Here is a 131,200-nt window from a genome sequence, read left to right as displayed (position 1 = left end):
TCCTACTTAGTGCATTTGCTATTTTCATAGTGGAAGATGGTTTCTTCTCGTGACATCACTCCTTTTTCTGACCCTCAGTGAGCTACTAGGTCGACTCCCACCTATGGTTGTAGCCCCAAGACTATCTTCCTGCCTCATCCTAAGTCTTCTCCATTGCCCTCTACTTTTTTTTATTGAGGTCACTAAGTTAAACTCCCACTTATGCCAGTTGATGTAGCTAAAATTTTATCATTATCTCCAGACCCTTGTTCCATATCTGGTGCTCCTTCACTTGGAATTGTTATAGAAGAAGGTCCACATGATTATGGCCCAATTGCAACTACAGTCCTAAATAGTGAGTAATTCATCTCGAAATTGAAGTCATCTTTCTCTAATAGTTTGAAACTTCCTGCACATTCAACACCAATAATATTATAAGTATAAAAAAAACATTAACATGGGAGAAAATGCACGTTGAAATAAGTTAATTCATTACCATTAATTTTTCTCCCACCCAATCATCAATTGTACTAATAGTATTCTCTCAGTATCCCATCCCAACCGGTCGTCTCACAAAGCAACTTATCCCATGTTTGGCACTCCTTTCATAAAGAATCATATTTGTTCTTAAATTGAGGGTTTCACATGGACTCTCTGAATCTTTGCAGTGAATGTCAGAAAAGAATTGCCCAATCTTTCTTTATTAACCTATTACCTTTTCTTTCTTCTTGTTGAACTTGTTCAATTGCACAAGTCAATAAACACATTTGTGGTTTTTTATGTCTCATGAAACTTTAACCTTATCCTTCCTCATTATGATATAGAACAATTATAGCTCTTCAGTCATCACAAGTGGTCAAGTCAAAAGCAACTAAAATAACAAAAACCATATTATATAATGCAGCAACTCATTAATAACCTCTGGTGTAGCCAAACCAAATCCTCTTCATTATAGTAGACAAGTGTCACAGTTATCCAAATAAAACTATGGATCTTCAATATTATTATCATTTTTCCTTCGTTCATATGTATATTTGTATTCTGCCACATGAATTTCAAAGCAAATCCTCTCCAGAACAAACATGCAACAAAATCACGCAAATAACAGGTCAGACAAATAACCTTCTTTTTTAGTGATATTTGGAATTGATCGTCTCAAACTTTAAATGGAAAAATAACAAGTCAAAAGATAGATCTTTTGTCTCCAGTAAGACGCAAATCATGAGTTTTTTTTTTTTGGCATCAAAATGATTTCTAATTTTCTATCATAACTAAAAAGATTGAACAAAACAAACTCTCTATCTCCAAAAGCTAGATTTAATTTTACAAAATTAGATTACCAAAAAACTAAAGCAAGAAACAAAAATCAAATGGTTTCAACAAAGCAAGCAACATATGAAGGTGGGATGAAAAAGAAATGAAAACCAGTACTGAAACAAACATATCAAGCCACCAATGAAAGTAAAATCTAGTTGACAAAAAAAAAAAAAAAAAAACAAAGCTAGGAGGAAATATGAAAATGAAACAGATCCTCTGTCTCAATGAACAGCCACAAGCAACTATGAAACAAGGAAGAGCATAATAAAAAATAACAGGACCAGACGACACAATGAACAAAAGATTATTGAAGAAGAGAGAGCAACCATAAGCAAGGAACATATGAAGGATGGACAGATCAATGCAATGCATGAATGAAGAAAATTCATGAGTAAAGAAAATGATTATTGAAGAGGAGAGACCTTACCTGAGCGCTAGATCTGAGCCATGAACTCAAACACGTCGACCTTACCAAACCCAAACCAAACGATGCGACGAACGAAGATTGCAAACCACGGATGGACGGATCGGCAACCCAATGCATGATCTTCTTTCGGCGAACCAAGAAGAACACCTCACCAATGCTTGTTCTTGCAAGCCACAACGACGTCATTAGCAGTAGGGTGTTTTGTGGAGTTTTAGAAGGAGCGAAGGCAAAGGATTTCTTGAAAAGAAGAGAGGAAGCTTTTTATTCAATCTTGATGGGTGTTTTTGTCAAATACCGTTGGTAACTTCTAACAAGGGATAATTATCCAACGACGACTTTTTTACCCCAGAAGTGAAAATTTTTTGCTTTTTTAAAAACCTAGGTTTTGGGGCCAAACCGAGGTTTTGAAAAAAATCTGGGTCTTTGGATGATATTTGGGCCAAACCAAGGTTTGGGGCCCAAAAGCTTCTTTTTTTTCCCAGATTGCCAAACACCCCATATGTCGTGCATCACAATCTGTTTAGGGGAAGTGATCATATGCTAATTGACAAAAACAGGTCCCGTGTTTGTTTCCCGTATACGAAGATCTAATCTAATGACCCCACCAACGTGTCTCAGTGCAAAACCAATGTGTTTCTCATTAAGCATAGTGCCCTCTTGGAACGGTCAATGGTCTCAACCAATCTGAATATTTTCCTTTTAATTAATACTTCATACTATATAAAAGCATGTTCAATATTTGGGCATCTTTGATTTGAGGTCCTGTGTTCTAATGACTCATGAATCCCATGTTCCTAAAAGTTGTTGAATGTTTACTTTGTAGTATCTTGTTCGTCTCCTGTTTGTGAAAGCCTAACTGAGGAAGCCTTTTGTACAATTTGATGGCATCCCCATTACTTTCTCTTTTGAAAAAGAGTACTCTAAACACAATTTGATTCCATGGGACATCCATTATTTGATAAAGTATTCAATTATAAAAATGAGGTTTAATTTAGGGGTGTTTGGATGAAAACCAAATCATGGTTGAAAAATAGCTTCTGGAAAATAGATTTTCTGAAAAATAGATTTCATAAAAAAGTGATTCTAAGAAGTGAGAGTGTTTGGATAGTTGTTACCAGAAGCACTTTTTACATGTGCAAATTACTAAAATGGTATAAGTTAATATGATAATTATATAAGGGATAGATTTTATAATATATTTTGATTTGAAGGAATAAAATTGTTAATAAAATAATTTTTACCAACATAATTAATAATATATAAGATAATATAATTAATAAATAAGTAATATAAGTAATATGTATAATATTTATAAATTATAAGATTAAATATGTTTATAGAAAAATGATTATTTTTTCTAATAGAAAAATATTAATTTGCTTTAAAAGACTTTAAACATGAAATTCTATAACATTTTTTCACAACTAATTTTTATAATAACATACTACCTTTCATCTTTAATATAATTAATTAATTATTACTACATGTGTAAAAATATTTATAAAATATAAGATTAAAAATATTTTTGAAAAAGATGAATAATTTTTTATAAACAGAAAAGAAATAAAAAAAAATGTACAATGTAATAATGTCCTACCTCTTTTTGGTTTTAAAAAAAAAGAAAAACATACCACCTCTCTAAACAGTGAAGGATTGGAAGATTGAAGCTTGAGGGGCATATGTGTCTAGTCCCAAAAAAAGATCCTCATATCCGTACAATATTCTCCAATTTTTTTCCAAAAGCAAATTCAAAATGCTTTTTCCAAAACTATGGTTTTGGGATGGTTTTGATTTTTTTTATGAGTGTTTGGGTTATTTTTTCCCCAAACCATGGTTTGAGGAGACACCCAAACACACCAGTTATCGGCATGGTCAGAAGACAATATTTAGAGGGTGTTTGGATGAAACCAAACTATAGTTTGAAGAATAGATTCTGTGAAGAATAGATTTTGTAAAAAGGTGATTATGAGAAGTGAAAGTGTTTGGATAGTTGTTATCAGAAGTACTTTTTATACATACAAATTACTAAAAAGACATAAGTTAATATGATAATTATATAAATATATATTTTATGATATATTTTAATTTGAAGGAATAAAATTGTTAATAATATATTTTTTACCAACATAATTAATAATACATAAGATAATATAATTAATGAATAATTAATATGTGTATATATATTTATAAGATATAAGATTAATATCTTTATAAAAAATTAATTGAGGGATGTTAAAGTCATATTATTATTGAGATCTACTACAGGCATAATCATACTCTCCAATTTAAGCCAGAAACAGAATGGATTCACTTCTCCTGAAACCATGGTTTTAGCCCAAATCATGGTTTCAAATTATGGCATCAAAATTGATGCTGTTTGGGTGACATTCTACCTAAACCATGGTTTTGCCTCTCATATCATGGTTTTGAGAGTCACCCAAACATGCCCTTAGTGTCAATCATAAAAATGAGGTTTAATTCAGACATCAGCATGGTCAGAGGACAATATTTAGTGTTTCAAACCACCATCGAAATTTTCCTCCTGGATTATCTTGAGTGGAGGGAAGAACTTGTGGACTCGCTTTTTGGGTCACTTGGTTTAATTTAATTGATTGGCCTAACCTCATTAATTAGTAATGATTAGCAAACTTTGCACATTGGAAAGATATAAAAACGACGGAACATATATGATTGAAAAAAGATGGTGTACATGATTTCCGCAAAAAACTAGTATCCTATCACGTGCGAAGCCCCTCTAAAGTTATTTAAGCTTTGAATATTCCTCTCAACATGTTAATATTTTTAGGATGCGCTATCATTATTTTTCAAATCGCATCAATTTTTCACTTTTTTCTTTTTTTGGTCATTTGAAAGTTAGAAAGAGAGTCAAATGAGCGCTTTAAAACAGTCATCTAGTGAAGAGAAGATCTGCCAGAATGAAAGATCACATCAATGCATTGTTTTGGACCCCAGTGCAAACTGTGGTGGCTTCCATGGATTTGTTGCGCTCTTTAAAGAATTTCCATCGTTAATAAGAATTGATTCAGCTGATAAAAAGTTGGCTTGTAATTTATAAGGTTGTGAATTTGAATTCTGTTACTGATAAAAAGACCTGGCCAATATGTAAGTATTTTTATAAGTGCTTTTTAAGCTTGAAGGTATCTCCGATAAGCTTTTGGGATCCAGCTTACATAACTTTTGCAATATTTTTTTTTTAAAAATTGTCATGGAGTCCTAACAAAAAATCCTGATAAATGAAGAGCTATTATTTTTCTTACACAAGACTTTGTGGTGATTCTCCCTGGAAAATACTCTCCGGATCCATATGCAAGTTTTTTTTTGCCATTTCAGTCATCCCATATGATTATTATTTGTTACTTTGATCATTATATATCATCAGTGTTAATTTTGCTGTGCGTGAGCCCAACAAAGTTTCATGGTGAGAGTATTAATTAATTTGAACTGTTATAATTTAAATAAATATTTTTTTTTAGTGTAGTAAGGAAAAAAATTTAAAAAATAGAATAAAAATTATAAAAATTTCAATAAAAAAATTATTATATTGTACTTTTTTTTTTTGCTTATTTTTTTATTATCAAGTGAAATATTCTCATTACATAAAAATTATAATATATAAATATGAAGATTATACGTGAGTGCATGAATTAAATGTTTTTTTTGTAAAAAATACAATATTTTATAATAATTAGTTTTTTAATAATTAAATATATGAATTTATAATATTTAATTTATTTTTAAAACAGCAGGATCCAAAGTAAATTAAATCATATGATACTCTTCTCTTATTTGTAAGGCATTTTTAACACTTCATACAGACTAAGAAAAACTTTAAACTACATTAGCTCTCTATTAAAATATAATAACTTTTTGATTTTACCCTTATTTAATATATACCCCTTTAAAAAATAACCATTTACACTATAATAAATAAAGAATAAAATAGTACATTCATACTGAAACTTTAATGAAGTGACTTATAAATAGCATAAAAAAATTCTTCTATTTTTGCCTTATAGATAGGATTAGAGGAGTAGTTAACTAGATAGCTGTTCTCTTTCAGCATATAGTGTCTAAAATTATCCCTGTTTATATTTATATCAAGATGAAGGGGGAAAAAACAAAACAAAACGTTGGCACTCAAACGACAGGATTGGTATTTTTTAAAAAGGTAGGGTAATAATGTATCATCTTGATATTATTTTTCAGGTATATTCAATATTCTAATTAATTTTTTATTGTGCATCCAACATCCTAATTTTATTATCATGGTATATTTAACACCCTAATATTATTTTCGAGGTGCTGGATATATTAAGAAAATGATATTACGGTCTAGATATATCATAGAAAAGGTTATGATACTGGATGCATTTTTACTTTTTCTTTTTACAAAAAAAAAAAAAAGAGGAATATAAAGTTTTCTTGGTGCAGTTACAAACGTGCTTTTTGCGGGCGGCTCTTAGCAGCACTTGTTGGGATTGCAAAAGTGGATGCTTTTAATTAATATGATTCAAAATACTTCAAGTTGACGATTAAATAACGTAATACGCACCACTATAGTGTAGTATTATTGCACTGATCCATGATTTAATGATCTCCTGCTTTGAATTCAATTTATTGATATGAAATGAATGGATAAGCACAAATTGTTAACGAGTTCGTCAAGTGTTTTAACAGTTGATTATATATATAATTATTAATGATGGCATCTCTGGTTGATTCAGTTGAAGAGCTGCTGGAATGTGACACTTTCCCACTACTACTGGTTTGAGTTTGACTCGCCCTTCCTCCCTCCTCTCCCCCAGATGCACATATATATATATATATATATATATATGTATGTATATGTATATGTATACACATCCCTTCACTACACATTGTTGTTCATAATATACCAGAGAGAGAGAACTTGAGAAGCAAGAACCATTTCAGTTCGGTTTTGCTTCATTTGCTTCATCATCAACCTCATGCCATATTAGCTTGACGTGACTCCAAAGAATCAATCAGCAGGATTCATTTCAGTAGCAAATCTGTATATATCAGCATATATATTTTTCGCAAACCCAAAGCCACATATATAGCCGCATCCATCCCAGACACTAACATCTATATATATACACTGTTTGTATTCATGTCTGGAATGGATTCATCATCAGTTGCATCAACACTATTAATGGGGATGACGAGGTGGGAGCAAACTAGGGTTGCAGTGATGGTTCCGGGGTTGAAGATGATGGTGTGGGTGTGCCTCGCCATGTCGGTGATGCTGTTTGTGGAGAGAGTGTATATGGGAATGGTGATAGTGCTGGTGAGGTTGTTTGGAGTGAGCAATCCTAAGAAGCGTTACAAGTGGGAGCCTCTTAAGCATGACGACGATGTTGAGCTTGGAAGCTCCACTTACCCAACGGTTCTCGTTCAAATTCCTATGTACAATGAGATTGAGGTATAGACATATATACGTAGTGCTTCTCATATATAAGATCACTCATCATATGTGCGCTTAACATAATTAATCATTAATGATGCAACCAACTAAGCAAGTTACCTTTTTTATAGAACATTTTGAACGTATTTTATCATAATTAAGAAAAGTCTTAAACCTCGTTAACTCGGTATTAAATTTTAATAATTTTTTAACTTTATTCTTATTTAATATAAATGCTTTAATGGAAAGTTCAAGAAAGAAAGAATAATAAATTTGGAGTTATCCATATTGTACATTTATATGATAAATTAAATGAGGTGATTCATATTAAGTACAAAAAAAAAATCTCTCTCTCTCTCTCTGTGCCCAGAAGAGTATTAAAAAGATTAAGTAGAAGAAATTTAATCCCCTTGGGGAAAGTCAGGAATTGATTATAGTATCAGATAACAAGTAATACGCGTATTTTTTTTTATGAGCTACACTTTAGAGCTGTCTAAATCTTACACATTTTTTTTAGTATATTACCCTCAATTTATTAGGTACCTCTCTCATCTTTTTTTTCCACTTATTCTCTCTCATATTTTTTGCTGCTCATTCTCTCCTCCAATCAGCTTTTTATATTTTTTCCCCTCTAATTAATTTTAACCAATTTTGATTCGATTAATTGTCTCTTGTGAAAAAAAAAATAAAGGGAGTGATAATTAGAAAAAGAGTAAGAATTGGCATTCATGATGATGAGTGGTTGGTCCATGGGGAGCGTGCAGGTGTACAAACTGTCAATAGGAGCAGCCTGTGGGCTCTCATGGCCGTCTGGTAGGATTATCATTCAAGTTCTGGATGACTCCACTGATCCTCTTATCAAGGTCCTCTCTATTCCTTGCATTTGCATTAGTATTCTGAAAAGTCCAATTTCTGAAAGTAAAATAAAATGACAGGAAATGGTGTTGACGGAATGCAAGAGATGGGAGAGCAAAGGGATAAACATAAAGTATGAGATCAGAGAGAACAGAAGAGGCTACAAAGCAGGAGCTCTCAAGGAAGGAATGAAGCATCCTTACGTCCATCTCTGTGACTACGTCGCCATCTTTGATGCCGACTTCCAACCTCACCCTAATTTCCTCCTCCAAACCGTTCCCTTTCTCATTCACAACCCTCAACTTGCTCTCATCCAAGCACGCTGGACTTTCGGTATCGAGTTTCTAGTAGCATCATTAGAGATATTGCAATGGGTTATCTAAGTGGGATGGAGAACTCTATCTCTTGTGAGGTCGAAAAACCAGCCCACTTAGCATCCCATGCTATTAAGTCTCTAAGATATTAATTGTCTTAAGCCTTTTACTTCATTGGACTACAAGAGAACATATATAAATATATTCGACACCACATCCAAAAGATTCAACATTAGATTTACCTTAACCCAATAATTTCCCCATTTCCCCATAAAGTATGAGTTCACTTGCACGAGTCTTGGGCTTTCTATGCAATATAAAGCCAGCCTCAATCCCAGGAATTTTATTTACTGATATAATAAAAAATATAATTACAACACTTGTCTTGTGGCTGACCACTTGAACACCAACAAACAGACAACATGAGAAAATTCTAGCTGGCCTAAAACTAAAGACAATTATTGGAAGCATATCATGGAATAGTAATGTTCTCTCCTATTGTATTGCAGTAAATGCTGATGAATGCTTAATGACAAGAATGCAAGAGATGTCACTAGATTACCATTTCAAAGTTGAGCAAGAAGTTGGATCCTCTACCTACGCTTTCTTTGGCTTCAATGGTAAATCATTCTTCTTATCTTCTCACAACTGCTTCACTCCATGATCCATTCTGCATTACCAAATGCTGCGTGCATATTCAGGCACAGCTGGTGTCTGGAGGGTTTCTGCATTGAACGAGGCTGGAGGATGGAAGGACAGAACCACTGTGGAAGACATGGACTTGGCTGTCCGAGCCAGTCTCAATGGCTGGAAGTTTTTGTACCTTGGTGATCTTCAGGTATCATAAACTATGAGCTAGTTTGTGAGTTTTGGTTTAGTCAATTGAAAAACCTTCTGATGAACCTATTCAAAGAAATAGATAAATCAAGCTAATCATAAACACCCCACATATGGCATGTTCATGTCTCTTAATTGACTTAAGAATGATTTTCTATCCAGTTCAGCATAGTCAATCGAAACTCAGTCTGAAGCCAAATCAAATCAAATACCTTTTGGATAGATCAACAAAAGGAAAACAGAGCAAATCGATTATGAATAAATATGAAACATGTTAGGTACTCTTAGAGGGCACACCTCTCTCTAACATGCATGTTTCTTCATAATTTGTTGGATATGCCAATTATATCTACCCAAGAATTTTTCATGCAATATATGATATTTTATCTCAGATGATTTAATAAATTAAGATGGTCACAGTGATTTGAATAAGAAACTTTCACTTGACATTTTGCTTGAACTCATAATTTCGTCAATAAATTCAGGTGAAAAATGAATTGCCAAGTACATTCAAAGCTTACCGTTATCAACAACACCGATGGTCCTGTGGGCCAGCTAATCTCTTTAGGAAAACGGCAATGGAAATCATAAGAAACGAGGTATTAATCTCAATTTCTTTTATAACTACCTCCAGAGGACCTTGATAAGGACATTCAACATTTACCCGTCACTACTAATTCTATGTTTATCATATTTTGCAGAAAGTGTCAATGTGGAAGAAGCTCTATGTGATATATAGCTTTTTCTTTGTCAGGAAGATCATAGCTCATGTGGTCACATTTGTGTTTTACTGTGTTGTTCTTCCTGCAACTGCTCTTGTTCCTGAAGTGGAAGTTCCCAAGTGGGGTGCTGTATATATACCTTCCATCATTACTCTGCTTAATGCTGCAGGAACTCCAAGGTCAAAATTATCTGACTTGTTTCCTCTACTCTTTAAAGTTGATTTAACAGTGACTGTTCAAACTGTTTTTTTTTTTTCCTTCCTCTTTTGGTCAACGAATGCTCAAACTTTATAATACAAATGTGAGGTGCAATTTCCTCAACAGTCACAGATAAGATTCTTCAATATAATTATCATACGTGGAAGAACTTCTTTCAAAGATCCATATATAAAGTTCTAAGCCGTAAATAATATCCACTTGATATGTTTTTACCAAGAACTTGATAGCAGATCCCTATAGCAGTGCGCCCTCGTTTTTTTCCCTTTTTCTTGCACAGAAATTTTGCCTTTACTAATTAGTTCATTCCTAACTTTCCACAATTACGGGGTGCAGATCACTCCACCTATTGGTATTCTGGGTTCTATTTGAAAATGTCATGTCAATGCATCGGACCAAGGCAACGCTCATAGGTTTGCTGGAGGCAGGGAGAGCAAATGAATGGGTGGTCACTGAGAAATTGGGAGATGCTCTTAAAACAAAATCAGGAGGAGAAGCACCAAAGAAGCAACGTGTCACAATTATTGAAAGGTATGTTTCTTTCCTCTTTTCCTGGGATAGCAGCATTTTGAAATCTAAATAAGTAAACTTCGGAAAAATTTCTGAAGAAATAAGAGACACCAACGTATATATAGCTCGACCCAATCAATAGTGTGTATAACAGAATACTCAAACTCTAATATACAAATAACATAACCATATACGACACTGGGATTCTTTACTATGGGAGAAACAGCATGGACCAGAATTTTCTCAACCAATTAGACTTTTCCAAGTCTCCCTTAGCATATGTAATTTAAAGGAGAAAACGGGAGAAAAGAAGAGGGCGCTACCATGAGATTCCATAATTTTACTTCAGCAAAATGGAATTCTCAGCACCATATTTATATACATTTTTACATTTCAGTGGAACTGTAATTGATCAAGTAGTGCTTGATATATAGCAAAATTTACAAAATAAATTCCGTAGTCTAGTGGACAAAACTGCTATTCATAGTAGAAATTAGACAGCGCCATTGGAGCCGACCCGCAAGTTTCCCTTCTGTTCAGCAGAAGGCGTAACCCTCAAAGTGATCTGTAATTAAGAGTTCCTTATACAAGGAGAAGAAATCTACTTTGTTAATCTATCATTCGTTATAACTGGATAGGTTCCTAGAAGGTTAAGAATGAATATGTCATTAGCTCCTATCAACATAGTAAAAGTCCACTGTTCAATAAATTTCATGTAATATCGCTCCATTTTTTTCCCAAAAAAAAAAAAATGAAGCCATCAAGATGATAATCATCGTGCAAACAACTCACACATAAGTTATACAACTAGCATTTTTTTTTTTTCACCTTTTCTTCTTTCATGATGATTACAATCAGAATCTATCTGCTCGAACTTGCCTTTGGGGCCTACCTGTTCATCTGTGGATGCTACGACCTAGCCTTTGGGAAGAACCAGTACTTCATATACCTCTTCCTGCAATCTCTTGCCTTCTTTATTGCAGGGTTTGGCTACGTTGGTGTCTTTGTTTCCAATTCATCATAGTGCATCTCTTCCATCAGTAAGATCTCAAGCATCTGCCATTTGACATCAAGCCCATGACAAGAAAGATCGGAAATCAACTTAGGCAGGAATCAGCTACTTAAACTATACATTCTTTTGCAAAAATCATTTTTTTTCCATGTTGAATTGTTTCCTCAAGGAAGTAGTTGAGGAGGTTAAGGAAATGAAACAACAAAAAAATTGTTTGTTATATATATGAAAAGCCAATACAAAAAAAGAAAACGACAGATTAGAATTGAGAATGAAGCAGGGACCAAAATAAGTGAAGTGAGAGCTTTTACTAAATTTGACTTATCTCCTTCTGCTGTCAAGAAAGATACAGAAACTGAATCGGATCAAGCAAAATGAGATTTCAAAACAAAGGACCATTTCAACCTCCCTTGAACCTGTTCCCTTATCAAATAAAGCTCTTTATTCTTTCTAATTTACCCTGGAAATAATTTAACAAGGAAGAACCGTGTGCCAATTAAAAAATACAACAACTCTTTTGCTCCCTGGCAAGCTAGTTGCCAAACGCACAACTCTTCTAGGGAGTGTATGTGCATGCACGAGGGTACAAGGTCAAAATTTAAGGAACTTCAACTTAGATCATGTAAAGATGAAAGGTCAGATTTTTCAAAATTCATGAATCAAGCATATTATCAGCAATTTTAAAACTACGGAAATCCAATCAAAAATCATCACTGAATGGCGTCCATGCGCAGGCACACCATCAGCGCAAAAACTAAAGAGGAGCACATGTCCAACATAAGGTGGTCATATTTCAAGTTTTGACTTAGTTCAGGATCTAGACCAAGCCTGAAGAATATGTAGCATAGCTAGTTTTTGACTAACTTCAGCGAGAAAACGTGGCATAGTCAACAAATCCAGGAGTTCAAGAAAAACAGTGAGGAGAAATACTCCACTCACATTAGTTCTAATTAAGTTTTGACCATAAAATTACAGCAAATGCAACGTGTTGCAACTAAAAGCATTTTGGTCCGATACATGTCAGTAAATGTTACCTTGAGAATTATCAATTATCTTCAATGTCAAAATTTAAACATGATCATCTGAGCAGCTTTTTCAATGTTAAATCTATAGGGTACAATTATCCAATCAGCTGAAGTTCACAGTCTAAGACGATGTGAATACCTCATCAAAGCAACTAGATCTCTACAAAGAGGCAAAGCTGCTTTTTCAAGGAAATGATCCTTCATTCCAGTATTCGCTCAACTCTTTTAAGGTGGATCTCACTGGAGGAGAAAATAGGCACGAAGAAGGAATCTTGGAATTGTATCATTTCATAAAAGTGTAAACACACCTTCAATCAATCATCAGTCTTCTAGAGAAGAAAGAGAGTCCAATTGAAATCCTGAAAATGCATTTGGCTAGCCGAGTTGGAATTAATCAGATATCTTTGTTATGGAATTTATGTAAGCTTCTGGGATAACTGATTTCAGTCTCATAAGAAAAGAGTTATTGCAGTCCCCAACAGAAAACACATGGGGTGATACTGATGCAATAATTACAAAATTTTCACCATTTCCCACATCTATCTTATACAGTTCTGCAAAATGTTCCTGAAAATGATGTACCAGTTGGCAATAGAAGGACCTACTAGGAGAAATAACATTTATAGAAAGAATTCCAAGTTCAGAGAGAACTGATTTGGCTGCCAGAAGAACATTCTTCCTAAGAAATTCCACTGGCGGGGCACTTATACCACTCCTTACATCACTTGAATCTAGATCAACCATGATGACATCGAATTTATTGTTGACATCTTCACCATCAGGAAAATGACAATGACCATGTTGCTCACAAGTGGCAGAAGAGCACATAGGATGCCAATTCGCCTGATGTGAAAGTTTCTTCACAAATTTAATGGCGTCTCCAACAACAACATGCATAAACTCGCTATCTTCTAATCCAAAATACCGTTTTGCAACCTTCAAAACTTCCTTATCAGCATCCACACCCGTGACCTCAAAGTCCAATTGGTTTCTCAAGAAAGAATGTAAAGCCCCACCTCCAACCCCAAGACATAAAGCTTTTGGTCTAAACCCAAGCTGAATTCGTCCTTCTATATATTCACTGATCAAAGATAGGCTTGCCACCGTTGGAGCCAAGTAAGGGTGTACCAAAACCCGAAGATCAGGCACAAACTTTACCCCTCCAATCCTTACACCTGTCGAATGAAAATCTTTTGCATCAGGAACAATAAGAATTTCAGTCTGAATCAAATTAGGCATCCTCTTGAACCTCAAACGCCTCCGAAATTCCCGTTTATAACAACCACCCAACCTATTCTCGCTTTCAATTTCAACATCTTCAACCAACATTTCACCAACAACACAACCCGCACATTTATGTATTACCACACTAGAAACCAAATTATCTTCATAACTCAAAATAGGTACCTCCGGAATGCCGTTTTTAAACAAGTATTTGGGAGACAAGGCAAGTAGAAGAGGTTTTGAGCATGCTTCAAGCTCCTTCCGATGCGACGAAGATTCTAGCGGACGGTGATAAATAGTTGGTGATGAATCACCCTCTTTGAATTGGTTTCCCAGCAAAATGAGGCGAGATACACCAGGAGAGCTAAAGAGCAGCTGGAGATGACCCCATTCAGTAGAGAAGATCCAATCACTTTCGCGGGCTTCAGGGACGAACATCGCAACAACAAGGGGTGACTCAGAAGCTGGAACCGGGGAGTCCAGAACAGCAACTCGGAGCAGTGAATCAGCACAAGTAGGATCGGGAATTGTGAAGGTGATGAATCGAGAAGGACAAATGCTTTCAAAGGCTGCAACGTCGAGCGCCATCACCGTAAACACATCCAGAGCAGTTGTTCTTCTCCACTCTGGTTCTCGATCGATGCGTGCCTGAGTGCCTTTACGCATAAAATAAATAATGTAAAGTTGAGGTGAAAATCCATACTTTATAAATTACTAGCTCCGCTAATTAATATAAGATTTTATTTGATTTTTATTTTGATCTTAAATATAAGATTTCAATCTATTTTATTTCTCATATTTATACATTTTTTTTTAAAATAGCCCTTCTAACAATAATAGTTATAATCAATACATTTAATTAGTAAAGATATTTTAAAAAAGATAACACTTTTTTAGGACAAATAACTAACTTAACTTATTTCCTTAATCTCTTCAAATTAGTCAACTGGCTCTTATAATTAGGACCAGAGATAGTATAATAGTAGGAGTCGAGTCCTAATTATAAGAGTTGGTTGATTAATTTAAGGAGATTAAAGACAAAAATTAAATTAGTTATTTATAATAAATAAGTGTTGTCTTTTTTAAAATATTATTAGTAATTAAGTGTATTAGTTAAAATTATAATTATTAAAAAGACTATCTTAAAAAAAATATATGAATATTAAAAACAAAATAAATTAAGTTTTTATATCTAGAATGAAAATAAAAATCAAATGAAATTTTATATTAAAAAAGAATAATATAAAAAGTATTTTCTTTGATTAATACTTTTCAATGTCTCGCGATGGATGGTGTATCGTTGCTTTTTATCATTTCCCGCCACGACATAACACAACGAGATGAGAAACCGGTAACAGAAAAGGCTGACTTGTTCTCCGGCCGGTCTCTCCGGTACACAGAGAGCCGCCGGTGAAAAAGTGAGGGACACGTTGCAGTTAGCGATATGATTTCGGTGACAATTCGAAAGTCGGGTTGGTCGTTTCGGTCACCGTAGCTCATATCTACTAATGAATAAATCAAATGGGAAAAAGAGATGCATTATTTTCCCTCTTTTCCGGACTGTAAAAGATCCAAATTCATCCTCTTGACAAACTTATCCGCTCTTTTTATACCCTGGTGAGGTAGATTTTCAGTCTTTAGTAGATCAGTTTGGTTTGATTGAGCTAGTTCCGCGAGGCAACAAAATTACCCGGAAAAGTGGTAAATTGGGATCATGAGATGCAATGCATTATGAGATAGACTTGTTGGATCCATCTGTAATCTGGAGATTACTTGCTTTTCTTCATTACATTGTGTGAGAAGGGTATTTCTTGATACTTTAGGCCCTCGAAAAAGACAATCCAATCACCCAAATTCAAAGTTCATCTTAGTGCATGGATTTCGAATTATTTGGATACTGAGTGCGTTGATTTTGGGATCTTCATGGTAATGCCTTGTACAGCTGAAGATGAAGATTGGATCTATGAAGCCTAAAGTTCAAGCCCAGAAGGTTTGCTTGATTTGTTCTTCCAGCGGTACTGCACTGGGATTCACCGTATTTTTTGATACAACTGGGATTCACTGTATTCTCCTTCCTTAATATCACAAATACTAGCTTATACTTAATATAAAATCTCGTTTGATTTTTGTTTTGATCTTAAATATAATATCTTAATCTATTTTGTCTCTCATATTTATTCATTTTTTTTCTAAGATAGTTTTTCTAATAATAGTTCTAATCAATAAATTTGATTAGCAACAATATTTTAAAAAAAACAACATACATTTATTATTAAAAACTAACTTAATTTGTTTTTTAAATTTATTCAAATTAATCAATTAGTTCTTATATTTAGTAACCTTGATCTTGGACAATAGATTTGAAGTCTAAATTGATTTGAGGCCTCACTCCAAAGTCTCAAAACTGCGGAAGTTTAAAGTTGTTCGCAGGAAGGTGGTCCCTTCAACATCACCTTCTTCGGTTTCACTCTTGGCTCGTGATGTGGCTAATCCTGGATGCTTCTTTGAGGATCTTTCCAACACCTGTTCGCCTGAGATCAACTGGGACCGAGAAGGAATAGGTTAATTTAGTTTGACCTACTCTTTTTTGTTTCTCTGCCTTTTTTACTGCTTTGTGTTTTCCTTCCTTTACACTTTTGTTGTGATTCCCTCTTCGTTGTTCTCGTTACGTAATTAAAAGCATTTTCAAAGCCCAAAAAAAAAAGTCCTTTAGTAAACTTCGTCCTTTATTATGGGTTTCGTTTCGTTCTTTGGATACATTTGTGAGCCAGGCTTGATATCAATAGGTATCTTTATGTCCTTGGATACTCAAGGCATGTTGTGTCTGTAGCCATGCAATGTGAAATTCGATGTAGAATATATTCTCCAGTTCATCAAAGATAAGAACAAAGTAGGTTGCATCGTTTTTCTTTTTTCACTTTGAACCAAAAAGAAAAACGAACCTTCCTACACCTACCAACATGTGCTTTTGTCTCTGCTCTCGTGTGTTTAGTATTTGATTCAAAGGGCCGGTACAGAACCTCCATACCAGAAAATTTTCATTTTATGCAGTCAGTTTAATTTTTGTGTAACACTAAATATGTCAAGGTACGTACGACTGCAAACATGTTAAGAGTAGAATCAATGAAGAAATTATGTGCACATTAGCCATTAGGTTAGTTTATACATTAAAACAACCACCACTTTACTGACTCATGAAATTTCATGCCAAGATACACGATACACATGTTACTGAAATAGAGATGATAAAAGCGACGCTAACGATGGAGATGTATGTAATAATAATGGCAATAGCATAGATGAAGATTGACAAATAGATTGCATGCTACAACCTCATAGTCATCCCAAGAACATGAAGCATTTCGCTAACCTGTCAAGTGTTTCATTTTCATTATCATTATTATTATTAATATTTGATAAAATGATCAATTCTCATTAATAAACAAAGCAGAGAGTAAAGAAGGACAAGAAGAAAGAAAATGAGTACGATTATGCTGGTAGAAATTAAAGTAACAAATCGAAAACCTGTTAAAAAGTGTTTCATTTTTAAAAAGCTGAGAATTAGAACAAAATCTTCCTTTAGTATAGGAGAGAATGAAGCCCTGGTAAGGGTAACTTGTGTCATTCCCCAAATCTATTAATCATTAAAAGAATATGATCCATCCATAGGAAGGAAAAATCACCAAATATACATTTGTACAATATTCCAACTCCTGCTGAGAATGTGGACCCACGCTACACAGCCTAGCGCCAAGCAAATTGCGTAACATGCCCTCTGTTCTTCACTACCCAAGAGGAGAAAGTGAAGCAACAAAAAGAATGAATAATCCAATTCCTCACTGACCAAAAGCATAATAACCGAATTTTTGAGAATAACATGGACGTGGTGCCCATGTAAGAGAGAAAAGCCGGGTCAGAGAATCAGTGATGCCCCGAAAATACCAAACACAAATCCTGGATCACCATTATTACCACAAAACTTATTATTATGATTATTCTCATTGTTGTGTCTATACTGAACTTCTAAGGGAAAAAAGAAAAAAACTAAGCAACTTCAAAATTTGCACAAGCCTATTGCTTGAATAAAATTGAAGTTCCTGCAGCAGAAACTGAAGTTTAAAAGGCTTCAAGATTTACCGAGCCACTTCTAGGCAGAAACAAGCTCTTCCCCAGACAATTCTTAACAGTATGATTAAGGTAAATGAGATCCTAATGTACCCAACTCCTACGCGTTTATGTTCAGGCAATTTTGGTTTGATAAGGTCTCGAGTATGTCGTAGTGACCATACCCATGAAATAGCACATTGATGGGACTCTCCTTCTCCTTCCTATACTCTTCACCATAATTTGCTATATTTGACAAATCACCAGAGTTTCTGTCCCTCATGAAGACCGAGATCGGTGTCCTGAAAAGTTAGATGGAGTTCGTCGGAAAAGAGTAATGGAGACTGAAAAACATAAAGGTGCTATAACTTGCAATCGACAAGAAAGTTCATATAGTCCTAGATTTGGTATTAATACAACAGCATTTACACAAGTTAAGCTCTAAAATTTGATTTCACAATTGTACAAAGGTTCAACTATATGTCTATATCTATCTGGAAAGCATTCCCGATGTGCATAGGTCTGTAAGCTTTGATTACCAAATTGAAAATCAAAATAAATAGTATTTGAAGCGTCGTAAAGGTGGGCGACAATGCAAGTACTTCACAAGCTCACAACTTTTTTTTTGTTTTAAAACCAGTATAGATACGAAATATCATGTCTCACAAATTGGAAGGAGCTACGCCAACCATTATATCATGTTAAACGGGTAATTAATATCTACATATAATACCTGTGACCAAATTTAAATGTACACCAACAACGAACCTCAAGTCAGTGTAAAGAAACATAATCTAAAACTCACTTCAAAACGTGAGAAGCCATCAGCAGTTCCGGTTCCCCACCCCATACGTATGGCTGCTGAATTCTCTTCACATACGCATCAAAATCCCCCTCAATAAACCTATGCATATCAGAGTCAATTAATCACAGATTCCCAACAAAGCAGGTGAACCAGTAAAATGTCACATACTACAAATATTACCATTCTGTTTCCTCGCGTCTTTTAAGAAGTTCATCCACCACCTAGCACAATAACATGAGGTTACAAAAAGATTGTTAAGCAAATAGGACTGCCGTTTTGTTCTGTCTCATGCATAACGATCTCACCTGAGCTCTTAGTTCATCAGCAAGTTCTCTCTGGCGATTCTCATCAGGCGCTTCTTCCCCATTTCTTAAGCAAGCTCCATGAACTATCGCTCTGAATAGGCATCGACCATCGGCAAGCACCCCTACACCAGACGCATTTCATCAATTTGAACAATTATTATCATAATCAAAAGCTGAATCCACCCACTGATTCGCAAAGTCAAGCTCTGGCGAAAAATAAGGCTATTGGCATATTTGTTATAACCAAGATCAGACAGCTGTGCTTATGGAGTTATGCTTATAGACCTATACGCGTGCAATTGTGACTGCAATACGTTCAAAAGCAGCAGAATCGGTTGTTAGCGCTCAACAGATCTTCGCGAGCAATTTTTAGCCCCCAAAAGGAAAATCAATTCAAGGAAAAACTAGTTTGAGGGGGGAAAAAAATAATCATAAAATTTTATCGTTGGAGCTATAAAAGGAACCTTTCCGAGCGTAAGACAACACTATCTTCTCAGCCTTGTCACAAAAACGCATCATCATCTGATCGAGCGATTTCAAACATTCTTTGTAGCCTTGATTATAGTTACAGAACAACAAGGCAAGATAATTCATCCTTTGATCAAATATTGAAAAAACTGTGAACTCTTTTAAGAAGAAATTATCGTCGTCACCCGAAAACAGCACATTAAAAACATTTATAGAGAGTAATGCATTCAAGCACTCAAAATCTTGATCAAAAAACAAAGAACAGACAAACACAGAACTCTTTTGCATGTGACAGAACTCCCAGTCAAACTAGTGTCATCGTCCACAGATGATTCGATAAGCCTTCAATGCGAATTCTAGGTACGTGAGTAGCATTATTTGAAAATCATTGCCAAGAAATGTTTACCTATGACATAAACACATCGAACTAAATATTTGAAGTTTTGAAGGAGAACAAAACAGGAAAGCCAGGGATAAGGAACCTGTGACTCTGTAATCGGAAGAGACTTCATCTACTTTGTCGCTGCCGGCGTCCTTCAATTCACCATCTTCGATTTTCTCGTCCGAGGAAGGAGCTTCCGGATTGGTTTCAAGCCAAAGAGGCGGCGCGAGACAGGCGCAAACGCCGAAGAGAAGCCAGGCCGAGTCTGGACGGTGAAGCCACCTGGCAGGGCGTGCGTCCCAGGCTGCATTCCAAGACCCCTCCCCTTTCAACTCCTGGTGAAGCATCAGTGCGCGACGAGGATCGCTCCGAAACCCCGCAGTGCCGCCAGACGGCAATATGACGTGCCATACGGAAGCGGCGCCGCCGCCATCGAGCTTACAGGCGCTGGAGTGATGGCGCCGACGAGAGGCATCGGCGTCGGCGCCGAAATGAAAGGAGGTGGGAGGTAGTCGAGCGTGGTGGTTATGATGGTGGTGAGCGGCGGAGCCGTGAAGGAATGAAGAGAGAGAGTTGAGGATCCAAGGCTTCGGGCGGGTACTACAGAGGACTCCAAGCATGAGAGAAGTCGTGGATGCTAACATGCGCTGGCAGGCTTATCCTACGCACCCATGAGGCTCAGAAACTGATGGCGCTGTGCTATTTTATAGGCCTGCACTTTTTGGTTGGTGAGGTCTTGTGACGGCGAACCATATTGTTGGAGAGAAAAGGAGATGGTGATGATGACGACGAAGCGAAGATTGATGGCAAAAATTACAAAATCAAATTCGCTTTTTACAGAGAGGAACAGAAACGTGGCTATGCAGAGCTACAGTACCATAAATATGTATATAAATATATATATTTATATATATTGCCAACGCCCAATAAAATATATATATTGCATAGGGTTTTGCTCTTTTACTTTGCATCTAAAACAAATGTGATTTGGTGCCAACAAAGTGGATTTAATTAATAAGGAGTTCGCTCTTATAATAATATTTTGAATACTTAATATAAGATCTTATTTAATTTTTATTTTGGTTATAAATATAAAACCTCAATTTACTTTGTCTCTCATATTTATCTATTTTTTTCAAGATAGTCCTTTTAATAATAGTGGTTTTAACTAATAAACTTGATTAGTAAGAATATTTTAAGAAAGACAACATTTATTTATTATAAATAACTAACCTAACTTATTTTCTTAATTTACTTAAATTAATCAACTAGCTCTTATAATCTTATATTTAGGACCGAAGGTAGTATCATTTTATTACTGGTATGAAAATCTTTTTAGTAGGCAATATATAAATATTTTTGTAAGTACTATTTGAGTCTAAAAACATGTTTTGACTTAATAAGCTTTCAGACCCAACTATCTGAAACCTGCTTTTATCAGCCAAAAAAAACCAAGATTGAAAATTTTATTGGTAAGAAAGCTATAAATCTTAACATTAATACTTTGTGTGTATACAAGTTGAAAAGTACTGGTTGGCAAAAAAATTTTCACAAAATACTGATGTTTTTTGTATATAAAATTTTTTGGGAACAAATTTTCATATTTGATGAATTACATAATAAAATATAAAATATAGTATATCACTTTTATGACAATTTTTGGAAAAAAATGTCATTTTTTGCCGACATGCCATTACTAGTAAGTCCTTAAAATAGTCTAAAATTATTTTTATATTATCACTTTTCTTAAATTTGCTGTCCTTATTATCAGAATCTAATAATAGTAATGAGTCTCATAAAGTTTGGTAATAAATTTTATTCTTAAAAAAATTAAATAACATTTGTTGACTTTTTTCCAAGCTTAGAATGTTTTAATAGGAAGTTCACAAAAATATGAAATGATTTTTTTTGCCAACAAAAATATAGAATGATTAAAATTTTCATAAAGTATTAAATCATTCGCATGTTCCAGCTCATTTCTGCCTTCTTGTGTTAGGTTTTTCTTTTCTGTCATTAGGTATATTGATTTTCGCACAAGCCCAAAAAATAATACTACTTCCAGTCCTTAATATAAGATCTTGTTTAATTTTTATTTTGGTCCTAAATATAAAATCTCAATCCATTTTGTCTCTTAAATTTACGCAATTTTTTCCAAGACAGTCCTTCTAATAATTATAGTTTTAGCCAATGTACTTGATTGATAAGGATATTTTAGGAAAGATAACACTTATTTATTACAAATAACTAACTTAACTTCTTTCCTTAATCTCTTCAAATTAGTCGACTAACTCTCATAATTAGGACCAGAAGTAGTATTGAATTTCAAACAAAAATCAAGCAAGCGAGATGCTTGCTGCTTGCTAGGCATGATCAAACCCGAAATGTATACTACAAAGAACATTGAATTTTAGGCTATTACATACTACTTCCAAGTCAAAACATCTAAAATATTAATATGGAAATAAAATTTATTTATCCTAAATAATGTTTTGATTTTTATTTATCCTAAATATTTTAGTTTACTTTGCCAACCGCTCTAGTGTTCCAAGGTCAAGGATCAAATCCAACAGATAAAAGCCTTGTCAAATTATTATTATTCTCTGAAAATAAAACCATATTAAAAGTATCTATACTTTCTCTTAATTTTTTGTTTGGTACTCGTGTGTTTTTTTCCCCTTAACTAAATCATTTAATTTTATCTTTTTAACAATATTAGCTCCTATAACTTTATTCTATTAGCATTTTTAGCCTCTATGTAAGGGTTAATAATATTAGTAGATCAAGATTAAAGATTTAATTAAAAAATATATATATGTACTAAGTTAATTTATTTTTTTAACCTATTCAAATTAATTAACTTATTCTTATATTAAGAATAGAAGATAGTACTCTTCCGGTTCTTAATATAAGACCTAATTGTTGGGTTGGTTTTGGTCTTAAATATAAGACCAATTTCTCATAATCAACCATAATCAAGTAGAAGAAGAAGAGAATGTATTAAGAAAAATGAGTATGGTGTTTTAGAAAAAACATGTCACATTTTTTATAATTAACTAACTTACCTAACTTTCTTAATCTAATCAAATTAGTTAAATGGGTCTTATATTAAAAACCGGATGAGTATTATTTATGAAGAGTCGTTCAAGCTACCGCCTTTAATCTGAGCAGGCCGGAAGCCCTGCCTCAAGTTCTCGCATCCAAAACTGGGGGGAAATAAGGAGAGAGTTTTTCACTTTCACGAAAAATGGTGAAGGGGTGGGAATATACTGAAAAAGATTCGAGAAGGATCCTTTGGACCTGCAGGTTTGAAAGAGTCAGGCGAAGCGAAGGTGGGGTAACCAACATAGTATTTCAGTTAAGACAGGGAGGCTCCTACCAATTGGCCAATCACCATGCATGCATTGCAGGGTAAGTTTCTTGGTATTGCGTGACACACGAGACGACCGTCCCTCCCTCCCACGTGTTACTTGCACCATCGCCACCCTACTCTTCCGCCATTATTATTTAGGTACGTTTAAAATAGTTTATAAATAATTTTTTAATTATAATTTATAAAATAGGAGGTAAATATATGAGACAAATTTTATCTTATCTAACATAAAATATGTTTATAAATATTTTTTAAATGTTTTCACACACAGGCCATTATCATTATCACTCTTAATTGTTTAAATTCATCATCTTTTTATTCGTCCCAAAAAAAAAATCATCCTCTTCCTCTAAATATATATGAGAGCACAAGATTCGCCCAAAATAATTATTAACCTCATTTTAATTTTTTTTCTGAAATTTAAAACAGATGATTTTAGTCCTTAAAATTTTATCTTGTTTTGGTTTAAATCTTTGTTTTTAAGAACAAAAAATCTTAAGTCCAATCAAAATGAAATCAAATTTCAAGGATTAAAATTAGTCATTTAAAATTTTAGGAGCCAGAACCAAAATAATATCAAATTTCAGAAATCAAAACCACTAATTTCAAATTTTAGGAATCAAAACCAAAATAAAATCCTCTAATTAAATGTTAAAATCCCTTGTGTTGTACACGAATTCCACTGATGATGTTGTATAAAAGGTGTTATCGAATGATTATGTCATCACAATGTATTGTGTAAGCTTCTTCATCAGTTCCTTATTAATTGTTTGCTCACTATGGCTACTTGGCTAACTTGAATATGTTAAAAAAAATTATTAAATTAATTATTTATAACAAATAGATTAGGAAAAAAGACATAAAAATGCTATCTTAACTTCATAATGACCAGAACATCCGCTAAATTTGCAAATTGGCATTATTATATCAAATGAAAAGACTAAATTGCCCTTCCTTTTAAATATTGTTTTTAAAGTATCACAGCCCCACTGGCCAACCGGTCGACAATTGGTCACCGGAGCTCTGTCAGTCAGAAAATTTTCTTTTGAAAATTTTTACAACTTCAGTATAACGGTTAACAACTTTTGTGACGCTATTAACAACTTCAGTATAACAGTTAACAACAGGTTTTCTGAAAAATTCAACAAGTTTCGGCGGCTGGAAATAAATTTTTTGAAAATTTTTACAACTTCAGTATAACAGTTAACAACTTTTGTAACGCTATTAACAACTTCAGTATAGCGGTTAACAACAGGTTTTTGGGGAAATTCAATAATTGGACGCCGGAGCTCCGGCGGTCGGAAACAATTTTCTTGAAAATTTTTACAACTTCAATATAACGGTTAACAACTTTTGTAACGCTATTAACAACTTTAGTATAGTAGTTAACAACAGGTTTTTTGGGAAATTCAACAAACTCCGGTGTCCGGAAATAATTTGTTTGAAAATTTTTACAACTTCAGTATAACAGTTAACAACTTTTGTAACGCTATTAACAATTTCAATATAGCGATTAACAACAGGGTTTTGGAAAAATTCAATAATTGGACACCGAAGCTCCGGTAGTCGGAAACAATTTTCTTGAAAATTTTTATAACTTCACTATAACGGTTAATAACTTTTGTAACGCTATTAACAACTTTAGTATAGTAGTTAACAACAGGTTTTTTTGGAAAATTCAACAAGCTCCGGTGTCCAGAAATAATTTTTTTGAAAATTTTTATAATTTTAGTATAACAATTAACAATTTTTGTAACGTTATTAACAATTTCAGTATAGCAGTTAACAACAGGTTTTTTGGAATATTCAAAAAATCACATTTTTACAACTTCAGTATTGCCGTTAACAAACTCAAAAACTTGTTGTTAACTGTTATATCAAAGTTGTTAATAGATATACAAAAGTTGTTAACCATTATACTAAAATTGTAAAAATTTTCAAAAAAAGTAGTTGTTAAAGTTATAAAAATGCCATTTTTTTCGAATTTTTAAGAAAACCTGTTGTTAAATGCTATACTAAAGTTGTTGATAGAGTTATAGAACTTGTTAACGACATTATTGAAGTTGTAAAAATGTTACTTTTTGAATTTTTTAAAAAACTTATTGTTAATTGCTATACTGAAATTGTTAATAACATTATAAAAATTGTTAACCAATATACTGAAATTATAAATATTTAAAAAAAAAATTTGTTTCCAGTCGCCGAAGCTCTAGTGACCAATTGTTGAATTTTCCCAAAAACCCGTTGTTAACCGCTATACTAAAGTTGTTAATTGAGTTACAAAAATTGTTAATCATTATATTGAAGTTGTAAAAATTTTCAAAAAAATTGTTTCCGGCCGTCGGAGCTCCAACGACCAATTGTTGAATTTCTCCAAAAATCTGCTATTAACCGTTATACTAAAGTTGTTAATAGTATTACAAAAGTTGTTAACTGTTATACTAAAATTGTAAAAAATTTTAAAAAAATATCGGAGCTTCGGCGACCAATTGCTGAATTTCTCAAAAAACCTGTTGTTAATTACTATACTGAAGTTGTTAATAACGTTACAAAAGTTGTTAACCGTTATACTGAAGTTGTAAAAATTTTCAAAAAAATTATTTCCGGACATCGGAGCTTGTTGAATTTCCCAGAAAACCTGTTGTTAACTGCTATACTAAAGTTGTTAATAGCGTTACAAAAGTTGTTAACCGTTATAGTGAAGTTGTAAAAATTTTCAAGAAAATTGTTTCTGACCGCCGGAGCTCCGACGTCCAATTATTGAATTTCCCCAAAAACCTGTTGTTGATCGCTATACTGAAGTTGTTAATAGTGTTACAAAAGTTGTTAACTGTTATGCTGAAGTTGTACAAATTCCCAAAAAATTTATTTCTGGCTGCCGGAACTTGTTGAATTTTTCAAAATACCTGTTGTTAACTGTTACACTGAAGTTGTTAATAGTGTCACAAAAGTTGTTAACCGTTATAATGAAGTTGTAAAAATTTTAAAAAAAATTTTCCGACTGACGGAGCTCAGATGACCAATTGTCTGCCGATCGCTGGAGCTTCGGTGACTGCAGTTGCCGGAGCTCCGGCAACCGACCGGCCAGTGGGGCTGTGATACTTTAAAAACAATATTTAAAAGGAAGAGCAATTTGGTCTTTTCATTTGATATAGTAATGCCAATTTGGTCTCATGTGACCAGAATGGCATTTTACAAATTTAGCGGATATTATGGTAATTATGAAGTTAAGATAGCATTTTTCTGTCTTTTTTCCAATAGATTATGTCTTTTCTAAAATACCTTTATTAATTATGTGTATTAGCTAGAATTATTATTTAATGAAATTTTTAATATGTGTAATTATTACAAATACAATTTTAAAATATATACTCCTCCGGTCCTTAATATAAGACTCAATTCTTGAGTTGGTTTTAGTCCTAAATATAAGACCCATTTCTCATATTTATCAGTTTTCTCTAAATTATCCCTATGGATATTCCCTAAACCATAATCAAGTAGAAGAGGGAGAGGGGTATTAAGAAAGATGATTATGGTATTTGAGGAAAAATGTGTCACTTTTCTTATAATTAACTAACTTACTTAATTTTCTTAATCTAATCAAATTAGTTAAATATGTCTTATATTAAGGACCGGAAGAGTATAAATATAAGAGACAAAGTACAGTTTATAGAATATTTTCATTAATATGTTAAAAATTAAATCAAATTTAATTGAAAAAATGGAAAACAAAAAAAAACATGAAATTGTGAAATTGTAAATCAGGTATTTTATAAAAAATTTGTTACCATTTACTATCCTATTATCATCAAAATCTATACAAGTCTTATAACGTGACTTGTAATTTTACAATTTTGATGACATTGTTTTGCGGTTTTCCCAATTTAATCTGACAATGACAATAAAATAGCCATAGTTTAGTAAGTGGAATATCTATCTAGTTGACGCAAATTTTTTATTAATAAAGTAATCTATTAGGATCGTTGGTGACAAATTAGTGTCATCGATATATTATATTAAAAAAAAATGTATATAAACGCTATCATTTTATTTTATGATTGATGTGGTTGTTGTTTTAGTCTTCGCATTTCCACCAACTAAACGGTAGGACTAGCGGAGTGCATCACGTCTCATCTAGTACGTTGCACCGTATCAACTCGTGAAAATGAAGCTTTATGTAGATTTTTTTAATTGAGTTAATATAATTTTTAGTCTCAAACTTGTACAAATTTTTTATTTTAGTCTATCCAATTTTAAATAATAAATTTTGATAGTTCAAAAGGTAAAAAAATCCAAATTTTTATTAAATTATAAGAGATAATATTTTAAATGAAAAGAAACTTAAAGGATTAAAACACATAGTTTGAAATTTGACAGATCAAAATCAAAATAAAAATAAATTTAAAAAACCAAAAATTATATTAATTTTTTGTCATATAATTATATGGTATTCAATACTAACTACGCTTGGTAAGGGAAAAAAAAAGGCTAACTACCAATTTAATTAGGAGCAACTGTCATATCATAATTTTTTCATCCACATTGAAATAGTTAAATTGGGACAAAATTGACTATTTAATAAAAGAAAATTTTTCCTTAATACTTTTATGGAGGTCACATTTGTATGTTTTCTCTTACTCCCTTTCACTCTGATTTTCGTTAAAATAGTTTTTCATAAAGGACAAAATGTATTATAAATAAAAATAAAGTACATAAAGATTTTAAAACACTGAAAAATAAAAGTCTTAAATTTAAAAGAGTACTAAAGGGGATAATTTTAAAATGAAAACAATCGAAATCCTTGAGAAAAACTGAGTATTTTGAAGATTCAAATACAAGAAAGTTGTTTGAACTCAAATTCTCATTCTTTTACGTCATTTTCATTCTCTTTCGTAACAACCATACACACATCAAAGTCTAACAATTAATTTTTTAGTTTTGAAAATATCAATTTCAATGAATTCAGATAATTATTCTTGTAATTTTTTCTCACCAATCTACTTTTATACTAGGAATAAAGAGTAAATTTATCAAAGAAATATTTTTCCCTGCGCACATAATATGATGAAGTTTTCTTCTACGCAAACGTATGCATGAAAGTTTTTTTTTTTTTTTAAATACAGATACGTAAAAATTTTAAAATGATGCAAAGTAGTATGGTTATTAAGTCAACCAACGTGTATCACTGATCAAACAAAATAATTGTAATTTCTCTAAGACTAAAGTATACATTTGGTCCTTTAATTTTATATAAGGTTTCAGTTTATTCTCTTAACTTTAAAAAGTATAATTTTAGTCATTTAATATCAAAATTATTAGTCTTAAATGATTATTTTTTTGTCACAATCATGGTTGTTTTGAATATTAAACTTAATATGTTAGTATTTAGTAATATTTTATTAACATTTAAGAGTTCAATATCATCAGTTTTGGTTAACAGTTTTAGGATTATAAATTAAAATTTTACTTTTTAAAGTTAAAGAACCAAAATAAAACCTTTTGTAAAGTTAAAGAACTAAAAGTATATTTTAGCTACTCTTTAAAACTATAAAATTAATCAAGCAATTTATATATCAATCTTCTCAAAAGTTAACTTTTTTCATAAGGAAAAAATGAGAAAAAATATCTATTAACTTTTACAATGACAAATGGACGATTTTAGCATGTCAAAACTTTTATAAAAATAGTCAATACCTTTACAAGAATAATCAACCTCACCGGTTTGTCATTTTAAAATTCAATATGCATTTTATGATCTTTTTTCTTTTCAGAAAATGTCACCTTATTTTTTTTGTGCTAAATATCCATTAAATCTTTTTTTTAAAAACTAGAATTAAAGGTAATTTTATTTAAAAGATTATTAGGCCCAATCAAAAATTTGAATACTAGTTTGTTACATAATCCGCTACGTTGGAAGTGTCACTTCTATCCAAGAAGGGGTGGGGCTGAATTAAGCGGCCCTAGGAATTATCAACGTCGTCCGTTGCCTTCAGCCAATAGTCAACCACAAAGTTCCAATAAAGAGACGAGTCTCCGGTCAAAAAAAAAAAAAATAAAGAGACGAGTCACTGAGTCAGACGACTAATGAAGTGCCATGGCCCATATGAAAACGATAACATGAGATATCCTTATTTTCCCCGATAATTAATTAGTTAACCCAAGAAATATTAATTAAAAAGAAATTAAAATACTCCTTCCATTCCTTATGTTAGGAGACAATTATGAAACATATCGTATTTTACTAGTTATCTCAAATTTTATTTGTTGATTTCTCATTTTATCGCTATTTAATTACTCATATTACTTATATCATTACACTTAATTGGGAAAATGACGGGAAAAAAAACTAAAAAATTGTAAATGTCAAATAAGAAATGTTAACAAAAAATTGTTATTTGTAAATTTAGTGTTGTCAACACTAAATAAAGTACTCCTCCGGTCCTTAATATAAGACCCATTTAACTAATTTGATTAGATTAAGGAAGTTAGGTAAGTTAGTTAATTATAAGAAATGTGACATGTTTTTCCTAAAACACCATAATCATCTTTCTTAATACCACATCTCCCTCTTCTACTTGATTATGGTTGAGGGAATATCTATAGGAGTAATTTAGAGAAACTTGATAAATATAATAAATGGGTCTTATATTTAGGACCAAAATAAACTCAACAATGGGGTCTTATATTAAGGACCGGAGGAGTATTATCATAAAACCTGATTTGAGATTTAGTAATTTTCAATTTTTTTTGTCATTCTTTTCATTTAATTCTCACACATTCTTTCTCCCACAAATTATCTCTCTTCCACATAAATAATGATATTTCTTATTAAAAAACAACAGGAGTATGTATTACTACCTTGTTTGCTTTTATTATAAAACTCAAATGTATGTCTGGAATGAGACAAAACTTATTTCACTATATCTCATACAGCACAAATTGCTTAAAATAAATTACTTCAAAATTCCGCTAAAAAAATTAAGCCAAAATTTAGAAGCCGAAAATGGAGAGTTTGGCAAAAGAGATATATATATTTTCTTTTCAAAGCAACAAAAATAATAAAAAAGCAAAGCGCAACATTTATAAGCGGAGAAGGATGTTGTAACGTGGAAGGGTGTGAGCAAGGAAAAACGTGTGTTCCGGACTCAAGAAGAGAAGTACAAGCAAAGCACAACATTTATATAACAATAATTAATAATTAATAAAAATACTCAAACCTAATTGGGACCAATAGAATCAGTTCCTTGTTTCCTTTGAGTTACAATTTAGAAGCTTTTTCAGGCAAACCCACTCACAGCCCCATTTGTTTGCTTTTCATTTGTTTCCCCATTTATTTTTTGCTTAATTGCTTTCTACTTTCTTTTTCGGCCCTATTTTATTACACTCAATTTCTTTGTCCTCTTTTTTTTTTTTTTGGGTATCCTTGTGCAATTACGTTGAAACCATAGTCATAACTCATAACTAATCACATTCATTTTTTGAAAATACCCCTTTTCTAGTTGTAACAGTATACTAGATCTAAATTGAAGCTTCTTTTTAGTTCTCTATAATTTTCAGTCTTGCTTTTTTAACACACACACACTCCCTATCCTTGATATAATTACCATCTAATTAATTTAGTTTAATGAAGTTGAAATATATTAGTTAATTATTACAAATATGGCATAATCTCTTTAAAATATCTCTCTATAGTATTAGATTATATAGCAGTTTATCAGTTGGGATCAAGTCAACTTCTAAACTAACTACTACCTCCGATCTTTAATATAAGACTTTGTTTTACTTTTATTTTGATTATAAATATAAGATTCCAATCCACTTTGTTTCTTATATTATGTATTTTTTTCAAGACAATCCTTCTAACAATAATAATTCTAATCAATACATTTAATTAGCAAGGATATTTTAGGAAAGACAACACATATTTATTGCAAATAACTAACTTAACTTTTTTTTTTAATTTTTTCAAACTAGTCAACTGGCTCTTATAATTAAGACTGGAGGTAGTATTATATATTAAAAACCAAGAGCATATTATATTAGAGGGTTAGATTGCAAATTTGTCTCAAAAGTTTTTATTTAGGAGCGTTGGGAATTTAAAAGTTTTTTTAGGAGCTAATTTGTCCCGAAAGTTTAAAATCATAATAATATTACCCTCTACCATTAAAAATATTAACTGTTAACATCACTATTCTAATTGTTAACATAAATTTTTTAAACAGTAGAGCGTAATATTACTACGACTTTTAACTTTAAGGACAAATTTGTTTCTAAAAAAAACTTTTAAATACTTAATATTTTTGAGTAAAAATTTTCGAGACAAAATTACACCTTAATCTTTTATTATATTTCAACTTGTTAGTCAGCGTTTTAACATGAGTATCATGTGTCCTTGAGCAATTTGGTTCCTCTCCTTCAGGAACCCTGTGGCATGACACTTTTCATGTGACAAAAAATTTCTCCTCTTTCCTTTAGAACTTATAATAGAAATCTTTACTTTTCCTTATGTAGCCAATCTCTTTGTCCTATTTCTTACTTTGTGCTCTAATTTAATTTTTGTTATTATAAATCATCTTGTCTTTTGTTAAAAAATCATGTGCCTCAACCAAAAATAGATACAAAATATCATCTTAAATATCACTTATAGAATATAGTGAATAGATTTTAGCAGACAAAAGTTTTTCTAAAAAAAATTAAGTTAATATAATTATTAGTTTTTAAAATTTGCTTTCTTTTTGTTTTAGTATCCAAAGTTTGAAATGATTGCTTTTGATTTGCTTCGTTTAAATCCATTACTCCCTGTAAACTGAGAAGGACTCGGACCTTATATTAATGGTGTTAAGTTTGCTTATATATCACTAACCCCGTTAAGTTTGTGCTGACGTGTCACTCTCTTCCATCTTCAAAATCACCGGAGACCTCCATTCTCTTCTCCGCCACTACCGTCGGCGGCCCCTTTCTTCCACTCCATCTTCTTTCTTCCTCCTCCGTTTCATTTTCAGATCTTCGACTCCAACCTCACCATCATTCACGGACAATGCCGTCTCTGAATCAGCAACTCCACTCTCTTCCATCTTCATAGCCATTCTTCATCACATTTAACTATTCAGTCACTTCCATCTCTTCTTTCACACCTCTCGACCTCCATTCTATAGCAGCTCACTGTCACTTATTCCATCCTCTTACGAAAGGGAAGATCAACCAGAGGCTGTCGTTGGCATCTGGAGCACGAGGGAGAGAGGATGTGCCTTTGGGTCACTTTTTATTATTTTGGGAAAATCTCCGGCAGGTTTCACGTGAAAGAATTAAATACAAAAAAATCTTTTAAAATTATCAAATTATTTTAAATTATCAAATTATTTTGAAGTTTTAAGAAATCTCGTTGTAAAAGATTCTATTTGTTTAATTATTAAATTACTCTTATTTTTTTTTAAAAGTGTGCATTAATAACTGAAAGTGTTGTAGTTAACAACTTAAGGCATAAGAACTAACAACTATCATAGCAGGTATTAATAACTTATGCATTATATTTTTATAATGTGCTGAAAAAATACGTTACCAATACCTGCCGCGATAGTTATTAATCGTTACGTTTTAAGTTGTTAACAACTGCTCTTTTAATTGTCAATGCATACTTTAAAGAAAAAAGATAAGAACAACTTGGTCGTTAAATAAATTTTTTTTTTATAATAAGATCTTTTAAGACTTCAAAATAATTTGATAATTTTAAGAAAATTTTTTTATTTAATTCTCTCGTGCAAAACTTTATTACATCATTTTCTTGGAAAACCAGAGGCTGTCGTCAGCATCTGGAGCAAGAGGGAGAGAGGGCGTGTCTTTGGGTCATTTTTTATTTCTGTTGTCTTTTTTCACGAGGTTGATTCAGAGATGGCGTCATCCGTGAATGATGGTGAGGTTGGAGCCGATGAAGAATGATCAAGATGATAGAAGAGATGGACTTGAAGATCTAAAAATGAAATGGTGGAGAAAGAAAGAAGACAGAGTGGGAGAAAGGAGAGGCGGACGGTGGTGGTGGAGAGAAGCATGGTGAGGTCGCCGGTGATTATGAAGATGGAAGAGAGTGGAGCCGTGTCATTGATGGAGAAATGAAGCCGCGAGGTTGATGATGATTGACTCCATGAGAGGTTTTGTAGGAAACAAGTAATGGGAGATCATTTTGGGTTGTTTATCCTTTTCCCCCTTTTTTCACATGTCCGCGTTAGAAAGAGGTGACACATTGATTTTTCCACCTTGCCCAACCAGCACAAATTAACAATGTTAGTAACGTGTAAGCAAATTTAACACTACTAATATAAGGTTCAAGTCTTTTTCAATTTGCAGGGACTACCGATTTTAAACGAAACAAACTTAAAAGACTAAATATAAAAGTTTCAAGCTTCTTACCATCTATAGAAAATAAACTAAAACATAAAAAATTATGAATTGCATAACGTTCAATCCAAATTTTATTTTTTAAAAAAATATAAACTAAGTAATATTAATTGAAATTTCAACTTAAAAAATAAATTAAAACTGAAATTTTCTTGCCAGAAAATCCATTTCTACAATGCCAAAAAAAACACTTTTATTTTTTGCAAATTATTTAAAATAAAAAAATTTAAAAAAACAAAACAGGGTAACAAGTCATTGAGTCAGTAACTCATCCCATAATGGGCTACATAAAAAAAAATAGCATGTTGGCCAAAAAAAAAACAGTCATTAATATAAGATCCATCTTATATTGCACTTTGCGTTATAAAATGAATTTTATATTAAAAATCATAGGAAGTCTATAAATAAAAAAAAGAAGTGAGAGGGGTTTGGTATTGAAGCATGTGATTGTTCCAAATAGACAAGGCCCTAATAATAACATTACACATGTTCTGTTATGACACACCTCCATGGAACAAGCAAGATGGAAGAAAATGTGACTCTCCCCTTTCAATCATTCAGAAAAATCAAAATGTCCATTCTTTTTTAGTTTTAGCTTTCAAATGTTTGCAGTGGGTATTGCTTGAATTCTAGTCCTAATTTTGCAACTTCTCTTGATGTTGATAGTTGGGATATTTTCCTTTATAAGTTCAAATGACTGATTTTTCATTATTTTCAAGGAGTCATCTATTGTCATGGCAGTTTTATAATGAAACTAACACTGTCAATTTAGGCCAAGTCAAAGTCAAGACAATGTAAGACAACAGCAATGCAAACATAATTGGGCTAGGTGAAATAGTTGGTATGAATCAAGTGATCACTATCCTTGAAATCCATTTGCTCCATTTGGCCCAAAAGTACTTATAACCCACACACACACATCCCTTGTACCCTCTACATATCTATAAACCTAATTCCCCTTTACATATCTATAAACCTAATTCCCAAATCCTTATCTCTCTATTTTAGGGCTTACCCTACTTTTTCGAACATTGCTAGACCTCATCGACATCTTCCTCTTCAGTTGTGATATTCAGGTTCTCTCTCTCTTTCTGTCATTGCAGTGTATTGAATGTCTGGCTTTGATTCTTCTTTTTGTTCTCGATATGCTACTCGATTGGTGAGTGTTCTCTATCTATCTCTCATTTTGATTTGCCGGCCGAACAAAATATGAAATCACATAATTCAAATATTTCTTTTGTTTTAGCTAAGTTACTTGAATAATATTAATTCTATAATTTTTTTTCAACTCAACCCAGGTGTGTTAATATTACTAATTCATGCCTTATAAATTGTTGTACTTTCTCCATATGTAAACCTAATTCCCTAAACCCTATCTCCATTTTGGGGCTTACCCTACTCTATTGAAGTTTGAGAGACAATGCTGATATCCTCCTTAATCTCTCTGTCCTATTGTGATATTTGGATTCTTACTCTATTCGTCATTTGTGTTTTGAATGTTTAGCTTTTAATTCTCCTTTTTGTTCTCGATTTCCTATTTGATTGGTGAGTATTCTCCATCTATCTCTCATCTTGATTGATTAGCCAAACAAAATAGGGAACCACATAATTCAAATATTTTTTTTGTCTTAGCTACTTGAATAATATTAGATCTATCATTTTTTAATGAAAAGATCATATTTAAGATTATGTTTTTAAGACACCTTGTATATTGCAATCTTAAGTTCTTTATAGAATTTGCCCTCAATCTTCATCACTTGCAAAGTGTTATGGCCACCTTTCAAAATATTGGTGTCACACAAGCAATCTATCTATTTATGTTTACACACTCAAATGAAATGTGTGTGGTCATTTTTGACTTAACACATCAACAATCACATTTTCCTTTTCTGAATGATATTTTAACTTATAATTATAGATTTCAAAAATTCCATCCATATTCTTTACCTCAAGTTTAACTCCTTTTAATCAACTAAGCATTTCAAACTTTTATACTCACTTGCCTCAAAATCTTAAATACAAATACAATTATTGCTAGTTCTAAATCATGAGCAGGGTAGTTATTTCATGTGATTTCAACTATTTAAAAGCATAAGTCACAATCTTTCTACTATGCATCAACACACATCGAAAACCCTTTTTGGAAGCATCTATATACAAGGTAAACATTTGATTACGAACCACAATCACATGTGTAAAGGTTAACTTTCTTTTTAAGTCCTGAAAAGTTGCCTCACACTTCTTAGTCTAAACAAATGACAGTCTTTCTTAATCAACTTCGCTCATGGCATAGCAATATGCAAAAACCTCTTAATGAATCATTTGTAGTATTCATCACAAGAAACTTATAGCCTAAGTCACATTTTGTGGCCTCTCCCACTTCAACATTGCATTCATCTTATTGGGATTTGCAACCACTCCCTCAGTTGGCATAATATGACCTAAAAACTTCACCTATACCTAGACAATTTTGCATTTAACTTGTGTTCTCTTAATAGTTGTAACATTATTAAGATGCTTCTTATTTTTATTCTCAATTAGAAATAGATAAGGATATCATCAATAAAATCCACCACAAATATATCCAAGTACAGTCTAAAAATTTTGTTCATGTAATTTATAAAGACAAATGGGGCATTTGTCAATCCAAAAGACATCACAAGAAAATTTCCATATCCAGTCCTAAATGCAATCTTCAATATCTTTAGCCTTAACCCCCAACTATGTGTTCACCTGATCTTAAGTTAATCTTGACATATACTAAAGCCTCGGTCAACTGATATGGTAAATTTCTAGATAATAGATGCTTTTTTATGGTCACTTTATTCATACACTTGTAGTCAATACACAATCACAAACTTACAAACAATATTGGTTACCTCTGGATAACACATTAGGTCTAATGAAACCCTTCTCCATTGACTTTCCAATCTACTTCTTCAACTTTGCCAATTCTAATGGGGACATTTGGTAAGAAACCATAGAGATGGATTCAATCCTAGACACTAATTAATTGAGAACTCTCTCTCCCTTTTTCTCTGGTGGTAAACTGGTCACTTTCTTTCAAAACACATAATGAAACTCCTTGTCGGGTCATCCACGTAAACTTCTTCCAACCCTTCATCAACTGCAACTTAGAAAAGAACACTATTTCAACATGGCAGCCGTTAGGAACACGTTGATCAACTTGAATCACATATGACAACTAGGTTCCACCAAAATTCACAAACGAAACAGCGTGCACGGGCAACAAAACAATCTTCTTATAACTGAGCATAGCATTTTTTCTCACACTTGTAAGCAAAATTCAAAATCTTAATTCCAAAGTTTAAAATGAAATTCAAACTAATCCGTGAATAAAGGAAATGGTAATTTATTGGACTTACAAAAAGTTCAAAATCTTAATTCTAAATCTAAAATCTAAAATTCAAAATAAATTCAAATAAAAGCCATGGATAATTGTAAATAAAGAGTAAAATTCAAAGGAAAAGGTATAAAATTGTAAATCTAGAATCCGGAAAAAGAAATAACTCATCTAATTAAATCAATTAGAAATAAGTGATGATTGTTTAGAAGTGATAGTTTTCTAAGATTTTTAAATTTTTAATTTAAATAATACATGGAAAGTGAAGATGCACTTTATAAGATACACGTGGACCTTTTTTCATTGGCTAACAGGAAACCTGAATCACATGACTTACACGAGTTTTAGTGTTTTTCATTTTAAACTTCAAAAACATATATAGCAAGTTACAATAACTACAGAGATACGGTATTTCTGTTCATATAATATATTAAATTAGAATAATTTCGTCCGCAGATTTATTATTTATTTATAATCCTATTTAAATTTTAATTAGTAAAAATACTCGAATTGAATATATCCAGCCTTTCTATATTCAATTTGAATTATTTATTTTTTAATAATCTTATTTACATTAAGAAAATATTTTCATTTTATTTCATATATACTTTCTTTGTAATAAATCAATATCTTCAAATCATTGAATTTTGATCACATTAACCTTTGAAATATCTTTTAATATTTAATTATTGTTAAATTAACAAAAGTCTAGAAACGAAGATCATAAATTAAATTCATTTGAAATTTTAATATGTAAATTATAAATTTTAAAATTATGAAGATTGTAATTAAGGATAATTTATTAGAATTAAAATATATTTTTTACTTTCGCACCTATATAAATGTTAGAAACCTTAATGTTAAAAGTATGTAAATAAAAAATTTATATACATGTTCAGAAATTTAATTACTATTCTAACTTATGTTTTAATAATCAGTAAAAAAATAGAAATTTTAGATTTTCAATTAAGTTGGTTAAAATACGAGTATTGTAAAACATTCACTTGGGCAACAATAAGTGTTAGAGATTAACTTCCCTTGCCTACAAAATAGAGCCATAAAATTAATGAATTGAAAATGCATATTAGATCTTCTAATTTTATACAAAATTTCAATTGATTCCTTAGTTTTATAAAGTATTTTTTATAATCTTCTGACCCAAGCACCATTAGTTTCAAATGATAACTTTTTATACCATTTATTGTTATTTTAAAAAAAGAAACTTAATATTTAAAAATATTTTGTCAATATTTAAAAATTTTAATCTCACCATCTCTTGTTAATGAAAATAATAATGTTAGAGGTTAGGACATTGAAAAGATTCCTTACAAAATTAAAGGACAAAAATAATTTTTTTATAGAAATAAGGGGTCAAATATACCTTTTTACATATTAATTAATATCTAAGGTAAAATGAGAAATAGTGTGCATTCCCCAAATATTAAATCAATTTATGAGCCATGTAATGAAATACCCAGAACGCATGTTTTCAATTTTTCCCAGAAAATTGTAAAACATAAGAATTAGTGTTTTCTATGGGGTAACATGTTGATAAAACTCGAATGTTATTTTGGCCAAAAAAAGTTTATTTTATTTTTAAAAGAATTTTACCATATGCATCTTAATTTTAGTACAGTTTAAAGTTGTTTTGGTGTGGCAAGGGAATAAAGGGGGGAAAATAGAAGTCATAGGGAATAAGAAAAAGAGTGCCCATTTCAGACTCAGAGTGCTCCAAAAACAAAAGACTTAAAAAATTAATTAAATATTTGTAAGCATCCTATCTGGTAGGTTTCTTTCCTTCTTCCCTCCCCTATCTCCTTCTCCTGGTCACTCTTCTTCCTTCTCTCTCTAAATGACTGACTTTGAAAAGTACTAAAGCCTCGGTCAACTGATATAGCAAATTTCTAGGTAATAGATGCTTTTTTATGGTCTCTTTTTTACACATGTAATCAATCCACAGCCGCAAGCTTGCAAATAATATTGGTGCATAAATTTCTTGTAGTCAGTGCACTTGCATAAATTTCTAGGTTTCTAAGATTTTTAAGTTTTAAATTTAAATAATACTACTTCTTCCCATCTTTAAATAATAGTTTGTTTGACTTTCAATTTAATTTTAAATATAAGATCACAATCTATTTTATTTTTTTATTTATCCAATGTTCTTTTAAATAGTCTTTGTAATAATTGTATATATTAAATATTTCATCAAATGATAATTTTAGTTAATAGAGTATACATAATCAGTAAAGATATTATAATAAATATAAACAACTAACTTAATTAATTTTTTTAATATTTTCAAATTAGTTAACTAGGTCTTATATTAAAAATTTACGTACTATTCCTCTGGTCCTTAATATAACACCCATTTAACTAATTTGATTAGATTAGAGAAATTAGGTAAGTTAGTTAATTGTAAGAAAAATGATACATTTTTCCTAAAACACCATAATCATATTTTTAATACTCCCTCTTTCCTTTTCTACTTGATTATGGTTGAAGGAGTATCCATAGGAATAATTTAGAGAAAATTGATAAATATGAGAAATAGGTCTTATATTTAGAACCAGAACTAACTTAAGAATTGGGTCCTATATTAAGAACCGGAGGAGTATATGAAACGTTGAAAACTTAAGATATACTTTATAAGATACACGTGGATCTTTTTCATTGGCTAACCTGAATCACATGACTTGTACCAGATTCAGTGTTTTTAATTTAAAACTTTAAACACATCAAGCGAGTTGCAATAACTACAGAGAAAGGGTAATTTGAGAGATACAAAGATATCTCCTGTTTATTTGCGGCTTTGAGAAGCTATATGATTTTTTTTTTTTTGTAATTTGAAATTTAATATATATATATATAGGAAGTTGCTATTATAATAATGGTAAAGAGAAAACAGTGTGTGTGATAACTCAAGGTATTTCTATTCATATAATATACTCCTTCGATCTTTAATATAAGACCCATTTAACTAATTTGATTAGATTAAGAAAGTTAGGTAAGTTAGTTAATTATAAGAAAAGTGACATATTTTTCCTAAAATATAATAATTATCTTTCTTAATACCCCCTCTCCCTTTACTACTTGATTATGGTTGAGGGAGTATCCATAGGGACAATTTAGAGAAAATTGATAAATATGAGAAATGAGTATTATATTTAGGACAAAAACCAACTCAACAATTAGTCCTATATTAAAGACGGGAGGAGGAGTATTAAATAAGAATAATTTCCTCCGTAGAATACCATTTATTCATAATCCTATTTTAATTTGAATTCGTAAAATATACTCGTATTGAATATATCAAACCTATTTATATTCAATTTGAATTATTTAGCTGTTAATAATCTTACATTAACAAAATATTTTCATTTTATTTCATATATACTTTCTTTGGAATAAATGAGTATATTCAAATCATTCAATTTTGGTCCCATTTAACCTTCGAAATATCTTTTAATATTTAACTATGATTAAATTAACAAAAGTCTAGAAATCTAGCTCACAAATTAAATTCATTTCAAACTTTAATATGGAAAGTATAAATTTTAAAATTATGAAGATCATAATGAAGGAGAATTTATTAGAATTAAAATATATTTTTACTTTCACGCCTATATAAATGTTAAAAACCCTAATGTTAAAAGTATGCAAATAAAAAATTTAGATATATAATCAGAAATTTAATTACTATTCCAAATCATGTTTTAATAATCAGTAAAAAAAATAGAAATGTTAGATTTTCAATTAAGCTAGTTAAGATATTTTAAAACATTCATCCTAATTTGTTAGTTTCAAAATCACTATAATATCAAATCGGAGATTTTGTTTCAACAAATTCAAAATCATAACTACCTACTTTTTTTTTTGGGTGCCCATGACAATATGAACCTACTCAATAAGATAACTCCAGCCAAAAAATTGTTAAAAAAAACTATTTTTTACAGATTAAAAATAAAATTAGTTAAATATAGAATTTAAGATCATGGCAGGATTTCTTAATTAGTCAAGGGGTTGAACGAGTTTAATGGGATTCAATTTATTTAGTTAAATTAGATTTTTTTTTATCTATGAACAAAAGATCCTATAAATGTGCCTGATTTATTCAACAGATAACCCCTCACTATAAAGATGAAGTAATTGATTTATTTATCATATAAAAACAGTAATTACATTATCACTTGGGTAACAATAAGTGTGTGTTAGAGATTAACTGTCCTTGCCCACAAAATAGAACTATAATATTAATGAAGTAAAAATGCATAGTAGGTCTTTGAATTTTATACAAAATTTCAATTGATTGCTTAGTTTCATAAAGTATTTTTTTTAATCTTCTACCAATTATTGCTATTTTAAAAAAATTAAATTTAATATGTTAGTATTTAAAAGTAAGTTAGGAGATTGAAAAGATTTCTTACAAAATTAAAAGACTAAAATAAAATTTTGTGTAGAATTAAGGAATTAGATATACATTTTTTTGTGTGCATATTACTTGATTGATATCTAAGCCAACATGAGAGCTAGTGAACCTTCCCCAAATATTAAATCAATTTGTGAGCCATGTAATGAAATACCCAGAACCGCATGTTTCCAATTTTGACCCGAAATTGTAAAACATGAGAATTTTATTTTTAAAAGAGTTACAGTATATATATATATATATATTAATTTTTGTACAGTTTAAAGTTGTTTTGATGTGGCAAGAGAATAAAGGGGAAAAAATAAAAGTTATCTGGAATAAGAAAAAGAGTACCCATTTCATACTCACAGTGTTCCAAACAAAAAAGAAAGACTTTAAATATTAATTATATATTTGTAAGCATCCTAACTGGTAGGTTTCTTACCTTCTTCCCTCCCCCTCTCTCCTTCCCTTCACTCTTCTTTCTCTCTCTAAAAGACTGACTCTGTTAATTCCGTCATTGACTATGCCCTGTGAGATGACTCACTTTGGATCGGTCAGCTTAGCTCCAAGAGATATTATTCTCTAATCCCATTTTCCCTGCTAGTTAAGTTGGAGAACTTAATTGGTAGAAGATAGACAGAACCCAGAAAGTGTTTGATATGATCATTCATGTCAAAGATTCTCAAGATTGTAGCAGAAATCCTGTGTATTTAATACAGGGTTTTAATCAGTCAATTTAGTAACATTCATAATCACCCTTGATTTTTGTTTTGGTTTTGGTTGTTGGGCAACATTCCCACCTGAGGAAAATACCAAAGCCGTTCACTTTCCAGCATTTAAATCATGAATTTATTGAATTACCACTGAGAGGGGTTTTCCTTCTTTCTCTTCAATTTGTTGCAATGGTCAGAAATGTGGTGGGGGGGTTTTTGGCAGGTTTTGGATTGCGGAATGGGATAAAACAGAGAAACTGATGCATGCGTTGGAATTTCTGCAACCTCCTGCAGAATCTAGCAAGAGGTGGATCTGAGTCTGAGGTGCTTTAGAACCTGTAGCATTTTGCGGCTATTGCACATTCCATTGTCAAGATTAGCTCTGGAATTTCTTCATTCTCAAAGAGTTGAAGACATTGCAACAAATCGCGGGTGAGATCCTCTATTGCGTTCTCATCTGTTAGGATATTCTATCAACTATTGGTGGTTGGTTCTTCAAAGCACACTTGTCAGCCTGGTACACTCATTCTTGAATATTTATCTTTTCCTTGCTTAGTTTGGAGTTCAAGTATCTTCTTGTTTGTTTTTGTGTGTATCAAAAGAAAATGTAGAAAGCATACCTGACATATTCGTGTTTATGTGTGTGTGTGTGTGTATTAATTGTTTATATATTCAATCTCCTTGAAAATATTTCATTCATTACTAACATTGTTTGGGTTCCTTTTTTTTTTGGAATGAAATTGTTTGGGTACTTCGGACTTGGCATTTTAACACCCCCAATTTTGGAGCATGTCATCTTACCTAGCTTGAAGGAGTAGAAACTCTATAAGCTACGTTGGATCCTTCATATGATCAAAAAGGAAAATTTATCTACGCTGTTATGTCATAATTTGCTTTTGATAGGGTTAGAGAATTTTTCCCCCCAGTGTCATTCCCTGCTGAATCCAATTTGTTGGAATAATTATAGGTATATATAAGTATATATACAACACCAAAATAGCTCAGGGTTATGGCATCCCACTTCCAATAAAATACACTCGTTACGAGTAGTTTGAGGGCAAATGGTACTTTTAGGTTAACTGTATTATGAGGCCTATCTCCTGTTTGTAACACCAAAGCCTTATCCCACTATTCAGTCTAAAAAAAAAAAAAGCCTTATCCCACTAGGTGGGTTTGGTTACATGGATTGCACGATGCCATTGAGCTCTGTCAAAGACTAAATGTTTGAATCAGTTGCTTGTGAATCACATGTATTAGGTATCTATAATATTGAATCAGTAGAACTGGCGTGGCAGGATAAAATTGTGCCCGTATTTTGCAGTGTCATTCTTTTGAAACCTTGTCTTATTTGAAAAACTTATCCATTAGTACAATGAGCTTTAGGGTCTACAGTTGTTTCTTAGCCTTTTAATTTTAACATGGTATCAAACTTACCATAAATACATCAAGCAATGGTGAAAGAAATATTAAATTGTCATATTGCCTGTAATTTCCAGAATTCCAATGATGAACTTGGGAGAAAAACTCTTTACACTGGAAGAGGAACAAGTTCAGATGAATGGTTCTTGGGTACCTGTCACCCCTGAGAAGCCAGTTCAAATAAGGCCTGATACAATATCGGCAGGTTGGCAGGAAAGCCAAATGGTAGGAGGGAATTTGAAAAAGTCAACTGTTTCTGGATGTGGCTACATGAAAGAGATGCTGCAGTATAATGTTCTACATCAAAATGTGCACCTAATAGGACATAATGAAGAGTACAATTATTTTGATGGGGTTCCTTCTGAGAGAGCCAGTGTCATCGATGACATTGATGTGGACTTTGAAGGCAATAGATTGAATACTTTGGAACTTCTCTTCATGAATAATGCACGTAACAATGGTTATGCTGACAGTAACTTGAGTGAAAATATAAGCATGGCAGTAAGAACGCCAGTGCTTCCAAAATTTCATCCTCACACAAGAAGCAACGGGAGAGATTTCAATGCAGATGGTTTCACCGTCAACGAAAACAAGAACTATGCAGATTCAGATACAGCGTACACAGATGCGAATCTTTTGGTCCCAAATAAAAATTCTGAATGCGATAGCAGCAGCTTATATGATTTTCTGAACAATGACCCTCACTGCTCATTCTCAAGCCTGCTGAATAGTAGCCTATCTGAGTCAGAGATACCCAATGGTAATTTAATCCCTTTTGTAATTTATTTTCTGCAATTTAAATTACAATAAAAATTACTGAGGGAAGAGAAATCCTTTCAGCTATTGGCGACATTGCATTTCTACTATTATTCTAGTTTAAAGGAATTTATGTGGTTGACACCGGGAAATATAGAAATTATCAATTTCATGTCATATCTATTCTGATAACGTTTTGAGCAAGATTTTCTCCTAAAGCATTGAGCATTTGACTATGAAGTAAATACCTGGGGAATTTTTATGATCCATAACATATAATTTTCAATTTTTATAAAAATATAAATTTGCATGAGTCCTTTTCATACCTGTTAATACAAGGTAGACATCATCTATATTTTAATTAAAATAGTTGAGATGTCTGCAGAAATGCAATCAAAGGAAAGAAGAAAGGATGTAGTCAGCATCAGTTGGCATTAATGGAAACCCAGAAAAACGTGTTCTTGTCTAAAACACTGATCAAAACTTTCTGTTTAAATTACCAAAAAAACATGGAAAGCCTTGAAATTATAAACACTTGCAAGGAATGTAATTGATTTTTTACTTCCCCATTTTTTTTCCAACGTAAATTGTAATTATATGAAACTGGTATCCCTCCCACGTCTTTAATAGTAAACTACAATGCAAAAATTTCATGAAGATTTCAATGTTCAAAAAACAAATTACTCCATTTCTTCTTGTTGCGCAAACAATGCCTTGCTGCGCCCATTATAATTTTTTTGCAACTGATTGATGAATAACTAAGACTATTTTCACAGGTGGTTTTTACATACCTTGCAGACCCAAGTATGATCAAAACTCTGCAGCCGTCACGGAAGCTGATGATGTCTTCAGTTTCACCAACTCCTTCCAATCAGTGCCACGAACAATGGATCAGTTTGATAAATCGACAGATGACCGGTTTATGAAGTATGTAACAGCTGAAAGTCAAATTCAGGTGACAGACAGGCTAGACAACTTGGTTGCATCCGCAGCAAATGATCACCAGGAATATTGCGATGGACTTCTACAGCATATTGTCGACACATCTGCAGCACTTTCTCAATCACAAAACAATAATGAGGGTTCTGAAAATGATCATCGTAGAGGAAATGGCCTAGATATTGATCTGAATAAGACGCCTGAGCAGAAACCACCTAAACGAAGAAAACATAGGCCGAAGGTAATTGTAGAAGGCAAGCCAAAAAGAACTCCAAATCCTGAAACTAGAAAGAAGAGAGAATCTAAGGAGAATCCAGCCCAAAAGAGGAAGTATGTACGAAAGAAGGTCCCAAAAGAAGGAGCAACACCACAAGATGATGTTATAGAGACTTTAGGTTCTGTGACAGCAACTGGAAAATCTTGCAGGAGAGCTCTAAATTTTGATTTAGAAGAGAATAGATGCAAAGACCAGAACAAAACAGTCGATCTGCAGGAGATCCAGAATAGAAATGGGTTGCTGACAGAGTTGCTCAGTGCATCAAACATATGTTATGATACAAACTCAGCTTTGCTTCTCAGCAAGCAGGATGGATTTACAGTTGAAAACCAGCAACCCAGAAGCACAGATGATGGTGCCTTTCTATTGCATCAAAAGCTAACTGACAGATACCTGCTGAAAGAGCAAGCGAATGTACCCTTGTCAGCAAATACAGAAATGAGGATTAAAAATTTGTCAGAGACTGAGCAAGGTCCAACTCAAGGCAATGCTGGATTATGCAAGGAAAGAAACAAGGGATTCTTGGAGCAATGTAGTCGCACAGATGGCACTGACAATGTTCTCTTACAATCAGAGACGTGCCTAGAGTTCCCTCAAAGGACCAAAATACCAGTATCCCAAAATATCCTTCATTTGGTGCCGAACATTTTGTCCAATTGCGTTGAAGGAAGCAGTTTGAAGAGAAAATACTGCCACGCCAATGAGAAGCAATATGTCTCTGCCACAAATCCACTTGATTCTTCCTTGCTACACCAAGAGATTTTCCAAGTGGATGAAAATTGTAATGGCACACCTCTGAATGAAAATGTATTGAAAACTCAGAAAAGGAGGAAAACTCAAAATAAAGTTGGTTCACAAAAAGTAAGAAGAAAAGGCAAAAATAAATCTCAAACACAATTGACTGATGAGACATCAAGCTGCTCTGCTGGTGATGGCCTTACTAGCTCAGGTGACGTAAATTTCATTAAGCAATGGGTTCTTTAGGAGGACTTTTTGAATACAAATAATTTTTAAGCAATGGATAGAGGACTTTTGCATACAAATATTTTTTTTTTCCTTTATTTGCAGATGCCCTACACAAGATATATCCCACACCAATTGATGAGATCATTTGTCGACTCAAAGATCTCAACCTTGGGGACAACAATATATCAAGAGTGGATGGACAAAGTGCAATCGTCCTGTATAATGGAGAAAATTCAGTTGTCCCATATGAGAGTTTCGACTTCACGAAAAAACGTAAACCGCGACCCAAAGTGGATCTTGACCCAGAAACAGAGAGAACCTGGAAACTATTGATGGACAAGGAAGGAAGTGAAGGCCTTGAAGGAAATGACAAGGAAAAGGAGAAGTGGTGGGAAGAGGAAAGAGGAGTTTTTCGTGGAAGAGTTGATTCCTTCATTGCACGAATGCATCTTGTTCAAGGTACAACACATCATATTTTGAACCCAAATATAAAATACTAAAAAAAAAAAAAATTAACAATTTGTTGATACTTTGTCTCCATAAATAGCCAACTTTTACTTTCTATTCTGTTGACAGACACTTTTTCTTTCTTTTTTTTTTCCTCCCTGTTTTTCCAATAACTAGTGTCAAATAAAGTTGAAAAGCACAATCTTTTAACTAAAGGCTCATAGTATAATCTCTATCAAGTTTGATATTAAACTTGTCATTACTATACCTTAAAATACATTAGAATTAATTATAAAGAAAGCTTATCTTTTCCTGAAAAGAAGAAACAAAATGTAAAGCATAAGGCTATGAAAAGAGAAGAACGTGGTATAACATGATCACTTGAATGTCAACGCAAAGAATGAAAAGGAACTAATACAAAGATATGAACATATGTGGACTGCATGCTATATTCTTTATTCCTGGACTGTTAAACAGCAATCCGTTATAGAAGAATTTGTTTCTACGTATTGAGGAACAGTTGATCTGCCCTGGCTCTCCAGAGCAATTTCTTGTAATACACATAACATTGTCACAATAATAAAGTCAGAATCTTGCTATTCTTGTGATCCTTTGGTGCATTTGGTTGGAGAGCAATGCTTAGACATTCATGGACTTCTTTGCTGAAAACACATGCTGGAACATTCTCAATAAAAGTTCTTCAATAACAGATAATGGCACTCAAATGAGATTAAGAGCAAAATAAGTCAACATTCTGTTATTATTTTTTATTTGTTCATTAATTGCCTTTCAAAATATATTCATCTATGAAACGTACCTTTGCAGGAGATAGACGCTTTTCACGGTGGAAGGGATCAGTAGTGGATTCAGTGATAGGAGTCTTCCTTACTCAGAATGTTTCAGATCATCTTTCAAGGTAAGTTAAATATCTAAGACTCACCAAAATGGTCCATGATAGCGAAGGATGAGGTGAAATTGGACAAAAAGCTTATGCTTTCTTTTGCTTCTTTTTTCAGCTCAGCCTTCATGTCTCTAGCAGCAAGGTTTCCTCTTAAGTCAGAAAGTGACAAGAGATCAAGCTGTATTGTTGGTACAGAAAAAGTGGTCGAAAATCCAGAAGTCTGCATAGTCAATCTAGATGACATCATGATATCATCCAACAAAAGATTAAGTCAGCCAACCTACCATCAAGGCTTTGTACCTCCCCATGATACAAGTGAGCACTTAAGAGACTGTGAGACATCAAGAATAAAAATGAGTATAGGAGGTCCATATAATCAGAGCTCAAATGATGAAATCATATTGTCACAAGATTCTCTTGATCACTCAATTGTTGAAGCCACCAGTGGGATAAGATCCTGTTCAGGTTCCAATTCAGAAGCAGAAGGCCCTACGACTGGGTGTGAACCCTGGAAGACTCAACTTTTAAATTCAACAAATTCTGTACAGGTAGGAAAGACTACTCTCTTCCAAGAATTTTACAGTAGTGTAAATGGAATGTCACTGTTTGAAGAGAGAACCAAAGATGGACGGGTTCTACCCGCAAAATATGTCGAACAAAACTCAAGATCAGATGAAATTGATGATCTCATTTCCCATTCAGCATTTAATCATCTGCTCAATTTTGGAAATTCACAAAAGCGAGTGTCTGAAGTTTATTCAACGGACTATGAGTTACATGACCCAGAGGCACTAGGGATGTTGAAAGCTTCTCAAATGAATGGTAAGGAGTCTTCTGGGCCAGAAACCATTTCCCTCATCAACAAGTCACAGGCTACTGACTATAGGAGTGTCAGCATCCAGGACATAGGAGGAAGTGTGGATAAATTGACTGAGAAGCAATATGGGCCAATTATGTCTCGGGAGTTGCCAACCATTAACCCGTATGAACCATTAAGTGTGCATGTTGTCCAACTGCAAGATAACTCCCCATCAGGATCTGATACAAATCGTCATCATCAACCTTTATCTAGCCATCATCAAGGTAAGAAAATTTTAAAAGCCAATGGCATGCCATTTATAGAATCAGTAAATACTACTCAGAAATTGAGTACGGCAAAGTATGATTCGGTGAAGAATTCTCCTAACATTTGTTATTACATGGAAGGTTCTCATGCTGAAAAAAGAATATCTGAGGTAAATGGACAAGCCTATTCGAATGATAGAATTGCTGAACCAAAGCCACAGGAGCAACTTTGTACTTCTGGCACCACGAATATAGAGAGCCCCAAGAAAGTTTCAAAATCGAGGAAAATAAAGCTTGAGACTGAGAAGATGAACAAAGTTAACTGGGATGATTTGAGAAAGCAAGCACAAGCAAATGGGGCAAAAAAAGAAAGGAGCAAAGAAACAATGGATTCACTGGACTACAAAGCACTGAGATGTGCCTCAGTTAAAGAAATCTCTGAAACTATTAAAGAAAGAGGAATGAACAATATGCTAGCAGAAAGAATGAAGGTATGTTCATTATGGGATGTTAATTGGAAGCCATTTTTTATTCCCCAGAGATATTTCTTGAAAAATCACGTTTATTATATTGCAGGAATTTTTGGACAGACTGGTTAGAGAACACGGAAGCATTGATTTGGAGTGGTTAAGAGATGTTCCTCCTGATAAAGCAAAGTATGCGAATTGCAAAGCCTTAATTTCTCTCATCAATAGAGTTTGTAACAGACAAAAAAATACCAGCAGCATATAGTATACATTAATAATGTCCTTTCTATTTGATTTCCATAAAAATCTTCTACTGCAGAGATTATCTGCTAAGCATTCGTGGATTGGGGCTGAAAAGCGTGGAGTGTGTACGGCTTCTAACGCTTCACCATCTTGCTTTCCCTGTAAGATTTACTTGAAATCCATTTGCCACTTCCCAGCTAATCCAAATCATCAGGAAGCTTTGTGACCGATTTGGTTACAATGACTCATCTCTGCAGGTTGACACAAATGTTGGAAGGATAGCAGTTAGACTTGGATGGGTCCCTCTTCAACCGCTTCCTGAATCACTTCAGTTACACCTCCTTGAATTGTAAGTCTATTTTGCTAATCAATAAGCATATGTATTTCCCAAATAAAAATTGCTAATTACTGTGCTTGTAGGTATCCAGTGTTGGAATCAATACAGAAGTATCTCTGGCCCAGATTGTGCAAGCTTGACCAGAAAACCTTGTAATAACATTACTCCCCATTTATCACAATTCATTCACGAGTCACGTGTTACAGGCACTACTACTTTTATAGCATAAGTAAATCAGTTACTGACGCATACATTACACAATGTAGGTATGAGCTGCACTACCAGATGATTACCTTTGGAAAGGTATGATCATAATTTATTTTCAGTACTTCATTCAGAAGAGAGGCAGAATCCATGTTGCAATAACTGTGTTTCATGGGCAGAGAAGATCTTTAAATTAACTCATGCTCCAAACATGCAGGTTTTCTGTACAAAGAGTAAACCGAATTGTAATGCATGTCCTATGCGTGCAGAATGCAGACACTTTGCAAGTGCTTTTGCAAGGTTAGCTCCTTAAAATATCTTGGTTTCATTATATACTCCCTCCGTCTTAAGGAGTTTACATGAATGGAAGCGTATAGAATACTGAAACTTTTTGGTTGCTTGAGAGTTGACATGCATTTTTTTAAGCCAGGGAAATGTGCAATTTCCACAGTTAAAATAAATAGCTATATGAGCTACAAGAAATCAGAGGTCAAAGAGATAAATGGACAAAAAACGTTATCGAGTTTTATTCTAGTTTGGTCATAACTATAAAGTAAGCCCATAAGCCTATGCTTTGCACAGAGTTTGGGACAAGTTGTACTATTCATGGCTTATGAATAACGTGGCCTCCTATACATTTTATATCGTGTATAGAATTATATTTGCAAGGAGAGATCTGAATATGCTCTGATCTCATTGATATGAGAATATAGCAATATATACAGCATGTACATTAGACAGAATCGCGCACACTCACTGGAAATCAGGGAAGAAAGAATAACATCCTAAGTCTGAATATTTACATAGAAATTGACATATAATTTCTAAGTAATACAGAGATATCCTCAATAAAAACAATATGTGCGGACTTCATTCAGCTGAACTAGTAAGCATTTTAACTTCTCTTAAACTTTTTATCTTTGTGTTGTAGAAAAAATATTTCATTAGGAAGAAACTAAACCCCCTCTCAACTCTACCCTCACTTTCTACCATAGATTCCCAAACTTGCTTCCCTTCAGTTTTTCTGTCTTTTTCCTAGCACATTGCATGTTTGTCAGTTCCTCTATCCCCCTTTTCTTTTCAATGTGGTATTCAGTTCTGCTTGCTTCACTTGCCAAATCACTAGCCCTATTTTTTTGATTTATTATTCCAGATTATTATATTTCTGCTGCAGCCAGTTCAATTAACTGGTTGCTAACCATGATGGTGCTTTCCATTACAGTGTCTTTGTTTTGGTACGTTAATGCGAGTAATATTAAATATAAGGGTAAGAGGGGAAAAGCAATGTAAAAAAAAATTATTATCCCAAAATGCATGATCAATTAAATCATCGACAGAACAACAATCTGCCAATTCCTGCCACTACCGGTCTAGTCTGGCCCAAAAGAGATCCAATAGGCCACATGTGAAATCTGAAGCATATAAAATTGGGAGTTTGGTGAGGAAAGTAAACGATAACACAATCTTCCCAAGCCATCCACGGATCTAAGAAGTTGATAGGACAGATAATTAAGAGGCTGAGAGGAAATGTGCAGGATGGGATGTCTACGTCCTACATCTACTAGTGTAGAATGCTTGTTATGGTACTTATAGATGATGGTTCTTGCCCTTGACCAAAAAAAAAAAAAAAGAAGCACTGTTAAGCGTGGATTCCTTACACTTCCTCAAGTCCTATCATTTAATTCTATTTCCTTAAGGTACGTTGCTCTAGCCACCATATATGAGCAGCTTCAATGATCTTTTTTCCCCTAAGGTGAAACTATACATTTGTTACAGTGCCCGGCTTGCATTGCCTGGACCAGAAGAGAAAGGAATGGTGAGTAATCCGGTTCCCATTGCAACTGAGAGAAATCCTACTGCCAATATGAATCCAACGGTACTGCGTCTCCCTCACAACAATGTGCTTGGAGAAGCAACGTCTGAAATTCGTATCTGTGAGCCAATCATTGAAGAACCGGAAACACCAGAAAAAGAGTGCCCAGACACACAGGGATTGGAAAGTGACATTGAGGACTCGTTCTATGAGGACCCTGATGAAATTCCAACCATCACGCTCAATACCGAAGAGTTTGCAATGAATATAAAAAACATATTGCAAGAGAACATGGAGCTTGTGGAGGGTGACTTGTCTAAGGCACTCGTTGCTTTAAATCCAGCTACATATTCTATTCCTACACCAAAACTGAAGAATGTGAGTCGGCTACGGACAGAACACTACGTGTAAGTATAGCTTGGTTTTATTTATAACAGAAAAAGTAATGCCAGAAATGGAAAGTTTAAAATATTTGTTAAAGACATCCTTCATCCCATGGAAAGGGTCCAACTTCAAAAAGTTCTCTCTGCACCTACGCCACACCTGAATCACCCATGGGAATGGGTAGGGCTCAGCTATTATTTATTAATAAAATAAGCATAACTTTCTTTATGACCTTGTATAAAGATGTCTAACATCTTCATTTTTCATGAATTAACAAATGCCCAAAAGCTATTTCAATGAGGAATGTCATAAATCGTAACACATGTACTGGTAGAAATTGCAATACTGTAGCTCTAGTCGTAAGGATACTAAGCATAAGCATTCGTTATCTGAATATTTGACAAGTCCCTTATTTTGTTTCTATGAAACTACAAATGATACAACTGGTCGATGCAGATATGAGCTTCCAGATTCTCATCCTCTCTTGGAAAAGGTCAATTCACTTTGTACTGCGAAATTGAGTAATAAGCTTCATCTCAGTTTTATACTGACTTGCTTGATAAAATTTACAGATGGATAAGCGGGAACCTGATGACCCAAGCCCATACCTTCTTGCAATTTGGACACCAGGTCAGCAAAAGATGTGTAAAATAATCTCTATTAGTGAACAGATGATGTTTGCTAGGCTTTCCCTTTCATTTGCATGTTATCTAGAAAACCTGCAATAGAGTATAAAAAATTTAACTTCCTTTATTTAAATTAAAAACCTTAAAATGACGAACTTCTTGTTTATAAGTGAAAAGAGTCGAGATTTCTTATGTAAGATCTTAGAAATATTATCAATGTACAAAAATATTAAAGAAAGCCAGAGAGGAATATATAAGTGAATCAAAGGTTGGATTATATTACTACTTCTGCAGCAAGTTAAGGACATAGATAACTTTGAATCATCAAAATCTACTTATTACCACTACTGCAACACTGAACATTAGGTGAAACTGCAAATTCAATTGAGCAACCGGAGAGAAGATGCAAATCCCAAGACTCCAACAGCCTATGCAATGACAAGACATGCTTTTCATGCAATAGCGTTAGAGAAGCTAATTTGCAAACAGTCAGAGGAACTCTCCTGGTAAGGCTAACTTGTGATGATAGGAAAATGACACTATTGTTTTCTTGCATTTCCACCTTAACTGATATTAAAATTGATCCATGTGCAGATACCTTGTAGAACAGCAACAAGAGGGAGCTTTCCACTAAATGGTACTTACTTTCAAGTTAATGAGGTAAGTGTAACATCAGTTTTGTCGCCGTTCAATCACCTCAACAGTAGTCTACTCTCATTTAAATTCATTACTCACCCGATACGTCTATAAACCTTTTATAAACATGCAGGTATTTGCAGACCATGCTTCGAGCATTCAACCCATTGATGTTCCCAGGGAATGGATATGGAATTTGCCGAGGAGGATTGTGTACTTTGGAACATCTGTATCAGCCATTTTCAAAGGTGCAAAATTTCTACTTGTTTGTCTGCTACATATCTGTTCCTATACTATATAAATCATTACTCACCAGAAATACCTGTGTCTCCTAGGTCTCTCGACTCAAGGGATTCAACAGTGCTTTTGGAGAGGTACGCAGATCTCCTTCAATTATCTGTGTTCTATGATCTGGTTGCCATGCTAGGCACATTGATGGTTGATAGAAGATGGAAATTTTCATCTCGTGCAAAAATAAGACTGTTTTCTGATTAATCCATGTAGCAAAACTGTAAAATTATGCTCAAGAGGAAGCCATTTCATTGATTCACTCATACTTCTAAGATGCTAGAGAGGGAAATACTTGATCTACTCAAATCCATATTTCCCTGACCCAACTTATTAAGCTTGTGCATTACACGTATGTTTGCATGTTCAGTATGCATGAGTATGCTTAAAATGCAACACAATAATGGTCTCTTTTAATTTATACCAATTGCACAAATGATGCTAGGTCAAGTTTAAAGAGGCCGAGATTACTTCACATACGATTCTATACAGCATATCTTTTACTAAGTTGATCCTGCATTTCAGGGTTTGTTTGTGTCAGAGGGTTTGACCAAGAAACGCGCGCACCTCGCCCTCTTAGGGCCAGATTGCATTTTCCAGCTAGTAGATTAAACAGAGGGGGAAAAGTGAAAACAAGAGATTAGTCGGACATGATGATGGGAATTTTACCAGTAAGTGTTAGCATTACTGACTGATTGACAGAAGCTTGTTGGCTAGCAGACTTCGCTCCTCATATATTAGTTTCTTGGGTTGAGGCTGACATGAAAGAATCCACCAAGCCAGCAAGAAAATAGAAGAAATTTTAATTTATGATTCAGATTCTCAAAGCCTGTGGGATTAAACTGTAAATCATCTTCATTGAAGCCCGAGACAGCAATTCTTTGAAAAATAGTTGACATTATACCCAAAGCAATTGTAGTTATCTCATTCAAAAGTAGAGAGTGATCATGTGATTTGTGATTGAAAACCCTAATGTTAATAGGTTCACATGTAATCCACTTCATTTTTTTTACGAGTTATCCACTCCATTCATGATTAAAAACCCTAATGTCATTTTTCACACACAAAAACAGCTCTCTCGACACATTTGTTATTTTATCATTCACTCTTATTTTGATACTTTTTATAAGAGCAAAAGTGTAGCAGAAAAAATATAGTAAATAATACATGTAGAGGAGAAACTCATGAGAATTCTTGAACCCACCAGCTCACGTAGACCTACTAGCTCAACATATGTGGTTAGTCAATGGTCAAACTTAATATGGATAACTGTTGGGACAATATTGTTACAATTTGCAAACTTTCGGATACTCAGCACTTCTAAGTAAAAACTTTCAAGGCAAATTTGCATCTTAATCCAAAAGAAAATGATGTAGATGACACATAGACCCGCCAACTCAGCATATTTGGTCAACTAATGGTCAAACTTAACTTAGATAACAGTCAAGATGATATTACTATGATTTGAAATTTTTCAGGACAACATTAAGCCAAAAAAACTTTTAGATATTCGGCGCTCCTAAATAAAAACTTTCGAAACAAATTTGCACCTTAATTAGAAAAGAAAGCATACCTGTGGCAATCAAGAATTGGGAAACTCTAGACAAGATGGAGAGAGATTTCATATTAGGGAGAGGCGGAGAGCAAAGAAAAACCGGGAAAAAAGAAGATTGGCGCAAGGAAGATAAAAGTGAGAGAAGAAAAAAAGTCTAATTTATGGGCCACTTTCTGCAACTCTCCGTCTGTGCTTAGTTTTTTCCAAAAATACTTTTAAAAAACATATTCCTATAAATTGAGATAAATCTTCTCTTACTTTTAAAATTATAATTTGATTTCTACTCAAACACTTGACATAGAGGAGTTTGGAAACCCTTAAAAATATTTTAAAAAAATATTAGCACACAAGTTGAGATAAAATTCTTCTCATATGTTTTCCAAAAACTAATCTAAACACAGTTTTTTGGCCACGTTGCAATTTAGGTTTTATAATCAATGATTGATCGATTGGTAGTTGATGACTGATCTGGGCATTGCACGGAATGTGGAAAAAATTAGCGAAAATTGCAAAAAAAGACTTTGGAATTGTAAAAACACATATAGGAATTCTTGACAACTTCACTTTGGGTTTTGACAATTTCATGACATATTATTATTGTCAAAACTCAAAGTGAAGTTGTCAAGGGTCTCTATCTGTATTTTTACAATTCTAAGGTCTTGTTTTTGTAATTTTTCCAAAAAATTATTCATAAATTGTGACTTTTTGGAATTTCTATAATACTACAGCATATATGAATATAAACCTCGAGTGTTAGCTTAGAAAGAACAAAAATACGTTAACCCTCGAAAATCATGTAAGAAAATAATGATTAGTCAGAATGAAACACTCTCAAATTCAAGTTTGTGTGAAGGGAGAGAGGGATTGAGGAATAAATATAATTGGCTTAAGATTTATTTCATTTAATTAAGGATAGTTTTGAAAAGATAAAATAATTTTTAAAATATCAATTGATTTATTTCTATATTAAAAATTTATGGAGCTCACTAAATTGATATATTAAAAATATCGATTAATTTTAAGTATCTTTTTATTTTTATTTTTACTTGTGTAAATCAATGGAGTGTTTTTATTGGAAAAATTTAAATCTCTTTATCAAAATAATTTAAACTCCCTACTATCTTTTATTTATAAATAAATTTTAAATGTATTTACCAATATGTCCTTATTTACTAAAATCTAAAGTATACATTTGGTCCTTTAACTTTAGGTAAGATTTCAGTTTGCTCCATTGACTTTAAAAAGTATACTTTTAGTCCTTTAATTCTAAAATTATTGTCTTAAATAATGATTTTTTTAACAATTATAGTTGTTTTAAAAATTAAACTCAATATTATAGCATTTAGTAATGTTTTATCACCATTTAAGTGCTCAATATCATTATTTTTTGTTAACGGTTTTATGGTTAAATAACTAAAAGTTTACTTTTTAAAGTTAAAGGACCAAAATAAAATCTTATATAAAGTTAAAGAACCAAAAGTATATTTTAATCTTTACTAAAAAAGTTTCCTTCCCTGCCAACCACAACACATGGCTAGAGTGATAGTTGTCGCTGGGGCCACCACTGCCAGTGATATTAAATACTCTTGTATTCCTATTTATAAGTCATTTTTCACATATTTTACATAGGTCAAGAAAAATTTTAAACTTCATTAACTATTATTTAAAAGTTAACAACTTTTTGACTTTATCTCTATTTAATATACATTATACCTCGTGTAAATAAAATCAATATAATAATAAATGAAGGGTAAAATTGTACATCCATATAAAAAATTTCTCTTAGTGCCCTATAAATAAGAATAAAAATTGTTTTCTTTCTCTGCCCTATAAATAGGACCATAAGAGCATTAGCAAAGTGGCTTGATGGAAATCGAATATAACCTTTTTCTAATTACCAAAAAAAAAAAACCATTATAACCCTCGCAATGAAAACCATAATACTATACTCCTGGGCTCCTATTTATAAATTTTAAATTTAGAGATAAGTGTAATCTATTTTATAAGTTTCAATTTATGATTTGTCTTAATATTTAATATATTTTTTTATTTTATCCTTAATTATTTATTTTCTCTCCTTTGTCATATTTTCCACACATTCTCTTTCATACTTTTTCTTATTTATTATAAGAACATATTTAAAAATAAAATTATATCTCTAACATATTTATTACTTTTAACTAATTTTAATTAACAATTTGTTATTCGTGAATTAATTATTTGAAACTTATAACAAATATCGGAGAAAGTACATATAAAGGAATAACAGAAAAAGACCGTGAAATTACAAAATTTCAGATCAGAAATTCTCGCAAACATGTATTATTATAAGTGAGTCAATTATCGTAACGAACCCAATTTGAAATTTCATAATTTTCATGATTTTTTTTATCTTTCCATATACAAACTTTATAATACAAATTTTGTATTATATGACAATGTTTGTTTCCAAATTCCAACACATCTAATAAGAGCTGTGAATTTTGTAGTGCGATTTTTTATGCAGTACCTTTCCTCTTTTATACTTTTATTTCCGTGGCATCAAATGTTGTTTTGTATTTCTATTAATTAGGGAAATAAAAAAGCAGGCAAGTCCGGTAATTGAATAGTCGTTATATCTCTAAAAAATTGTGATGCTTGATTATGAGTTAACGGCGATTCATGCACGTGAAAGTGAAACCATGAAATTGAGGAACTTGTGTGTTGACGTTCAATGTATCAGCCCCATACAAACGCAAAGCAATCAATTGTGCTTGTGCGTTCGTTTTTCCTCACAGGACCAGCCAACCCCACCAATTGCAAGGCATCCTTTGTGAGCCCCACACCCTCCAAACACACCGCCCATCTCTCTCCCAGAATCTCCCGTTCTCTGTACCCCCAATTCAGCAATAATGGCGTGCGTACTGTGAACTCTTGCTGCTCTTGTTAAGGTAATTTGGGCTCTCCTCTATCTGCCACCTGAATGATCAGATTCCAGAGGCTGTGACTTGTTCAACAGGTGCTACTGAATTGGTGCTTTTATTTTTTCTGTTTTTTTTTCCCCGAAAGATTCCCGAATCGTTGTCCGTGCAAAATGGAAATGAATGGTGCTTTACCTGATAGCAGCGATAATCGGTTTCAGAGAACTGCTCCCGTGAGGGAATCGTCGTCTCCGGTGGCCGTGGTAGGTGGCAGTTTGCGACCGATGAATGTTGTTGACGAGTTTGATTACTGGAAGGGACAGCCGTCTTTCAAGAGTTGGGCCAAGCAAACTGAGGAGAGTTACCAGTTGCAACAGGCTCTGGCGCTTCGTCTTTCATCGCAGGCTGCCTGTGCGGATGATCCCAATTTCCTGGACCTGGAATCCAGCTCTTCCTCCAAGTCGGCTGAGGCAGTGTCTCATCGATTCTGGGTATGCAATTTTTTCCCTGAAAAATGTGGATTTAATCTAAACTACTGAAATTGTTATCTTTTCATTTTCTTGCTGATATTAAGGAAGATTCTGGTGGCTATTCCCTTTTTATTTGTTTCTAAAAATCATGGTTGGAAGGTTCAATATTGGGACATGGGGGGAGGAAAGGGAGCTGCTTTATAATTGTCTGTGAATACTTCAAGTTATATTTTTAATTTTATTTATTTCAAATGAATGGATTCGTTGTGAAGATAAAATAAATAACAGAAAGTGATGAACTCATACTTATTCCTGGGTTTCAAAGGAAAATTTCATCTTGATTTGCTTACGTGTCAATCATATGGAATCTATTTGCAATTTTGCTTAGCATTTGACTGTTAGTTTGCTTTAGTAATGTCGTACCAATAATATAACATCAAGTAAATTTTCAACCGTTTGCCCAGACTTTTAAATTTTTTTTTTCCGTGGACCAGATCAAGTAAGTTCACTTGAGTAATATAATATAATCAAGTGAGTTCACTTGAGCAATATAATATAATATGCGCCTTAGCTGTGAACACCAAGTAAATTTGGAGCTGTTTGCTTGAAATTTAAATCCCTTCTCGTTTACTGAACCAGGTAAATGTTGCACATTCAATGATCTCGCATACACGGACAATTGCGGGTGCACACATTTACTCATGCACACACCCAAACATGTGGGGTTACTCTTGTTCTAAAAAATGTGATTTAAATGCCTTTTCCTTTTACATTGATCAGGTCAATGGTTGTTTGCAATACTCAGACAAAATTCCAGATGGATTTTATCTTATCCATGGGATGGATGCATATTCATGGACTATAAGCACTGATCTGCAGAATGTTGGCCTGATTCCGTCATTTGAATCACTGATGTCAGTTGAACCATGTGATGATTTGTCAGTTATAGTGGTTGCAATTGACAAATCAAGAGATCCTGGTTTGAGAGAACTGCTAAATGGCATAGTTAGTCTTTCTAATAGCCGGATTACTAGAAAGGATTTAATCGATCACCTTGCAAATATTGTTTGCAGTAGGTTGGGGTAAGTGCACCCATCTTTGATATTGAAAAGGTAAAAAAGCGTTGTCTTAGAATTCACTTTTTTGTTGACCTCTTCTTAACAAGCTTTTGTTGTTTTCGAAAGGGGCCAAACCTGGACCGAAGAAAACTTATCTTCGCGCTGGAAGGAGTGCACTCAAAGTCTAGAAGACATCCTTCATTCTGTCATTCTTCCAATTGGAAGCTTAACTGTTGGCTTATGTGTCCACCGAGCATTGCTCTTTAAGGTATTATTTTTGCTCTATCTATAATTTAATGCATTATATTTTATGAATTACAATAAATCTATCTAATGATTCAACCAACATTCACTCAACATAATGCTTTTGAGTTCAAGTGGTTTCGTTCAGTCCTTGCCACCATTCCCCAATTAAAATTAAATTTCAGCATAATTTTTCATTTGCTTGTATTTTATCCACTCTTATAGTAAGAAAATTATTAGAATTTTGTATAATGTCATTCTCAATGGAATAATTATCAATTTCCCAACCAAAAATATATCTTCCATTTAGTGTATCATTTTCCCCTTATAATTTGGCGTCTTGAGTACCTACTGTTAACGTTTAACATTGCAGGTATTAGCTGATTCAGTGAACCTCCCATGCCGAATTGTCAAGGGTTGCAAGTATTGTAAAAAGGATGTAGGTGCCTCGTGTTTAGTGCAAATCAGCCCTGACAGGTTTGTTGCATTGATTAATTAATTAAATTAACTGTAAATTTCAAATTATTATTTTGAATTAAATGCAATGCTATTTTAAGTGAGAAGTAATTAAAATGGGTAAAAATTGGTGTATTAGAATCTGTCTACTAATTTTGGTTAAAAAAAAAAAAAATCTGTCTTTTAAAATTAATTGTTTAGTGTTGGAAAGAATATAACAACATTGTGGCTAATGGCTATAAAATTATTGTGTGCATTACTTATTATGCTTTTCCTCATAACAAATTAATTTTTCCGTCTATTAAATATGAATATAATACACGCACAAATATACAAGCCTTCCCTCTATTTGGATTCAGTTTGGTTATATAAATGCTGTTCTGAAGAAATCAGAAGAAAACAGTATCGAATACACTTTTGCAGGGAGTATTTGATTGATATGGTTGGAAGACCAGGGGCTATGAGCCAGCCCGATTCTTCCCTGAATTCTGCATCTTCATTATTAATTGCTTCACCACTATGTCATCCGAAGTTCAAGCCAGTTGAAACTGCTGAATATTCAAAGACGTTGGCCCAATTGTATTTCATGGACTGTCAAGGCCTGCAACTTGTATTTGACTCCAAATCAGGTAATTTTCTCTGATTCTCTGTGTGCGCGCTGTTCATATGTCTTGCATTTGGTTTTTTTTTTTTTTTTTTGGGGGGGGGGGGTGATGAAGTAGCATGGTGGAACTGGGTACTCCAACTTGTCTATTTAGACTTTCTGGTTGGAATGGAAATGTGGAAGAGTTATGAGGGAAGTTTCTAAATTTGATGGCTATAGATAAATTACTAGGATATTCTAGTTTGTTCAGCTATGTGGACCTTCGGGTTTGGGCAAATATATCTGACTAACACGCCATATTTCATTCAAAATAAGCTTGCTTTTTGGGCTGACACAGAACATAGGCAAAAAAAAAAAGAAAAGAAAACATTAATACAATAAATGGGATGAACCAAAATCATATGGAAGAGCTGAATTGAGGAGGGTTGATGCTCCAAAAGGGGAGTTAAACATCAGGTATCAATGCTAATCACACAATAGCTGGTTGAGAAAAGACGGGGTTCTTGTCATAAAAATAGACTGGAATCAGCCTTGGATTCTCTGGTCAGATTTGAGACGTTTTAGAATATTTCAACTGGGCAGTGCATTAAGATTCATGCTTGTTAACACGTGGTAAATAATTTGCTTTAATGCAGTGGTTTTTCTTAGTTTCTTCTGTAGTGTCACAATATTAACATACGTCAGTGGAATGTTCATGTAGCGTTCTTATTTTTAATTCGCCCTATGGTTGTAAATTTGTTTTATTTTCTCACCGCAATAAAGACAATAATGAAATGATTTCCAGCTTTAAAAAAAAAAATGTTGATATGTCTACTAACTAGTGTGTTTTGTCTCCCATGATATTGTCACCTAATAAATCTTAACTTTTATTTATATTGTTAATGGTGAATGGCGAAATAATACTTTAAGTACTGATTTCCACCATGACAGGTGGTGCAGTTGATCATAGTGATGGAATTGATCGAAAGCCTACTGAAGCTTTTAATGCAAACTACGCAGGTGGGAAAATTCATCTAACTGGTTTGATAAGAATGAATCACCTCTATGTTAAAGAGCAGATGACCCAGTCATTGAAAATGATTAATGTTTAATGGACAAAATCATGTCCTAATTAATAAACTCAAGAATCAATGTACTCTGTCTGGAGGTTCTGGTGCTGTCATACTACGTTGGCATTGTATAGCGTCCATTTGATATGCCAAGCTAATTTCTTTTTACAGAAGAGTATGCGTCATTCAAAAAGGCAAACCAGTCAGTATTGGATAATCAGAGTCACAAGATTGATCTTGATGACGATGATCTGGAAATTTTATGGAGCGAACTTATTTTGAAAGATAAAATTGGAACAGGTATGTCATTTGACACCTCATGATTTTCATGCTGAAAAGTCTCCAGATGCTTCGCACATTTTTATATATCTCAATGAAATGTGTCACCAAAAAATGGACATAAGTTTGAATGGCAACTGCATTTCAGGTTCATTTGGAACTGTCCTTCGTGCAGATTGGCGTGGTTCTGTAAGGATTTATTTTCCGGAGCTTCTTATTGCTTTTTTTTTTTTAGCGATATTTTCCTCAACTTCTTGTTAAAGATGCATTATTTTGCATCATAAGCATGTTCATATTTACATGGTGGTTCTGGGGGACCATAAATGGTTCCTGACGATGATGTGCTGTTGTGCTAGAGAACCAAGTAATGGCCTTAGATTTTTTTTAAAAATAAAACAGTGAAAAAAACTACAGCAGCTATAGCCTAAATCAGAATCAAGCTGCTTATTACTACAGGTATCAAACACTATGACACAAGACAAGTTTAAAGTAGGATCATAGGTAGCTTGGTACCCAGGAACCACAGCAGTAGAGTGCCGGTCAGCATCCTTGATTTGCTGCCGAACTTCCCTATGCGAATGCATACTGACATCTTACGATTCAGAAGTTTCCCTGCATCAGCTGAGTCCGTTTCTAAGAGAACCCTTCTAAAACTGTGATCCCATGCCAACTTCAGCCCAAGCATATAATCCCACAGTTCAGCCGAGAGAGGGTTGCCTCACCTAAGTTGCAAATGAAGGCATGCATAAAGCTACTTTCATTTCTACAGATACCTCCACGTCTGGCTTGAGCATACAACTCAGAAATGACACCATTAATGTTAACTACTTAACTTTGAACCATCCCTCTTCAGGCAACCTCCAGCTGTTGTGGGTTCTATCCACGCTGGCAAAACCACCTCTAGCAAAGATACTATGATTCCCATCATGGATACTGCTAAGAGTACTTCTTACTTGTCATTCCTAAAAAAAATTCCCTCATCACTTCATCACCGGATTAGCCAACAAATAATAGCAAATCATGAATCCAACCTCGCCCCTCCAAAAAAAAATTTTTTGGCTTCTGGATAGGCAAACAATGAAGGTAGGAGGAATTCTCCTTGTGTAAGCCTGCGCTGCTGGTGAGTGGTGGCGTGGAGCATATTGGACCAATTTACTGAGCGTTGTAACCCTGTTAAGTTGACATGGAATTACCTGGACACCATAATTGAAGAGATATTTTGATGAACATTTCGTGATTGGGTTTTCTTTGTTCTCATTTTTATATTTTTAAGTGATAGAAACTGATTTAGGCCTATGATCGACGGCTTAAATTTTAAAATTTTATGTCTACTGATTGAGTGTTACAAGTCATACATTTCTGCTTCTGGCCTCTTGATTTGTGGTTTAACATTTTTCTCAGGTAGGAAACAATACAGATGAAGTAAAAAAAAAATGTTTACTAAAGTGTTGAAAAGTAGGACTACTTGCAAATATCGTTATTTTTTCCAAGGGTGTCATTATCTTTGTGTTGGTTGTGCTGCCACTATTCCATTCTTTTATTGCATTCTCCATTCTTTCTATTTTTTGGGAGGGGTCGGGGTATCTAATATTGTTACTTAATCCAGAACATGTAATTTTTAGGATGTTGCTGTGAAAATTCTCAAGGTTCAAGGTTTTGATGCAGAACGATATGAAGAATTTAGAAAGGAGGTATGCTTTCTAGTAGATTTAGTGCATATATCTTTATTATTCCGCTTGATTTCTCTTCAATATAACAGTTTGTTTCTTAGGTATCACTCATGAAACGTCTGCGGCATCCAAACATAGTTCTCTTCATGGGTGCAGTTTTTGAACAACCCAACTTGTCAATAGTGACAGAATATTTATCAAGGTGCAATGATTTTCTGGAATGATCATCTTTAAAAGTGCTACTCACCTTTGTGCTTACTTGAAGTTAAAAAGAGTGTCACCAAGTAAACAGTCTGTTTGGAATTTCAGAGGAAGCTTGTTTGAACTTCTGCGCATGCCAGATGCTAGATTAGTTCTCAGTGAGAAGCGTCGGTTGAGTATGGCTTATGATGTGGTATGCACTCATTGCGAAAAAGCTGCTAGTCTTGCTGTTTCCATGTCTTTTTTCCATCAAACGCAGAATAATACTTTTGCGTTGTTGTCTATGTTGTCCAGGCAAGCGGAATGAATTATCTTCATCAAATGAGACCTCCTATTGTTCATAGAGATCTTAAGTCTCCAAATCTTTTGGTGGACGATACTTACACGGTCAAGGTGACTTCAGAGAACTTTTGCTTTGCTTGCTACATGGCCTTTTTTCTTGGTTGGTTTTGGCCTTGACTTGGATTCAAACTCAGATCCTTTGGGCTTAGAGATGACTCCTATACCACTGATCTAAAGCTAAATGGTGCCTCATGCATTGCCTTTTTTGCCTTCCACTTGGATTCAAACTCAGATCCTACCGAGATGGAGATGACTTCAGTGTTAGGAATCTATACCTTATTGGAGCTTGCTGCATTATTTGATTTAATACCCAAGTGCTCAGAAACTAAAAGAATTTTTTTTTTTTTTGGGGGCAAACTAAACTAAGAACTTTTATTTGATATATTTTTGTGCTTTTTCCTCATTTTTAAGAGAGCCTGCTCTAAGTTGTGTCACATGTCTGTGAAATCATTTAAAAATTATATGGATGGTCACTGAACAAGAATGAAGGATCTAAAAGATTCCAAGTCTTTTTATAAATGTTGGGTTCAAAGGCCATGACCTTGTATTGATATACCATCAATGGGAACGTTTGATGCAACTTCACACTTTTCTTCGGTTTGGATTTTTTGCTTATTTGAGAAAATCCTTCAAGTTGATTTTTTAACCCTTGGAAACTTTTATTTATCAGTTGTTTGAGAAAATATTGAAACATGAATTTGCAATGAGGAAAGAGGGTATTTGAGTTCCAAGTCATTGAGGGGCTTGTGATTAGGGGTGGCAAATGGGTGGATGGGGGAGCAAATTGTAATGGGCAGGTCAAACTTGACGCATTGACCAGCCTAGAATCTAGTGAGAAACCTCTAAGATAATTCAAATCCACACGAATTCTGCAATTGCATCTGTCCATCCACTGACAGGTATATTTGGATGGATGTCATCTTGAAACTTCTTGTGCACAGGTGTCTTTGATCCGTGACATATATCGTGGGTGATATATGGATTATCTCATTAATGGATGTCATTTTGAAAATTTGGTTCTTCAAACTTTTATGGGAAGCAGACTCATCTGGAGGATCTTATTCCTATAAAATATCTATTCAATGCCTGCACCAGAATAAACGTGAGTTGAGAAAGTTGTTATAGCAGCTTCTTTAAGGACATTCTTTTGTTCAATTCATTTTGGGGCGCAAATGACACACTTCTTCCAAGGGGATAGGACACGAAAAATAGTAGAGAGTTCACCCTGTTCCTCTCTCTCTCTCTCTCTCTCTGTGTGCGCGTGTGCGGGGGGCCACTCCTTCCACCTTTAAGGATTCATTCTAAAATCAAAGATTGATCCATTACTGTGATATTGGAGGCTGAAAGGGTCAGCTGATGGCCAGTCAATTCACCATTTGCTAACATTGTCATTACCAAATTTTAACAATGGTTAGATTGTCATTTAGGATTCCTAGATGGAGATGCGTTGTCCCTTGTTTTTCGTAGATACATTAAGTATGTCCCTTGTGTTGCATAAAGTTTGAAAAATAAACTATAATGCTTATAATTTCAAATAGTGTGGCTTATTAGAATTCTTATATTATATATAGATATAGATAGATGCTAGACGTCTTGGAATGAGCCCTAAAATGCGTAGAGTCTTGTAGTCGTAGTTCATATTTTAAGAGGCGTGCTAGTATTTTAAACTGTTTGGTCTATTGCACCACCCATCCTTGCAACTCCTGCCTTTCTGCATCACCATTATGATTGACAGATGCTTAACTTTATCATTTCTGTGTCTTACATATATGGATATTAAAAAAATTATGGTGAGAATATTGGCAACAATTTATTTTAACATTATCTGTCAGGTATGTGATTTTGGTCTCTCACGTACCAAGGCAAACACATTTCTTTCATCTAAAACAGCCGCTGGGACGGTAAGTTCTATTTCATTCTTTTGGACATTTTCGTATTAATTACCTACTTGGCCATTTCACAATCTAAATACGTCTCTGTTATGAACATGAACAGCCTGAGTGGATGGCGCCAGAAGTGATTCGTGGTGAACCATCAAATGAAAAATGTGACATATTCAGCTTTGGTGTAATCCTGTGGGAACTAGTGACCCTGCAACAACCTTGGAGAAATTTAAATCCGTCTCAGGTTGTTTTCTTGTCAATGCGCTTTAGATTGTTAGCTAAGCTGTAAATACCATGGACAGAAGAAAATATAAGTGTTCTTATCTATTATGGATGTGGTCATTGCTTTGCTGTTCTTCTATATATATACAGAGTAAAGACTTTGTCTTTTTTTCTTCAAAAGCTTTGACAAAATATTGGATTGAGGTTTCAACATCCACTTGTTTGGCTTGCTATTCTCTTGACAAGCAGTCTTCCGTTACTACAGGTTGTTGCAGCCGTTGGTTTCATGGACAGAAGACTAGAGATGCCGACCTATGTGAATCCCAAAGTGGTTGCCTTGATTCAACTCTGCTGGGCCGTGTAAGTAGAATAAAAAATTAAAAAAAATTAAAAATAAAACAAAATAAATTTTGGAGCAACAGATGCTTGTACTGTGTGTATAAGGTATTTTGAGGAATATTCTGCTTCCAAAAGATGGATAGATAGATTAAGCAAATACTGGGAAAACATGGAAGTATGTCAAAATAGTGAATATCAATGAAAAGTGATTGGCTCTGCTTGCATGATTCTTGGCTTGTCTATCATTTAGATTGGCGTGCCTAAGAATTCTGTCCCTCCTTCTTTTGTAATTCCATGTTTAATTCACAGATTTACCTCTATCTCCATTATCATTCTGATGGCAACCTGGTTATGTTGTAGTGAACCCTCGAGCCGCCCCTCTTTCTCCTATATTATGAACTTTCTGCAGCAAATGATTGCCGATACTCAAGGGTGAACAAGTTCATGCTGATCTATGTCTCTGACTTTATACAGAAGTAGAACATCGTTTCAAAAGAAATATGTGTGTGTATGTGTACATATAAGATCATTTTTTGGTGATGTCATTTTGATGCTCCTGGTTACCTTTATTGCTCAGGTACTAAGTGGAGCTTTAGTTATTACCTTCAAGTTTTGTTCAGTGTAACAATACTCATTTTAGTTTAAAGTGCAAAATTATTTTTGAGGATAATGTACATTTAATGTAAGTGAATTGAGCTGTTAAACAGCACTTAATTCTTTGACTGACATGGATATTGCCTTTTACACACTCATAAGTATTCTCTCATCAGGTGTTCATCTCCATCTCTCTAATTGTTAATTTTTAGAAGGGTAAAAATTCATGAAATTGAAAGTATTGAAACTATACTATGAACCGTGAAATTCCTCAGACTTTTATATTTTATATTAATATCTATGATCATGATTTATGATTCCATTGGTCTTTGAAGCCTGTCATGTCCCAAGAGCCTCTTTGTTATGGTGTATCACTCTGTTCACATTTGGTTTGCGAGGAAAAACATATCGAAACTAAGCTATTAGTTTGAACAGTTAAGTTACAAGATGATCCCAGAGACAGAGCACGGATCACGTGCAGCCAAGCAAATGTTTGATGTATTTTCTTCTTTTGACATTATTCTGACTGGGACTACATCTTTGCACAGTTCCTCATGACATAGTCATTATCATATGAATGTGATGCGCAGGGATATTAAAAATTACCCCCTCATCTTATTTATAAGCCATTTTTAATATATTTTATATACATAAAAAAAATTTTAAATTTTATTAACTCTGAAAAGTAAAATTGCATATTCATATGAAATTTTTTTTCTCTATCCTATAAATAAAACTAATAAATTTTTTTCTTCTACCTTATAAATAGGACGAGAGAAACGATAGTTATTTTAGAATGTGTTACCTCTCATATGAACTGATATATCACTAAACTAAAAATTTAAAACAATTTAGTTTATTCTATACTTTATTATAAGCGACAAATTATTTTATATTATAGTTTATTATTATGTGTATGACAAAATACTTAAAAAAACGCAAATTTATTTATTGAGGGTCCCACAGTTTTCTTTATTATATGAAAATTAAATAAGAAAAGAAAAACTATGTGAAAACATAAACAATGAAATTAAACAACAATTAATAAAGCACATGCACACCAACCAATGCAATGGGAAAAATACGCCTCAACCAGTGGAAGCCAAATTTAACAAGAACCACTAATTTTTTAAAACGTCAACCATGAAAATCCAAACATGCAATATTGTCTGCTACTTTTAGATAATTTGTTAATCCTTTGTCCAAAGTACATGTACTGACTCATTTTAAACCGCATGTACACCAATGCTCCCAACTCTTAAAGAGGGACATTCAGATCCAGAACATCCATAAATAACACAATCTTGATTGAGGCATCAAAGTATTTGAACTTTACATGCTCCTGCCTCACATTTGACATCTGTCAATTCTTGCATCATCTTAAAAAGCGCCCCTTTATTTTTGGTTTTTTTTTGGGGGGAGCCTTTAGCTACGAGTCTAGCTTTGAACAACCTCATTTGCATTAAGCTTAATCATGAATGGCCATTTGCAGTTAATGGGTAAATTTTCTGGCGGTAAGGGCACGAGAGACCATGCTTCAATTCTTTGTGCAGTCGAAAATTCTTCCTCCACACAAGTTTCCCGGTGTGCTTGATGGAGAGGGCTACCAAAACTGATGCTGGTTCGTTGATGACAAGATCCAACTGTAAACGTGAGAAATGGGTCTGCAGATACCAGACTTGGCTAGAGAACATAGGATTAAGAAACATTTACGTTTGAGGATATTTAGACCAGAGATGCTTGAGGCTGAGTTGCTTCACCTGTGGCTAAGGCAAAAAGAACTTGAAGGTATTCTTGATTCCCATTTTTTGCAAGAATAGCTTCTGAACCTGCTACGCACACTTGCAGCTTGTAAACATTTATGGTTGCGAGGATTTGTTGCCTCCATAGAGGAAAGATTTCTATCATTAAGCTTGGTCAATATTGTGATTGAAGATTGCTCCTTCCTTCTAAGAAGTGAACTATAAGCAGATGTTGATCATTCTAGTGCGGTCCACTGAATGCTCCGTAAATGTGTACATAGGTACCTGGCTCCGTTGGTTATAACTTTCTAAGAGAACAGATGCCTAGCTCATAAATGTGATCAACAGATTTCATATCTCTTAACATCAGTCAATAATGTCACCTTAAATAAACACAAAGGTGGCGATGAAAAGTCAACCAGATAAGCAGTTGCAACATTTCAACAAAAAAGGAAAAAAAAAAACAGAGAGAAAAGAAAAAAGAGAGAAAAGAAAGAGTGTTAACGTATTGCATTATGTTACAAGTGAAAAATGGTACTACCATTAGTGTAGTGCAAATTGCCCTACAAAGTGTATACTATTATACTAAGGAGAGGAGATAGTATAAACCCAGCTTCTTCATTACATTCCTTCGGAAATTAAGAGAAAGAAGTAATTTCACGGAATTAGTATGAACTAAAATGAGAGATGCTCCATCCATTCACATGTCATCCCTCATTCTCAATTTAAGAGCCATTTATACAGGTTCACATCTTAGTTCTCAAAGAAAGAAAAATGAATCAAGAATGAAGAGAACTATGCACAAGTTGATTCTACAGTACATCGGAACTTGAAATGTCATTCAAACCAATCGGTAACTCATCCAGGGAAGATTTACAATATAGGAGAATCGATTACCATGATCTAAAGAAGGGTGATGAGAATGAAAATAAGAAGAGCGGCAATGAAAGAATACTTGAGCGCGGCAAGAAGAATGGCCAATGAGATAAAAAAGAGTTGCCAGAGAACTTGAACACTTGCCCATGTAAGCAGACCCGTCAAACAAAGGGCCAACACATTGTCAGGATCAGGATCAAGGAGACTCCGCCAGTTGAAATTGAAGAAAGGTCGTCGATCTTCACCCGAATTATCCTTGTCCCCATTTGAAGAAACGCCGTCTTGTTCTGGTTTGTCTTCTTCCTTCAGTTCGTTCGGCCCATTATTGTTCTCTGCGAATACCACAAGTGTAGTGGGTTGTCTGGGGATAAAAGGTTGGGTTTTCAGAAAAGAAGAAGAGAAGGGGGAGAAGTAAGAACGGCAAGAAGGGCTTTGCGTTGAAGCTCGAAAAAATGGAGTAGAGATTGAGGGCTGGTAGAGAGAAGTGAACCCTAGCATGGCTTCCTCATCCAAATGAGGATTGGGTGAGAAAATCAAAAGGTTTTGATTAAAAAACCGGTTTTGGATCGGCGTTTCCCATTGCGAGGGAAAGAAAAAATAGTACTATATGCGTCCGACCACAGTGGGAGTCGAACCCACGACCTTTTGATCCGAAGTCAAACGCGCTAATCCACTGCGCTATGCGGTCTTCGGTGACTTTACTGCCAAAACTTTATATCTACTAACTCCACATATTTCCAATATGTGTAATATAATTGTGAAGACTGTATTATACTATGTGTTCCCACAATAAGTGACATAAAAGGTGTGATAAAATGTACAAGAAGCTACATTTTTCATAGATGATCCCATGCATAGGAAAAGGAACAGTCAAATTGGAATCTTAATTTCTCAAGAGGAACGAGAAGCACAAGTCTTCACAAAAGTCATAAGACCACCGGCGCCTGGACTTTATTGCGATTTGCGAGGCTCAACTTTTGGGCCTCACTCGGTATTTTCATTAAAAAAAAAAACAGTTTACTTTTATAAATAAAAGTTATGAATAATATCAACCAGATTGTCTCTAGTGTAATAATTAGTTCTTTATAACATGACCAATCAAAATTTAAATTTTTACTAAGAAAAGTTTTTACATTTAGTGTTGAACATGATATCACACGATATTATTACCTCATATTCTAATTATAAGACTTTATTTATAGTTTATAAATAAGGTTTTATAATCAGAATCAGAAGTAGTATTATGTGTCATGAAACATTATTTTGCAGTTCCTTTTGCTTTCTTTCTTTCTTTTTATTATTATTTATTTTTTCAGGGATTGGGTTATGGGTGAATAATCTTGCAACAGCTCGTTTGGAAACCTCGTTAACACAAAGGCGGGCGGCCACACGTTGCGGAGTTTGTGACTTGGTTGGTTAGGATCAGGCGAGCTCACGTGCATTTAATTAATATGGTTCCGCCACAGCCAAAATACGGCTATAAGCCGGCATTAACCCACCTTGGGAAAATAAATATATATTTTGGCTAAAAGGATAACACTCCCATTACTTAAATTTTCAATATTAGAATTGTTTAACTAATTTCAATATACTACATCCAGTCCAGTCTTTGATATAAGATCTTATTTGATTTTTATTTTGATCCTAAATATAAGACCTTAATTCACTTTGTTTCTCATATTTATTTATTTTTTTCAAGATAGTCCTTCTAATAATAATAATTCTAGCCAATAAACTTGACTAGTAAGGATATTTTAAGAAAGACAGCACATATTTATTACAAAAAAATTAACTTAATTTATTTTCTTAATCTACTCGTCAATTAGCTCTTATGTTTAGGACCAGAGATTGTAATAAATAAGTCAAACAAATTTTTTCTTATAACAAATATGATATGGAAGTTATACCTATACAATATTAGATTATATATTATTTTTCATAAATTATGTAAATTATTTTAAGAGAAAATATAAATATGAAAGATTACTGAGATATCATATTTGAGATAAAATTTAATCCCTAACTAGTTAATATAGTAAAAACTAGAGAGACTACTATTCATGAAATAAAATTTTATATTTGGATTCTTTTTGGAAGTAAGAAAAAAATCATCCTGGGGGAATTATTTTACCTTGGATGGTATTAATTAATGATTGTGAAAAAATCGTGGGCTATGGACCTAAGCCTGAGAATTGTTAAAGCATGTAGGCTGCAGCCCATTGCAAGGATTGGTCCCATGTACATGGCCAATTTGGGTTCTCATGGATGAATAAGCAAAATATTAATAATATTTTTTTTAAAATTTTTGTCGGCAAATAATATGTCAAATTCTTTTGAAGAAAATAGCAGTGTTCAAGTGCAAATAGAAATACCTAAATGGACTATGGGCCCTTTCCATGTGTACTTTGGTCCTTCTGTTCCCATGTCGATTAGATTGCAATCATTCATGTTACTGCAGAACTTGTTGCATTTCCTTTCATTCACCTTGATTCCTCCTCTTTGCTCTTCTGGTGTTTTAATATCATTAAAGTCACCTGCTAGGAGCCATGGGCCATTAATATTTCTTGACATGGATTTTAAAGACTCCCATAGTAATTGTCTTTCAGCTGCTCGTGGGCTTGCATAAATTGCTGTGAAGAGCCACTTGCTTCCTCTTAGGCCGTTGACCTCACAGTGTAGAAATTGGTGATGTTTCTCTAGGGCTTTTAGCTTAATATTTTCATCATCCCATAGTATCCATATTCCCCCTGACATGCCATTTGCCTCTACTATTTCCTGATATTTGAAACCCATTCTCTTAATAGCTTTTTGAGCATTTATTCCACTGCATCTAGTTTCTACTAAGACTACCAATGAAGGTTTTAATCTCTTTTTCATATCTTTCATAGCATGACCGAAAGCATTTCCGGCTGCTCCTCTAACATTCCAGACTATTATCATTAAAGATTGAGAAGGAATAGACGAGCACCTAGCAACTTGCACCGCTGGTTGACTCTTCCATGTGGATTCGTGTGTCTCTTTGTTGACTCTCAAGTCCTTCTACTTGGTGCTGTAGTGTTTTCTCCACTTCTGAGAGGCCCATTAGTTCCCTGGCGTCCGTTGGATCCGGTGGTTTATCTTCCTCCAACTCCATGTTCAGGTCGCCTTTGCCTGGGAAGCCCCCCAAAGAGCTATCCATGATAGAATCTTCAATTTGTGGCCCATGTACTGCTTCAGGACTAGTTTGGGTTTCTTTTGACTGGCCCACTGTGGATACTTTTTGTCGCTCAACTGGAGGCCTGACTCTTCCTTCCTTGGGCCCATGTGCTTTGTGTTGTAGTTGGTTCAAATTGGCATCTCTTTCTGTCCCTTTATCAGTCCTATTTATTATCCCTGTCTGTTCTCCGCCTTGTTTCCTTCTCTCACCGTCACTTTTCTGGCGCTGGGAGGTTCCTCTTTCTTTTAGGCCACCATCAATATTCAGGCTTACACTAGCTTTTTCGGTTGGTTTTTTCACCCTTGGTACTTGTTTCTTCTTCTCATCTGCTTTTTTCTGCTCTTTTATATTGTCCTCCTTTCTACCACCTTTGTTCATAGTAGCAGCACTAGTTATTTCTTGTAGAGACTGCTTGTCAATGTCATCTGTCATCTCCCCTGTTTCCATATCTTCCTCCGCCTCCAAAAGTGAGTATTTCGATGTCTCTCCTATTCTCATTTTTGTTCTGACACCTTTTACCTGCTGTTCTCCTACTTTTCTTTCCTTAGTCAGATTTCTTTTCCCTTTTCTCGAGTTCTGCACCACCATCCACCCACCGTAAACGGTTGCCGGAGCTTCGTCACTATTCATGTTTCTTCGACTAATCTCTCCCTCCTGTCCGTTCTGTCTTTCATTTTGGTTAGCTACTGAGTTTTCTGGTGGATTTTTCAGGGGGCAGTGTTCGGATGAATGACCAAATTTGCCGCAGATAAAACATATCTGTTGAAGGCCTTCATATTCAATTCTTAATTCGTTCCCATCTACTGAGTATGAGGGTAGCAGCGGCATATTAAGATCTACCTCTACACACATACGTGCATACATTGTTCTTGCTCGAGTGAGAGTCATCTCGTCAACTTTAATTGCTGTTCCGATTTTGTTGCCCAAGTTATAGAAAAATTTCCTGTCATAATAATCCCCTGGTAAGCCTGGTAGCCTCACCCAGACGGCAACTTTCTGTATTTTTTCGTTCCAGACCTTGAAATTGCTTTTCCATGTTTGGACGGTTAGGTAGTGGTCCTGTATGAGCCATGGTCCCCCTTCTAGTGCCAGGTAATAGTCATCTAATGCTTGAAAGGTTGCGGTCATATACCCATTTCCGATGACATTGAGCTCCACCTTTCCTGCCTTCCCCCACATTAGTTGTACTTTCCTCTGTAGTTGCATGAATCCTGTGGAGCCACCTAATAGTTTAATGATCAGAGTATTCTCCCATTTTTTCGCCAATCTTCTTCTTTCTTCTTCAGAAAATTCTATCTGTGGTCCTTTCGCCGTGTCAACTATATTGACCCCTTTCCTTAGCTCCTCATCGTCATAGAACAGGAGATTTCCGTCCCACGGGTCCTCTTGGTCTGTTGCTCTGTTTTTCTGTTCCTCTATCTTGCTTCTTGGTTTCAGGATATCTCTATATGAGATAGTGTTTTTCTTTGATGGTGAACTCATTTCATCGTCCCCCACCATCCATGGTTCCTCTCTTGGCTGCAGAGATATTTCCCCAGAGAAACTTCCTTCAGTTCTTAGTTGTTTTCCTCTTGCTTCCTCCACAGCTTCCATAGTCATTGTCAGTGCTTTCCCATTTTCTGCTATCTTATCGTTGCTCGGTTGGTGTTGTAACCCATCCATCGGTGCCTCCGTTCCATCCAAATGACGGTCCGGGGGTTGATTCCGTGGTGGCGTCTCGGAAGTGGTCATGGTAAACTCAGCGCCCCTCTCTCGTTCTAAACTTCACTCTCTCTCTCTCAAACTTCGCTCTCTCTCTCTCATCGTTCTGTGAATTTTTCTCAGGTTCTTTACAAAAAACTTGACAGGGCTTTATGTAACACTGCCTGGAGAAACAGATTTCATGAAGCAACTGTCAAAGTAGGAACCAGAGTTCAATCTGACCACCACCCACTCTTGATCAGACTCACACCAGTGACTCATAATCAACGAGCTCGACCTTTTAGATTTGAAGCAGCTTGGCTCAATCATGAAAATTTCAAGCCAATGCTCAGGAATAAATGGACAGGAGATCTAAACATCAGAGCTGAATTGGGAGTTTTAAAAGAACATTTGGAAGAATGGAACACAGATGTGTTTGGACACATTGCTCAAAAGAAAAGGAGGCTCTTGAATCGTCTAGGAGGTATACAAAAAGCAATGCAGGAGAAGCCTAGCAATCACCTGGAAAAACTTGAAGAAAGTCTCAGAGAAGAATTAAAGGCAGTTTTAGAACAAGAAGAAATTTTTTGGTTCCAAAAAGCAAGAACCAAGTGGCTAATAGATGGAGATCGTAACACTTCCTATTACCACACAAAGACTACAATTAGAAGAAGAAGAAACAGAGTCACCATGCTAAGAGATACAAATAGTAATTGGGTAGAGGGCAAAAGAGAAGTGGGGGAATTAATCAACCAATTTTTCAGATCACTTTTTACTGAGGATGAAGATCAAAGAAAATGGGTGCAGACAAGACATTCCTGGCCTAAAGTCAAGAAAGGGGACTGGGAACTAATCGGGCAGACTATCACATCCGAAGAAATAAAGAAAGCTATGTTTTCAATAGGGGGTTTCAAAGCCCCAGGAGAGGATGGATTTCCAGCCATATTCTTCCAGAGAAACTGGGAAATTGTGGGAAACAGTGTTTGTGAAGCGGTGAAGGAAATGTGGAAGGAAAAAGAAAATCTGAAGGCAGTAAACAATACACTGATTACCCTCATACCAAAAGTTGATACTCCGGAAAGAGTAAATCAGTTAAGGCCGATTTCTCTCTGTAATGTAATTTACAAATGTGTCTCCAAAATTATTGTTCAAAGACTAAAAGGCATCATGGCCAATATTGTTTCCCCTTTCCAAGTGAGTTTTGTCCCTGGGAGAAATATCCATGACAACATCATCATTGTCAATGAGATGATACATTCAATGAGAAAGAAAAGAGGAAAGAAAGGCTACATGGCTATCAAAGTAGATCTTGAGAAGGCTTATGATAGAATCAGTTGGAACTTCATGGAAAAAGTGCTAGAAGAACTCAATTGCCCAAAGGAGATGATCGATAGAATTTTGGGTTGTATTCATACAAATTCTACACAGATTCTTTGGCATGGTGAGCGATTGGAGGAGATCAAGCCTACTAGAGGATTAAGACAGGGCGATCCCATTTCCCCTTATCTTTTTGTGCTCGGCATGGAAAAACTCACGCACCTTATTCTTGATAGAGTGAAAGAGAGAAAATGGAGAGGTTTGAGAGCTGGTCGAAAAGGGCCAAAAATATCACATATGATGTTTGCTGACGACCTTGTTCTTTTTGCAGAGGCAAGCACTGATCAAATTAAAGAAATTTTACATGTTTTGCAGGTGTTTGGAGAGATGTCAGGTCACCAAGTGAGCCAAGAAAAAACACACATATTCTTCTCACCCAATGTGAGTCACATAGAACAAAGACGGATCTGCCAAGTTAGTAAATTCAAAGCTGTAGAGGACCTGGGACGCTATCTTGGAGCTCAAATATCTAGCCCAAGGAAGAGGAGGGAGAAATACACTCATATAGTTGAGAGAGTCAGGAAGAGGTTGAGTGGTTGGGAGGCAGCGAGCCTCTCTCTTGCGGGTAGAATAACACTGATCAAATCAGTAACTAGCCCCATGACTCTGTACCCCATGCAACACGACCGGTTACCAAGAGGAATCACAGAGGAGGTTGAGAAAATGCAAAGAAAATTCCTTTGGGGTGACACAGAGGAGAAAAGGAGAAGGCATGTAGTAGCATGGGAGAAGCTTTGCAGACCCAAGCATGAAGGAGGAATTGGACTCAAATCCTGCAAGGCATGAACGACGCGTTTCTTCTTAAACTTCTATGGAGAATGCACGACAATCCAAATGACTTATGGGTGCAAGTTCTATTCGGAAAGTATGGCAGATCCAGGATCGAGAGAAGAGAGATGGAGGCTAAGGCAGGAGATTCCAAACTATGGAAAGAAATTGTTAAGATGCAAGAACAGTTTCATGTAAATCTAGAGCGTGAAGTTAGAAATGGTGCAAGCACACTGTTTTGGAAAGATAGGTGGCTACCAAATGAAGACTGTCTTATCAAGTATATCCCAGAAGAAGTGGAAATCAATGAGCAACTCCTAGTGAAAGATATGATTGATGAATATGGAGAGTGGAAGATAACAAGTTTTGAACATTTACTTCCTGAGCATATAATCCTGAAAATATGCTCAACCTCCGTTATAGCAGATATGGAGGATAAAGATACGCTCAGATGGAAACTGAATGAACGAGGAAGCTTCACCACTGCTAGTACCTATGCATGGCTTCAAAATACGCCACGGGCACACTCAAAGAATATATGGGACTGTGTTTGGAAACTAAAAGTTCCTGAACGAATAAGGGTCTTCTGTTGGATGATGATCCACCAATGCCTACCTACAAAGAAGCTCACAAGCAAATGGGATGGAAGTCCAGGCTTCTGTGAATTTTGTCAAGCAAGGATAGAGGATCAACTTCACGTGCTAAGAGACTGTCCATCAACTAGATTAGTTTGGCAAAAACTACTCTCAAGAGATAGACAAAGAACTTTCTTCAGCATGAGCTGGACTGAATGGATCATTCAGAACATGACAAGTAGAGGAATGATAAGACAAGAGGAGAAATGGGCAGAGCTATTTGCCACAAGTTGCTGGCATCTGTGGAAATGGCGAAACCAACAAACTCACGATCCGACATTTGAGCGGCCTACTCAACCTGAAAGAGTCATCTTGCAACACGTAAACAACTATAGACAACAACACATGACAGACCCTTTCAGCAGGATGGAAACAACAGAAATACAACTGAGATGGAACCCACCAGCTTCGACGTGGTGCAAATTGAATACAGATGGAAGTGTAAACAGAAGAGGCGAGGCAGGGTGTGCTGGAGTAGTCAGAGGTGATGGAGGAGAATGGCTGGGTGGATTCGCTAAGCGACTTGGCAACTGTGATATCATAAAAGCAGAAACGTGGGGAATTCTTGAGGGGCTTCAGATGTGCTGGAGAATGGGCTTTAGGAAGATTGAGATAGAGTGTGATGCAGAAATAGTGGTGGAATGCATCAAACAGCAAAAAGAAATCCCAGGCTGCTATGCACTGTCACAGAGGATCTATACCATGATGCGGGAAGATTGGAGATTATCCTTCAAACATGTTTACCGTGAGTGCAATAGGTGTGCAGATAGTTTGGCTAGATTAAGCATACAACAACACGTAAGAGACGCTTTTTGGCAAGCACCGCCTGAAGAGATCGTGAGGATCCTCCACGAGGATATTTCTGGAATGGGCACCTGTAGATGGATACCAATGTAATTTAGCTTAGGCTACCTTTGTCACCAAAAAAAAAAAAAAAGAAATACCTAAATGGACGAGTCAGAGTACAAAAGGGAGGAAAAGACCGTATGACTTAGAGACCTATGGGCAACCCCACTTGTTTGGCTTGCTCAGAGTAAATATCAAACAAGCCATCCCATCAATATTAATGTCTTGCCGACTTTGTAGGTGCTTTGATTTCTATCAAGCATTTCCACCCCACAATCTCATGCTTTTATTTAGCCTCCTCCTTTCCATTATTCTGGTCCTAGTTTTTTATATCTAAAACCCAAAAAAAAAAAAATTGTGGATTGGTCTTGGAACTTGTTTAGACAAGAGTGTTTAGGCAATTCCAAAAATACTTTTTAGAAATACCTTTTTGTAAATTTATACAAATTTTTTTATATATTTATTTCGTATACTGTAAAAATATTTTTAAAACCATGTTTTTGTTCTTACCTGCACACCCCCTAGGTATGCTTGGCAGCTCAGACATGCTCATTAAAGTGTTTATAGATTGAGAAAATGTCTGCAAGTCCTTATCACTGCACATTATTTTTAATCAGGTTTTTTTTTAACCACACCCTTACTAATTAGGTCTTTGTAATTTTTTTTCTTTTTATCGCATCTTTTTACTTGCTTTTTAGGTCATTAATTAGGGAAAAAGTTATAGAGACTTAGGTTAATTTTCTCTTATAAATATTATAGCAAGTTCTTATATTGATTACAAAATTCAAACTTAAGTTTTAATTTTGTGTAGTATGAGCCACATCCTTATTGGGTATGCTTAGTAATAAACCATTGGTTGCAGTAAAAAAAAGTGGATTTTAGCTACAGCAATGTGAAAGTAAGAAGCAGCACTTAAATCAACATTTAATCATCTATTGACTTTTTATGTTGCTTTAACAATAGATTTGTTATCTTTCAGATATGTCTTCTTCTGTGTTGATTGGGGTAATAGTGCTACTTGCTCTATATAATTAAACTTGGAAAGGATTGATAGAAACAAAATAAATAAACAATAGATCTCTCCTTTGGCTCATAAAATATATTGAGGTCCAAAATATTACTCGGCCTTTTGCTTTATAAAGTTAGGCTGCCATACCAATTATGTTTCTTTTGTTTTGTTACGTAATACTATCCCCGCTGCTTAATATAAAAATTAGTTGATTAATTTGAGTAGAATAAAAAAATTAGTTGAAGTAGTTATTTCTAATAAATAGATATTATATTTTGTAAAATATCTTTACTAATTATGTGTATTAATTAAACCTATCATTTGATAAAATATCAAACATGTGCAACTACTATATTAGGGCTGCCTTGAGAAAAGATTAATAAATATAAGAGACAAAATAAATTAGAATCTTATATCTAGTACTCATCTGATTCTAAATATAAGATTATTATACTAGGATCTTATATTTAATACTCCTCCAGTTCTAAATATAAAACCCATCCGATTCTAAGATCTATATTTAGAATCGGAAGAGTACTAGATTAAAAGTGAAACTAGTTGTTGCGGTAAGAGAAATAAATTATGGGGGTGTTTGGATAGAAACCAAACCATAGTTTCAGAAGTGCTTTTACGGATTACAAAGTAAATATGTGGAGGAGGTTACCTCGTTTTGCGGAAAAGTGATTCTGAAACCGTTTTGGTTTTGCCAAACACCCCCTATAATTTGGTAGGACCATGGACACTATACCTGCGACAGGGAACGAGGACAAATTTGATACGGATGAGACTGGCAGTGGTTGGCCGGTGGAATTCGCACGTCTGATGTTATGATGAAAGGTCTTATGATGTTGTGTTTTTTATCAAAAGTTGTTGCGATGTTATTTTACTAGGTTTGAAAATAAATCATACACTTCTTCTAATTAGGTTCGTTTCATACACAAAAGCTAAGAATCAAGCTCTCGACTGGTCTGTTTTTATAATTAGACTTTTATTACATACAAAATACTCCTTCGGTCCTTGATATAAAACCTATTTAACTAATTTGATTAGATTAAGGAAGTTAGGTAAGTTAGTTAATTATAAGAAAAGTGACACATTTTTCCTAAAACACCATAATCATCTTTCTTAATACCCCATTCCCCTCTTCTACTTGATTATAGTTGAAGAAGTATTCATAGGGGTAATTTAGAGAAAATTGATAAATATGAGAAATGGGTCTTATATTTAGGACCAAAACCAACTCAAGAATTGGGTCCTATATTAAAGACCGGAGGAGTAGCTGATAATTTAGAATTTCTGGAAGAACATATACTCGTATTTCTTAACAATGAAAAATAGGTGTAATTTGGACTTCCATGCCTTGAAGACAGAACAGAGTCTTTTTAAAAATAATACTATCTCTGATCCTTAATATAAAAACTAGTTGATTAGTTTTGATAGATTAAAGAAACTAATTAAGTTAATTATTTATAATAAATAGGTGTTGTTTTTTTTAAAAATATTATTAATAATCAGATATATTGGTTAAAAATACTATTATTATAAGGATAATCTTAAGAAAAAATAAATAAATATAAGATAAGTGAATTAAAATATTATATTTAATATTAAAATAAAAATTAAACAAATTTTTATATTAAGAATCAGAATTAATACTACATCCAAAGTTCACATGATAATGAAGCGAAAAGGAGAGTCTTGTTCTAACAAGTTCCCATTGCTTTAAATGAGGGAGGGGGCAAGCCAGCACACAGTATTACATAGGAGTATTTGCAGCTGTGGGAGGATTCGGAAGCCCTTAAAATGCGTGGCAAAACAGGTCAGTTTTGGATTTGTCAATATTGTGTGCGCATTAAAGTAAGAAGCAATAAAATAAATACTACCATTTGATATAAAAATTTGTTTGATTTTCATTTTAATTTTAAATATAAAATTTTATTTATAATAATAATAGTTTTAGTTAATACAATAGATTAGTGAGAATATTTTAATAAAAATAATATCTATTTATTATAAATAATTAACTTAACTAATTTTTAATATGTTTAAATTAATTAACTAATGTTTATATTAAAAATGAAAGCATATAAACACTCATAAAATGTCCGGCAAGGTGTTGACTTTTTTTGGATTTCTCCCTCCGCTATCCCACATCCTTTAGATGCACGCTAAATCCGGAATCATCTCAGATGAGACTTTCCCGGATCGAATCCATACACTGGTGGGTACGTGGCGCCTTGCCTTCCCTTTAGGCGGACCAACCCTCGCAGGCGGCAAGGTGTTGACCTTAAGCACATACAAGGACAGAGCAATTACTGCCACTCCAGGGGCGTCTCAAAATTCAGAATTGACTGACGAGGACTCCATTTCTTTTGCTTTTCCTCGCGTCATTGACCCTGTATTTGGTACGAAGGAAATGGAAAAGAAAAACAAAAGAAAAAAATTCTAATAAACTTGATTTAAAAAGTAAAAGAAGGGGATTTTTAAATTTTCAATAAAACTAAAATATAAGATAAAAAATAACAAAAATTAATTAAAGATTTTTAACTCTATATTTTCAAAATTTTAAAATAAACCTATTAAAAAAAATTTTCTCCTTTCCCCACCCCTCGATTTTTCTCGTAGCAAACGGACCTCCAGACACCTAAATCTGTGAGCCCCATCATTTGTCCTCTCATCTCATAATTTCGCCTTCAACCAAAAGCAGTTGGCTGCATTCAATTTCGTCACCATCACCCGCCATTTTCGTCAACGTCATGCTTTCTCCTGTCAAAATTGTATTACCTCTTGTATTGATTATAAAAGCTAATTAAATAATTTAAAAAGATTAAAAAAGAGAGTTAAGTTAGTTATTTATTATATGTGTTGTCTTTTTTAAAATATGTTTACTAATCAAGTGTATTGGCTAGAACTACTATTATTAGAAGGACTATCTTGAAAATAAATAAATAAATATTAGAAACAAAATAGATTGAAATCTTATATTTAAGATCAAAATAAAAATCAAATGAAGTCTTATATTAACAATCGGAGGTAGTACATTTATTGTGTATTCCTTTGACAAGAAATATATTAACAAAATAAATGGAACCAAAAATATCAATTTCACACGTATTTAGAGAATAATAATTTTAAACTTGATATGATAACGCAACCTCTTTCACCCTCTTCAAAACAAATTAACTGACGTTTGATTTTAATCTTCAGCTACGTTTATAGCTTTAGATTAGACACAGGCCAATTCTGACGCTTCAGAAGTATTTTTTCGAGATAAATTTTTTTATATATTTATTTTGTATATCATCAAAACATACTTTTAAAATTATAATTTTGATTTTATCTAAACATTTTTTTTAGTCTGCTAGGCAAAGATGCCATTCATTTTTCACAAAGATGTGAGTTTGACTATCAATGACCTCATTGATGCTATCCGTAAATAACTCTCAAGTGATTTTCAAACCTTCAAGGGTGAGCAAAAGTAAGTTTTGAGCACCTAAATCACCGGAATTTTTTCTTAAAAAATAGCAAACTCATATATCTATATATATATATATAAAAGAAATACAATGACTCGCAAATAATAAAACAAAATCTTAGGGAGGAAAAAAAACAAGATAAAAGAAAGGGGCTCCATCCCATTATGCAATTATTTCTGCCCATAAGTGTATTTTTTATATTATCTTCTCCTGAAATAATTGTATTAAATGAAGCTCTTCCAGATCTTTTATAAACTTGAAATTTAGAAAAAGGTATGACTCACATTATAAACCTCAATTTGATATTTGCTTAAACATTTAACAGTGAATGTGTAAATTTGCTTCAGAAGTTTTCACTCAGGAATGTTAGGCATTCGAAAAAATTTTCAGAACAAATTTATCTTGAAAATTTAAAATCGTAACAATATTATCCTACTTGTCATTAAAAATGTTAATGGTCAACTATTTTAACAATTAACATTATTCAGTAAAAAATAATATTGTTATGATTTTAAATTTTCAAAACAAAATTTTTTTTCAAACATATTCTAAATACTTAGAACTCTTGAGTGAAAATTTCCTTAACAAATTTGCATCTTAACCCAATATTTAATGCAGTTTTTTTTTTCCAATTTTGTCCTCAATTATTTATTTTCTCCCCCTTACCATATTCTCTTATAACATTTTTTCACATATTCTTTTAAATAAAACTATATTTTTAACCTATTTATTGTTTTTAAAAAAATATTAACTCACTAATCGTTATTCTTGAATTAATTATTTGAAGGGAACAGTAAAGAGCATACAATTAGCCAACATCCATGCTCCCGCAACTGATTAACTCAACCCTCTATTACACCCTCGGCACAATTTCCTACCTTCACGTTTGCCGTAGGAAACAGTTAGACTGTACTCTACTTGGCTTCGCAACCACCACTGTCTATTTTGGTGGGCACAGTGGCACCTTTTGAGAGTGGCTTTAATTAATCTCACCAGCAATTTCATGCTCCTTCCATTTTTATACCCTCTCCTTTACTTCATCCTCCATCTCTTCCTTCACTTTCTTCCTCATCTCCTTTTCAAAAATGGCACTCCTCTCTTTTTTAACCTCTTCTTCTCCTCTTTCTTCCTCCTCCTACCACCTCATCCTCACCCTCTTGGCTTTCCTCTTCTCTGGCCTCATTTTCTTGTTCACCCACAAATCCAAAAAGCTTAATCTTCCTCCAGGTCCCCGTGGATGGCCTATTGTCGGGAATCTATTTCAAGTGGCTCGTTCTGGGAAGCCCTTCTTTGATTATATTGATGAACTCAAAACAAAATTTGGGCCAATCTTCACCCTCAAGATGGGTACAAGAACAATGATCATCCTCACTGATGCCAAGTTGGCTCATCAAGCTCTGATTGAAAAGGGTCAAGTTTATGCCACTAGGCCTCCCGAGAACCCTACAAGGAATATCTTCAGTGCCAACAAGTTCACTGTGAATGCAGCAGTTTATGGCCCAGTTTGGAGATCACTCAGAAGAAACATGGTGCAGAACATGCTTAGCTCAAGCAGGATCAAAGAGTTTCGAAGTGTGAGGGATAACGCAATGGACAGACTCATCAGTAGGCTCAAAGCCGAAGCAGAGGCCAATGATGGGGTTGTTTGGGTTCTCAAGAATGCAAGGTTCGCTGTGTTTTGCATACTTGTAGCGATGTGTTTTGGATTCGAGATGGATGAAGAAACAATAGAGAAAATAGATCAAGTCATGAAATCCGTTCTCATCACCTTGCACCCCAGAATCGATGATTACTTCCCAATTCTGAGCCCTTTCTTCTCAGAACAGAGGAAGAAGGCTTTGAGTGTTCGTAAGGAGCAGATTGAGTTCTTAGCCCCAATCATTGAACAACGAAGAAGAGCAATCCAAAATCCAGGTTCTGACCACACAGCCACGTCGTTTTCCTACCTAGACACCCTCTTCGATCTCAAAGTTGAAGGAAGGAAATCCGGACCTAATAACGCAGAATTGGTCTCACTCTGCTCGGAGTTCCTCAACGGCGGAACAGACACCACAGCGACGGCCGTAGAATGGGGAATCGCACGGCTCATAGCGAACCCACAAATTCAACAAAAGCTGTTCGACGAAATTACTCACACAGTCGGATCCAAAAAGGTAGATGAGAAAGACGTCGAGAAAATGCCATACCTGCAAGCCGTAGTGAAAGAAATCTTGCGCAAGCATCCTCCGACGTTCTTCACTCTCACGCACGCAGTCACAGAGCCAACCACACTCGCAGGATACGACATCCCTATCGACGCAAACATCGAGATCTTCACTCCAGCCATCGGAGAGGATCCGAAGCTATGGTCCAACCCGGAGAAATTCGACCCGGACAGGTTCGTCACCGGCGGCGAAGACGCAGACATAACAGGGGTATCCGAAGTGAAAATGATACCGTTCGGCGCCGGAAGAAGGATATGCCCTGGATTGGGTATGGGAACAGTGCATATTCATTTGATGATGGCTAGAATGGTGCAGGAGTTCGTGTGGGAAGCGTACCCGCCGGGGAAGAAGGTGGACTTCACCGGGAAATTGGAGTTCACGGTGGTGATGAAGGAAAGTATCAGAGCTAAGATCAGGCCCAGAAGCTGAAAAGTGAAAAGTTGTTATTTTACGCGTGTGATATGATTTATATCTTGTTTGTGGTTTTTCTTTTAAAACAATACAATTTCAATCTAATATTATATATTTATGTATATTATCTATTTCTTCTTAATCATAAATCATAAGAACTGTTTTTTTTGGGATGTTTTTTGAGACCGTGATAAATTTAACTAATTCTAAGGGTCATGTGCTTTTTACGTAAATTCTAAACGTCCTTCAAATAATTATTTTTTTGAGCAAAGTCCTTTAAATAATTCTAAGGGTCATGTGCTTTTTACATAAATTTAATGTATATCACTTAAATAATTACTCTTCCGATTCTTAGAATAAGACTTATTTAACTAATTTGATTAAATTAAAAAAGTTAGGTAAGTTAGTTAATTGTAAGAAGTATGACATGTTTTTCTTAAAACACTGTAATCATCTTTCTTAATATCTTTTTTTTCTTTTCTACTTGATTATGGTTAAGGGAGTATCCATAGGGTTAATTTAAAAAAATTTATAAATATGATAAACAAGTATTATATTTATTGTTAAAATTAACTTAATAATTAGGTTCTATATTAAAGACTGGAGTAGTCTAATAATGTGGATTATAAATAGGAATAGGAAGAAAAAATAATTTAATGGGAATGGTTCCACTTTAATCAGATGAGAACAAGTTACTAGAATTCTCCGGTTAAATTTTAATACTTTGTATTTCGTTATAAATAAGAAAACATATCTCAAGAAGTTTGATGGGGTAAAGTTATGATAAATATAAGCAAATAGATTGATTTTTTTTAAATGGAAATATAACAAAATATTTGTCATCAATTTTTGTGATTATTTTATTTTATTTGTCATCTATTTATGTATACGTATTTTATCTTTTCAAAATAGTTCATAACAAATATTCGCCATTTGTACGGTGAATCTAGAGAGCAGAGAGTTGATTCTTTGATTCCAAGGTCTCATTAATTTGGTGAAAGCAACGCTTTCATGGAAGGAACCCCATGAAGAGCGTGAGCTACGGACGTGTCACGCCGCAGCATATATAAAAAGGCTGAACTTTATAATAATAATAATAATTTTATGTTGTGGTACAATATAAGATCATGAAAAAATCTCAAAAAGATAATTGTTAAATTTTAAAATAATAAATCAGAAATTATTATAAAAATATGTTGTTATTTACTTTTTGAATGTAGTTATTTTCTTTACAAATTTAGTAATCAATACTGATTTAGAATTTTAAAATTTACCAGTTATTTTTTTGAAATTTTTCCTAAAATCATTCTCATCTCGCTTTACACAATACTTTTTCAAAATATATGATTTATTTGTTTAACTAAATTATTTTTAAAAAGAAATATATCGATATTCAGCATCAATGACATAAATACTGTTTTTATTTTTATGACGTTAAAAGTATGGAAAAATATTATAAAAAAACTAAGAAAGTATGATTTTCATGAGTTTTTTTAGAGAAAAGCATTTTTTTTAAAATTTTGTAAATAAGCACTAACAAGAAATTTAGTTTAAGTATTGAGATGCAAATTCCACAACGAATTAGTTTTAACTTATAGTCATTTTTTCAATCATATACTACATCCGATTCTAATTATAAGATATTATTTACTCTATGTGAAAACTTATTTTACTGAAAACTAAATTTCAGGAGTTTTTAATGATATATCATTTGCAAGATTTAAAATTGTTTTGAGAGACTCATAACCCCTGAAATTAATTGAAAAAAGCCTAAACTAATTATTCTTTACCTAACATTTTAACATGTTATTAACATGTCAATTATAAGTATTACACTGGTTTTTTCACTTTATTTCATATGTAACATGTTAATAACATGGATATTTAATGCGTTAACCTCGAAATATTTCATATTATGTTGCCTTTGTATTCATTTTAATGTATTGATTATGTGATTAATATTTGTTCAAGGTACTGTTAAATACTACCTTTGGTATTTACTATAAGACCTTATTTGACTTTTATTTTGGTCCTAAATATAAAACCCCAGTCTATTTTGTTTCTAATATTTATGTATTTTTTTTCAAGGTAGTTCTTCTAATAATAGTAGTCGTAATCAATATAATTGATTAGTAAAGATATTTTAGAAAAGATAACACATATTTATTACATATAACTAACTTAACTTATTTTCTTAATCTCTTCAAATTAATCAATTAGATCTTATAATTAAGACCGAAAGTAGTACTCCTCCGATCCTTAATATAGGACCCAATTGTTGAGTTGGTTTTGGTCTTAAATATAAGGCCCATTTCTCATATTTATCAATTTTTTCTAAATTACCCTTATGGCTACTCCCTCAACCATAACCAAGTAGAAGAGGGAGATTGGATATTAAGAAAGATGATTATAGTGTTTTAGGAAAAATATATCACTTTTCTTATAATTAACTAACTTACCTAACTTTCTTAATCTAATCAAATTAGTTAAATGAATCTTATATTAAGAACCTATTAAGAACCAGAAGAGTATTAAATATGGACATATCTTATAATAAGAATTCGTCTCTTAGTTTGTTACGTCACAATCAAACCCCGTCGGCCAGATTGTGGAAGCAGCAGTGCTGCTACAGTTGGGGGTGATGGGGGAAAGAACTCACTGACCGCAATTTTCGCCGTCCCACATGCCTTCCCAGACACTATTGCATTTATGTCCCTTAACGGTATCACACCCGTCTGCGTGATGAAACTCACCACGTCGCCATTTGAATTTTCCTGCCCTCTCCACCACAGTGCACGTGGAGTAAGGAGCAACCATGTACGTATGTGAACTGAAATGGAAAATACATTTAAGGAGAAATTGAAGGCACTAAAGAAGATATTTAATTATAAAAAATCCTAATAATAAGTGATTAGGATTGCCAATTATTGACTTTTGAGTAATTGTATCTCCCCAATTATTTAACTTCCTGCTGTTATAAATGCAACAAAACAAAATTGAGGCCAGGTTTATATTGTTCTTTTTTTTTGGGGGGGGGCCTCTCCTGTTGCAAATATGGACCAAAATTAACTTTATATTATAATTCATATTTAATTAATCAGCTTATAATCTTAAACCCAACCACCAAAATTCGGTTCAGTCCAAACTGATTAAAAGCTGTAATATACCCTTTATGGACCACTTAAATAGCCTAGTAGGTCAGATGAATGGCAATGCAAGTGAGAGTGGAGCTCCAACTCTTCAATAAACATGAAATATCCAGGAGGAAAGATCAAGAAAGGAAACTGAGAGTAAATATTACTACCTCCGATTATGAATATAAGAGTTAGATAAGGAACTCACTTTGATTCTAAATAGAAGATTTCAGTCCATTTCGCTTCACAAATTTATAAATCCTCGCTTAAAGTACATAACAAGATGGCTGCTAATTAAGAAGTAGTTCTAAGGCAATTAATTAAAAATCGTCAGTAACATTTATGTGAAGCTAAGGCTTAAGCAAATTTAGATTAAAAATTATCTGACTGCGTTAATAATTTCAACAACAACAAAAATTACATGATTCAAACTATAAAATGATTTATATGAAAGAGAGTTGAGTTTGAGACTTGAGACTTGAGAGTTTTCAAGAAAGAAGACAGTGAGACAACAAAAGATCTCTACTATATATACAGCAAATCAATTAAAATTAAGAACAAGAAGCGGCCCCCCAGCATATTACTTTACTTTACTACAACTAAGAAGCATATATAATAACTCTACCTCAATTTCCTGTTCAGGCCACATTAGCTTAAAGGGATTGATGGGCTCTCTAAATGCTTCTTTTCTGCATCTTTCATGGACTGATCAACATCACTTAAATTGGTGACATTCTCTATAGCAACCGTTCCACCACCTTCAGCTGCGCAATGATCCTCTTGTATATCAGAATTTCTTGATGATAACTCATTATTAGACATCATACAGTGATAAGGATAAGCCTCGATAGATTCCACACCAAAATTGGATCGAACAACAGCACTGAACAATGGTTGCATTATGCGTTTCCTCTCGGATGATTTGCGCAATGAGATTCGACAAACTGGGCATGTTGAATGTTGCTGCAGCCATAGGTCTATGCAGGTTGCATGGAAGAAGTGTCCACAATACGGGAGGATGCGTAGTACATCCTCACCTTGGTATTCCGATAGACAAACTGTGCATCTATACATCAACAAATACAAATGTTCATAAGAAAGACATAATTATCAGAGAATGCCCCAATCTACAAGGCTTTTAATAAATCCAAAGTCACCAAAAGTAAGAAATAAGAAGTCATATTGTGATATCAGCACAAGTGCAGTAAGTGGACAAAAAAAGATTATGATATCAAACTCTATTCAAGAGACTGCTGATGAACAATAGTCCTAATCCAGCTAGTGTAAAAACATTATCTGTACCATGAAGAATAAACGAGTCAAAACATACTTTCTCTGAAAAGCATACCGTAGAAAGATTTTTCTCAGTTATTCAAGGAGCAAGTGGGCTCCGCATCACTGATTTGAACATCAGGCAAAAACCGGACCATTCTAAGCTCTTCATTATGCAAAACTGAAGAACGATCATAACAAAATGGGGCACCAATAAAGAAAAAAAGTCATTTCTGTCAAAGTGGGGCAGAAAGAACATGGATCATTCTTCACATCCTTGGATCAAGTCACAACAGTGATAATACCTTCCAACTAAGAGAATAAAGTTAAAAATGGTGGATTTGCGTCTTCAGAAGGACATGATAAGGAAGGGCACTCGTGGCCGATGATGCTCATACCAAAATGCAATATGTTCCTTTTTCCTAACTTCTACTTGGGACAGTAAGATTATCCCAACTTTTTCCCAGCTTAACTAAAAATAGTTTTATTAGGAAACAGTAATTTCCAAAAGCGTACTGAACTTTTCCCTTATAAAACTGCAACTTCACATAGAAGCAGAAAGTGCTGGGAGAATCAAATATATATATCATCAGTCTTTCCCTGGCAGGGGACTGACTTTGTCAATCAATTAACAGATTAACAAGGGAGCAAACATATAGTAGTATCTAAACTCATGACATAGATGGCCATAAACCCAGAGAGTGCATTTCATTCACTCACACAAGTCCTTCATTGACTACGGTTCCTGGCAATGTTCAGAGTCGACTTCATTACCAAATCCAGTCTCCATTTTTATTTTTCAAATGAAATGACCAATGAGTAACGTATACTCTGAAATCAACTTTGTTCCTGATTTTGAAACAAATTAATAGGAATAAATCTGATCTTCAAGCACCAAGCAATACTTGCCAAGTCAATATACAATTATCCATCATTCATGCCCCTTCCTATATTAAAGAGAGCGCATGGGAAAACAACATCGACACTACAGATGATGATAATATTTCAAAGACAGAGAAATGAACATACTGAGAATTTTCTGCAGCAGCAAAGCATCCATCACTGTACTTCTTCGTTGGGAAATTCGCTACTGCTATGGGTTCAAGACCATGAAATCCTCGCTCCAGCTGAACACGGGAACATGTTCAATGAATAAATCCTCAGAGCAAATGAAATGCACTAAATGGAAATAGAGCACTGTTATGAAAGGGCAAATTCATAAAATGCAATTAAATTACATGATTTTATCAAACAATTGAACGATACAACTTAAGAAAAATAAACACATTACAAACAGAGAGACACGAGGTTGAAACAACGCAAATCGATGCTTACCAGACTGAGATTGGATCTGGAAGCAACAAGGAGGGATCGGCGAGAAGCATTTAAGTGAATTCGAGCACAGATGAGTCTAGTGCAAACGAAAACGATAAACATAGTGCTCACCACAAATCCAATCACAGTCATCACCAAGTTAACCCCAGAAGATATCATAACGACCAAAATTTCCCAATCAAACGCCCCAAATTCAAATTCGAAACGAGAAACCAGCGAAACCAAACTAACACATACGAGCGATCACGTCCTTCATTGTTTCAAAAAATCAGACAACCAATTCCAAGTACACAACGAAGTAGGCCTCTTGGTAGCCCAGGTGTCATCTTCTAGTGACACCCAGTGGCGAGCGAAAACGAAGTAAATCAAGAAGGGGTTGTCAATCACACAGAATCTTTTTTCCCTCTGAGGGAAAGCTTGAGAACTGAAAGGAAACAAAGGAGGAAGTAACTGTTGTATTGAATGGTGAAACTGAAAAGGTGAAGCCTAGAAAGTGGAAGTGCCATGGAAGTGAGGAAGTGAAGTGGATGGGACTGAGAAAGGACAGCGTTGGATTGGGAAGATGGAGAAAGGTGTCATTTTGATGGATGCAGATTTGGAGACCCCTTTATTAGAATATAAACGGAGGGATAGAAGAATCATAATTGGGAGCGATGATGCCAGATATTTTGATTTTTTATATACCTTTCCCCTGTAATATTTTAATTAAATATAATATATAGAATTTAAATAAGATTAATTAATTGGGAGCAATGATATTTTGCTTAAAAAAATTAATTTGGGAAAATATAATTAGAAAAAAAATTAATATAATTTTTGGTCCCTTGAATTTGTTTTTGTTTTTGTTTTAATCTTTTAAATTTTAAATAATAAGTTTTAATCCCTCAAAAATAAAACGATCTAAATTTTTATTAAAATATAAGGTTCAATATTTTAAATAAAAAAATTTAAATGACTGAAATTTATAATTTATAATTTAAAAATCAGAATGAGAATAAATAAGTTATCCTGACCCTTGAGAAAAAAGAGGATTTTGTAGCACTCAGACCAAAGCATCGTACACATGTCTTATCTGTGACCCACGTGTTAAGGTTTCCCCACTGTCATTATTCGGAAAATGACACAGAGCACCGCATTGGACTTGATGGATTCATGCCGGAGAAGGGTGTCCAGAAATTCGTTATCGTTTTGATTTAATTAGAACACAACGCTACTACGCAATCTTCATAGTTTTTAACGGTTAAATTATGACACCTACGTTCCATCCAATTTAGGTTCAAAAATTAACTAACAGTCAAATCAAAACTATACGGTCTAAATTGTACTGAGCTAAAAATTAAAAATGGGTTATAATTGAATCAAAATTGTAAAAATTAAAAGATTGATTTTAAAAAAAATTAAATGAAAGTTTATATTTTGAAGTTGGAAAATTAAAAATTGGAAGAAAAAAAGATTAAGCAAGCTAGGCTTTGATTTGCTAGCTAGAAAGTCATTAATTAAAGACTGTTTATACTAATCAGACCAAACTTCATTATAAGTAAATAGTAATTACTTTATTACCAAGGAACCCCTTAAATGGCATTATTTAAACAGTAGAAAAAGACAGGTAGTTTTTTTTTTTTTTTGGTTACAAAAGACAAAATGATATACATATATATGTATAAAGCTTTAAACAGAGTACTAAAACATAAAAAACTTGCTGGCCCAAAAAAAGACATAAAAAAACTTAGGCTATGTTCTATAAAAAATAAGAAAATACAGCTTAAAAGAAAGAATATGAACATCATGAAGAAGAGCTAGAATTTATTGCCATGTGACTGATGAAACTTGATGTTCGTGAGCAGTTATAATATTAAAGGAGATTTTTTTTTACCCAAATAATGTGCAGATTTAAATGATTTTTTGGTTAAAATAAATGAAGACAGAGGTAGTTAAGCTTCAAAACTTTATGGATTACCAAAACTAGGATTACGCGTAACCTTTAGATTCCACTTGGTATAAAGTACTGAAAATAAGGGATAAGAATTGAGATTGTAATTGAAAAAAATCATTAAAAAAATATTTAACATGAATAATTACTTATTATATGGGATTAGATGAACCTATTGAAATAGGATTGGAAAATATCACATCCTACCATAGTATTCTCCAATCCCACATATATGGGTTTGTTTAATTCATGTAATAAGAAATTTCTCATACTAAATATGTTTTTAAGAAGGTTTTTCAATCTTAATTACAATCCGTATCCCTTATTTTTAATGTTTCGTATCAGATGGAAGCTTATAACCCTGAATCCAATGCCAAAACAACCTCAATACCCTCGATCCCAATTCTTCAGGCTGGCTTCAGGACGAATGGATAGATCATCATAATCCAAATTCTCAAATCTAAGGGACAACGTAGGGGAATTTTATCAACAACAAAAAGATGTAGTTAAGCAATATCAAAATCAGATAGCTTATGTTATTCAACTCCTCGGTATTTACAAAAATAAATGTCTATGATATATTTATAAAAAAAAGAATCAAATAAGGACTTGTTGAGCGCACACAATACTATGCATATATTGTTTTCCTCCTCATCTCACAAGCATCAATTCAGCAATCAACCAATAACTTTATAATCTAGCAATATAAAGATTTCCTGATACCTGAAAGGTTACAAACTGAATCCTATTTATAATCTCAGAAGTTTAGTAAGCTTGTGGCCTTATCTTCCTTTAACATCCTTACCGCCGCTAGCAGTATTTCCCTTGTCACCAACGTTGTCATTATCTACAAGAACGGTTCTCACCTTAAACCGATCCAACTTCAAATCAGAACCGCCAGCAAGTGACCGTTGGCCCACGCTCAAACTTCTCTGAATCGTGTTCACATTGTGCTTCGATTTGATCCCAGAGAACAAGGCTCCGATTTTGTTGAACAGTTCCTCAAATTCCCCTAGAAGCCCAGAAGGAACAATCTTCTGAAATGTCTCTTCTCTTCGGTAATACAGATGCCTGAAGAATTCCAGCAACCTCATAATCCTCGGATCAGCGGATTTTCCTGCCTCTGTCTGAAATCCATAGTACTGATTGCACATGTCCCCGAAATCATTCTTGAGCATGCCGCTAGGACTTTTGTCAAACAGTTTCGCTGCAATAGGTGGCATTGCTTGCTTGTGAGATTTTCTTGCTTCTTTCAATCCTTCTACGGACGTACAACTCTTGGGATTAATGGGATTTGAAAATCTGAGGGAGAGTTTTGGTCTTGATATGTCAAGCCTATGTGCAAAGATTTAACCTTTGAGCTGTGTTTATATAGGGAGATGGAGGGTACCGTAGTGTGCAAGCTTGGAAAAAAAAACCTTACAGAAGAATTTGCAGCCATCTTCTTTTTATTTTTCAAGAAGAATCTTAATAGATGCTGAATACTCAGATTTGCTGGATGACGGCAAAAAACCGGGTGTTTTTGAAAATTTGACTTGTCGTAGATCAAGGAAACAAGTAAACTCCTGATGAGACTTGTAATTGTTACTTGGAGATGTGGGTTACTTGCAGATTTAGGACTTTCTGTCACTGGAAACTTCGACGTTAGACGTTATCTATGCCATACATTTCTTTAAAAGAAATGTCTAAAAGGATAAACTCATATTTCAAACAACGATTTGCTGTGTTTGGGTGACACCCAAACCATGGTTTGGGGACCTAAACCATGGTTTGGAGAATAAATCACCTAAACACTCACTCAAAAACCAAAACCATGGTTTTAAAAAAAACAAAATTTTTTTATTTTTGGAGAAAAAAGAGAGAATGTAAGAGCCTATAGGATATGTATCTTGTTATTTTTTTATAAACATATTTTTTATAAACATATTTAATCTTATATTTTATAAATATATATACATATTAATTAATTATTAATTATATTATCTTATGTATTATTAATTATGTTAATAAAAAATATATTATTAACAATTTTATTCCTTCAAATTAAAATATATCATAAAATCTATTTTTTTTGTAATTATCATATTAACTTATGTCTTTTTTTTAGTAATTTGTATATATAAAAAGTGCTTCTGATAACAACTATCCAAACACTCTCACTTCTCAAAATCACTTTTTCATAAAATATATTCTTTCCAGAATCTATTCTCCAGAATCACTTTTCCAAACTACAGTTTGGTTTCATCCAAACACACGCTGTTTTCTATCGTAATTTCTTTTACTCACAAGGGATTAAAGACTACCCTTCACTGACAGTGTATTGAGAGTGAAAAATATTTCCTTCACTTTTATATGTAAGAGTTGCATAATAAATTTGCATATATTAAAAAACGGTTAAGGTGTAAATTTATTTTATAAATTTTTGCTCAAGCGCAATGTTATCTGAAGGTTGAGGATTTAAAATTGCCCCGAAAATGTCAAAATAGAGCAATGTTGCCTTTTATTATTCAACGTCAATTTCTTAACTACTGATGTTAGTTTTTTTTTTTTAAAAAAAGATAGGACAATATTGTTGTGTTTTGAAACTTTTGAGTGACATTGAATTTATTAAAAAACTTTCAAAGCAATATTATTGTTGAACCAAAAGTTTTTATACAAATTTACACGTTAATCCTTAAAAAATTTAGTTAAATTAATTATTTATATCAAATGTTTATATTTATAACAAAAACAAACTCTTCAACTAGTTCTCATATTTAGAATTGAATAAGTACAGTTTTTCAACTAGTTTTTTGCCCTATAGACAAGAGTTGTAGGGTTATATACAAGAATTATAAATCAAGTTCTTAACCATAATCAAAGTAGCTAAGTCTTTATTTCTCAAATTAATCAGACTTAATTAATTAATTAGAAGCTGATGCTTTTATTTGGAAGATGATATCCTTCAAGGACTTCATGTCAACTCACATAATGATTCAGGAGGAAACTTTCAAGGTATATTAAAAAAATGCTTATGCTTGAGCCCGAAATCTTAAAGTGCAAAAGTCCCGATGATCCTCTCGTAGTTTTTAAACTTGCATATTCATTTTAAATTGATGTCAAACTGTAAATATTATTAAAAGCAAAATGATGGCGAGAACTAATTATAATTATAGTTTCATTTGTATGTATTTTTGGGGCGCCACGTTTTACAAATAGCAGAACACAAAAGCTTTTAAGGACCCATTTGGTTAGAGGCAAAAAAGGATGGTACTGTAATGTTACCATAATGGGTAAATAGGCCTGATGACCATTACCAACTATTTATGTATTCAATCAAACGGACCCTAAGTTTTTCATCCAAGCACTTTCCCTTTACAAGAAATAATACCCATTTTTCGACCCAAAAAAAAAAAACAAAAATTACGTTTTATGGATTTCCCAATGAGATGTTCCACCTGAAACGGTGGACATATGAGAATAGTTACATTCATAGTTGTTTTTCTTCTTTTTTTTTTTGCAGATACAGGTATCCTTTTATTCAAGACACTGTTAGGCATTAAATATGGATACTTTTCCCTGCAAAGATTCAAACCGTGCTTCACCACATTATAAGAAATTAATCCCTTCTACTGGACTTAGTTACATTCATAGTTGTTTTTATCTTGTGAAAATGTTGACAAAGTTAAAAGAAAAACAATTGGGCTAATATTGGATGGGTCATAAGCCCCAGTGGGGATAAAAATGGGAAATGGAGATAGACCTCCATAAATGAAAGATGAGTGATCCACCAGGGTTTAGATTCCAAAGAGATCAAATAGGGTCCTTTTTCAAGTGTCCTCTTCCCAAGCAACTATAGAGAATACAAATATTCATTCACCTTATTAACAATACAACCATTACTTCAACAACGTGGGTGACGTAGAAGTTAGCAACCTAGAGGAACCACAGACCTTCTAAATCCTATCTATACATGTTTTGTCTTGCATGATCATCATATAAAGGGAAGTGGCCTGCAGGAGGATTCCCAACTGGTCTACTCGGATAAGGTCTTGAAAGTCCATCGCTGAAGGGCATCTGAGGTGTCAAATTCTGATAGGATGGATAGATGGGATAGGTGGGATACATATTATTACTAGAAGCCAGTAAGCCTGAATCCAAAGAAGGATCAAAAGGAGGCTTCTTAGGCTCAAATCGTGACCCGCTTTCCATGGAACGGGTGGTGAGAGATTGATGATGATCCGGAGAGAAGCCCAAGCTGCTACCCAAGTAAGGGCTCGAGCTGCTACCAAAGTAAGGGCCCGTGCCAAGTTGGTTAACGGAAGTTCTTAAAATTTCTTTATCAGGATAAAAGTTTGAACTCAAGTGAGAAGCTGAATTAATAGCAGTTGGTCTACCGGGAGCTTCATCAGAGAAATCTGTCGGTAGCCTGAACAACCCAGAACATCCAATGGGAATATCTAATCTCTCCTCAGTTTTACTTGAAGAACCTAAAGCTTTAATGGCTTTACCAGTGTAACCATCACCTACTAGGGGCAGCCTATTGAGTTCCTGCTGTAGTGACAACTTGGCTTGTCTAAGTGAGTCAAGTACGCCACTTAACTCCTGAGGTTTATGAGGAACCAACGCATAGAGGTCATGTTTGTTCCTTGAACTGCTAGAAGGATCTTTCTGGGCCAGGCCATCATAGACATCAGTGGAAAAAGAATCAGTTGGCTTGGAATCATTAGATCCGAGACTATGTGGGCCTTGATGCCGTCTATCTGACTGCTGATGATGGGATATTTCTGAGCTCTCATTCCCCACCAGCACGGAATCTGAATTATCTTGAGCAATCAAGTCAGAACCGCTGACTGTCACAATATTTGGATTGTGGTGTCTGCCAGTATCATGTGATTTTGACACATTGTCTCTGGTTTCAGCTTTAAACAATTCTTGGGATATAGAAGCACAACCAGCTTCTGATTTTGCCTCATGAACTTCTTCTGTGGTAACCACCCTAGCAGAGGATGGCGTCTGGGCCTTGCTTTCTTCTCTTTCCTCAGTGATATCTGAGTAGTTTCCGGGATCACATGAGTCCTACATGATTTAAGACCAAAAAGGAAGTTTGAGTAAGAATGTCAAATGGAACCACCAAAAAAAAAAAAAAAAAACTACTACTTTTTAGTCCAAAAATAATTTCACATACACAACTAATTGATAAATAATGCCAGAGACTATATTGGTAAATAGCACACAACTTAATCAGCTAGAGAATCTAAAGCCATGCTTCATTGCATGGAAAGAACACCAACCACTGGATTCAAGCAATCTATGGGAATTGCAAACTCCTAAAAAAAGCGAATGAAAAATTTAGACTTCCAAGTGCTACACCTATAGGCTAGTCCAATTGAAGATGTTCTCAAAAATAAGGTGCATAATACTCTATAGAAATGCCTCATTCATTCTTATGTCCATTCCACCATTAGTCCTAACAAGTTTTTCATTTTGGGAAAAGTGTCTTGACTAGGAAAATTAGCTTACCTAAGCAATGGGGATTCTCCGACAAATGCAAGGGAAATGAATTTATCAGAGAATCCCAAAGCCACATTTGGGTCACCCTCCCAAAGCCGTAGATACACAACCAAACACCAAGAAAATTTATAGTAGCAACATATAGAGAGCATATGGCTCAAACAGGTTATGATGTAGCATACCGGTGTACTGTTGTTGTTCTCTCTAAATTTCTCTTCCCACTCCCTTTGAGCCTTTTCCATTGCTTCATATCGGCCAATGAGTTGTGCCTGCTGTTCAAGTGCCTTTTCCATGTCCCTCTCTCCACCATATTCATCTACATTATAATTATCGTCAGCTAGCTTCAGCTCTGATTTACCCTTTTCCTGAATTATAGATTCTGTTCTCACAGTGTCAGAACAACTGTCTGAACAATTTGGACCTCCCTCAGAAGAGTGGACAACATTTTTGTAGCCATTAACTTTGAGAGGCTCATCTCTAGATTCCTCTACTACTGATCTGGGGGGAAAAAATTTATTAATTAAAAAACAAACTGGAAGATAAAAGTTTAAAGAGAAAGATAAAAATAACCAAATTAAAGAGTTTATATATATTGATCTTGGAGCATAATCTGGACTAAAGCATATGAAGGGATCTCATGGAACATTCCCAAGAAGCAGAAATATTCAATTCATTTTAGTACTTCGTTATTTTTTGGGGAACAGATTCTAGTACTTTATTAGTTACTTGCCATCAGATAGTAGTATTTTCCCAAACCCGAAAGCTCTTTTCCTTAAACAGTGCCAAATAAATTGTGGCATAATGAGTTCTACTGGTCGACGTTCTACCACAGGTGATCACAAACTGTCAAACTTAGATTGGAATGAATATGCTCAAAGTGCATTGAGTTTATCACATGTAGGAGCTGCTATACTATAACTTCTTCGATAAGATTATTTTAGATATAAGAAGTGTAACTCTAGAGGAAAAAAGGAGTGCAATGGATGAATAAGATAATAACTTTTATTAAAAGATTTTACAGTAAAGGGAAAAAGGACATTGACATAACCAGAGTGGGAAATGGATAATTCATCAGACGGGAATATGTACAGCAGATTCATTCCACTACCTAGACGCGTCACCCTCATAACCAGAGGGACAAGGATGGTCAAAATTTCAAGGTTGTCTCCTTGCCTTAATATGTCTTATGGGCTACGATCATGTTCGTCGCCTCTCTTTGGGCAATTAGAATCAAGTTTAATTCCTAAGAATTGATGTGATAGACTGATAGGAACGCAAAAAGAGGATGTTAGAACTTAGAAATAGTTGAGATACTCGTATGAAAAGCCACCGTTGAGTCTAGTTCAAGATCATTATGTCTAGCCCTTGAACAAATAAAGGGGCAAAATACTCGCGCAAACCTTGAGAAGTAACAAGTAGAACAGTTGAAAGGAAGAATTGAAGGAACTCTGTACCAGAAGTATAAATGATAGAGTACATTATATCATGGGACAGTGAGTGAAGTGGTGAATCAGCTTGTTATCATATTTTTAGGAATAGTAAATTTGTTTTCTATTACAAATAACAATGAGATATTAATAATAAATATCTCAATTAGGATTTGTTTATTACTGAGTCAATGTTGGTTGAGATTTAGTCAGTTATTTTATGATTTATTATTTAATATTTATTTTTATATCATAAGTAGGACAGTAGCTAGTAGGAATAGGCAGAGTAGATTTGGGGATCCATTGTAATTTTGGGAGATTCCCTTTAGGCTTTATTAGTTGTATGAGTTTAAGATCCTTGCTACTGTTCTAATAGAGACTTTCCTTCATCTTCTTTCATGAAGCTGGATTCTGATTTCATATTTTAATAAAGACTTTTCTTCCTTCGTTCTGTCTACCTAACTTGGATCCTATCAGTAAATCAAGTACAACTCTCAGAATTCAATCAAAAATTATATCGCTCAAAAGAATGAGAAGCAGACTAAAAGATGGTAATTAAAAGTGTCAAAGCAGAAACCTAATTATTACAGAAAATGCCAACTTGCCTGCTTTCTCTACACTTATTCTGACGACATGATCTTCCAAGGCGATGCTTTGCTGAACTAACGGATGAAAAACTACTGCGTCTTCTCACATTATGATTCTTGTACTTTTCAAAAGACTGTGGAGAACTGATACGACCTTTCCAAGATAGGCTTCTGCCAACTCCTGGTGAAGAATCTGCATCAGAACCTGACAGCTCATTTGAATCATGTCTTCTTCCTTTAGAGCTCAGAGCCCTCTCTTCCCCTTTTGAGGAATCATTACCAGCACCAGATTCACCAGGCATCTCCTCATCTGAGCCCAAATCAAATTCCTCAGAAAAATCAGTCATCCCTTGATTCTCCAAAATAGCAAGAACATCTGCTGTTGCCTTCTCAGCCTTCTTTCTCTGAAGAGTCACCAACTTCAGTTGTTCCTCCAATTCCTCGACCTGATTGACATATTTAACAACAATTCAAAGAATCATATAAGGGGTCTCGTAAAATATCAAACAAGGTTAATTCCATGAGACTATGAACTAGCTTAGAAAAACAGTACCCTTTTTGCTAATTCATCAGCTCTTTGTCTTGCACTTCTCGAGACAGATCTCTCAGAAAGCAACCTTGCTCGGAGGAATTCAATAGTCATTGCATTGGAATCCTCCATATTGAAAGTTTACCTTAGTTGTAATATGCCCACCTAACTAATATGGTTCAAAAGAAAATCTGGTATCTGAAAAAAATAATAATCAAGATTAATATTAACTTAGGTATCAAAAACAAAATATCTTAAATAAGAAGGGGAAAAAAAACCAATATAGATTAATGTTCTATTGTGTAGAGCTAAAAATGCATCGAAATGCAATGATTTTCTTTGCTGCTTTCTTCACAATTCATTGTCACACACTAACTATTGCTGGGTAATCTATGAATCTGCTTAAAGTAACTACTAAATCTTCTGATGAACGGTTCCATGACATTACAAAAAGAATTAATCAGGCATGCATCTTGATTTTCCAAATTAGCAAAAATAGCCATCACTTTCCTCGGATCACCTGTTATGTTACCCATCAATCTTTTCACATCGTCCCCCTCATCATCACCAGCACATACATTGGAAAGCATAACCATGTAAAAGCTATTAACTAAACCACTCTCAAAGAGCCAATAAGCAACAGTTTCAGTCAGCTCAAAGTTATCAAACTTAAGCATTGTACTCCATGGACTATGCTTAGCAAGCTAGAATCTGAAACACTTAAAAGCTACTCAAAATATTGTACATCCATCTAGTTTATTCCTAGCACATCGCATTGCATTAAATATTTGCATCCCTCCATCATAGAAACCAGAATAGTCATAGCCATAATCAGTGAATCCCACAAAACCAAATCCTGTTCAGGGATCCCATTAAACAGTTCACTTGCTTCATTAACAAGACCCAACATAGAATAAGCTATCACAAGTACACTACTACAACAAAGAGAGTCCAATCCTAACCCAGAGACTATAGTCCTTTCATGAACAAGTCTCAGTCTAGATAAATCAAAATCCTTAAAGCGTGAACATAAAATACAAGCAAAAGTGAAATTAACGGGTCTTTTGTCAGTTGTGAGCATGTTATTGAGGAGAGCAAATGCTTTGACAAATCTCTGGGCTTGGCTGTAAGCTCAACTAAAAGGTATATGCTTCAAGTGGAAGTTTTCTCAAATGTATCGTGGGCAGAGTTCACATTGTCATCGGTTGCTTACAGCCTAACAATTTGAGTTGTGTAATATGAGCCTTCTAAGATATTGGGGATCAGGTCGGAATAAATAAAGAATGAAACAATGATCCTGAACATCTAGTCACAATGAGAGGCCAATGATAAGTTTATGAACAAGATGATTTCATCGTTTTTATAATGAATTGGCCTTATTTCAACGAAAAAAATCACCATATCCAGTCAGTCATCAAGAATTCATTCCATAGTTTAATAACTTCCACAATGCTATTTCTCCAGTTATAGACAAACCCAAAGTCTCATTCATTGACTTGTTTAAGGAATTCTAGCTTAATACTCTGGAAGGTACCGTGGAAAACACGAGAATGAAGCAAAACAAATATCCCAAAGCCCGAAAAAACAGATGTTTTTCATAGTAATAACAAGCATTGTTCACCAACCACATTAGTGAAACCACTAAACATCTCTATGCTCCTTTTGGTTTATTTCTTTTTGTTTACCATAAACAGAAAAATAAAGGAAACAAATCATATAATAATCCTCAAATCTGGAATTGCTTGTCAAATGTGAGATCAAACCTGGATAATTAAGATGGATGAATTCATAAATTTATCTTGTAGTGATTTGAGCAATCGGTCCGTGTCCCAGCCTCCTCTTCTCAGCCACCTAATAGTAATTTATTTGACTGGTAGACAGGAGCCAACAAGAGCAGCAATCCTACCAGGTTCTGGTTAAACAAAAAAAATCACAAAATCATAATTTTCAAATTTAAAACTGATATCAGGATAGGCACAAAAATTAGATTCAAGAATCCCCAATTGATCGTTGACTCTCGTATGGCATAGCTTATAATTTCCCTTCATTCTCTCAAAAAGCAGGCAGAGTTGGATCAATGCTACCAAATATCATGACTCAGGCGCTCCCCATACATGATATTATAAACACACAAGCTATAAAATTAAAAGTGGAAATGTGGACTCATTAAAATTAAAATTTTATGGGTCTCATCTCCGCAAGCAAACAACGAGTAAACTGAATAATGCCGTGGCAATTGTACAGAGACATCAGATATCTCGGTTAGTCAACATTCCAGAGAGTACAACAACCAATCCACCAGAAAGAAAAGCTAAATAAACATGGCCAAAACTTGCTAAAACCGGAAATTAAAAGATGGGGGGAAATTAAAAACACAAAGAATAACCCATACCTCTCTGATCTTGCTGATCCAGCTCAAAGTTGTGCATACTGACAGATAAGCTCCAACCCCAGCTTGAAATTCAGCTGCTCCAGCAATTAAAAAGAATGAATTCCAATCATACACATAAAAATCGTACAAAACGCAGTTGTAAGATTGGGTTTGCTCTAGACGGGAAGATGCATGAACCCTAAAGAGACGAACTTGCACTTTCAGTGTGGAGAGAAAATAAATGAGAAGGTTGGGTCCTTTAGGAATGAACAAAGGGAGTTTCTCTCCATTCTTTTGTCGCGAAACCGCTATGGCCTGGAGGGGACCGAATGAGATGGCAGCCCCACACCATTTTTCTTTTGTTTTCTTTTACAAAATCTAAGGGACTCGGCTAGAATCTGAAATCATAGTGAATTGACTTTACCGTCCCTCATGTAAAACCCCCCCAAAAAAAAAATTCAGCTCTTCCGCTGGGAAAAATTTTGGCAAAAATTGATCAAAGTGGGATTTACTTCCTCCACCTTTTTATTTCTAAAAACACATATCTTAGTCGTGCAGTGTAAAATAATATACTACTTTCGGTCTTAATTATAAGTCCTCATTTGCAAACTGATAACTTTATAATTAGGCCCCGGAAATAGTATAAGATAAATATTAAGTTTTAATGGTACACAATAACTAAAGGGAAAATGACATTGAGGTCCCACACAAGCAACTATACAGCAAAAAAGTCCCCTCAAATCAGATAATTCTTTTAAAGTCCCAAAGGGACTTGGCTGCAATATTTAGAAACTTAAAAAGACATTCTTGCCCTGACAAACACATTTAGACGGTAAAAACTTTCCTGTTTTCAAACAAAAAGTGCTCACTGAATGCGCTCCTCCATTTCCAAATCATCATGCATCTTCACCAAAGCTGAGGATTGGTTGCTCGTTCAAAATCATCGTCTATGTCTATTGAAGTCAGCGATTGGTGATTCTTCTCTCATTTCTTCCAATTTCTGGTTCGATTACTTCACTCTCAACATTAACAACTGACTCTAAATCCTCTCAGCAACCTTCCCTAAATCACTTGACTGTCGTTGGAGTCTTGAAAGTTATCGTCATCGCTGGAGTAGTTGTAGTGAAGACTGTTGCCAGAGTCGTTTGAATTGAATGTCGTTGACAGAGTGGTTGCAGTGAAGCTTCTCGTGATTTTCGCCAATCTTCACCAATCTGTTCATTTGTGTTTGAAGCAGAGCCTTCAGTAATCCTCCTTATGGTGAGTAGTCATTATCATCACTGGGCTCACTCCATTATTGTTTTGCCCCTTGTTATAATGTTTGTTCGATTTGCTTAAACTGAATGTTGTTCTTTGGTATGAATTTGGTGGTAATTTCGTGGCTTTCATTAATTTGTGGGTTGTGGTTTTCGTGAATGGGTTGAGTTTCTTTTAAGAGTTGGGTTTCTTTTAATTAATTTCTTCATAGTATTATTATCACATGAATTCGTGCCCATACGTCTATATTCAAAATGGCTGGGATGCATAGAACTTGTGGAGGTGCGTGACTCCCAAATTTTTAGAGCAGGGAATTATAGTTTATGTCAAATTTGAATTTTTTTCCCACTCTTCTTCATTCTTTTGTCTAATATTGTAGCAGTGGATTTGGTTAAAAAAACATGAATTTGGAATAAGGATGTGAGAATAATGTGATTTGAAACATATCTTGTGATATATAAGAGTTAATTAGACAGATTATAGAGAGTGCAATGAAGAGAAAACGTGCCTTTCCATGTCTTGAAACTGTTATATGTTATATTTTCTGGTGTTGGGTGATGTCCATAAATATAGATTAGGTAGAACTGTAGTGATAAGATGGTTGAATTTTTGGATATGAATTTTTGCAACTGGTATGAACAAGTTGTTATGAACTAGTTCTATGTTAGATATGATCTTTAGGTTGTTTTTTTAATTCTGAGTAGCAAAGAAGTGTTGCAAGTTTTGATTTTTGAACACATATTTGTGTTAATATATTTAAGTTAGGAAAATAAGCTTTTGAATTCATATGAATTATAAGGGAGCCTGGATTTATAAGAAGCCTACATCTTTAATTACTACAAGGCCCAACTTAATAATGATACTCCCTCTGAAGAGGCTAAAATATCATGCAGAATTACTCACAGTTTGCCTTTTTTTTTTGCAGGTTAAGAAGATGGGAAAGGATGGAGGCAATAGAAGTGGACAAAGGAGCTCCAATTTTTTTGGTTTTGCCTTGTTCATGAAGAAGATAGACTAATCAATTAATTTTTTGCTTTGTTAGGCCATGATTTGTGCTGTAAGAGATGATTGGCAATTAAGGATTGGCAATTAAGTGTATTAGCAATAAGTAGTAATGGCCTACCAGTCAACAAGTCATTTTGTAACAAACTGATCAAATCATGTTTATAATATTATTACTTTCATCATCATATGTTACAATACCAATTAAGGGTGTTGTACCTTTTGATTCTGTGCCTTTCTTTTGAAAATAAATGTTTCTATACGATACTGCGTGTCGTTAAGCCAGAATTGTTTGCCATCAAGGACAAAATTGACAATGAAGTTAAATGGGCTAAAGTTTATGTGCATAATGATTGGTTGATAACGCATTTTGTAACAAAGTCATCAAATCATGTTTATATTCAATATTTATTTGAAATTTTGTATTGTTTCTTATTATTGTCATTATATTACCAATATTATTTTGTGTAGATATATTTTTTCTTATAAAGTAAAAACTTAGTTCTGAAGTGATATTTGACTTTTAATAAACATTGATATTATATCACATGATTACAAAAAAAAAATATTCACAAAATAATTTCTCAAACATCACTAGATACGTTGGCAAGTGACAATGCGATCATTGACAAATGACATGGCCACCATTGACAAGTCACAGTTCATCATTGACAAGTCACAGTACAACCATTGACAAGCCACAGTATTACCATTGATAAGTTACAATGCAACTATTGACAAGCCTGAAAAGCCCAATCTGCCGCGGCCCCTTGAGAAGTCTGCTGCGGCACCCTGAGCAGAAAGAAGGGGAAGCATTTTGTAATAGGTGCTGTGGTGCCTATATAAATCCGTCGTAACACCTACACAAAATTCTTGCCCTTGATTCCATGGTTGACAAGTCACAGTGCAACCATTGACAAGCCACAGTGTCCACATTGACAAGTCATAGTGCCACTATTGACAAGTCACAGTGCGCTTGTTAACAAGCCTGATAAGCCCAATCCGCCGTGGCGCCTTGAGAAATCCACCACGGTACCCTGAGCAGAAAGAAATGGGAGGCATTCTGTAATAGGCTCCGTGACACTTAGACAAAATTCTTACCCTTGATTCCATGGTTGATAAGGAACAGTGCAACTATTGACAAGCCACAATGCCACCGTTGACAAGCTACATTGCCACCATTGACAAGTCACAGTACCACCATTGACAAGTCATAGAGCAACCATTAACAAGTTATATTGCGATTAATTGACAAGTCATAATGTAATTAGTGACAAGTCAGAATAGGTCTATTGACAATACAGGGTGCAATAATTATAAGTCAAATGACAGCAGAATCTAACATACTAATTTATATCTAACTTTCATTTACACCATTATATACATGAAAATGCACTTATTTCACAACCGATCCACACAAAAAAAATTATTGGATTGCATGTAATTACAAATAATCAAAATTCTCAAGGCACCGCGACGGATTGGGGTTATCAGACTTGTCAACAAGTGCATTATGACTTGTCAATGGTGGCACTGTGACTTGTCAATGTTGGCATTGTGACTTGTCAACAGTGGTACTGTGACTTGTCAATGGTTGCAGTGTCACTTGTCAACCATGGAATCAAGGGTAAGAATTTTGTCTAGGTGCCACAGTGCCTATTACAGAATGCCTCCCATTTCTTTCTACCCAGGGTGCCATGGCAGATTTCTCAAGGCGCCGTGGTGGATTGGGCTTATCAAGCTTGTCAACAAGCGCACTGTGACTTGTTCATGTTGGCACTGCGGCTTGTCAATGGTTGCACTGTGACTTGTCAACCATAGAATCAAGGGCAAGAATTTTTTGTAGGCGCTACAACATATTTATCTAGGCGCCGCAGCACCTATTACAGAATGCTTCCTCTTCTTTCTACTCCGAGCCCCACGGTGGATTTCTTAAGGAGCTACAATGGATTGGGTTTATCAAGCTTGTCAACGATTGTACTGTGACTTGTCAATGGTAACACTGTGGCTTGTCAATGGTTGTACTGTGATTTGTCAATGGTGAACTGTGACTTGTCAATAGTGGCTATGTCACTTGTCAATAGTCACACTATCACTTGCTAATGTATCTAATGATATTTGAGATATTATTTTGTGAATATTTTTTTCTTGTGATAATGTGATATAATACCAATGTTCATCAAAAGTCAAATATCACTTTATAACTAAGTTTTTACTTTTATAAGAAACAATATATCTACACAAAATAATATTGGTAATATAATGACAATAATAAGAAACAATATAGAATTTCAAACAAATATTGAATATAAACATGATTTGATGACTTTGTTACAAAATGAGTTATCAACCAATCATTATGCACATAAACTTTAGCTCCTTTAACATCATTGTCAATTTTGTCCTCGATGGCAAACAATTCTGGCTTAACAACACGCTGTATCATATAGAAACAGTTATTTTCAAAAGAAAGGCAAAGAATCAAAAGGTATAGCACCCTTAATCGGTTTGGTATTGTAACATATGATGATGAAAGTAATAATATTATAAATATGATTTGATCAGTTTGTTACAGAATGACTTGTCAACCAGTAGGCCATTACTGCTCATTGCTAATACCCTTAATTGCCAATCATCTTTTACCGCACATATTATGGCCTAACAAAACAAAAAAATTAATTGACTAGTCTATCTTCTTCGTGAACAAGGCAAAACCAGAAAAATTAGAGCTCCTTTATTCACTTCTGTTGCCTCCATCCTTCCCCATCTTCTTAACCTGCAAAAAAAAAAAAAAAGGCAAACTGTGAGTAATTCTGCATGATATTACAGCCTCTTTAGAGGGAGTATCATTATTAAGTTGGGCCTTGTAGTAATTAAAGATGTAGGCTTCTTATAAATCCAGGCTCCCTTATAATTCATATGAATTCAAAAGCTTATTTTCCTAACTTAAATATATTAACACAAATATGTGTTCAAAAATCAAAACTTGCAACACTTCTTTGCTACTCAGAATTAAAAAACAACCTAAACATCATATATAACGTAAAACTAGTTCATAACAACTTGTTCAGACCATTTCTAAAAGTTCATATCCAAACTCTGAAGATATTCAACCATCTTATCACTACAGTTCTACCCAATCTATATTTATGGGCATCACCCAATACCAGAAAAAATAACATATAATAGTTTCAAGACATGTAAAGGCAATATGTTTCCTCTTCACTACAATCTCTATAATCTGTCTAATTAACTCTTATATACCAAATATATGTTTCAAATCACATTATTCTTACAACTTTATTCCAAATTCATGTTTTTTTAACCAAATCCACTGCTACAATATTAGACAAAAGAATGAAGAAGAGTGGGAAAAAAAATTCAAATTTGACATAAACTATAATTCCCTACTCTAAAAATTTGGGAATCACGCACCTTCACAAGTTCTATGCATCCCAACCATTTTGAATATAGACATATGCATATGAAATATTTATATGATAATAATACTATGAAGAAATTAATTAAAAGAAAGCCAACCCTTAAAAGAAACTCAACCCATTCAGGAAAACCACAACCCACAAATTAATGAAAGCCACGAAATCACCACCAACTTCATACCAAAGACACAACATTCAGTTTAAGCAAATTGAACAAACATTATAATAAGGGCAAAACAATGATGGAGTGAGCCTAGTGATAAAAATGACTACTCACCATAAGGAGGATTGCTGAAGTTCTTTGCTTCGAAGACAAATGAACATATTGGTGAAGATTGGCAAAATCACGAGGAGCTTTACTGCAGCACTCGTTAACGACATTGAATTTAAATGACTCTAGCAACAGTCTTCACTGCAACTACTCCAACGATGATGATAACTTTCAAGACTCCAACGACAGTCAAGTGATTTAGGGAAGGTTGCTGAGAGGATTTGGAGTCAGTTGTTAATGTCGAGAGTGAAGTAATCGAACCAGAAATTAGAAGAAATGAGAGAAGAATCACCAATCTCTGACTTCAATAGACATAGACGATGATTTTGAACGAGCAACCAATCCTCAGCTTTGGTGAAGATGCACGATGATTTGGAAATGGAGGAGCGCATTCAGTGAGCACTTTTTGTTTGAAAACAGGAAAGTTTTTACCGTCTAAATGTGTTTGTCAGGACAAGAATGTCTTTTTAAGTTTCTAAATATTGCAGCCAAGTCCCTTTGGGACTTTAAAAGAATTATCTGATTTGAGGGGACTTTTTTGCTGTATAGTTGCTTGTGTGGGACCTCAATGTCATTTTCCCATAACTAAATCAGTTAAGCAAATAACAACTTTCAGGTCAACAAATGACAAAAAACATAATTTTAATAAGGAAGAAAGCACAAATTCGAATATCAGAAAGTATACTTATTGGGAAGACTACTCCTTAATCGTTCCAGGCTGAAAAAAATTAGTCTCAACTTTAATATGACTTATGAATAACCATGTTTTACCTTAAAAAAATGACAGAAACAAATTGATAAGTCTGTAGATTGACAAGTTCAATTAAAAACTCGTATATGAATAACTAAAACAACTTCACAAATAACAAGTATCCTTTTTCTTTTGCTAAACCCAACCTCTACGGGTTAGCTATCTATCTTTATGGTCTTCCCAAACTGCACAATTTTTATTTAAAAAAGATGAATGATTAAAAAAATTTTCCCAAAAAAAAAAAAGGAACGATGGAGACTCTAAAAGAATGAATGATGAGTTAAGGATCCAATCTCGGCCTGGCCTCTATTGATGTGGAACTTGTTGGGCCTCCCACAAAGCATAGTCTTTTCTAGAGGGCTCCACCTTCCTACCAAAACCAGTTAACTTGTTAGTGAGCATCCCACATGGGCCCATATGATCCATTAAGGCCCATCCTTTTGGGTCCATCTCTCTCGAGATGAACGGTGAATGAAGCCCAGTTAACCCAAGCCCATATAATTGTTGAGCAATTCATTTACATAATCATTGTCTTTAATAACCTCATGACTGCCAACACAGTGTTGAAGACATTATAGTTGATAGCAAATCAAATTACTCCTCCTGTCCTTAATATAAGAGCTATTTAACTAATGTGATTAAATTAAAGAAGTTAGATAAATTAATTAATTATAAGAATTATGATATGTTTTTTATAAAACACCATAATTATCTTTCTTAATATCCTCCTTCCCTCACTTACTTGATTGTGTTTGAAGGGGTATTCATAAGAGTAATTTAAAAAAATTAATAAACATGAAAAATAGGTCTTATATTTAGGACTAAAATTAACTTAACAATTAGGTCCTATATTAAGGACTGGAAGAGTATTAATTACTAAATACTTAAATACTAATCCAATTTAAACTCTATTTTCTAAACAACTAAAAGTAAGTCTTTTTTTTTCAACTTAAATTGACTACACACACATAATGTGATCAAAATAACAAAAAATGGGCAGGCTACGGATGAAAAATAGAAAAAGAGGAAAGTGAATGCAAACACATCTTTATTCTATTAAACAGCTTAGAATGAAAACATGTCTTTTATTTTTGAAAAATTAATTTACAGAACCTTATAATTTACTCTATTTTTGAATTAGGTCCTCATAGTTTACTCCAATTTTAAATCAAGTCTTTATACTTTATCTTTAAAATTGGGTCTTTATACTTTGAACATGTTAAGGCCATCCATCCTTAAGGTCAAAATCTGTAAATTTCAGTGCATTGGAGGCTGACTAAGCTTATACTAAAAAGGTGTTTGGTCCAACTCAAAAGCACTTTTGAAAAGTGTTTTCACTTAAATCAGGTAAAACTTTTCTTATATACTTATTTTGTATATTATAAAATTGCTTTTAAAACTGTAATTTAGTCAAACCCTCTAAACTAATAAGGTAGATAAAGATTGCCACATCATCTCTCTTTCGTCTCCCTCTCTCTCTTTTTTTCCCCCCAAAAAAACTTCAGGTACAAATACGATCATTACCGCCTGAATAGGGATCGTCAGATTCATACCGAAAGTCACTCCATCTGCTGCATAAGGCCTTTCCACTTCCTCATTCCTGATTCTCGAGCTGGCGAGTTGGTGGTCAGTGAGAAGGAAGAGAAACTTATCTGCTAGCAAAGCTTACTTTTCACAACTCAGCTTAGCCCGCTCGCCCAACTCATATTATCTTCTTAGTTCGTATTGATTTTTTTTCAAATAAGAAATTAATAAGCTAATAAAAATTGGTCCAGTTAGCAAGAACATTAATATAGGAAAAAAATATTTAACGGCAGTTAAAATGAGCTTTTTACGGCAGTTTTGAGAGCGATGTCTATGCCATCGACATAAAATGTAGAAGATTTCGCAGCAGTTTAAGAACCACCATTGTATGTGACATTTCACGGTGGTTATATAAATAACCACCGTAAAAATTTTTTTTTTAATTCTACGTTTCACCCTATTATCGGGATGGAACGGGAGAACAAAGCCTCAAAGGAAAGGGTATGAAAATCAATTAACCAATAATCTCTCACCAGTTAAAAGCATTCTGATAGAGCAAACCTAGATTCTTTTTCGCCATAATAGCGCCACTTAGCTTTAGGGGTGGAAACAGGCTAGGCCTCAACCTTAACAGGCCTGGCCTGTGGTGAGGCCTGTTGGCCTGAGCCTGGCTTGTGACCTGTGAAAGGCTTTTTAATCGGCTTGAGCCTGGCCTGTGGCCTGTTAGAGGTCTGTTTTTTTTATCAAATTTTAAACACACATAAATCAATTCAAAATTACAATAATTCAACCTAATTAATCTAAAATACAAACAAAAAATATGAAATTATCAAATAAACAATTTGTAAAACATGTCCCCTTAGGCCAAAAAAAAATCTAATATGAAAAATTATTAGAAAACATAATTTCACTCTAATATAAAAATATCACTTCATCCCATCTCTAGTATAAAAATTAGTTGATGACTAGATCTAGTTTAAAATATGAAACATCCTTAATCCCTTTTATATTTTAAATTTATCATTTATTCAAACTAATTTACTAACAAAATGATATTTGATCATGTTGTTACACATGGTTGTTTTTAAAAAAAAAATGTTACATTTATTATATTTATTTATTTATTTAAATTAATTAAGTAATTATTATAATAAGAATTAGATTGAGCACACATATATACAGTCTAAAACATAATAGGTCAATTCTCTCTCTCTCTATATATATATTCTATATAAGATTAATATGAAAAGCATGGATCAAATAAATGAATGATACTTTTATTTTTTTTAATGCACTTATGTTTTCTTTCTCTGTTTAAATATGTGTCATTATACATACATTAATTATTTTTATTATAGAGAATGGAAATGAAATGAAGCATGCAATGGGCTCTAGATAACATATTTATGTGGATGGAGTTTTTTCAATTAACTAATCAGAATAGCAGATTCCCTCCTATCAATTTACAATTTTAACCTAAAAAAAAAAGATAACAGGCCCAAGCCGCCTAACAGGCCCAGGCCGCCTGACAAGCCTAACAGGCTTACTATCAAGCCTGAGCTTGGCCTGATAAAGTAAACAGGCCTGAGCCTAGTCTGATATCAAACAGGCCAGGCCACAGGCCCCTGATAGGCCGCCTGGCCTATTTCCACCCCTACTTAGCTTCACCTTCAACCACCAGATCAAAGCCACTAAGATTTAATAAAGATAAATCAAAGACTCAGACCTGATAAAATCAAAGACTCAGATATGATAAAAATCAGATCTTTTTAAACTCAGATTAAACATCATATTTTTAACCAAAGAAAATAATCATATCAAACCACAAAAACTATGAAATCCACGGAAAGAATGGAGGTGAAAAACTCACAAATAAGAATGAAGAGGATAAGGCGATGGCGACAGCGACAGCTACAGCGACGGTGATGGAAGAACATGGTGGAGATGATAGAAGCAAAGGATAAGCGTTGACAAAGATAGGAGGAGGGAGAAAATCAAGTGAGGACGGTAATAGGGACTCTGACTCTGAAAAGTGAAAACTATCGTGCAATAGACTTTTTACTGTGGTTATTTAAAAAACCGCTATTGAAAGAACTTTTTACGGCAATTTTTTAAATAACCGCTTTTAAAAATATGCTTATAATTACAGAAATGATATCGTCATATTTTTTACAGTGTTTTTTTTTTCTAATAACCACCGTAAATTAGCGTCATGAAAACTCTTTTTTGTAGTAGTGGAAGTCTGGAAACCTGAGTCTGGAAACTCTTTTTCTAATAACCACCGTAATTCACAAGGTGATCTATAAATACTTCTGTAAGTACTTTCTGAGTCTGGAAACCTGTCCTAGTCCTGGTAAGTCCCGAGACCTAACTCGTCTAAATTTTTGTGTAGAAAAAAATAAAAGAAATTAAGGAGATAACATGATGATTGGATTATTATATGATATATGCAATAATTGTGTCGAATCCATATCGCGTCAAAGCCGTGTGCACTAAACAAAATCACAGGGGCCAATGGCAAATGGATAGTTATGGTGATTTCATTTATTTATTCTATAGGACTAATTATTAGCATTTTTTTGCCAAAAAATTAATTATTAGCATTGACCTGAATGATGAAATATAAATTTGTTTAGTATTTTCCCTAAGTACGATATAAATAAATGTTGTCCAAGACAGATTGTTGCGATCGTACATTTTGGTACCATCACATAACGAGTGGACTATTATTAGTCCAATAATGTTAATTAACGTGGCAAGGTTCTTCTCACTCCTTTAAAAAAATAGGTTTTTCCATTTAAATAAAAATAAAAGCATTACTCATGTTGGGTTGTTTTATACGTTACGTTCACATAATAATTAGAATCAATCATGTGTTGTGCCGCACATGTTAACTAACACGTAGATAAGCTTACTCAAGAAAAGGATCCAATAGATAAAATAAAATCATATTCAAAGAGCAAAATTTATTTAAACTCAACAATTGCAGGCCAAAAATATCTATAAGAATTGGTATAAGGAGATAGCTCATAATCTACAAAGTTATGAGTTCGAAACTCACTGCCTATGTGAGGATCTTGTTAATGAGCGGCTTGTAAGTACATTTGTAAATGCTTTCTAAGCCTGGAGGCATACCACCATGGGTACTAACTCACCTAAATTTTTATGCATAAAAGAAAACAATTCTAGAACAAAGATAAAGTAATGTCTCTGTTTATTAACGCAAGAGATTAATTCCTTCCCTTCGGAGGAGATCTTAGAGGCAAAGGAAGAATATCAGAGGGAAGTAGGGGCCATTAACATGATGAATGATGATTTGATGAAGGACACTGTTAAAGATTTATGGCTCAGGATTTGGAATTTACTGCATTGCTTTTAAGCTGATATAAAATATAAAAATTAAAAAAAAAAAAACTACGTCATTCGATTTCATATCTCTCATGTAATCGATGTCAAAAGCCCATTTTGATGCATGTTAAAGAGCTTTTCTTGTAATAGATTTGATTTGATGAGAGGTAAATTAAAGGAGGTAAATAGCGATTGAATATAATCCAATCCTGGACGAGAAGAATATAAACATATGAAAGCACTACCTCCTGTCCTTAATATAAGATCTAGTTGACTAATTTGGAGAGATTAAAAAAATTAGTTAAGTTAGTTATTTGTAAGAAATATATTTTGCCTTTCTAGTTTATCCTTACTAATCATGTGTATTAGTTAGAACTATCATTTGATGGAACTTTTAATATATGTAACTACTACAAGAATTATTTTGGAAAAATGAATAAATACAAGAAAAAAAGTAGATTGTGGTATTATATTTAGAACCAAATTAAAAGTCAAATAAACTCTTATATTAAGGACCAGAGGTAGTATGTAATAGCAAGATGATACAAAGAGATCAGTGGATATATACACACGCTACCTCCAATCTTTAATATAAGAGTCAATTAACTAATTTGAGTGAATTAAAAAAATTAGTTAAGTTAGTTATTTATAATAAATAGATATTGTCTTTCCTAAAATACTCTTGCTAATCAAGTGTATTAGCCACCACATTAAAAATAAATAAATATAATAGACAAAGTGAATTGGGGTCTTATATTTAGAACCAATTGAATGTTAAACTAGTTCTTATATTAAGTGTTGGAGGTAGTATAGTTGAGCTAGCGTAATCAAGTATAACAAAGATTTTGCCATTGTATTTCATGGACTCCTATGCGAAGGTGTTCTCTGGCCACATCACAGCTTTGTTGATTTCATCACTGATTTCTGAAACATTTCAATGTACAATAATGTTAGATATGGATATATGTATTGCTCAGGTGGAGTAAATTCCATGCTTATCTCACGCATCTTAATTAATTTAGACCATTTAGATGGATATTGGATTGACCATATATATTGAATTTAAATATTTTATATTTTAAAGATACAAAATTCAAAAATAAATAACTGATACTTCTTTTAAAAAAAATAGATTTATCAATAAAAAAATTGCAGATTAAAAGGTTTAAATATAAACTATTCAGATTAATTTGAATGATTAGGATTTCATCACAACAATGAGCATTATCATTGCCATAAGCTCTAAATGAGAATTGAATTATAAAAAATTGTTTGTTGCGAAATTTTTTATTTATACAGCTAAGCTCTATAAATTAACTTTAGCACAATAACATTGTATGCTTTCTTTTTGAGTTTTCTAATGATTCATATAATTTGTGCAAACTATAGAGAAATCTTGTAGTTTAGATGACATTAAACACTTTTCTTAAGACTTTTTTTTAAGCATAAGATTGAGTTCAAACCATCCATTAAATTTTGAATGATTAGGATTTCATCACAACAATGAGCATTATCATTGCCATAAGCTCTAAATGAGAATTGAATTATAAAAAATTGTTTGTTGCGAAATTTTTTATTTATACAGCTAAGCTCTATAAATTAACTTTAGCACAATAACATTGTATGCTTTCTTTTTGAGTTTTCTAATGATTCATATAATTTGTGCAAACTATAGAGAAATCTTGTAGTTTAGATGACATTAAACACTTTTCTTAAGACTTTTTTTTAAGCATAAGATTGAGTTCAAACCATCCATAACAGATAATAGGTACATGGGCTAAAAAAAAAAACTAAACTGAAAGAGAGACGTAAGTCGTTTAAACTTATCATGATTTCTTTTTCCCCTCTTAGTTTTGACACTGTACAATTAAAAAGGATGCATAACATGAGAGAATAATGATTAATTCATTAGATCAGAGGAGGATCCAAGCTTGGCCGCCATCCATATTGAACTTCTTAAGCCTTCCAAAATGCATAACCAAAATGAGAATGCTCTTCCCTTCTGGGCTCCACCTTCCCACAAAGCCAGTTGACTTGTTCTCACAATTCCCCTCCATCTTTATCCTTCTTCCACAACTGTACCCCATTGAAAACCCCACATTCCCATATGCACTGCACATTCATCAATTCAATTCAATTAGTCTTTCCCTATATATAATTAAATATCCATGCGTTCAAAAATTTGAATTTCTGCACACTTCATCTATCTGCCAGAGACTTATAACTCATATGACACCTCACAAATAACTTATTTAATAGAAGAGGTTATAGGATCAAACACCCCAACTGAAATAAGCAATGAGCATGTGTGGGCCACCCTTCTCTATAGAGAACGGTTAGGATAGGATTAAAAAAAGCGTACATGAGTTTAATTTGAGTCTCAAATCACGATCAAAGAAAACTTTTATGAAATTAAAGAATCAAAATAAAATCTTGTAAGATTAAAGAATTAAAACCATAATTTTGCCTAAATTTGAAGCGTATAAAAAAGTAAACAATCATAACAAGTATAGGAACTTACGTTAAGATCCAACATGATATGTCTACCTCTCTCTTATGCGAGAAGAAAAGTAATACCAGTACTACTCCTACGGTCCTAAATATAAAACCCTTTTCGTAATGTAATTTTACACTACGAAAAGGGTCTTATATTTAGGATCGGAGGAGCATAACAATAACAACAAGCTTTATCTCATTACAAAATTGTTAATTACCTGATGACTTCAATGACTATGTTGAAGACATTGAAGTTGAGGGGATCTTGGGTGAGGTCTTTGCTCTCAGTGATGCAGATCATGAAGATGAAGATGAGGAGATAGGAGAGTTGGGACATTTTAATATTCTCCACTAATATTCCTCTTCTCTTTCTTTTCCTTTGATCACTATTGCCTTCTCCATTCTTCCCCTTCTTCACTGGTAAAAATGACGTGTATGGAGGAAGGTACCTTTCAATATAATTCACATTATTAATTATTATACCTTCACACAAACCATATATATCAAAGTCAAGATGTGTAGGAAAAACAAAAAGTTATTTAATGTGGTAAATATACTAAAATATAGTAATCATTCATTTGGCAATGATTGTTCCATTAGAAAACAATGATCAATTGGGTTAGGCAAAATAATTATATTGTGTGTGTACCGAGGTTCGAGGTTGATAGACGCATATGCTGATCCTTTTCGAATATTAATAATTAATTGAAAGAGGAAGTGGGATGAAAAGTTTTTTTTTGAAAACCCACAAAGCACTATGTTAAATATAGCAACTTGCTGAGAAATTTATTCTAATTTTAAATATCAGACCTTTCATTTTGTCTAGTTTTTAAATTTATAAAATTTTTCAAGTTATCTGATTTGATTTTAATATTTAAAGGGGTTTTCGTCAGCGGAGGTAATGACTGAATATAATATTTTAGAAAAACCTTTGACCAAAAAAAATGATATTTTAGAAAAAAACAGCATATACTTATTACAGATTAAATGAGCAACTTAACTAGTTTATTTAATATTTATAGAATTAGTCATTTAGATCATGCATTCTTTAATACCGGGAGAGTATAACCTAAACCTAGGCAGAGAAACCTCAAAATAATTATATATATATATAGAGAGAGAGAGAGACTCCTAATCATGCAAATAAAATATTAATCTAGTGAAATTATATGAAACGCTAATTCATTGCACAATCTAAGAAGACATTTTGCATATAATATTGTAATATTTAATTAGAAACATTGACAACGTATGATTGAAAACAGAATAATTATTCAGAACATGGCATGCATGCATCCTAAGGAAAATTCAAGTCAGTTATAGCTCTGAAAGACAAATTTATAATATTTAAACAATCACAAGCAATATAGTATGCATATATAAAGGACAATTATATATAATATTATTATATATAGTTTCCTTCAATATTTGAATATGTGTGTGTGAAGGATATCTATATCCATTATTATTGCTATATCATCCCTTCAAAGGGGCTTCTTGACAGTTCGGGATGGGGTTGATTCTACTGATCCCAATACAACTCAACTATGTAATTTATTTATCTTAAATGAACTATATAAACAGTATAGAGTATATTGTTTGTAATATATGTTAATATATATGTATTAGTGAATAATGTTGATTTATGCCACTTTTTTAATCTTAGCTTCTCCCTCCCAAGTCTGGTAGATCTCTCTGTTTTTTTGAGAAAAAAAGGTTCAGCAGTTGTTAAACCATTGAATTATTTTACATATTAATTAGATATTTGTTGCTTGATTCCAATCAACCATTAAGGGGGTGTTTGGATTGTTCAATAATTGTTTTTGAAAAGCACTTTTTCACAAATTAAGGCAAACTTCTCTACATATTTATTTTGTATACTGTAAAAGTGCTTTAAAAACTATGATTTTGTTTCTACCCAAACACCTCTTAAATTGTAGTAGGGAAAAAAACAGAGATGGAAAAAGATTTGAGCCAGAAACTCTCCTTAGGAATGAGTCTAGTTTTGCCTTTATTGCAATAAACATAAGAAAAAAAAAATACTCATCAAAAGTGGTAAGCATTAAAACATGAAACTTTCATATCTGATGTAGATAGTTCCGATTTATTTTTTTAAAAAAATTATTTTACCATGTACTGAATCTAAAATAATGACAATTTCTTAATCGTGACTTTTCCAAAATATTATCTTTTTAATTTAATTAAAATTATCCGTTAATAATTTTAAATTTAAATCACTAAAACTGTATTTGAACGATATATATCTCACCGTGTCAATGAATATCATCACTGCAATGAACATCAAAATTGGTAAAAGGTGGCCTCACTTGACATGTTACATGTAGGGTCTTATTTCTCTCTCTCTCTCTCTACCCCACTTAATTATAAAATCGTAATAGTTTAACAAAGAATTAGAATCTTGAGTGGGTCACAATTTCTACCTCTTTCTTTTGCTCCAACAATTTAACATTTACAAACTCTACTTAGAAATTGGATTTAAGAGAGATTGTGTGTGCTTGTGGGTGGGGACTAGAGAGAGAGGGGAAGGAGAGAGAGAGAGATACTAACATCATAGCCACAAACAGCACCAAGATGGCCGGTGATAAGACGGAGAGATCTACGATGGTCTCGCCTGTATGTCGGGAATTAACGCTTTGGAAGATTATTCCGACCACTTTCTCGTACCAACTCAGTCCCTCCAATGCTACAGAATCCCAATCCAACGAACAGAACACCAGGAACTGCACAACAATGAACCCAATAACGGTAACTAACAGGAACTTCGAATGCTCCCTCGTCAGCAAATGTTTGTACCCAACCTCTTGCGAATTCTTCGCAAGGTACTCACTTTCCTCTTTCTTCACAAATTTCCCCAGAACCCAGATCGAGAATCTCAAGCAACAAGGGTACAGTGTGTTCCCAAGTAACACCTGAGGAATCAACATCATTAACAGACCAGAATTCTTAGCAAAAACAACCATGTTTTCGTTTGTAGGAACGAATCCACAGCTTGCGAATGTAGAAACTACTGTGAAGAGAGAGAATGTGAACAGTTCTAATCCCTTCTTCTTTAAAACTTGCTTAGCACTAGAAACAGTTGACAGGTAAACAGACACCATCGTTACGCCTATGAGTTGGACAACTAGTTGATAACCTAAGACTACAAAACCTAGGTATTTGATAGAGTTGTAGCCTAAATATTCTCCATTACCTACGACAGATGACTCGTCGTTATTGTCAGGTTCCTTAACATTCTGGGGTTGTTGATCAGATCTTACTTCCACCATCTCCAACTCAAATGGATCAAGAACAGAAGTTATAGGGGGGATACTAACAGAAGATGTAGCTAACTTGTCTTGGTGGGTTTTGAGCTTTAATCTAATAAAGAAGAGACCAACCATGGAGGTAAACACTTCACCTCCTAGGAACATTAATAAGGTGATGACAATAAGCTGAGGGTTAGAGAAAACCTCCATTTCAACGGTCGACATGCTTGACACTGTGGAGGCAGACACAGAGGTGAAGAACAAGTCCAAGTTACTTATGATTGGCGTAGAAGAATTGGTACTACTACTTCTGGGTTGGATTAGTTTCAGAAGACAGAAACCTAGGAACGAAAGGGACATGAAATAGGCTATTTGGATCCATAATGGGTGAACTCTGAGGAGGATATGGCGATACAAACATGTAACTAAGAAGAAGAATGTTTTGGCAACACAAGACACGTGTTGACAGAAACTAAACCAATAACGTTGTAACTCGGTGTTGCTGATCTTCATCTCTCCTTTTCCCTCCTTCTCCGTCTTAAAACTATTATAATTGTTGTGAGTATTCATGTGGATGTGTTGGGGCATTTATAGCAAAGCAGAGAAGGCTCATGACGGCCCACCCTCAAAAGTTATTACTCCTCCCCTGCCTAATCTAAGAGTGGCTCCTCTGGTGGTATTTTTTTAATTCACATCATTACATTTTAACATAAATATAATATTTGTCCTTCATTTATTATTATTTATTATTGCAGATTATTATTTTCTTGATAAGTGTTTATATGTTAAATTGGGTGACTTAAAACTGAAAAATAGTTAAATTTTAAGGTAGTGTTAATGAGGCTTGTGATTTTTCTTGATTCTAATAAAATATGTTGGAATTAAAGTAATTTACAAATAAGACTATATGAGTACTTAATTAATTTAGGTAGACTGAAAAAGTCAAATAAGTTAGTTAGTTATAATAAATATGATATGATAATCTCCATAAAATATTCTTGTATGACATTATGTTATATACTACCTCCGGTCTTTAATATAAGACCTCGTATGACTTTTATTTTAGTCCTAAATATAAAATCCTAATCTACTTTGTCTCTCATATTTATGCATTCTTTTTCTAAGGAAGTCTTTCTAATAATGATAATTCTAGCCAATACACTTGATTAACAAAAATATCTTAGGAAAAACATCTATTCATTACAAATAACTAACTTAACTTATTTTCTTAATCTCTTCAAATTAGTCAACTAGCTCTTATAACTAGGACTAGTAATATTATTTTATAAGTTAGATAAATTAGTTTTAAAAAAAAATAAATATGAGAAATTAAGAAAATTGAAGTTTTGCCTTTAGGCTGTTAAAAAAAGTGGTGGTATACATTTTGGAATTCCACCACACTTTAAACAATTATGGCGTGAGTTTTATGCAATACTAAATGATGATGTGATTTCCTTTCTTCAGCAAGTTCTTTATTAGTAAATTTCAGCAAAATAGAATGGGAATTAAGTGGTTAATTAATTAATTAATTAAAAACGGTCAATTATATTAGTGGGTTTGATGTGAACTTTGACTCAAACTAGAATGCCACGGCCACTACCCAACCCCCCCGCCATAGCAGCCGATATGCAGCCTGCGGCTGTGGTCACCAACTAATGTACGTTTAGTTATTTAATCATTTAAATTAAAGTGAGAAAAAGAAATCTACTACGAGTATTATTTCGTTGACTAATAAACTCTATTATTTTTTTTTCTGCCCATCAAGACAAAATAAAATTCATTATTGGTTCTCTCTTAAAAAATTAATATGCAGTTCTAGTTGGCTTCCTAAGAATTAAATTGTTTGCATGTGATCATATGGATTTTGTCCTTTACGTACCTCTAATTACACGTGGGTTTTATTTTTTTAATATGGTTGGAGATTAAAGAAAAGTGAGCCACGCACTAATTAACAGCCTTACAATAATATGAATTAATCGTAAGCGATGACAAAGTTGTTCAAAAATAATGTCATTATTTATGCCTTTCTTCTATTTAAAATTTTCAGCATCAAATGTTAGTCTATCCCAATCCCATCCCATTTCTAACCCGAAAACACACCACAAAACGTTATAACCCGAAAACACACCACAAAACATTCAATGTGCTGCCGGTAGTTAATATAAGAGTTGAATAATTAATTTGAAGAGATTGAAAAAATTAGTTAAGTCGGTTAATTGCAACAAATATGTGTTGATTTTTCCAAACTATCAAATTATTTTTTGATGAGAACTCCTTACAATTAATAAGGATATTTTAGATAAAATATTATAGATTTGAGAGACAAAGTTGATTGAGGTTTTATATTTAAAACCAAATCCAACCTCCTAACCATGAGTAGCTCTTATATTAAGAATCATAGGAAGTTTAAGAGTTAGATAACTAATTTGGAGATATTAAGAAAATTAGTTAAGTTAGTTATTTGTTACAAACATATATTGTTCTTGTTAAACTATCCTCTTCAATCATATATATTAGATAATTAAAATTATCTATTGGTGAGAACACTGAGTGCTTCAAAGTAAAGGCATACTTGTATGACTCTAGGACCACCTTATCTTTATTCTTTAAAGATAGGCTTCTAGCTAACTTTTATATTAAGCATTAGAGGTAGTATTTAATTTGCAACTCCAATTGGCCAATTCATCAAGCCGTTTGTAGCTAATTTACTTTATATATATATATATATATATATATATATATATATATAGTACAAGAGCCGTGAGGAACGACCTAGAAAACGTTGTAAATAGGAGTTCAATCTTAAGCTTAATCTGCGGGGGAAAGGAAAAAGATAAGTTCCACACGATTAGAACACTGTTTGGGAGAGATGTGGACGAAAAAGATGAGGAACAATTTCTAACAAAAAATGAAAAAAGACGACTCTACCTAATATTTCGAAACATGACTTTATTATTTCAAAAATTTATTTACCTTTCCACACTGGTGAAAAACATAATCCTATGTGGAAATTAATTCAATTTCGCATTTAAAAAAATTATATTTATCTTTAATTTGCATCGGCTTCTTGTTACAACTAGTGTAGAAAGTATTATCTAGTGTAGAGAGTATTATCTATACACCGATGGTGCCTCCCACCAGTGTGAAATTAAAAGAGGAAAAAAAAATTATTTTTAATTTTTTTATCCTTTAACATGGGTTATAATATCAAGAGGTGCGGAGAGTGTGTTTTTTTCAACATTAATTTGTAAGTGTAAAAAGTTTATTTAGGGAAAATTACACTCAAGTCCAAATAGAAGATAATTAATTCATAAAATTCTCTGAAAATCCCGAAATGATTCCTAAATCCCCAGGGACCTGTGTGTAATAAATTGTAATTGTGAAATTACTTATCTATCCCCATTAATTTTATTACAATAATTTATTTACAACCTCAACAGTGGCTGTTGACAACCCGAAAAGAACTAGTTGACAACTTTGACAGTGCCTCTAACAACTCACTCTGTGGGATGCCAGGGGTATTACCGAAGTTGTTAACCACTTCTTATCGGGTTGTCAATAGCCATTGTTGAGGTTGTAAATGAATTACATTGGGTTCAAATTAATGAGGATAATAGGTAATCACAATTACAATTTATTACAGACAGGTCTCTAGGGACTTAGGAATCATTTCGGGATTTCCAGGGACTTTTTCTGAATGAAATGTCTTCTGTGAGACTTGAATATAATTTTTCCAAAGTTCATTATTCAGGCCATTTAATTACACAAATTGTCACTACACCTATTTTGTACTAGTTGTTTGACTTGCAAATTATTAAGAAATAATCCCAAAAAAATCTTTTAAATTTTAAAATTCTAAATCATTCTTGTTTACTATATCTTAATAACAATTAACTGTATTTGAAAGGCAAATAACAACACATTTTATAGTAATTCTTATTTGAAAATTTGAAATTCAAGAGCTATTTTTTAGGAATTTTCTGATTATCAATGATACTATGACTATTTCTTGTTGATTTGGTGTAATATCAATTACTATCTACGGTCCTAATTATAAGATCTTGTTGAGCAATTCTCTCCACTTCCTTCCTTTAACTCAAAACGAGGTCATTTCCTTCTCTCCATGAATAAGCTTTTTATATTTCCCCCACTTAATGCAACAATCAGGTTTTAGGAGGTTCTGATTTATCTTAAATAAAGCAAAAAAACTCAATCAAACATCAAAAAAAAAAAAGGAGAAGAAGAAGAAAAGGCTTCTCACTGCAGTGACGTCATTTCCTCCATCACCCAAACAAAAGCTTCTCCATTACCAAAATCACAGTCTTGGAAACTGGATGCTACAGAAGCTAGTGGACTTCCAGTTCGAACCTTAGGAAAAAGAATCTGAACGGGGTGAGTCTCGAAGGCTTTTTGTCTGAAGAGGAAGAAGACTCTTTTTTTGGGTCAAATGGTTGATTGAGGTTTTTTTTTCCTTTTTTTTTTCAAAATAACATGATTGCATTACTGCTTAAATTATAAAACGCTATGTTTTATATAAATGGAGATTAAATTGAGAGGATTTGCAGTGGAGAGGTTTCGTGCTGATAATATATATAGCGCATTAAATTAAATTATTATAATAATAGTAAAAAAATAATCATGTGTGGATCACTGCTGGTGGAGGTTGGATTAATTACCATGTTTAGTACTATAATTAATTAATAATTATTTGACTTTAATGATGCTGACTTAGAAGTGCTACATGTCAATGAGGAAATGATAATCAGCATAAATAAAGGAGGGGCATGTTCTCACCAACGCGACGCGACCATGTCAACGCTACTGCCCAGTCTGACGACTGTTAATTAATTTTATTATTATTGGTCATCCCATTTACAAATTAGCAACAATAATGTAGCATTTTTTAATAAAATACAAAAAAACCAACAATAGAGTTTAACATTTTAATGTATTGATAGATATACCTATTTTGGAATGGATACTATTACTTACATTGTGATTGATTGATTACTTTCATTTTACCTCTACCTCCTGTGAATTTTGAATTTTATTTGCTGCTATTTTATTTTTATTTATATATAAGACATTTTCAATATATTTCATTTAAATTGAGAAAAATATTAAATATTAAGTTAAAGTATGCTTTTAGCCTTCTAACTTTATATAAAATTTTAGGTTGGTCTCTTCACTTTAAAAGCTATATTTTTAGTCATTTAACTCTAAAAAGCAGAAAAAAAATAAAGAAGCATACTTATTATTAAGAAGACTTTAATATTAACATTTCTGATTTGATAGAGATTAGTCTCAACCTTAAAGCAGTTTGAATTTAAAAAAAAAAATCAAGAAGTAAACATTCATTGTTGGCCAAAAAAAGCAACAATTCATTATTTTCCAAAAACTCTAACTTCCACTACTTTTGTCCAATAAAAAACAAGGCCTCTACGTAACAATTTTTTTTTTCAAATGGAATCCTTACATTTCATTATTTTTGACATAAAAATGTGACTGAATATATATATGCTAAATGATTGTATAGTACTGCATATAGATTCAGATTAGTTTATATTTAATAAAAAAATTAAGGAGAGAACATGATTGAGGTTGGATTATATGGTATATTATATGCACAATAATTGTTTTCGCCCCCAAAAAAAAAAGTACACTTCGCGTAAATGCCGTGTGCACCGCACAAAATCACAGGGACTGGCAAATGGATGCTTATGGTCATCTCATTTTATTATCCCTCCGTTCCTTATTATAAGAGACATTTGATGCTTATGACATGTTCCTATATATAAGAGACACTTACAAGTTGTCTTTACTTTTTGTGTTGATTTACTATTTTACCCATATTTATTATCTCCAACTCACACACTCTCTCTCCTCTCACTTCTCTTTCTTTTAATAATTAATTGTTCTCTCTCATACTCTCTCTCCTTATTAATGAGGGCATTTTTAGAAAAAAAATTATACTTTTTACACATTAATTGTTTTTAACTAATTTTAACTGTTTTTTTTATCAACGTACTTCGGTTATTTGTCTCTTATAATAAGGAACGGAGGGAGTAATTATTAGCATTTTTTGACCAAAAAAGCTAATTATTAGCCCTGACCTGATCAGATTAGTTTGTTTAATAGTATATTTTAAGCATGATATAAATGAATTTTGACCTGGAAAATTTCTGGATAGATTGTTGCAGCAGTACATTTTGGTACAATACGGGAAGAATAGACCATATTGTCCAATAATGCCAATTACACGTGGCAACGTTCTTCCCATTCCTTTCAAAAACATATTTTTATGGTTAAGTCAGATTAGATAGGAGTTGAGTCATCACTAAACTAAAATCCAAAATTAAACCAGAAATTGGAACGATATTCAGAATACCGGGATGGGTTATCATAAAACATGCGAAAGAAATTTAATAAATCCTATTAATATTAAAAAAAATTGACCAACAAGTTACTAATTGAGGTAATAAGTAGTTTTATCCCGCAAGAAGGGAATCCCGTAAGGAAGGAATCACAAAGTTGAAATTTTTTTGTTGAAGATGCTTATTTCACTTCTTCTTGGATGCCATCCATTCTTTCGGTTTCCATAATTAATCATATAAAATATATGTCCTTTTAAAGTTTTCAAAAGTAATATTTTAACGTTGGTAGGATTTAGTGAAAAACCTCAGAAGATTTATGCGGATTAGACATAGGTTAGATCGTTTAAGTATTGAACTAGTATAAATTTATTGTGTTCTTTCTAGTATAAATTTATTGCGTTCTTTCTTCTTTTTCTCCTTGCTTTTAACTTATTTTCAATGTTCGGTTAACATTATTCTGTTTTCTAAATGTGTTTATTGTTATATTGTTCTTTGATTTGAATTTTTATTAAAGATTTTTATAAACGTCCACTTCACCTATCTCTTGGTGCCACCCATTCTTTCAGTTTTAATGATATTAAGCTCCCATCAATGTAGAAATTAAGTTAGGTAGAACTACTACATATGGATAAAAAAGCTAGTGATAAAAACAAGATAAAAATGGTGTACGTAAGAGAATGCAAATACATACCATACAGTTTTTTGTCCTTACATTCTTCAAAATAAGATACCCTCTCCCTTCAAAATTAAATTGTTGCTTTAGAACTCTAATAAAAGAAGATATTTAACAGTACTGTACACTACTAATGTTTTGACAAAAAAGATCGGTAAGATGTCTTGTTTAATTTGTGTGAAATAGAAGAATACCCAAATTAAATTATAGCCAAGTGTGATATCACTGTGCATGGCTTTTTGATTGTAACTCCGAATTATATTTTTTATTCAAAGTATAATTAACTGGCCACCATATTCTCTTAGACTAGCTAAATATTATTCCTTCGGTTCTAAACATAAGACTCTTTTTATAGTGTGCATAAGGGTTTTATATTTAGGATCGGAGGAGTATTTGATTAATGATACTCCGTTATATTAATTAAAGGGATTTCTATTCTTTCTTGTTATTAATCAAAATTGAGTGGGTAATTGCTTGAATAATTGACTAGTTAAGGGGTTTTATACTCATATTGATCACCAAATCCAACCACAACTCACTTTTATATTAAAGGTATGAGGAAGTAAAATATAATGAATATTAATTAAAATAATAAATACTTGTAAGCGAATTTGTTATATTTGAAACATCTCAACTAAGACTATTGCCGCACATGAATGGAGGAATCTCAATTTCTGATATGATAGATAGCAAAGAGGATGCCACTAATTTTTTTAAAAAAATTATTAATGGATTCAATCATGATATGTTTGTATATGTTAATTCGTTTGGTAAATGATAAATCAGATTCATTGTCACTTACCGGATCGATGATGATCAATCAATACAGATAGACAAAATTATAATAATTTATAATAATGATAACTTTGACTAACTACTCATGAAGAAGTTTCAAACCCGTTGTTAATTAATCATGACCACAATTAATAAAATCCCTTGAATGATCTCAAAAATGTGCCTTGCTTGAACACTTAATTAATCATGACCACAAGTAATAAAGTTGGTATTGTTTTATTTTAAAATATAACAACTTTTCAACTTTCCCACTATTTAATACACACTTTTCAACAAATTAGGGGTAAAATTATGCTTTTTCGATCATATGTATCTGTACCTTCCAACGCTTTTTTATCATCATCAAGAAGAGCTTTAAATTTTATTAATTTTGTTTTAAAATTTAGGGTTAAGGTGCAATTTTAACAACAAAGTTTTCCCGAAAGAGCACTGGGCACCATAAAGTTTATTTGGGTGCAAAAATATACATGAAGTTGTCAAAAGGGAGCATCTGGCACCATGCCGTTAATGTCCGTCAGTTTACCGTTAGAGGGGCCCACAAAATCAGTTTTAAGGTGCATTTTTAACAACAAAGTTTGCATCAAGGGGCATTAGGCACCATGAAATTTATTTGGGTGTAAAAATATACATGAACTTTGTAAAAGGAAAAAAATAACAAAATTCTTCAACCTCCATAAACATCCATTAATTTTATTCTTTTTGGTCTCACCAAATGCTATATTTTCTTTCTGTAAATTTCCACTTCCAAGCCGATCCATCTTTCTCTCATTATAGTCAACACACACACTCTCTCTGTCATGTTGTTTTTTGAGCCTCCAAGCCTTTTATATGTATTTAAGCAAAACATATCTTTCCCTTCTAGGATATGAGGTTTATTGCTTGCATCCAAGTACTACCTCCAGTCCTTAATATAGGATGCAATGGACTAATTTGAGGAGATTAAAAATAAATAAATAAATTACTTTAAAATATTATATTTATTGTTTTTTCTCCAAATTAATTTTCTTGGCTTGTAAACTAATATATAATTTAATGATGCATATAAATATTTTAGAGAGATCATGTACTATATGCTATTGCGTCAAATAAATAAATAATATAATATTTAAAGTAATTTATTTATTTATTTTAATCTCTTCAAATTAGTCCATTGGATCGTATATTAAGGACTGGAGGTAGTACTCGGGTGCAAGGAATGAACCTCATATCCTAGAAGGGAAAGATATGTTTTGCTTAAATACATATAAAAGGCTTGGAGGCTCAGAAAACAACATGACAGAGAGAGTGTGCGTGTTGACTATGATGAGAGAAAGATGGATCGGCTTGGAAGTACAAATTTACAGAGAGAAAATATAGCATTTGGTGAGACCAAAAAGAATAAAATTAATGGATGTTTATGGAGGTTGAAGAATTCTGTTATTTTTTTCCTTTTACAAAGTTCATGTATATTTTTACACCCAAATAAATTTTATGGTGCCTAATGCCCCTTGATGCAAACTTTGTTGTTAAAAATGCACCTTAAAACTGACTTTGTGGGCCCCTCTAACGGTAAACTGACGGACATTAACGGCATGGTGCCAGATGCTCCCTTTTGACAACTTCATGTATATTTTTGCACCCAAATAAACTTTATGGTGCCCAGTGCTCTTTTGGGAAAACTTTATTGTTAAAATTGCACCTTAACCCTAAAATTTAATAACTTTTCAACTTTATCTATGCTAGATATATACACTTTCTTAAAATAACAAGCTATCCAATAGTAAATGAAAAATAAAATAGTACTCATCTGGTTCTAAATACAAAACTCATTTTATAGTATAATTTACATTACAAAATAGATTTTACATTTATGATTGGAGGGAGTACCTTCAAACTAA

General features: G+C 33.6%; 10 protein-coding genes, 1 long non-coding RNA gene and 1 other non-coding gene across 27 annotated transcripts; 4 read left to right on the top strand and 8 right to left on the bottom strand.

Annotated features, from left to right (window-relative positions):
- Positions 1 to 6,675: 6,675 nt before the first annotated feature.
- LOC114726024 (glucomannan 4-beta-mannosyltransferase 9-like) lies at positions 6,676 to 11,669 on the top strand. 2 transcript variants are annotated; one of them, XM_028912595.1, is made up of 9 exons: positions 6,676 to 7,187; positions 7,934 to 8,032; positions 8,105 to 8,357; positions 8,848 to 8,958; positions 9,040 to 9,176; positions 9,661 to 9,774; positions 9,877 to 10,076; positions 10,450 to 10,644; positions 11,482 to 11,669. In XM_028912595.1, exons 1-9 carry the CDS (start codon positions 6,876 to 6,878, stop codon positions 11,645 to 11,647), a joined length of 1,587 nt encoding a protein of 528 aa, XP_028768428.1. In that variant the 5' UTR covers positions 6,676 to 6,875; the 3' UTR covers positions 11,648 to 11,669. The 2 variants fall into 2 exon arrangements, with proteins under 2 accessions (XP_028768428.1, XP_028768429.1); XM_028912596.1 differs by having other exon boundaries at positions 9,877 to 10,169; positions 10,444 to 10,644.
- Positions 11,598 to 14,519, bottom strand: LOC114726025 (eEF1A lysine and N-terminal methyltransferase-like). Of its 3 annotated transcripts, none has more exons than XM_028912597.1 (2): positions 12,800 to 14,519; positions 11,598 to 11,679 (listed from the first exon to the last, which is right to left on the bottom strand). In XM_028912597.1, the coding sequence occupies exon 1, from the start codon at positions 14,470 to 14,472 to the stop codon at positions 13,051 to 13,053; it is 1,422 nt and encodes a 473-aa protein (XP_028768430.1). In that variant the 5' UTR covers positions 14,473 to 14,519; the 3' UTR covers positions 11,598 to 11,679; positions 12,800 to 13,050. The 3 variants fall into 3 exon arrangements, with proteins under 3 accessions (XP_028768430.1, XP_028768431.1, XP_028768432.1); XM_028912598.1 differs by having other exon boundaries at positions 11,599 to 11,679; positions 12,670 to 14,519; XM_028912599.1 differs by having other exon boundaries at positions 11,612 to 11,679; positions 12,969 to 14,519.
- Positions 14,520 to 17,462: 2,943 nt separating this feature from the next.
- Positions 17,463 to 20,712, bottom strand: LOC114726010 (uncharacterized). Its single transcript, XM_028912570.1, has 5 exons — positions 20,049 to 20,712; positions 19,099 to 19,220; positions 18,974 to 19,014; positions 18,794 to 18,892; positions 17,463 to 18,290 (listed from the first exon to the last, which is right to left on the bottom strand). The coding sequence occupies exons 1-5, from the start codon at positions 20,590 to 20,592 to the stop codon at positions 18,110 to 18,112; spliced, it is 987 nt and encodes a 328-aa protein (XP_028768403.1). The 5' UTR covers positions 20,593 to 20,712; the 3' UTR covers positions 17,463 to 18,109.
- Positions 20,713 to 41,930: 21,218 nt separating this feature from the next.
- On the top strand, positions 41,931 to 55,027 carry LOC114726011 (transcriptional activator DEMETER). Of its 3 annotated transcripts, none has more exons than XM_028912572.1 (21): positions 41,931 to 42,627; positions 43,692 to 44,374; positions 45,147 to 46,535; positions 46,655 to 47,011; positions 47,825 to 47,915; positions 48,016 to 48,983; positions 49,107 to 49,456; positions 49,542 to 49,621; positions 49,752 to 49,836; positions 49,933 to 50,024; positions 50,096 to 50,164; positions 50,279 to 50,315; positions 50,434 to 50,516; positions 51,993 to 52,436; positions 52,870 to 52,906; positions 52,986 to 53,043; positions 53,406 to 53,545; positions 53,634 to 53,699; positions 53,809 to 53,923; positions 54,011 to 54,049; positions 54,489 to 55,027. In XM_028912572.1, the coding sequence occupies exons 2-21, from the start codon at positions 43,699 to 43,701 to the stop codon at positions 54,605 to 54,607; spliced, it is 5,295 nt and encodes a 1,764-aa protein (XP_028768405.1). In that variant the 5' UTR covers positions 41,931 to 42,627; positions 43,692 to 43,698; the 3' UTR covers positions 54,608 to 55,027. The 3 variants fall into 3 exon arrangements, with proteins under 3 accessions (XP_028768405.1, XP_028768404.1, XP_028768406.1); XM_028912571.1 differs by having other exon boundaries at positions 41,931 to 42,712; XM_028912573.1 differs by lacking the exon at positions 41,931 to 42,627 and having other exon boundaries at positions 44,298 to 44,374; positions 45,169 to 46,535.
- A 3,243-nt stretch (positions 55,028 to 58,270) lies between these two features.
- Positions 58,271 to 69,824, top strand: LOC114726012 (serine/threonine-protein kinase CTR1). 5 transcript variants are annotated; one of them, XR_003738467.1, is made up of 18 exons: positions 58,273 to 58,516; positions 58,640 to 58,909; positions 59,669 to 59,970; positions 60,073 to 60,214; positions 60,563 to 60,666; positions 61,069 to 61,274; positions 62,180 to 62,248; positions 62,470 to 62,598; positions 62,726 to 62,766; positions 64,200 to 64,268; positions 64,349 to 64,449; positions 64,557 to 64,641; positions 64,743 to 64,841; positions 66,623 to 66,691; positions 66,786 to 66,917; positions 67,161 to 67,255; positions 67,595 to 67,811; positions 69,321 to 69,824. XR_003738467.1 is itself a non-coding variant. In XM_028912576.1 (17 exons), exons 2-17 carry the CDS (start codon positions 58,703 to 58,705, stop codon positions 67,668 to 67,670), a joined length of 1,926 nt encoding a protein of 641 aa, XP_028768409.1. In that variant the 5' UTR covers positions 58,273 to 58,448; positions 58,640 to 58,702; the 3' UTR covers positions 67,671 to 67,996. The 5 variants fall into 5 exon arrangements, 3 of the variants coding, with proteins under 3 accessions (XP_028768409.1, XP_028768407.1, XP_028768408.1); XM_028912576.1 differs by lacking the exon at positions 69,321 to 69,824 and having other exon boundaries at positions 58,273 to 58,448; positions 67,595 to 67,996; XM_028912574.1 differs by lacking the exon at positions 69,321 to 69,824 and having other exon boundaries at positions 67,595 to 67,996.
- LOC114726013 (uncharacterized) lies at positions 69,087 to 69,941 on the bottom strand. 3 transcript variants are annotated; one of them, XR_003738471.1, is made up of 2 exons: positions 69,856 to 69,941; positions 69,087 to 69,729 (listed from the first exon to the last, which is right to left on the bottom strand). It is a non-coding gene; the product is annotated as an uncharacterized LOC114726013 (long non-coding RNA). The 3 variants fall into 3 exon arrangements; XR_003738469.1 differs by having other exon boundaries at positions 69,087 to 69,789; positions 69,856 to 69,940; XR_003738470.1 differs by having other exon boundaries at positions 69,087 to 69,777; positions 69,856 to 69,940.
- Positions 69,942 to 71,060: 1,119 nt separating this feature from the next.
- On the bottom strand, positions 71,061 to 71,134 carry TRNAR-UCG (transfer RNA arginine (anticodon UCG)). The gene has a single exon. It is a non-coding gene; the product is annotated as a tRNA-Arg (tRNA).
- Positions 71,135 to 72,798: 1,664 nt separating this feature from the next.
- Positions 72,799 to 73,386, bottom strand: LOC114726004 (uncharacterized). The gene has a single exon (XM_028912562.1). It carries the CDS (start codon positions 73,384 to 73,386, stop codon positions 72,799 to 72,801), a length of 588 nt encoding a protein of 195 aa, XP_028768395.1.
- Positions 73,387 to 84,264: 10,878 nt separating this feature from the next.
- Positions 84,265 to 86,219, top strand: LOC114726022 (cytochrome P450 77A3). Its single transcript, XM_028912593.1, has one exon. The coding sequence runs from the start codon at positions 84,519 to 84,521 to the stop codon at positions 86,064 to 86,066; it is 1,548 nt and encodes a 515-aa protein (XP_028768426.1). The 5' UTR covers positions 84,265 to 84,518; the 3' UTR covers positions 86,067 to 86,219.
- Positions 86,220 to 88,579: 2,360 nt separating this feature from the next.
- LOC114726016 (RING-H2 finger protein ATL39) lies at positions 88,580 to 92,349 on the bottom strand. 3 transcript variants are annotated; one of them, XR_003738472.1, is made up of 5 exons: positions 91,790 to 92,349; positions 91,484 to 91,581; positions 89,808 to 90,248; positions 89,216 to 89,306; positions 88,580 to 88,878 (listed from the first exon to the last, which is right to left on the bottom strand). XR_003738472.1 is itself a non-coding variant. In XM_028912581.1 (4 exons), the coding sequence occupies exons 1-3, from the start codon at positions 91,946 to 91,948 to the stop codon at positions 89,831 to 89,833; spliced, it is 675 nt and encodes a 224-aa protein (XP_028768414.1). In that variant the 5' UTR covers positions 91,949 to 92,349; the 3' UTR covers positions 88,580 to 88,878; positions 89,808 to 89,830. The 3 variants fall into 3 exon arrangements, 2 of the variants coding, with proteins under 2 accessions (XP_028768414.1, XP_028768413.1); XM_028912581.1 differs by lacking the exon at positions 89,216 to 89,306; XM_028912580.1 differs by lacking the exons at positions 88,580 to 88,878; positions 89,216 to 89,306 and having other exon boundaries at positions 89,690 to 90,248.
- Positions 92,350 to 97,444: 5,095 nt separating this feature from the next.
- LOC114726015 (uncharacterized) lies at positions 97,445 to 104,451 on the bottom strand. Of its 3 annotated transcripts, XM_028912577.1 has the most exons (6): positions 104,148 to 104,451; positions 103,519 to 103,667; positions 101,780 to 101,953; positions 101,245 to 101,672; positions 99,395 to 99,710; positions 97,445 to 98,777 (listed from the first exon to the last, which is right to left on the bottom strand). In XM_028912577.1, exons 3-6 carry the CDS (start codon positions 101,885 to 101,887, stop codon positions 97,662 to 97,664), a joined length of 1,968 nt encoding a protein of 655 aa, XP_028768410.1. In that variant the 5' UTR covers positions 101,888 to 101,953; positions 103,519 to 103,667; positions 104,148 to 104,451; the 3' UTR covers positions 97,445 to 97,661. The 3 variants fall into 3 exon arrangements, with proteins under 3 accessions (XP_028768410.1, XP_028768411.1, XP_028768412.1); XM_028912578.1 differs by lacking the exon at positions 103,519 to 103,667 and having other exon boundaries at positions 101,780 to 101,946; positions 104,148 to 104,419; XM_028912579.1 differs by lacking the exons at positions 103,519 to 103,667; positions 104,148 to 104,451 and adding an exon at positions 102,276 to 102,328 and having other exon boundaries at positions 101,780 to 101,946.
- A 13,173-nt stretch (positions 104,452 to 117,624) lies between these two features.
- Positions 117,625 to 122,051, bottom strand: LOC114726003 (sodium transporter HKT1). The gene is made up of 3 exons (XM_028912561.1): positions 120,784 to 122,051; positions 118,434 to 118,664; positions 117,625 to 117,831 (listed from the first exon to the last, which is right to left on the bottom strand). Exons 1-3 carry the CDS (start codon positions 122,049 to 122,051, stop codon positions 117,633 to 117,635), a joined length of 1,698 nt encoding a protein of 565 aa, XP_028768394.1. The 3' UTR covers positions 117,625 to 117,632.
- Positions 122,052 to 131,200: the final 9,149 nt, after the last annotated feature.

The sequence above is a fragment of the Neltuma alba genome, unplaced genomic scaffold, assembly GCF_004799145.2.
Source record: "Neltuma alba isolate B1F8T4 unplaced genomic scaffold, ASM479914v2 tig00012322_pilon, whole genome shotgun sequence".
NCBI classification, from domain to species: Eukaryota; Viridiplantae; Streptophyta; class Magnoliopsida; order Fabales; family Fabaceae; genus Neltuma; species Neltuma alba.
The sequence above is the reverse complement of the archived record's forward strand: the minus strand, read 5'-3'. Positions and strand labels throughout refer to the sequence as shown.

Coding starts and splice junctions, on each gene's coding strand:
- LOC114726010 (XM_028912570.1), bottom strand. CDS start 20,592: ATGTTAGCATCCACGACTTCTCTCATGCTTGGAGTCCTCTGTAGTACC. Junction 19,221..20,048: donor TTCCGATTACAGAGTCACAG/GTTCCTTATCCC, acceptor CGTCTGGTGTAG/GGGTGCTTGCCGATGGTCGA. Junction 18,291..18,793: donor ATGGCTTCTCACGTTTTGAA/GTGAGTTTTAGA, acceptor CTAACTTTTCAG/GACACCGATCTCGGTCTTCA.
- LOC114726003 (XM_028912561.1), bottom strand. CDS start 122,051: ATGAATACTCACAACAATTATAATAGTTTTAAGACGGAGAAGGAGGGA. Junction 118,665..120,783: donor GTGCTGTTTGTGGCTATGAT/GTTAGTATCTCT, acceptor TTATATTGAAAG/GTACCTTCCTCCATACACGT. Junction 117,832..118,433: donor ATAGTCATTGAAGTCATCAG/GTAATTAACAAT, acceptor ATGAATGTGCAG/TGCATATGGGAATGTGGGGT.
- LOC114726022 (XM_028912593.1), top strand. CDS start 84,519: ATGGCACTCCTCTCTTTTTTAACCTCTTCTTCTCCTCTTTCTTCCTCC.
- LOC114726016 (XM_028912581.1), bottom strand. CDS start 91,948: ATGATATCTTCTGGGGTTAACTTGGTGATGACTGTGATTGGATTTGTG. Junction 91,582..91,789: donor CCAGATCCAATCTCAGTCTG/GTAAGCATCGAT, acceptor TCCCGTGTTCAG/CTGGAGCGAGGATTTCATGG. Junction 90,249..91,483: donor GCTGCTGCAGAAAATTCTCA/GTATGTTCATTT, acceptor GTTGATGTATAG/ATGCACAGTTTGTCTATCGG.
- LOC114726011 (XM_028912572.1), top strand. CDS start 43,699: ATGATGAACTTGGGAGAAAAACTCTTTACACTGGAAGAGGAACAAGTT. Junction 47,012..47,824: donor ACGAATGCATCTTGTTCAAG/GTACAACACATC, acceptor GTACCTTTGCAG/GAGATAGACGCTTTTCACGG. Junction 49,622..49,751: donor GTTCCTCCTGATAAAGCAAA/GTATGCGAATTG, acceptor CTTCTACTGCAG/AGATTATCTGCTAAGCATTC.
- LOC114726004 (XM_028912562.1), bottom strand. CDS start 73,386: ATGATAATAGTCTGGAATGTTAGAGGAGCAGCCGGAAATGCTTTCGGT.
- LOC114726024 (XM_028912596.1), top strand. CDS start 6,876: ATGTCTGGAATGGATTCATCATCAGTTGCATCAACACTATTAATGGGG. Junction 9,177..9,660: donor TGTACCTTGGTGATCTTCAG/GTATCATAAACT, acceptor CAATAAATTCAG/GTGAAAAATGAATTGCCAAG. Junction 10,645..11,481: donor CGTGTCACAATTATTGAAAG/GTATGTTTCTTT, acceptor GATTACAATCAG/AATCTATCTGCTCGAACTTG.
- LOC114726015 (XM_028912577.1), bottom strand. CDS start 101,887: ATGGAGGATTCCAATGCAATGACTATTGAATTCCTCCGAGCAAGGTTG. Junction 99,711..101,244: donor AATAAGTGTAGAGAAAGCAG/GCAAGTTGGCAT, acceptor TTTTCCCCCCAG/ATCAGTAGTAGAGGAATCTA. Junction 98,778..99,394: donor AGAACAACAACAGTACACCG/GTATGCTACATC, acceptor TAAATCATGTAG/GACTCATGTGATCCCGGAAA.
- LOC114726012 (XM_028912576.1), top strand. CDS start 58,703: ATGAATGTTGTTGACGAGTTTGATTACTGGAAGGGACAGCCGTCTTTC. Junction 58,910..59,668: donor CAGTGTCTCATCGATTCTGG/GTATGCAATTTT, acceptor TACATTGATCAG/GTCAATGGTTGTTTGCAATA. Junction 66,918..67,160: donor GAAATTTAAATCCGTCTCAG/GTTGTTTTCTTG, acceptor CCGTTACTACAG/GTTGTTGCAGCCGTTGGTTT.
- LOC114726025 (XM_028912597.1), bottom strand. CDS start 14,472: ATGGCGCTCGACGTTGCAGCCTTTGAAAGCATTTGTCCTTCTCGATTC.